The sequence below is a fragment of the Mytilus trossulus genome, unplaced genomic scaffold, assembly GCF_036588685.1.
Source record: "Mytilus trossulus isolate FHL-02 unplaced genomic scaffold, PNRI_Mtr1.1.1.hap1 h1tg000103l__unscaffolded, whole genome shotgun sequence".
In the NCBI taxonomy this organism is placed as follows: Eukaryota; Metazoa; Mollusca; class Bivalvia; order Mytilida; family Mytilidae; genus Mytilus; species Mytilus trossulus.
In genome coordinates, this window is record NW_026963296.1 from 3,318,408 (window position 1) to 3,462,586 (window position 144,179).

At 33.6% G+C, this 144,179-nt stretch overlaps 4 protein-coding genes and 1 long non-coding RNA gene across 5 annotated transcripts; all 5 read right to left on the bottom strand.

Moving 5' to 3' along the window:
- Positions 1 to 34,507: 34,507 nt before the first annotated feature.
- LOC134699940 (uncharacterized) lies at positions 34,508 to 37,692 on the bottom strand. Its single transcript, XR_010103700.1, has 3 exons — positions 37,181 to 37,692; positions 35,658 to 35,766; positions 34,508 to 35,175 (listed from the first exon to the last, which is right to left on the bottom strand). It is a non-coding gene; the product is annotated as an uncharacterized LOC134699940 (long non-coding RNA).
- A 13,329-nt stretch (positions 37,693 to 51,021) lies between these two features.
- On the bottom strand, positions 51,022 to 51,748 carry LOC134699996 (uncharacterized). The gene is made up of 2 exons (XM_063561397.1): positions 51,424 to 51,748; positions 51,022 to 51,123 (listed from the first exon to the last, which is right to left on the bottom strand). Exons 1-2 carry the CDS (start codon positions 51,710 to 51,712, stop codon positions 51,074 to 51,076), a joined length of 339 nt encoding a protein of 112 aa, XP_063417467.1. The 5' UTR covers positions 51,713 to 51,748; the 3' UTR covers positions 51,022 to 51,073.
- A 1,567-nt stretch (positions 51,749 to 53,315) lies between these two features.
- Positions 53,316 to 82,503, bottom strand: LOC134699921 (uncharacterized). Its single transcript, XM_063561316.1, has 7 exons — positions 82,248 to 82,503; positions 79,187 to 79,627; positions 78,190 to 78,347; positions 74,119 to 75,327; positions 69,561 to 69,632; positions 64,502 to 64,561; positions 53,316 to 53,426 (listed from the first exon to the last, which is right to left on the bottom strand). Exons 1-7 carry the CDS (start codon positions 82,501 to 82,503, stop codon positions 53,316 to 53,318), a joined length of 2,307 nt encoding a protein of 768 aa, XP_063417386.1.
- Positions 82,504 to 82,703: 200 nt separating this feature from the next.
- Positions 82,704 to 101,643, bottom strand: LOC134699922 (ankyrin repeat domain-containing protein 50-like). The gene is made up of 8 exons (XM_063561317.1): positions 101,626 to 101,643; positions 99,300 to 99,383; positions 94,636 to 94,734; positions 94,024 to 94,074; positions 93,317 to 93,415; positions 91,948 to 92,055; positions 84,699 to 84,770; positions 82,704 to 82,727 (listed from the first exon to the last, which is right to left on the bottom strand). The coding sequence occupies exons 1-8, from the start codon at positions 101,641 to 101,643 to the stop codon at positions 82,704 to 82,706; spliced, it is 555 nt and encodes a 184-aa protein (XP_063417387.1).
- A 32,118-nt stretch (positions 101,644 to 133,761) lies between these two features.
- Positions 133,762 to 134,979, bottom strand: LOC134699923 (uncharacterized). The gene has a single exon (XM_063561318.1). The coding sequence runs from the start codon at positions 134,977 to 134,979 to the stop codon at positions 133,762 to 133,764; it is 1,218 nt and encodes a 405-aa protein (XP_063417388.1).
- Positions 134,980 to 144,179: the final 9,200 nt, after the last annotated feature.

Sequence of the window (144,179 nt, forward strand, 5' to 3'; positions counted from 1 at the left end):
GAGACATTCGTGATATAACATGTTGGTATAGAGACATTCGTCATATAACATGTAGGTATAGAGACATTCGTGATATAACATGTTGGTATATAGACATTCGTCATATAACATGTAGGTATATAGACATTCGTCATATAACATGTAGGTATAGAGACGTTCGTGATATAACATGTTGGTATATAGACATTCGTCATATAACATGTTGGTATAGAGACATTCGTGATATAACATGTTGGTATATAGACATTCGTCATATAACATGTAGGCATAGAGACATTCGTCATATAACATGTAGGTATAGAGACATTCGTCATATAACATGTTGGTATAGAGACATTCGTCATATAACATGTTGGTATAGAGACACTCGTGATATAACATGTTGGTATAGAGACATTCGTCATATAACATGTTGGTATATAGACATTCGTCATATAACATGTTGGTATATAGACATTCGTCATATAACATGTAGGTATAGAGACATTCGTCATATAACATGTAGGTATAGAGACATTCGTCATATAACATGTTGGTATAGAGACATTCGTGATATAACATGTTGGTATATAGACATTCGTCATATAACATGTAGGCATAGAGACATTCGTCATATAACATGTAGGTATAGAGACATTCGTCATATAACATGTTGGTATAGAGACATTCGTCATATAACATGTTGGTATAGAGACACTCGTGATATAACATGTTGGTATAGAGACATTCGTCATATAACATGTTGGTATATAGACATTCGTCATATAACATGTTGGTATATAGACATTCGTCATATAACATGTAGGTATAGAGACATTCGTCATATAACATGTAGGTATAGAGACATTCGTCATATAACATGTTGGTATAGAGACATTCGTCATATAACATGTTGGTATAGAGAAATTCGTCATATAATATGTAGGTATAGAGAAATTCGTCATATAACATGTAGGTATAGAGAAATTCGTGATATAACATGTAGGTATAGAGAAATTCGTCATATAACATGTAGGTATAGAGACATTCGTCATATAACATGTTGGTATAGAGACATTCGTCATATAACATGTTGGTATAGAGACATTCGTCATATAACATGTTGGTATAGAGACATTCGTCATATAACATGTAGGTATATAGACATTCGTGATATAACATGTTGGTATAGAGACATTCGTGATATAACATGTAGGTATAGAGAAATTCGTGATATAACATGTAGGCATAGAGATATTCGTGATATAACATGTAGGTATATAGACATTCGTGATATAACATGTTGGTATAGAGACGTTCGTGATATAACATGTTGGTATAGAGACGTTCGTGATATAACATGTAGGTATATAGACATTCGTGATATAACATGTAGGTATAGAGACGTTCGTGATATAACATGTAGGTATAGAGACGTTCGTGATATAACATGTAGGTATAGAGAAATTCGTCATATAACATGTAGGTATAGAGAAATTCGTCATATAACATGTAGGTATAGAGAAATTCGTCATATAACATGTAGGTATAGAGAAATTCGTCATATAACATGTTGGTATAGAGACATTCGTGATATAACATGTTGGTATAGAGACATTCGTCATATAACATGTAGGCATAGAGAAATTCGTCATATAACATGTAGGTATATAGACATTCGTGATATAACATGTTGGTATATAGACATTCGTGATATAACATGTAGGTATAGAGACATTCGTCATATAACATGTAGGTATAGAGAAATTCGTCATATAACATGTTGGTATAGAGACATTCGTGATATAACATGTTGGTATAGAGACATTCGTCATATAACATGTTGGTATATAGACATTCGTCATATAACATGTAGGTATATAGACATTCGTCATATAACATGTAGGTATATAGACATTCGTGATATAACATGTAGGTATAGAGACGTTCGTGATATAACATGTAGGTATAGAGACGTTCGTGATATAACATGTAGGTATATAGACATTCGTGATATAACATGTAGGTATAGAGACATTCGTCATATAACATGTAGGTATAGAGACATTCGTCATATAACATGTTGGTATAGAGACATTCGTCATATAACATGTTGGTATAGAGAAATACGTCATATAACATGTAGGTATAGAGAAATTCGTCATATAATATGTAGGTATAGAGAAATTCGTCATATAACATGTAGGTATAGAGAAATTCGTCATATAACATGTTGGTATAGAGAAATTCGTCATATAACATGTAGGTATAGAGAAATTCGTCATATAACATGTTGGTATAGAGAAATTCGTCATATAACATGTAGGTATAGAGAAATTCGTGATATAACATGTAGGTATAGAGACATTCGTGATATAACATGTTGGTATAGAGACATTCGTGATATAACATGTAGGTATAGAGACATTCGTGATATAACATGTAGGCATAGAGATATTCGTGATATAACATGAAGGTATAGAGAAATTCGTCATATAACATGAAGGTATAGAGAATATCGTCATATAACATGTAGGTATATAGACATTCGTGATATAACATGTTGGTATATAGACATTCGTGATATAACATGTAGGTATAGAGACATTCGTCATATAACATGTAGGTATAGAGACATTCGTGGTATAACATGTAGGTATATAGACATTCGTGATATAACATGTAGGTATAGAGACATTCGTGATATAACATGTAGGTATAGAGAAATTCGTGATATAACATGTAGGTATAGAGACATTCGTGATATAACATGTAGGTATAGAGACATTCGTGATATAACATGTAGGTATAGAGACATTCGTGAAATAACATGTAGGTATATAGACATTCGTGATTTAACACGTAGGTATAGAGACATTCGTGAAATAACATGAAGGTATATAGACATTCGTGATTTAACACGTAGGTATAGAGACATTCGTGATATAACACGTAGGTATAGAGACATTCGTGATATAACATGTTGGTATAGAGACATTCGTGATATAACATGTAGGTATAGAGACATTCGTGATATAACATGTAGGTATAGAGACATTCGTGATATAACATGTAGGTATAGAGACGTTCGTGATATAACATGTAGGTATAGAGACATTCGTGATATAACATGTTGGTATAGAGACATTCGTGATATAACATGTTGGTATAGAGACATTCGTCATATAACATGTAGGTATAGAGACATTCGTGATATAACATGTAGGTATAGAGACATTCGTGAAATAACACGTAGGTATAGAGACATTCGTGATATAACATGTTGGTATAGAGACATTCGTGATATAACATGTAGGTATATAGACATTCGTGATATAACACGTAGGTATAGAGACATTCGTGATATAACACGTAGGTATAGAGACATTCGTGATATAACACGTAGGTATAGAGACACTCGTGATATAACATGTTGGTATAGAGACATTCGTGATATAACATGTAGGTATATAGACATTCGTGATATAACATGTTGGTATAGAGACATTCGTGATATAACATGTTGGTATAGAGACATTCGTCATATAACATGTAGGTATAGAGACATTCGTGATATAACATGTAGGTATAGAGACGTTCGTGATATAACATGTTGGTATAGAGACATTCGTGATATAACATGTTGGTATAGAGACATTCGTCATATAACATGTTGGTATATAGACATTCGTCATATAACATGTAGGTATAGAGACGTTCGTGATATAACATGTTGGTATATAGACATTCGTGATATAACACGTAGGTATAGAGACGTTCGTGATATAACATGTTGGTATAGAGACATTCGTCATATAACATGTAGGTATAGAGACATTCGTGATATAACATGTAGGTATATAGACATTCGTGATATAACATGTAGGTATAGAGAAATTCGTGATATAACATGTAGGCATAGAGATATTCGTGATATAACATGTAGGTATAAAGACATTCGTGATATAACATGTTGGTATAGAGACATTCGTCATATAACATGTAGGTATAGAGACATTCGTGATATAACATGTTGGTATAGAGACATTCGTGATATAACATGTAGGTATATAGACATTCGTGATATAACATGTAGGTATAGAGACGTTCGTGATATAACATGTAGGTATAGAGACATTCGTGATATAACATGTAGGTATATAGACATTCGTGATATAACATGTAGGTATATAGACATTCGTCATATAACATGTTGGTATAGAGAAATTCGTCATATAACATGTAGGTATAGAGAAATTCGTCATATAATATGTAGGTATAGAGAAATTCGTCATATAACATGTAGGTATAGAGAAATTCGTGATATAACATGTAGGTATAGAGAAATACGTCATATAACATGTTGGTATAGAGACATTCGTGATATAACATGTAGGTATATAGACATTCGTGATATAACATGTAGGTATAGAGACATTCGTCATATAACATGTAAGTATAGAGACATTCGTGATATAACATGTTGGTATAGAGACATTCGTGATATAACATGTAGGTATAGAGAAATACGTCATATAACATGTAGGTATAGAGAAATACGTCATATAACATGTAGGCATAGAGATATTCGTGATATAACACGTAGGTATAGAGACGTTCGTGATATAAAATGTAGGTATAGAGACATTCGTGATATAACATGTAGGTATAGAGACATTCGTGAAATAACATGTAGGTATAGAGACATTCGTGATATAACATGTTGGTATAGAGACATTCGTGATATAACATGTAGGTATAGAGAAATTCGTGATATAACATGTAGGCATAGAGATATTCGTGATATAACATGTAGGTATATAGACATTCGTGATATAACATGTTGGTATAGAGACATTCGTGATATAACATGTTGGTATAGAGACATTCGTGATATAACATGTAGGTAGAGAGACATTCGTCATATAACATGTAGGTATAGAGACATTCGTGATATAACATGTAGGTATAGAGACATTCGTGATATAACAAGTAGGTATATAGACATTCGTGATATAACATGTAGGTATAGAGACATTCGCGATATAACATGTAGGTATAGAGACGTTCGTGATATAACATGTAGGTATAGAGACGTTCGTGATATAACATGTAGGTATAGAGACGTTCGTGATATAACATGTTGGTATAGAGACATTCGTGATATAACATGTAGGTATAGAGACATTCGTGGTATAACATGTAGGTATAGAGACGTTCGTGATATAACATGTAGGTATAGAGACGTTCGTGATATAACATGTAGGTATAGAGACGTTCGTGATATAAAATGTAGGTATAGAGACGTTCGTGATATAACATGTAGGTATAGAGACGTTCGTGATATAACATGTAGGTATAGAGACGTTTGTGATATAACATGTAGGTATAGAGACGTTCGTGATATAACATGTAGGTATAGAGACGTTCGTGATATAACATGTAGGTATAGAGACATTCGTGATATAACATATAGGTATAGAGACATTCGTGATATAACATGTAGGTACATAGACATTCGTGATATAACATGTAGGTATATAGAAATTCGGCAAACAGTATCATACAGAACTTGTAGGATTCAAGCATTCGGATATTTTGAGATGTCTTCACTCCTACAGTTTGGGATGCCAGCATCCAGCTTTTTCGGGATGCCAGCATTCAGCAAATTCGGGATTTCAGCAGCCAGCTTTTTCGGGATACCAGCATCCAGCTTATTCGGGATGTCAGCATCCAGCTTATTAGGGATGTCAGCATCCAGCTTATTAGGGATGCCAGCAGCCGGAATATTCGGGATGCCATAAAGGTTTTTTGGCATCCCAGCATATTGCTTTATTTAGATGTCATAACGCTATGTATTTGAAAAATCGGCATCCGGGACAAATTTTAGTTCTAAACACAGAAACTAAATTGGAAACAGCATTAATGCCGTAAAGCATTTTACACATTAAATTGCTATTTTTATGTTATTTCATACAATTCATTAAAATAATCGTTCGTGAGAATTTAGATATTATTTGAGAACCCATTAGAATTAACAAATATCAATGATTATCGTATTTGGTGATGTGTAGGATTAGAAAATTAACAAGTATCAATGGTTTTTGTATTTGGTGATGTCTTAGGATCAGAAAATTAACAAGAATCAATGGTTTTTGTATTTGGTGATGTCTTAGGATCAGAAAATTAACAAGTATCAATGGTTTTCGTATTTGGTGATGTCTTAGGATCAGAAAATTAACAAGTATCAATGGTTTTTGTATTTGGTGATGTCTTAGGAGAAAATTAACAAGTATCAATGGTTTTTGTATTTGGTGATGTCTTAGGATCAGAAAATTAACAAGTATCAATGGTTTTTGTATTTGGTGATGTCTTAGGATCAGAAAATTAACAAGTATCAATGGTTTTTGTATTTGGTGATGTCATAGGATCAGAAAATTAACAAGTATCAATGGTTTTTGTATTTGGTGATGTCTTAGGATCAGAAAATTAACAAGTATCAATGGTTTTTGTATTTGGTGATGTCTTAGGATCAGAAAATTAACAAGTATCAATGGTTTTTGTATTTGGTGATGTCTTAGGAGAAAATTAACAAGTATCAATGGTTTTTGTATTTGGTGATGTCTTAGGATCAGAAAATTAACAAGTATCAATGGATTTCGTATTTGGTGATGTTTTATGGTTAGAGAATTAACGTGTCAGTGGTTATCGTATTTGGGGATAACTTAGGGTTAGAGAATTAACGTGTCAGTGGTTATCGTATCTGGGGATAACTTAGGGTTAGAGAATTAACGTGTCAGTGGTTATCGTATCTGGGGATAACTTAGGGTTAGAGAATTAACGTGTCAGTGGTTATCGTATTTGGGGATAACTTAGGGTTAGAGAATTAACAAGTATCAATGGATTTCGTACTTGGTGACGTCTTAAAGTTAGAGAAATTAACATATACCAATGGTTTGTGTATTTGTTGACGTCTTAGGGTTAGACAATGCACATTTAAATTCTTTACTATATATAGGATGCCTCATCAATTGACAAGAAGGGCACAACGGGTGTCATTTGTGGAGCTGGAACAGCTTGCCCTGCCGGAGCACCTACATTCACCCCTAGCTTAGTTTGGTTCGTGTTACTTTTAGTGTAGTTTTATTTTGTGTTGTATTTTATGCTAATTTATTTTTCAATTTCTATTTTGCCTATCTGTAAAAGTTTCGTGTATCATTCGATTTCAAAAACTTTGTTTTTATTTCAAATTTTCACATGCGTTCAAGTCTTTGGGTTGGAAAATTAACATTTACCAAAGCTTTTGCATTTGTTGGCGTCTAAAGGTTAGACAAATTAAGAGACATTATCAAATCACTTTTGTAGTTGCCTAATTAATTATGACTCATCAATGTATTTTAAGAGTAACACGACGGGAGTCACATGTGGAGCAGAAACAGCTGTTCCTTCCGGAGCACCCGAGTCACATGTGGAGCAGAAACAGCTGTTCCTTCCGAAGCACCCGAGTTCACACCTGATGTGTTCAATGCTTCGGCCTTGGTGGCCGAGTGGTCTAAGTAGTCCAACTGATGTTCTGAATTCAAACACTGCATATGACGAGTGCATTCGACTCCGATCTGAATTTACTAGGATTGTCAGTTTTCCTTAAAATAATGAAAGCTTCCTCCACCAATAAAAACTGACCGCCGCAAAATAACCAATAGTGCTAAAAGTGGCGTTAAAAAATTGATCAATTTAATGGGCCAATGCTCAAAATTCTGGGAAAATTTTGTTCTTTACTGAAGCACTTTTTGTATGAGGGAGCGCAGCCGCTTCATACATTCATACTAAAATTGTGTACAGAGCAACACTTTTACAACCCTATAAAATTTAAAAAAGGAAGCATTCGTTTCTTATAATAACATAAATTTGCTACAACTAAATAATTACGAGTTATATCAAGCTTTAAGTTTGTTTTTACCTGTACATTGTTGTGACGTTGTCATGGAAATCACGCCGATGCAGTCTTGAATGCTAAATTTTATTGAGAAAATAAACAATTTGATATTTGAATGCCAACAAGCATTAGCCTTTCAAAAAGTGCTAGTCGACTCTTAGCTGATCAAAATGGAAAGTGCTCTCGCTTTGTAGGTTAATTCATTTACTAGAAAAACCACGTGCATCAATCAACAAATTTTACCACACACGTGAGGTCACACGTTATGAAGTAGTATTTATCGTTTAACGTTTAACGTTGTTGTCTACGAAACTCCAGAAGATTCGACTACTTATAGAGAAAAGTTACCTGTGTACCAATATCATGAATATGCATGATTAATTACCAGGCAAAATCTAATGCTAAAATAGAGAGGACACTGAAATCCGATACTCTACGGGATTGAAGGACATTTACTAGGTTTGGATTGTCCTAACCAATCAATAAACTTTGATTATTCACGTCTCGTAATATCTTCCAATCAGGTAGCAAGAAAAAGTTCAATTCTTAATATCGACTCCTAGAAATCGACTCATAGGAGTCGATAATTAAAGATACTGTATGTTGGCCTCTTTATTCAGACGATTAAGAGCTTGATATTTTGTATAGACGCTTGTTTTTTGTTTAAGACTGTATGTTGACATTTTTATTCAGACTCGGAACGATTTAGAGCTAGCTTGACATTTTGTATAGACGCTTGTCTATTGTTCAATATACAAAAATGTGGTATGATTGCCAAAGAGGCAACTCTTCACAAGAAACCAAATGACACAGAAATTAACAACTACAGGTCACCGTACGGCCTTCAACAATGAGCAAAGCCCATAACGCATAGTCAGCTATAAAAGGCCCCGAAATGACAAATGTAAAACAATTCAAACGAGAAAACTAATGGCTTAATTTATGTACAAAACAATGAAGGAAAGCAAATATGTAACACATCAACAAACGACAACCACTGAATTACAGCTGGCTCCTGACATTTGCCCAATAAAGAATTTGTCCACCAAAGACATGTCTACCAAAAATATGTCCAACAAAGAAATCTTTCCAACAAAGACATCTGTCCAACACACATATCTAATCTGACCAACAAATATATCTGTTCAATAGGGTTTGTCCAACAAAGACGAAATCTGTTTAACAATATTCTTTTTCCAACAACGACATCTGTCTTACACCAAAATCTAGTCTGTCCAACGCTGTGGGACAGACCTTCAGGATTATTGATAAGATAGTTATTTTTTTATATATATTAGTTTCATATTGATCTTACAAGTAATTATTCTTAAGACAATTTTTCAAAGTTTTCATGGCTATTTACACAAGAAAATTTAAATGTTTTTAAAAATGTCTGGGAAAGTATTTATCTAAAAATCTAGAGATAAGGAGAAATTCAATGCAGATTAGCCACAAATATACATATTTTGAGTGGTATATGATTTTCAATGGTATATTTTAAAGATATTAATTGTATTAAATCTGGTTCTGTCCTGGCCTTTTATAGCATTTTTAATAGTGTTAAACGGTGTTGTTTTCTTATATGTCTCTAATTTTATGTCCAATCTTATGTATTTGTATGTAATGTGATGAAAGCTCTTTATATGGGGTGTTGCTAAACGGCAGAAACGGAAAACGGAACGGAAACTGAAAGAAACTTTTATATTTTTAGACGGAGTTTAATCGGGGAAATTCAGAACTATGAAAATCAATAGATCTTGTCTTGCTGGTAATTTTTGCTATTAAAAGTTTTATCTATTTACCATATATTTCAATATAACAGGCGACTGACATGCAAGTGAGAAAATTCGTCATATAAGGTCGATAACTCCTGTAAGAAGTCATTGACTGTTTTTACGTGAATAGACATTAGGTTGAACATTCTGATAAAATTTAGAATGAAAACGGGGAGTATGTCACAGAGGCAACAACCCGACCAAAGGGCAGTCAACATCCGATGGCCACCAATGGGTCTTCCCGGAGGTGGTATCAGCTGGCCCCTAAATAAAATTGTGTACTAGTTCAGTGAAAATGGGCGTCACACTAAACTCTTAAAAACATATAAATGAGATTAGATTAAAAAAAATATACAATACTAACAAAGGTTCCTGACTTGGGACAGGCGCAAAATGCGGCGGGGTTAAACATGTTTTGTGAGATTCCAACTCTCCCCCTACACCTCTAGCCTATGTAGAATAAAGAAACACATATAAAGCATACACACTGTAAAACTCATTTAAAAAAAGTCCCGAGTCCGATGTCAAATTATACATGTTTTTCACATCAGGTTTTCGTTATTCATAGCGTTTTTTAATAAGCAGCACTTGCATTTTATTCCTATGTTTTAATTTAAGCCATGTCGGCTAACTTGGCTGACAGGCAGGGTTATCCAACACAGTTTTTGAATTAGATACACCAATGGTAATCGTTGCAAAAATTAACGAAAACTATCAGGCGACTCCCTAAAAGACATATGTTCAATAAAATTTGGCCCAGTAGTTTTAGAGACTGAGAAATTTTGTAAAAGTTAGCAAACACGAAATTGGACGACGAACGCCAAGTGACGAGAAAATCTCACTTAGCAGGGCTAGGTCAGATAAAAAAAGAACTCTTGCAAAGTATACCACTAAAGACTCAAGCAGGTCTTAGTACCAGCAGAAAACGACCATGACAGAGCAAAAACATTGAATGAACATTTCACTATAATTATATCAACTAAGAAGACATCAACTAAATGTGTACCACTAAATAAACAGCTGAAATAAAACGTTACATACAAAATGATAGACATAATCACTTAAGTATATATGTGCTAGAACAAAATAAGAATATGGATTCAATACATAAAAAGTATGAGGGCCAGAAGAAATAGGCCATAGAATGTAAAAACATAAAAAATATAAAATGAATTAGCAGCTATCATTTTATTATTCACCATTTTTTCAATAATCATCAATACCAGCTTGATACCTGATGAATGGATAACAGGATACATTTGTGCATTTCCGCAAATTAAGTATCTCAAACATGCATTCTCTGCTAGATGCTGCAGCAGATAGTATAGTCCAACATAATGTGTTACCGTCTAGCTTATTATAATATCATCAATGCTTTACGTCTTTGATGCATGATTCTTTTATTAGTGGTTAATGGCTTTGAAATAGCTGTCGGTTAACTGCGCGGAGTACTCTCAGATCTGTACCTAGTGTCTTTTTGTTATTGGGATGTACAAGTACCCGACCACGTCCACTTGTATTTGTGTCCATCTGAGGAGTTACGCCTTTTCAAAGGATGTTTATAGTAAGTTCGTTCTCATGTTGTAATGTTATACCACTGTCCCAGGTTAGGCGGGGGGGGGGGGGGGGGGGTTCTTGTTAACATGTTTAGCCCCGACACATTCTGTATGTATGTGCCTGTCCCAAGTCAGGAGCCAGTAATTCAGTGGTTGTTTTTTGTTTATGTGTTACATATTTTTTTTTCGTTTATTTTTTGTACATAAATAAGGCCGTTAGTTTTCTCGTTTGAATTGTTTTGCATTGTCATTTCAGGGCCTTTCATCGCTGACTATGCTTAATTAAGAGGAATTGAATTTTTAGAGAAGAATTACTTACTTACTTACTTATTTTGTATTTGAAGCAGCGTAGACAAATTGATTTTGAAAACCTTAGGGCATGACTACGACTAACTTGGTGAGGGCACTGTTCATATATATATATATCCATGTAGGCTACTAATTGTTCGCCACTTTTTGCACATCAATTCGTATTTATTGATTTAAATTCTAGGAGATATAATGCTTTTCCTATGTAAATACCAAAAACAGCATACTTCAGCATTGCAAGGTTTTACTATACAAATCCTTGAGTATTGTTAAAGGGCGAGACAGGCTTTGTATAGTGAGAGATTTTGTCAATGTTTTTCATAAAAAATAAAGTATATAAAAGTTTCTATTCTAGTAACCTGGTTTCAATATCGGATTTTGTTAATATACACCATTGTCCTATTATGTTTCTTTTACGTTTTCTTTCTCAATACACTTACTATGAAAGTACTTTTATTCGTGGGGTACCAATTTTCGTGGTTTTCGTGGATGACTTTATCCACGAATTTAAGTGTCCAACGAAATAAAACAAGCATTGTCCAAATCAAGACATGGAAAGATCCCCATTGGTAGGTTAGACTACTGATATGATCTAGAGAATATATATTGAATAACGCCAAATCTGAGAACACTTTAATAGCAGTCACAGAACTACAACAGCATGCAGTTCTATGACTGCTATTAAAGTGTTCTCAGATTTGGCGTTATTCAATATATATTCTCTAGATCATATCAGTAGTCTAACCTACCAATGGGGATCTTTCCATGTACAAGAAAAGATACAACGAAAATCACCAATGCAGAACAACGCAGCAAGATACACCACAACACTTATCTTGATTCAAGGCAATTAAAAAAGAAAAAAAAATGGTGCAAAGGATTTCCACAAAAGTTTCTTACTTCACATCCTATTTATGGAATCGAGGCCGATGTGAATCTTTTTTAGGCCTATAGAGATTTGTTTTCTGTTGTTTGGTTGCAATCTTATTGACATTGATCCAAAATAGAAAAGTCGAACAGACTATCCTGAATCGCACGAACGACGTACACATGTCTTTATCAAATATTTCAAAAACATAGTCTCATCATCTACGTTATTTCAATACTTTATGCTTTAAAATCTTTTATTTTATAAATAAATTCATTCATCTGGTGTTTTTTTTCGTGTGAACATATGTAATACTATATAAAACATGCTATGAAGATAAAATAACCAAAAAGAAAAGATGTTGATTCTTTCTGTTTCCGTTTTCGGTTTCCGCTCCGTATTCCGTTCCGTTTTCCGTTTCCGCCGTTTAGCAACACCTCTTTATATGGCCCTTTAATTGGAAATACCATATTCTTATTCTTATTCTCATTCTTATTCTAGTGTAATACACAAAACAGTTGAAACAAAGATCAATGCAGCCTATACATTTTGTAGAACATGAATTATATTGAATATTTAAATAAAAAAAATCAGCTCCAAAAATTATTAATATGAAATCTGTATCATGTACCCAAGCGTTTTTTGTGGAGATGTGTATTCCAAATGTAAATATTGATGGGTGCTTTCGTCGAGGTCCCGTTAGCTTCCGTCTTTCTTTAAAAAAGAAGAAATGCAATCGTGAACCTTCATGCCTGTTTGGTATGTAATAATTGTTATATAAAGATGCATGATTTTACCTTATTTTTGTTCGTATAAGATGTATAAGAACTGACGGATTCTTAATGAAACTGCTGTTCATTGTTTGGCACAATTTCTTGTTAAAGAAATCATTTCTCTCTCTCCCAACCCTCTCGCTTACGATAGATAATATTACTACATGTACATGCTATATAGGAATCAACTACGTACTGTATGTTCCATTCTGAGGTGGTGTTTTGGAAATAAGTGGTAGCTTCCTGGCTAAGGTCGAAATGTAAATGTGAAAACAGTCTTTGTTTTGAAGAAGATAAATGCAATGAACCATGATTGTTTATTTTCGTAGCCGGTCTTAAAATAGTTCAAAACCCTAAGCTTTATTCTTATTTGTTTATCTTGAACTAAAACCGTTTTGGAAAACCAATTACACTGCATTACATGGTTTTGGTCATTGACTATCATATATAAGATATGCTTGATCTCAAGTTATGTATACCCAAGACAACGAACTCCAATCAAGGTTTAAGAGTGTAAACAGTTTGAAAAATCTACTTAATACTTAAATCAATTCGTTTAAAGAAATCTCATGCTTTCATTCCATAACTTATCCTTTTGTTAATTAGCCAAAATATAATGAAGTTGTTGATTTGTTGTTTTATACCATTGTGTGACTGACAGAGGGAAGCAGGAATAACGGTGACAATTCAGTATATTTCATGTCCTGTTTTTGCAATTGCATGATTGTCCGTTGAATACGGACATTGATTTTAAGACAAATAATTTGATACTAAGTTGTGCTATTTTTTCTATGAATACAAACATTTTTGTATCGCCTAATTTGTAAAGATATCGTCCTATTCGGTCACCAAAAACGCTCTTGGCCTCTGTCATCGGGCGCATTGCATTTGCACCATTTTTTGAAAAGTGCAGTATTACATTTGCACAACAGGGTTGTATTTTATTTGCGCCAATGTATACAGGGAAAATATAACGGAAAAGTTTTGATATAAGTTGTATCCTAAATACGAGGCTCGTATCAGAAATGTTGTAGAGTATTCCCCAATTGGATAAGTAAGTGAAATCATAATCATTTCTCATACATAACTGAATGTCAATTGAAGGTATAAAATTGTATAGTATTCACATGTTTGATGTGACAAATTGGGACATAATTCATTTGGAGACAAAAAGGAGGTAATACGTCTATAATTTTATAAGACCTTACATTTAAGATAAGAAATGTATTGAACAATGGAGAAAAATAATATAGATGCATCCAAAAATGTTGCAAAGCCAGAATGACAACCGATGTGGTGGACAGTAAAATCATTATTAAACATTGAATGATACAGTCAACCACGGTTAAGACCAGCAAAAAGTATAATCCCACCATTAAACATTGAATGATACAGTCAACCACGGTTAAGACCAGCAAAAAGTATAATCCCACCATTAAACATTGAATGATACAGTCAACCACGGTTAAGACCAGCAAAAAGTATAATCCCACCATTAAACATTGAATGATACAGTCAACCACGGTTAAGACCAGCAAAAAGTATAATCCCATCATTAAACATTGAATGATACAGTCAACCACGGTTAAGACCAGCAAAAAGTATAATCCCAGCATTAAACATTGAATGATACAGTCAACCACGGTTAAGACCAGCAAAAAGTATAATCCCATCATTAAACATTGAATGATACAGTCAACCACGGTTAAGACCAGCAAAAAGTATAATCCCACCATTAAACATTGAATGATACAGTCAACCACGGTTAAGACCAGCAAAAAGTATAATCCCAGCATTAAACATTGAATGATACAGTCAACCACGGTTAAGACCAGCAAAAAGTATAATCCCAGCATTAAACATTGAATGATACAGTCAACCACGGTTAAGACCAGCAAAAAGTATAATCCCAGCATTAAACATTGAATGATACAGTCAACCACGGTTAAGACCAGCAAAAAGTATAATCCCAGCATTAAACATTGAATGATACAGTCAACCACGGTTAAGACCAGCAAAAAGTATAATCCCAGCATTAAACATTGAATGATACAGTCAACCACGGTTAAGACCAGCAAAAAGTATAATCCCAGCATTAAACATTGAATGATACAGTCAAGAACGGTTAAGACCAGTAAAAAGTATAATCCCAGCATTAAACATTGAATGATACAGTCAACCACGGTTAAGACCAGCAAAAAGTATAATCCCAGCATTAAACATTGAATGATACAGTCAACCACGGTTAAGACCAGCAAAAAGTATAATCCCAGCATTAAACATTGAATGATACAGTCAACCACGGTTAAGACCAACAAAAAGTATAATCCCAGCATTAAACATTGAATGATTCAGTCAACCACGGTTAAGACCAGCAAAAAGTATACTCCCAGCATTAAACATTGAATGATACAGTCAACCACGGTTAAGACCAGCAAAAAGTATACTCCCAGCATTAAACATTGAATGATACAGTCAACCACGGTTAAGACCAGCAAAAAGTATAATCCCAGCATTAAACATTGAATGATACAGTCAACCACGGTTAAGACCAGCAAAAAGTATAATCCCAGCATTAAACATTGAATGATACAGTCAACCACGGTTAAGACCAGCAAAAAGTATAATCCCAGCATTAAACATTGAATGATACAGTCAACCACGGTTAAGACCAGCAAAAAGTATAATCCCAGCATTAAACATTGAATGATACAGTCAACCACGGTTAAGACCAGCAAAAAGTATAATCCCAGCATTAAACATTGAATGATACAGTCAAGAACGGTTAAGACCAGTAAAAAGTATAATCCCAGCATTAAACATTGAATGATACAGTCAACCACGGTTAAGACCAGCAAAAAGTATAATCCCAGCATTAAACATTGAATGATACAGTCAACCACGGTTAAGACCAGCAAAAAGTATAATCCCAGCATTAAACATTGAATGATACAGTCAACCACGGTTAAGACCAACAAAAAGTATAATCCCAGCATTAAACATTGAATGATTCAGTCAACCACGGTTAAGACCAGCAAAAAGTATACTCCCAGCATTAAACATTGAATGATTCAGTCAACCACGGTTAAGACCAGCAAAAAGTATACTCCCAGCATTAAACATTGAATGATACAGTCAACCACGGTTAAGACCAGCAAAAAGTATAATCCCAGCATTAAACATTGAATGATACAGTCAACCACGGTTAAGACCAGCAAAAAGTATAATCCCACCATTAAACATTGAATGATACAGTCAACCACGGTTAAGACCAGCAAAAAGTATAATCCCAGCATTAAACATTGAATGATACTGTCAACCACGGTTAAGACCAGCAAAAAGTATAATCCCACCATTTAAAAAAAAACCCAATCAGTGTTTAATGTTGTTATTTTTTATCGATGAATGTGATATAAGATAAATATATATAAAATATATGGAGATCTGGTTTGATTGTCAATGAGACAACTATCTACCAAAGTTCAAATGAAGTGGATGTAAGCAATTAAAGGCACATGTACAGCCTTCAACAATGACGGAAACGCATACCGCATAGTCGGCTATAAAAAGCCATGACGTTAAAAATAATCATATTCAGTAAAGTGGAGTGTGTTCTCAGACCTGGTCGTGTTTTTATTCAGTAATATTGAGTGTGTTATCAGACCTGGTCGTGTTTTCATTCAGTAATGTGGAGCGTGTTCTCAGACCTGGTCGTGTTTTCATTCAGTAATGTTGAGTGTGTTCTCAGACCTGGTCGTGTTTTCATTCAGTAATGTGGAGCGTGTTCTCAGACCTGGTCGTGTTTTCATTCAGTAATCGGATTGTGTTCTCAAACCTGGTCGTGTTTTCATTTAACTAAGATAAATGTCAAATTTGGAAAATGTATCTCATTTTTAGCAAGTTGAATCGATACTCAAGCGCTTCCTGTCTTATTTCTATGGTTGATGATCACCAGGACAAGGTTTTCAAATGGAAGATTTGATATGAGTCCTTAGAAAGGTTTACAGACAACACCATGATATGGTTAACCGGTATAAAACAAAATGACCATTGAAATAGTTTCTTATCAATGGCCCCCCTTTTTCCGTGATTGTGACAAACGTCCTAGGTGATCTCGTGGTAGATGTTCACCTGGAGTGCGAGAGATTGTAGATTTGATCTCCAGTAGCAGTGCGCGAACGTCATAGGTGATCTCGTGGTAGATGTTCACCTTGAGTGCGACAGATTGTAGATTTGATCTCCAGTAGCAGTGCACGAACGTCCTAGGTGATCTCGTGGTAGATGTTCACCTTGAGTGCGACAGATTGTAGATTTGATCTCTAGTAGCAGTGCGCGAACGTCCTAGGTGATCTCGTGGTAGATGTTCACCTTGAGTGCGACAGATTGTAGATTTGATCTCCAGTAGCAGTGCACGAACGTCCTAGGTGATCTCGTGGTAGATGTTCACCTTGAGGGCGACATATTGTAGATTTGATCTCCAGTAGCAGTGCGCGAACGTCCTAGGTGATCTCGTGGTAGATGTTCACCTTGAGGGCGACATATTGTAGATTTGATCTCCAGTAGCAGTGCGCGAACGTCCTAGGGGATCTCGTGGTAGATGTTCACCTTGAGTGCGACAGATTGTAGATTTGATCTCCAGTAGCAGTGCGCGAACGTCCTAGGTGATCTCGTGGTAGATGTTCACCTTGAGTGCGACATATTGTAGGTTGATCTCCAGTAGGAGTGCACGAACGTCCTAGGTGATCTCGTGGTAGATGTTCATCTTGAGTGCGACAGATTGTAGATTTGATCTCCAGTAGCAGTGCACGAACGTCCTAGGTGATCTCGTGGTAGATGTTCACCTTGAGTGCGACAGATTGTAGATTTGATCTCTAGTAGCAGTGCGCGAACGTCCTAGGTGATCTCGTGGTAGATGTTCACCTGGAGTGCGACAGATTGTAGATTTGATCTCCAGTAGCAGTGCTCGAACGTCCTAGGTGATCTCGTGGTAGATGTTCACCTTGAGGGCGACAGATTGTAGATTTGATCTCCAGTAGCAGTGCACGAACGTCCTAGGTGATCTCGTGGTAGATGTTCACCTTGAGTGCGAGAGATTGTAGATTTGATCTCCAGTAGCAGTGCACGAACGTCCTAGGTGATCTCGTGGTAGATGTTCACCTTGACAGCGAGAGATTGTAGATTTGATCTCCAGTAGTAGTGCACGAACGTCCTAGGTGATCTCGTGGTAGATGTTCACCTTGACAGCGAGAGATTGTAGATTTGATCTCCAGTAGCAGTGCGCGAACGTCCTAGGTGATCTCGTGGTAGATGTTCACCTTGAGAGCGACAGATTGTAGATTTGATCTCCAGTAGCAGTGCGCGAACGTCCTAGGTGATCTCGTGGTAGATGTTCACCTGGAGTGCGACAGATTGTAGATTTGATCTCCAGTAGGATTAAACCAGATCTGAAAATAAGTAATTGTTAATTCTGTGCATAGCACACGGTACTTAGGAGTAAAACAAAATACTGGTCGACTTAGAATCAAAATAATGTGTTCAGGTAGGGTGGTATGTCTTCCTGAGGGTTTAACCTTTTCAAATAGCACATTGAAATTAAGCATGTTGGTTAAATTAAGGCAACAGTAGTATACCGCTGTTCAAAACTCATAAATCCATGGACAAAAAACTAAATCGGGGTAACAAACCAAATCCGAGCGAAACGCATTAAATATAAGAGGAGAACAACGACACAACACCAAAACGCAACACACACAGAAACAGACCAATCATCAGACAAAACACCACGAGAATAACAAATGTAACATGAAAACCAAATACATGAATTTGTGATAGACAAATACCGTGCCACGTCTTATCTCAATATCTCAAAAATAAGAGAAAACACAAACGACTCAACGTTAAAATGCAACACAAAGAGAAACGAACAATATTATAACAATGAACATCTTCCTGACTTGGTACAGGACACTTTTAAAGGGGAATAAAAGTGGTGGGTTGAACCTGGTTTTAAGGCATGCCAAACCTCGCACTTTAATGGCAAAGTTAAATATAACATTTAAATGACAACATAATATTACAGGACTACATAATATTAAGCATGTTCATATCACACTTGCGTGTCACACTTTCAATGACACCTTCGTCTGCATAGGCAACACATCGTGTTACTGCATGGTTAATATGTTTCATAAATCTATTACAGCTCCAACCTCAGTACGAACAAAATGGATCTGTCAAGGATGAGACAAATAACCAATGCAATAACACGATGTGTTAAGCAGATGCCGGTATCAAGGACAAAATGGAGTGCAGTTGTAAGCTTCTTCTCATGCAGTAACGTTAAAGCTCCATCTGCATGAAGACCACACTGTGTTACTAAACGGGCTGTTAGTCTCATCTATGACAGCTCCAACTGCATTATGACTTCGCCGTGTTACTGCATGGGCTGTTAGTCTCATCTATGACAGCTCCATCTGCATTAGGACCACACCGTGTCACTGCACGGGCTGTTAGTCTCATCTATGACAGCTCCATCTACATTAGGACCACACCGTGTCACTGACGGGCTGTTAGTCTCATCTATGACAGCTCTTTCTACATTAGGACTACACCGTGTTACTGCACGGGCTGTTAGTCTCATCTATGACAGCTCCATCTACATTAGGACCAAACCGTGTTACTGCACGGGCTGTTAGTCTCATCTATGACAGCTCCATCTGCATTAGAACCACACCGTGTCACTGCACGGGCTGTTAGTCTCATCTATGACAGCTCCATCTACATTAGGACTACACCGTGTTACTGCACGGGCTGTTAGTCTCATCTATGACAGCTCCATCTACATTAGGACCAAACCGTGTTACTGCACGGGCTGTTAGTCTCATCTATGACAGCTCCATCTGCATTAGAACCACACCGTGTCACTGCACGGGCTGTTAGTCTCATCTATGACAGCTCCATCTACATTAGGACTACACCGTGTTACTGCACGGGCTGTTAGTCTCATCTATGACAGCTTCATCTACATTAGGACCACACCGTGTCACTGCACGGGCTGTTAGTCTCATCTATGACAGCTCCAACTGCATTAGGACTTCGCCGTGTTCCTGCATGGGCTGTTAGTCTCATCTATGACAGCTCCATCTACATTAGGACCACACCGTGTTACTGCACGGGCTGTTAGTCTCATCTATGACAGCTCCATCTACATTAGGACCACATCGTGTTACTGCACGGGCTGTTAGTCTCATCTATGACAGCTCCATCTACATTAGGACTACACCGTGTTACTGCATGGGCTGTTAGTCTCATCTATGACAGCTCCATCTGCACTTTTAGGACCACACCGTGTTACTGCACGGGCTGTTAGTCTAATATATGACAGCTCCATCTGCACTTTTAGGACCACACCGTGTTACTGCATGGGCTGTTAGTCTAATCTATGACAGCTCCATCTACATTAGGACCACACCGTGTTACTGCACGGGCTGTTAGTCTCATCTATGACAGCTCCATCTACATTAGAAACACACCGTGTTACTGCACGGGCTGTATGTCTCATCTATGACAGCTCCATCTACAGTAGGACTACACCGTGTTACTGCACGGGCTGTTAGTCTCATCTATGACAGCTTCATCTACATTAGGACCACACCGTGTTACTGCATGGGCTGTTAGTCTCATCTATGACAGCTCCATCTACATTAGGACCACACCGTGTCACTGCATGGGCTGTTAGTCTCATCTTTGACAGCTCCATCTGCATTAGGACCACACCGTGATACTGTACGGGATGTTAGTCTAATCTATGACAGCTCCATCTGCACTTTTAGGACCACACCGTGTTACTGCACGGGCTGTTAGTCTCATCTATGACAGCTCCATCTGCATTAACACCACACCGTGTTACTGCACGGGCTGTTAGTCTCATCTTTGACAGCTCCATCTGCATTAGGACCACACCGTGTTACTGCACGGGATGTAAGTCTAATTTATGACAGCTCCATCTGCACTTTTAGGACCACACCGTGTTACTGCATGGGCTGTTAGTCTCATCTATGACAGCTCCATCTGCATTAGGACCACACCGTGTTACTGCATGGGCTGTTAGTCTCATCTATGACAGCTCCATCTGCATTAGGACCACACCGTGTTACTGCACGGGCTGTTAGTCTCATCTTTGACAGCTCCATCTGCATTAGAACCACACCGTGTCACTGCACGGGCTGTTAGTCTCATCTATGACAGCTCCATCTACATTAGGAATTACACCGTGTTACTGCACGGGCTGTTAGTCTCATCTATGACAGCTCCATCTACATTAGGACCAAACCGTGTTACTGCACGGGCTGTTAGTCTCATCTATGACAGCTCCATCTGCATTAGAACCACACCGTGTCACTGCACGGGCTGTTAGTCTCATCTATGACAGCTCCATCTACATTAGGACTACACCGTGTTACTGCACGGGCTGTTAGTCTCATCTATGACAGCTTCATCTACATTAGGACCACACCGTGTCACTGCACGGGCTGTTAGTCTCATCTATGACAGCTCCAACTGCATTATGACTTCGCCGTGTTCCTGCATGGGCTGTTAGTCTCATCTATGACAGCTCCATCTACATTAGGACCACACCGTGTTACTGCACGGGCTGTTAGTCTCATCTATGACAGCTCCATCTACATTAGGACCACATCGTGTTACTGCACGGGCTGTTAGTCTCATCTATGACAGCTCCATCTACATTAGGACTACACCGTGTTACTGCATGGGCTGTTAGTCTCGTCTATGACAGCTCCATCTGCACTTTTAGGACCACACCGTGTTACTGCACGGGCTGTTAGTCTAATATATGACAGCTCCATCTGCACTTTTAGGACCACACCGTGTTACTGCATGGGCTGTTAGTCTAATCTATGACAGCTCCATCTACATTAGGACCACACCGTGTTACTGCACGGGCTGTTAGTCTCATCTATGACAGCTCCATCTACATTAGAACCACACCGTGTTACTGCACGGGCTGTATGTCTCATCTATGACAGCTCCATCTACAGTAGGACTACACCGTGTTACTGCACGGGCTGTTAGTCTCATCTATGACAGCTTCATCTACATTAGGACCACACCGTGTTACTGCATGGGCTGTTAGTCTCATCTATGACAGCTCCATCTACATTAGGACCACACCGTGTCACTGCATGGGCTGTTAGTCTCATCTTTGACAGCTCCATCTGCATTAGGACCACACCGTGATACTGTACGGGATGTTAGTCTAATCTATGACAGCTCCATCTACATTAGGACCACACCGTGTTACTGCACGGGCTGTTAGTCTCATCTATGACAGCTCCATCTGCATTAGGACCACACCGTGTTACTGCATGGGCTGTTAGTCTCATCTTTGACAGCTCCATCTGCATTAGGACCACACCGTGATACTGTACGGGATGTTAGTCTAATCTATGACAGCTCCATCTGCACTTTTAGGACCACACCGTGATACTGTACGGGCTGTTAGTCTCATCTATGACAGCTCCATCTACATTAGAACCACACCGTGTTACTGCACGGGCTGTATGTCTCATCTATGACAGCTCCATCTACAGTAGGACTACACCGTGTTACTGCACGGGCTGTTAGTCTCATCTATGACAGCTCCATCTACATTAGGACCAAACCGTGTCACTGCATGGGCTGTTAGTCTCATCTTTGACAGCTCCATCTGCATTAGGACCACACCGTGATACTGCATGGGCTGTTAGTCTCATCTATGACAGCTCCATCTGCATTAAAACCACACCGTGTTACTGCACGGGCTGTTAGTCTCATCTTTGACAGCTCCATCTGCATTAGGACCACACCGTGTTACTGCACGGGATGTAAGTCTAATTTATGACAGCTCCATCTGCACTTTTAGGACCACACCGTGTTACTGCATGGGCTGTTAGTCTCATCTATGACAGCTCCATCTGCATTAGGACCACACCGTGTTACTGCATGGGCTGTTAGTCTCATCTATGACAGCTCCATCTGCATTAGGACCACACCGTGTTACTGCACGGGCTGTTAGTCTCATCTTTGACAGCTCCATCTGCATTAGGACCACACCGTGTTACTGCACGGGATGTAAGTCTAATTTATGACAGCTCCATCTGCACTTTTAAGACCACACCGTGTTACTGCACGGGCTGTTAGTCTCATCTATGACAGCTCCATCTGCATTAGGACCACACCGTGTTACTGCATGGGCTGTTAGTCTCATCTTTGTCAGCTCCATCTGCATTAGGACCACACCGTGATACTGTACGGGATGTTAGTCTAATCTATGACAGCTCCATCTGCACTTTTAGGACCACACCGTGTTACTGTACGGGCTGTTAGTCTCATCTATGACAGATCCATCTGCATTAAAACCACACCGTGTTACTGCACGGGCTGTTAGTCTCATCTTTGACAGCTCCATCTGCATTAGGACCACACCGTGTTACTGCACGTAATGTTAGTCTAATCTATGACAGCTCCATCTGCACTTTTAGGACCACACCGTGTTACTGCACGGGCTGTTAGTCTCACCTATGACAGCTCCATCTGCATTAGGACCACACCGTGTTACTGCACGGGCTGTTAGTCTCATCTATGACAGCTCCATCTGCATAAGGACCATATCGTGTTACTGCACGGGCTGTTAGTCTCATCTATGACAGCTCCATCTGCATTATCCTGAACTGTATCGGTTGTCTGTTTACTGTGTTCCTAATGCAGAGTGATCAGTCATGGATGAGACAAACATGCCATGCCATAACACGATGAGTTCTTAATGCAGATGGAACTATCAGGGTTTCGTGTCACAAAAAATCGATAAAGTTTAATCTGAAAAAATGTCAAGTTGGAAGCAAGAAATTTCAAAATGGAAACGAAAAATAATAAAACAAAATCAGTGCCCCTACAAATATTTTGTATTAAAATAAAACAAAAATAATCGTGTGGAAACATATACTTCAAATCCAGAGAGAACATTTTAGCATATTACCCTTTTAACAACTGTCAATAACTGATTGAAATTTAAACTCACAAAATGTTAGAATCAAGAATTTGAGAACTAAAATGTGATGTTTACCGTTACATATTATATATGCAAGTAAATGTTAGGTGACAGTGTATGAGACAGCAATCAAACGACCAAACTCAGACATCTAAAGGTCAACGTATACGCTCTTCATCACTGCTCCAGAGACTAGCGAACCAAAGACATCTAGAGGTCAACGTCCGTTCTTCATCACTGCTCCTGAGACTAACGCACCAAAGACATCTAGAGGTCAACGTCCGTTCTTCATCAATGTTCCTGTGACTAACGAACCAAAGACATCTAGAGGTCAACGTCCGTTCTTCATCACTGCTCCTGAGACTTACGAACCAAAGACATCTAGAGGTCAACGTCCGTTCTTCATCACTGCTCCTGAGACTTACGAACCAAAGACATCTAGAGGTCAACGTCCGTTCTTCATCAATGTTCCTGTGACTAACGAACCAAAATAATCAAAAGGACAACGCCCGTTCTTCTTCACTGCTTCTGAGACTAAGAAACCAAAGACATCTAGAGGCCAACGTCCGTTCTTCATCACTGCTCCTGAAACTAACGAACCAAAGAAATCTAGAGGTCAACGTCCGTTCTTCATCACAGCTCCTGAGACTAACGAACCAAAGACATCTAGAGGTTTACGTACGTTCTTAATCACTGCTCCTGATACTAACGAACCAAATACATCTAGATGTCAACGTCCGTTCTTCATCACTGCTCCTGAGACTAATGAACCAAAGACATCTGAAGGTCAACGTCCGTTTTTCATCACTGCTCCTGAGACTAACGAACCAAAGACATCTAAAGGTCAACGTCCGTTCTTCATCACTGCTTCTGAGACTAATGAACTTAAGACATCTAGAGGTCAACGTCCGGTATTCATCACTACTCCTGAATCTAACGAACCAAAGACATCTAGCGGTCAACGTCCGTTCTTCATCAATGTTCCTGAAACTAACGAACTAAAGATCTGTCGAATATCAAATATCAGTAATTTTAATATCTCAGACTGGCTCGTAGTACAAAATTTTTGACTGCCAGTATGTCTTATTTTTGTTCTAAATATTGACTCGTGACAAAAATAATCAGTAGTTTGGATAACTTAGACTGGCTCGTATAACAAAAATATGTGACCGTATTAACCAAAACTGACAATATTTGCACTTTATTACGAACATTTATATAGGTCAACGTCAGTTCTTCATCACTGCTCCTGAGACTAACGAACCAAAGAAATTTAGAGGTCAACGTCCGTTCTTCATCATTGTTCCTGTGACTAACGAACCTAAGAAATCAAAAGGTCAACGTCCGTTCTTCATCAATGTTCCTGAGACTAACGAACCAAAGACATCTAAAGGTCAACATCCGTTCTTCATCACTTCTCCTGAGACTGACGAATCAACACATCTAGAGGTCAACGTCCGTTCTGCATCAATGTTCCTGAGACTAACGAACCAGAGACATCTAAAGGTCAACGTCCGTTCTTCATCACTGCTCCTGATACTAACGAACCAAAGACATCTAGAGGCCAACGTCCGTTCTTCATCACTGCTCCTGAGACTAACGAACCAAAGACATCTAGAGGTCAACGTCCGTTCTTCATCAATGTTCCTGAGACTAACGAATCAAAGACATCTATAGGTCAACATCCGTTCTTCGTCACTTCTCCTGAGACTGACGAGTCAAAACATCTAAAGGTCAACTTCCTTTCTGCATCAATGTTCCTGAGACTAACGAACCAAAGAAATCTAGAGGTCAACGTCCGTTCTTCATCATTGCTTTTGAAACTAACGAACTAAAGATCTGTCGAATATCAAATATCAGTAATTTTAATATCTCTGACTGGCTCGTAGTACAAAATTTTTGACTGCCAGTATGTCTTATTTTTAATCTAAATATTGACTCGTCACAAAAATAATCAGTAGTTTGGATAACTCAGACTGGCTCGTATAACAAAAATATGTGACCGTATTAACCAAAACTGACAATATTTGCACTTTATTACGAACATTTATATAGGTCAACGTCAGTTCTTCATCACTGCTTCTGAGACTAACGAACAAAAGACATCTAAAGGTCAACGTCCGTTCTTCATCACTGCTCCTGATACTAACGAACCTAAGACATCTAGAGGCCAATGTCCGTTCTTCATAACTGCTCCTGAGACTAACGAACCAAATACATCTAGAGGTCAACGTCCGTTCTTCATCAATGTTCCTGAGACTAACGAACCAAAGAAATCTAGAGGTCAACGTCCGTTCTTCATCATTGCTTTTGAAACTAACGAACTTAAGATCTGTCGAATATCAAATATCAATAATTCTAATATCTCAGACTGGCTCGTAGTACAAAATTTTTGACTGCCAGTATGTCTTATGTTTATTCTAAATATTGACTCGTCACAAAAATAATCAGTAGTTTGGATAACTCAGACTGGCTCGTATAACAAAAATACGTGACCGTATTTACCAAAACTGACAATATTTGCACTTTATTACGAACATTTATATAGCGCAAAATAAATCAGTTATTTGTTTAACTTAGGATGGATTGTATACATTTAATACAAATGACAGCAAACTTGGAACACAATGACTACAAAATTTTAGTCACAAGTGTTCCTGATGACAGAAAAATATTTTGACTAAAGTGTTCCTTATGGACGATTAACCTTTAGTCACAAGTATTCCTTATAAAATTTAAACATTTAGTCTCAAGTGTGCCTTATGAATGTAAAACATTTTGTCCAACGTGTTCCTGATGAAGGTAAAACGTTAGTCACAAGTGTTCCTGATGAAAGTAAAACGTTAGTCACAAGTGTTCCTGATGAAAGTAAAACGTTAGTCACAAGTGTTCCTGATGAAAGTAAAACGTTAGTCACAAGTGTTCCTGATGAAGGTAAAACGTAAGTCACAACTGTTCCTGAAAAAGCTACATATTTTGAATAAGGTGTTCCTGAAGAAGGGACATCTATTTATCTAAATGTTACTGCTGAACGTAAACATTGTTGAACATGTATAAAGTGTTCCTGATGAAGGTAAAACATTTTGTCTAAAATGTTTCTGATAGAGGTTGAACTAAATTAAATATTTTAGTCACAAGTGTTCCTGATGAAGGTAACTCTTGTCTAATGTGTTCCTGGTTGAGGTTTTTGTCAGGTCACTAATGTTCCTGATGAATGAACAAGTTTTTTAGTGAACTGTTCCTAGTGGAGATAAAACATAAGATCACAAATGCTCTGTAAATATTTGTCTAAAGTGTTCCTCATAAAGGTTAAATGTTTAGATATATAAGTTCCTGAGGACGGCAAAACCTTTTGTCTAAAGTGTTTCTAATGGAAGTTTAACTTTTGGTCATAAGTGTTCCTGATGAAAGTAAACTGTTTGTCTTAAGGGTTCCCAATGGAAGTAAAACGTTAAGTCATAAGTGTACCTGATGACGTGAACATTTTGTTGTCTATTCTGTCCCGGATACAGGTTGAATGTTTTTATAGTGAAAGTAAAATTTTAGTCAAAAGTGTTCCTGATGAAGGTTAAACTTTTTGTCTAAAGTATTTGTAATGGAGGTTAAAGATTTTGTCTAAAGTGTTTCTAATGGAGGTTAAACTTTTTGTCTAAAGTGTTCCTGATTGAGGTTAAACTTTTTGTCTAAAGTGTTCCTGATTGAGGTTAAACGTTTTGTCTAAAGTGTTCCTGATGAAGGTTAAACTTTTTGTCTAAAGTGTTCCTGTTTGAGGTTAAACTTTTTGTCTAAAGTGTTCCTGATGGAGATTAAACTTTTTGTCTAAAGTGTTCCTGATTGAGGTAAAACTATTTATCACAAGTGCTCCTAAAGAAGGTAGAATGTTAGTCACAAGTGTTCCTGATGACAGAAAAACATTTTGACTAAAGTGTTCCTGATGGACGATTAACCTTTAGTCACAAGTATTCATGATGAAGGTACATATTTTGACTAATGTGTTCCTGAAGAAGGTACATCTTTTTATTACGAGTGTTCCGGATGAACGTAAACATTTTTGTATAAAGTGTTCCCGATGAAGGTAAAACATTTTGTCTAAAATGTTACTGATGGAGGTTGAACTAAATTAAATCCTTTAGTCAAAAGTGTTCTTGATGAAAGTAAAACGTTAGTCACAAGTGTTCCTGATGAAGGAAACTCTTGTCTAAAGTGTTCCTGATTGATGTTAATTGTTTGGTCACTTGTGTTTCTGATGAATGAACAAGTTTTTGTGTAAAGTGTTCCTTGTGTAGATAGATAATAAGGTCACAAGTGTTTCTGTTTATTTAAAACATTTGTCTTAAGTGTTCCTCATGAAGGATAAACGTTTAGATATAAAAGTTCCTGAGGACGGCAATACCTTTTGTCTAAAGTGTTCCTGGTGGAAGTTTAACTTTTGGTCATAAGTGTTCCTGATGAAAGTGAACTGTTTGTCTAAGTGTTCCTGATTGAAGTAAAACGTTTAGTCATAAGTGTTCCTGATGACGGCAACATATTTTGTCTATAGTGTTCTAGATACAGGTTAAATGTTTTTCTGGTTTGTCTAAAGTGTTTCTAATGAAGGTTAAACTTTTTTGTCTAGGTGTTCCTGATTGGGGTTTAACTGATTGTTTTAAACACCAGAAGAAGAATGAAAGATACAAGAAGCCCAAGACCAGTGCTTGTACGACACCCCTTGTTACTAATAAGTTGGAATGTACTGCGAGTCAGGCTTTTAAGTCCAGCTTTTGTGATTACATGGAGGATTATAAACCCTTTATGTCTAATGGGTTTGTTTCTATTGTTGATAACTATACTCCTCAGCCTATTAAGATTTAAAGGGACACTGGAGCTTCTCAGACTTTATTGTAAGAAGTTGTGTTGCCTTTGTCCGAGGAGATTTCACCGAGCTGCATGTCAATCAGTAGATGCCAATTTGATACTTGGAGCAGGATCTGTTAACCAGTCCGGAGCACCCCTTTTAATGAGAAGCCTATGATGGAGACATCTAAAATTACACAGAGCTGTCAGTCAGTAGATGCCAGTTTGATACTTGGAGCAGGATCTGTTAACCAGTCCGGAGCACCCCTTTTAATGAGAAGCTTATGATGGAGACATCTAAAATTACACAGAGCTGTCAATCAATAGATGCCAATTTGATACTTGGAGCAGGATCTGTTAACCAGTCCGGAGCACCCCTTTTAATGAGAAGCCTATGATGGAGACATCTAAAATTACACAGAGCTGTCAATCAATAGATGCCAATTTGATACTTGGAGCAGGATCTGCTAACCAGTCCAGAGCACCCCTTTCAATAAGAAGCCTATGATGGAGACATCTAAAATTACACAGAGCTGTCAATCAATAGATGCCAATTTGATACTTGGAGCAGGATCTGTTAACCAGTCCGGATAACCCCTTTTAATGAGAAGCCTATGATTGAGACATCTAAAATTACACAGAGCTGTCAATCAATAGATGCCAATTTGATACTTGGAGCAGGATCTGTTAACCAGTCCGAGCACCCCTTTTAATGAGAAGCCTATGATTGAGACATCTAAAATTACACAGAGCTGTCAGTCAGTAGATGCTAATTTGATATTTAGAGCAGGATCTGTTAACCAGTTCGGAACACCCCTTTCAATAAGAAGCATATGATTGAGACATCTAAAATTACACAGAACTGTCAATCAATAGATACCAATTTGATATTTGGAGCAGGATCTGCTTACCTTTCCGGAGCTCCCCTTTCAATAGGAAGCCTATGATTGAGACATCTAAAATTACACAGAACTGTCAATCAGTAGATACCAATTTGATACTTGGAGCAGGATCTGCTTACCTTTCCGGAGCTCCCCTTTCAATAGGAAGCCTATGATTGAGACATCTAAAATTACACAGAACTGTCAATCAGTAGATACCAATTTGATACTTGGAGCAGGATCTGCTTACCCTTCCGGAGCACCCCTTTCAATAAGAAGCCACTGAAATATCATCACCACCTACATAGATAATACATTATGTAAAAAGATGTTTAAAATATTTTTGTATACATGTCAAATTCAAATTTGTTTTTCGTTGACTATTGTTTGTATTTTCTTCATTTGTCGGTTTGTCCATGTTTTTATCTAACTTCGTCTAGCGGTTATTGAGTGGCTCCTTTATATCTTCTCCCTCTTCTAGAGAATTTTCTTTTTTTCATTTTTGTCCTTGTACTGAATATGCATTACATATTTGCCACTGGATTGATTGTCGTTTAACGCCACTTTCAGCACTATTGTCTCTTTGTCTATTTTGTGGCGTTGGATTTTTTTCTTGGTTTTTTTTTGTTTGTTTTTTTTGGGGGGGGGGGGGGGTCTCACGTATCAGCCACTAGTGGGGTTTGAACTCACAACCTCAGTATTGGCAGGCTAGTGATACAGTAGTTGGACTGATTAGATTACACCAATCGGCATACGAGGCCCCTCTGTTTGATACTAGACGTTAAGTAAACAACAACTTATCAATCAATAAAGAGATATGGACAATTTCTTCTACATCTATTCTACACCTTAATAACCATCAATACAGAGATATGGACACTTTCTCCTTCACCTATTCTACATCCTAACCATCAATAAAGAGATATGGACACTTTCTCCTATATCTATTCTACACCTTAACCATCAATAAAGAGATATGGACACTTTCTCCTATATCTATTCTACACCTTAACCATCAATAAAGAGATATGGACACTTTCTCTTACATCTATTCTACACCTTAACCATCAATAAAGAGATATGGACTCTTTCTCCTACATCTATTCTACACCTTAACCATCAATAAAGAGATATGGACACTTTCTGCTACATCTATTCTACACCTTAACCATCAATAAAGAGATATGGACACTTTCTCCTTCACCTATTCTACATCCTAACCATCAATAAAGAGATATGGACACTTTCTCCTATATCTATTCTACACCTTAACCATCAATAAAGAGATATGGACACTTTCTCCTTCACCTATTCTACATCCTAACCATCAATAAAGAGATATGGACACTTTCTCCTACATCTATTCTACACCTTAACCATCAATAAAGAGATATGGACACTTTCTGCTACATCTATTCTACACCTTAACCATCAATAAAGAGATATGGACACTTTCTCCTACATCTCTTAACTAAAGTCAACAGCATTACAGCTTCATGTGTGCAACTTGCTAATAAGCTTGATTCTATTCGATGCGTGTTTCAAAAAATGCTTAAAAAATCAAAAATGATTATGCCTAAAGAGACCTAGAAGCTGATACTGTTTAAGAGGCAATGCCAGAGAAAACCAGGCAGGACTGTTCAACTAAAAAAAATTAATTTGGTCAAACTTATATTTTTCCCTTTCAGTATAACATACTGACTGGGAATATATAATTTTTTTTCAATTTTTTGTGAATTTGACATTTTTTTTAATGAAATTCAATATAAGGGCTCAAACCGCTATTTTCCATTGAAATGTATGGGGAAAAGGCCAGTTTCTTACTGTTTTCAATTATCCGTCATCAGAGAAAAACAATACTTATGACAAAACTACCTATATGGAAGTCTAGTACTAAGTTGGTGTAAAAAATAATGAAAATAAAATTTTTGGTATCTTTTTGATTTTTTTCAAAAAATAAGGTAAAAAAATGCTAAAATAAGGAAAATTGAAAAAATTGAGAAATGCCAGTTTCTAACCGTTTTCAATGAACCATCATTGGAGAAAAACAGCCCTTATGACTAAACTACCTATATGGAAGTTTAGAACTATGTTGGTGTAAAAAATAATGGAAATAAAATTTTTGGTATCTTTTTGATTTTTTTCAAAAAATAAGGTAAAAAAATGCTAAAATAAGGAAAATTGAGAAATGCCAGTTTCTAACCGTTTTCAATGAACCATCATTGGAGAAAAACAGCCCTTATGACTAAACTACCTATATGGAAGTTTAGAACTATGTTGGTGTAAAAAATAATAAGAATAAAATTTTTGGTATCTTTTTGATTTTTTCAAGAAATAAGGTAAAAAAATGCTAAAATAGGGAAAATTTGAGAAAAGCCGTTTTTTGACCGTTTTCATTTATCCATCACCAGAGGAAAACAACACTAATGAATAAACTACCTATATGCAAGTCTAGTACTATTTTGGTGTGAAAAATGATGAAAATGAAATTTTTGGTATCTTTTTGATTTAAAAAAAAAAATAAGGTAAAAAAATGCTAAAATAAGAAAAATTGAGAAAATTTAAGAAAAGCCAGTTTCTAACCGTTTTCAATTATCCATCACCAGAGGAAAACAACATTTATGACTTACTACTGATATGGAAGTCTAGTACTATGTTGGTTTAAAACAAGAATGTGTCCACAATACACGGATGCCCCACTCGCACTATCATTTTCTATGTTTAGTGGACCGTGAAATTGGAATAAATTCTCTAATTCGGCATTCAAATTATAATGATGTTATCAAAGGGAACATGTACACTAAGTTTCAAGTTGATTAAATTTCTACTTTATCAATAACTACCTTGACCAAAAACTTTAACCTGAAATTTGCACTATCATTTTCTATGTTCAGTGAACCGTAAAATTGGGGTCAAAACTCTAATTTGGCATTTAAATTAGAAAAAACATATCATAGGGCACATGTTACTAAGTTTCAAGTTGATTGGACTTCATCCTCATCAAAAACTACCTTGACCAAAAACTTTAACCTGAAGCAGGACAGACGGACGGACAGACAGACGAATGGAGGCACTATCGTAGGTGGGGCATAAAAATAATGAAAGTACAATTTTTGGTATCTTTTTTACTCTTTTTAAAACAATTCAGTAAAAAAATGCAAAAAATAAGGAAAATTGTAATATTGAGAAAATTATGCTTTGGCAAACCAAAATGGTATTACATGGATTAAGTGGCAAAATAACATACACTTTTGCATCTTTATTGTATTTATCATGTTTTAGTGAGTTTTTGATGAAAAAAAATAAAGAAAAAAGTTGTAGTCTTGTCGCCACTTTGTTCCTTTGGTTACCATAGCAAGCATAAAATGTACACTATTCATTTCCTGTAGGCCTTTTTTGTACAAATTTTCACCATGAAAGTACTTAGTTGGAATATGCAAGAAAATTCTCACTGAATTGGCATCTAGATCATAAGTCAATGCCACAGATACCTATAATACAATTTTTTGCTGTACTTTGACCTCAAAGTTAAAAGATGACTTTTGTTTACAATTTTGTGTCGGGAGCATTATCTGTTTGCCCTTTGACAAAATCTTTCGATATTTGGCACATGTGTGCAGCACCTCAAGACAATCTGTTGTGTTCCAAGGACCATCATCCCCAAATTTATCCAAACCTTCCTTTAAGGGAATTGAACCTTATAACAAAATTTCATAGATATCCATTAATTTAAACTGAAGGTATTGTCCGGAAACCAATGTGACTTCAGACAACAACAATGACGACATCATACCATTATACATTCCCAAAAATTGTTTGCGGTCGAATAATAAATGATTAGATCCTCATTTCTCAACCTTATATATTCTGAACTCCCAACTGGCATGACCATCATGACCATGGATCTTTTCCATTTATAATTATTGTTTTTTGGGGGGGGGGGGGATTTCAAATCAAGGACGAAACCACATGAATACATGAGTACATGCACGTATATAATTGATAGTGACAAAATCTATAAATAAGCATGCTATTTGTTTTGTGCAAAATCAAATATGATTATGCAGAGTGGTTTAATTCTTTATTGAAGGCTGTACCTATTACTATAAACTTTTACATTGTATGGTCTCTTAATGGAGAGTTGTCTGATTACAATTATGCAGAGGCGGATTTAGGGGGGCAGGGGGGGTCATATAGGGAATCACTGAAGCGTGACTGGAGGGGGCCCCCTTAGGTCAGTCAGTGGGCCCCCCTTATGAAAATTTCTGGACCCGCCACTGTTATACTACATCTTCTGATTTTTATTGTGTTCCATAGCAGTTTCTTCAAAACCTTTGGAAATAGAAGCACCCTTTATCTTCATCACTTGGTTTGTATAAAAGTCAGAATATGACAACAGAGAATTATTTCCATACATCACAATGATTATGGCCTAAAGAGAACTGTGATAGGTTCATGTAGCCTTGAAATTGGCAATCATATCAAACCTCCTTTGTTAATAAGACGGATAACTTGGCCTGATTAAATGTGACATATACTTAGCAACAGTGTTAACATAACAATTAGTTTATTTTGTTTAGTAATTCAATCCATAAATTTTGATCAAGATTCAAATGCATGTACTGCACAAAACAAAAAATAACAAGGGCATACTACATTGATACTTATAAGTTTGTTCTTTTTTGTGTACATATTTCTAAATAGCACAACAATGTTAACACAATTATTTTAAAAAATACAATTTTTGACTTTTCATTCCCTTATAACAGATTTGTTTTAATATAAATTGATCCCATTTTCTGTTACTCTGTAATAATTTGGAACTTATTTTATCAACACATATATATACATCTTTTTAGAAATTCATATAAACCCTTGCATAACATAAATGGCATGTATAAATATTTGCCTATATAAACACATGAAACATGATAAATATCTAAATAGTTTTAGAAAATTTTGAAATATTCTTTCAGATACCAAGTAATATTTTAAAAGATAAAGATTCATAAACAACTAAGTTGATATTCTTAAAATTGTCCTCTATCAAAATTGTCATTTTCAACATTGAGGTCTCTCAATTACTAAAGTAACTTCCAAAATATTACCAAAAGTCAAACATATACATAAAAAACTTAATAGGTATTGAAATGTTCTGTTGTATGAGTCTCCCAAACTGGTTACAGTTTCATGTGTGATTTTCTTTAAGCTCAGTCACCTGAAAACAAATGAAGGAATAGTCAAGCTATACATTTATACATCAGTTTTTTGCTTGAAAATGTTTTAAATTAATTATATTAAATAAGATGAATTTTAATATTATATACATATATTCAAGTACACATATTTGAAGTTTAGTATAATTTTTTAGAAGATTTCACATTCAGGAATTCAAATATATTTGTAGTGAGAGATTAAAACCCTTCTTGCATATCTGGAAAATACACACTTGGTCTCATTAATTTTTATGTGTGTGTCATCTGTGTTTTTATTTGTTCTTAAATTAAGCTGACACTGGTCATATTAAAATGTTTAACAATTCATTTGTTATGCATTCTTATTCTGATTTACATTATGTACTGATGTAATGTCTAGTTTATTTACAGGATTTAAGATTTCACATTCTTTATCTCATATGGTACTTTATCAAAATATAGATAAACACGTAAAAAATGTACTGCAAGAGATACTGGTACTCACTTATGAATTTTCATATTAATGCAGTAGGTTAACTTCAAAATCAAGTTGATCTATTTCTCTAATTATAGGCTCCTCTATATGTAAGTCTGTCATCTGATGTATCTTTTATCTGTTTAAAGAAATAACAGATTATAAGGTGATCAATTATTCTTTGAATTGAATTTGGAAAATTGTATTTAAAATCAAATTAGTTATTTTCTTATCTTAAGAACCAGTGGAAAATATATAATGAGCTGTTAGCATCTTACTACATTAAAACATTCAAAGTTACAAGACTTTTTTGTATGATTAATTCTATTTTTAAATGGACAGGTTAATGAATAAAATGATCTAAATGAACACTTTAAAGCAGAAAGGTAAATTGTGATTTACTTATTACTAAACAACTTTACTTGATATATTTGAGTCAAATTAACCTTATATATGTTATGCGTTTCAGGATCACACATGTACATGTACAAATGTATCTAAATTCTAATGACAAGATCTCAAAATGTGCTAATTTTTTTCAGTTTTGAACTAAATGTTAAAAGTTTGAAATCCTTGCAATTGTATCATGTATATATCACATGTCTAATTTAGTTTCTAAGGACACGAAGGACAATAAACAACAATTTTATGATACAAAGGTATTGCTGTCCCAAAAGTTCCCATCTAAATAGTGGATTAAGAATCTAATTATCTTAAGATTTGATATACAAGTTTTATTTTTATAAATAAATATATATGTAATCATCATAACCACTTTTCAATATACATGATATATGTGTGTCTTTCATATGTCATAAAATATAGGTACACTGTATATGTAGCAATCAAAATTACAGAAAATTTTAATTTGACGTTCCTGATTTTTAACAAATTAAGCTTACTGTTTACATGTATATCTGACATAAACATACATACATGTATGACTATCCTGATAACTGTAGGATTGTCTTTACTTTTATAAATTGTGACTTGGATGGAGAGTTGTATCATGATCTATCATTGACACTCATGCCACATCTGTTTATACATTTATCTATTCTACATGTACATGTACATGCAAATGTATTCAGTTGTACATGTAGTCGCATTTTGCCTACATGTACAATGTACATTCATTTTGGCACATGAACATACCTTACTGACATGTACATATTAATGATAAGCATAATAAATAAGGTGACAGACATGTATGGTCTGTTTTGTATATGGAGGATAGTTGTACATGTGATTTTCTCGTTGGCAATCATCATGATCATAACCAAATCTTCTTTTTTTATGTAACGTTTGAGTCTTATACATGTATTTTTTTTTGTTTTTTTTTTATTTTAAATTATTATCCTATTCAAATAATGTTTAAACATGATGAATAAAATTGTATAAAATTGCTTTCAGCACAGATCATACATTTGCAGAGAATAATTTCACATTGTAACTAAAAATAAAAGGGAAAGGGGGGATGTTTTAAAATTATTGAACGGGCCATATGATTTATCCGAGAAGTAATCCAAAACTTTCATAATTTAAACTATTACCTGTTCCAACTGGTATAACTGTCGCAAAGAATTCTTTTAAACACTATCACTATCATCTGCTTCAAAGTGATCCGCCTTTCCAGTTTTCAAGATGCACAAAATTATGGCATTTAGATCTTTATAGTTTGCTTTTGGTGTCCATGATATACCATGTACTGAGTCTGTTTTAAGGTCGGAGAAAACTGTATAATTTCCAGCATTTGTCCAGCTGAATCATCAAAAACTACTCACGAATGGCTTTAAATTCCTCATATTCCACATTTCAAGCAAATAATACAATAATTTCAGTCTTATAAATAATCTTCATTCCCGTACAGATATAATTTGTAACTACCTCTGTCTGGAAGTGATCACCCGTACATGTATGCAACAATCTCCTGGTGAGGGAAATAAGTTTCCCAACACCACAAACTTATGTACTTTTCTTAAATCTTATCAAAATGTTCAATTATGTATACAAATATACAACAGAAGTTCATTTTTCTGTCAAAACATTACCAGCTGGTCACTACCTTTATCTGTATCTTCAATATATATTCTGCCAATGTAGGCACACCTCTTCCGAGTATTGGTTTTTCACATCATGAATAAAAATATCTTCCACCAATATCACTATACACTATTTACATTGTTCATCATATTCTTGACGATAAAATTGGACTTAATGTCAATATCATCAAATCATTAAATATTTTAAAATCTAAAAATATTTATCTAAAGATATCACTGTTTAAGAGTAGACAACCAATTGACACTTAGGATTCATAAAATGTTACTTTCTTTTCTTTTTCTTTATATCATCTAATTGCAACAGTCTATATCTTTCACAATGGAGATTGTAACATAATCGCCTACATTTTGGATCTATAATGTTCTGTATCACTTTAAAAACTTTTTCATTTCTTAACATTGTCATGTAATTAAAGGGATCTATGATCAGTTGTAAAATGTCAAAATGTTCACCTTTCATATTAAAAGCAGCTAGTTCTTCACTACAAGAATTAATTAAATCTTCCAAAATTGGTTTTCTGATATCTTCTAAACTTTTACACGTTAATAAGAAATGTGGTAAAGTTTCTTCTGTTTCATTACACAGTTTGCATATAGACAGTTCTGTATTACTTTTAAACTTGGCTCTAACTGTTTGCAGAATGTAACTCCCAGTAGCTATTTTCAATTTTGTAGGAATTCTAATAATTTCCCTTGAATTCATAGTATTTGTATTTGCAATAGGATGACATTGTCCTGGTTTATATATCAACGATAAGTATCTTAAACTGGTATAAAGTTTTGCTTGATTCAGTATCTTCTCAATCCAGAATTTTTGAACTTTGGAAGTTATTTCCCTTTTCCATTGGTATTTACTAATTGGATTAACTAAGTATTGTGCAGGATCATTAAGTTCATATTTCAAAAATATTTTCCTCAGTAAACTAAACCAACTATTACTATTAATAGATTTAACATTTAATTGCCTTTCCGCTAGTTGCCATTCAATAGAATTTTTTCCTTGTCTAGTAATATTTCCATAAAAAGTTAAAATTTTTACATCTATTTGAGCTTCTACAGGTAACATCCCAGAAATCATATATATAGCAGGATCTGCTACTGTTTTTGGTAAAGATAACAATTGTTTCAAGAACTTCTTAAATTGGATATTTAAAGTTTCTAAACATCTTCCTCTAGGGATTACTATTTCCAATCCATAAAACATTATCGGTATAATATAAGTATTCATTATTGACATTGAAGTTTGTGGATCTAGTCCATTTTCGCCATAAAGTCCAACCCCCATTAAACTATATAGTGTCCTTCTTGCTTTCTTTAAATTCTCATCTATTGTTGCTTTACATGAATCATCGTCTGTACGACATATTCCTATATGTGTTGCTTTATTAGAAGTTGGAAGAACAGAATTGCCTAAATTCCAAAAATTTTCATTTACTTTCTCATGGTGACGTGATTTAGACTGTATAACACAACTTTTTGCTGGTTGTAGTAAGTATGCCTCATGTTTACTAAAATCAAAGGCCATATCAATTAAAATTTGCGTTTCATACGGACAGTTACTAAGAATGGCTAAATCATCTGCGCAAGTAGGAGCACAACAAGAAATAGATCCAATTTTGCCTCCATATCCTGAATCAGCTAAAATGTCTAAAAGTGTATTTATATAGATTTTGTACAAGTCTGCACTAAGAGTCCCTCCTTGTCTTACGCCTTGTTCTATTCTAAAAGTGTCCGATATTTGATTATTCCATTTAACACAAGAAACAGCATTTTTATATAGATTATCAATAATTAAAATTGATTGTTCCGGAATTTTCATTTGATATAATCTTCTGATAAGCCCAGCATGTTTAACAGCATCGAATGCAGATTTTGCATCAAGCATAGTTATTATTATTTGATCATTTAACTCGATACATTCCTTGTGATATTCTTCTATAATAAAAGAGCAGTTTAATGGTGCTGTTCTTTTAGTAAAGCCACGTTGTAATGGATTTTGATATTTTATAATGTCAGGATTAATTCTGATCTTTAAAACAGCCTCAATGAGTTTGGATAATGTTGGAGTAATTGTTATTCCACGATAATTTTTACTGTCTTTACAACTTCCTTTATTCTTAAAGAGCGGAATTACTATCCCTAATTTCTGTTCGTCTGGTATATAACAAAGTCTAAAAGTACTATCCAGGAGTTCTTTAAGGTGATAAATAAGAGATTGTCCTCCATATAATAAGTTTTCAGTTGAAACTCCAAATATATCTGGTGATTTATTTAAATTTAATAACTTCAAAGCTTCTACTATTTCATTTTCAGTAATACTTTGGTGCTGAAACATAGCTCTACAAATGTCAATTATATCAATATATTCTTGTTCGATCTTTTGTTGATATTTGTTATCAAAATGTTCATGAATAGAATTTTTTGTTAAATTTTCAAAATGATGTTTCCATCCACTTAAAATGTTGTTTTCTGTACTATACACTGTGTCTCCTACAGATAGTTCATCTATATGATTACTTAATCTTCCCCTCTGTTTTTTAATAAGTCTATAAAATGAATTTTTGTTTTTGATATTTGCTTCCATTATTTTTTCTCTTTCATCGATTCTATTCATCGCAACTGCCTTGCGACAGTGTTTACGTAAATTATAAGTTGTCTCTTTTTTCTGAATATAAAGTTCATTCCTTGGATCTTCCGACCGCCCATTAATCTTCCATTGATAAAAAGCCTTTTTTTTCATTGCAATTGCGCCAGAAATATCTTCATTCATTACTTTTAATTTTGGTTTTCTATATCTTTTTCGAGGAGTTGGACAACAACTTTTTGCTGAATTGAAGAGTAAACTGTTCATATTTTGAAAAGCAATATCCACTTCATATTTATTTTCTAAAGATGATGAAAAATTATCTAATCCATTTTCAACTAAAGTTTTATATGCGTCTTTATCTATTTTTTTCCATGGAGTTTTTCCAGAGGGTAGAATATTTGAATTTGAACATTTCAGTTTTTCTTTAGCATTGATGATATATTTCAATTTTGCTTTAACAGGAAAATGATCAGACACGTTAGTAGCTACATTATCCATTGTTTCCATACTGATCACATTCTCTTTAAAATCTTGTTTAAAAAGTAAAAAGTCAATAGTTGAAGTTCCTTTACCACTACAATTTACAAAAGTAATACCATTTTCTTCAGTATATAAACTATTTTCATTCAAAAAGTCTACTAAATATTTGTTTCTTCTCGTATCTATTTTACTTAAAATATTTTCGTTAAAATCGCCACCAATTATAATAGAGTGAGAGTCGCTATAACTTTGAACGATTTCATGTAGTTGGTCTATACAGTTATAAAATTCTAATGAGTCAGATGATGTTCCTTTACATGGTAAATAAACAGATACTAGGAGTAGCTTCGAAGATCCTAAAAGTTCAACACAGCAAATTCTATCGTTTCCAATATCTAACGGATTAATAAAATTGTCAAGGTCTTTTCTCCATAAAATTCCTGTTCCCCCATAACCACGAGGTAAATTGGTTGGATTTATTGGATCTTTATCATCGACCGCTTTTCCAATTCCACAAATATTTTGATGAAGTTCATTAAGTAAATTCAGTTGAAAATTAAACAGCCAATGTTCTTGAATTAAAAATATATCTGTTGATTTAAAAAGTTCATCAAAAAACATACCGCATGTTTGTATATTTTTACAATTAAAAGTTAAAATATTAAGTTCTTTCTTTTTATCATCCTCTCTACTTTCATGATTTAATTGTTCCATTATGTCGGTTGGACACTGAGGCTTGTTTTCCATAAAAAATTATTTCCATGTAAAGTTTTGGCAATGTTATTACTTTGGAAATATAAATTTTGTCCCAAATAGTCCCTAGGTTGATTACTTTGTGAATCACAATTTGTCCTTACTTGGTTGTCTGACGCTAATACATCAATAAGATTCGAATGAGTAACAGTTTGAGTATTGTCCGGAGACGTATCTTGAAACCATTGATTTTCATAATCACATCTACTTTCTGAATCACTATGACTCTCATTTACAGTTCCATAATTATTTATATAATATGAGTTGTGATGATCATAATAATATGGATATTGATGATAATAATTTTGGTAATCCCAATTATGTTGAGAATATTGATTTTCTGAGTTATCTTTCACATTTTGTTGATAAACATGATTTTGTGTATCCTTTAATTTATCATTGCTTTCAGTAATATTGTCAGATAATTTATCCAATTCATTTTCAATCTTGTCCACAATAAATTTTGTGACTTTATTCCTTACTTGTACCAGTAAATCTTCACTATTATCCCTATGACTATTTAAATTTCCAGATTCTGATTTTTCATTACGCAGGGAAGAGTTATTTTGATTTTCTTCCAATATAATAATTTTCCTATTCATTGTTTTTATGGTTTGTTCTAACTCTAAATTTCGGGCTTCAATTTGGTGAAGATAATCAAGAAGCTTGGTTTTCTCTTTAAGTTTTTCATTCACTGACAACTCTTTTAATTTCAGACTTTCTTCTTTTTTCTTTAATTTTAGTTCTAATTGACGCAATTCTTTCTGTTTCAACACACTATTTTCATTATCCTTATCTTGATTTTCTTTAGATTTATCAGTAATGTTTTTGTCTACACAGACTAAAGTTGGACGAGGTGAATTAACCTTCTTTACTGAAGTTTCAATATTCAAATGCAAATTTTCAGAATTTTGACTATGTGTTGCTTCACATCCTAGACATATTTTATTTTCTTTTCCCATACATTTTATGTGATAAGATTGATCACAGAATTCACAAATTTGTTCATCAGTATTTAACAACTCTAAACATAAGGCACAAGACCTTGGAAATTCCTCCAATAAAAGAGATTGAGCAAAAGTTACTTTGGGTATTACTTGATCTTTATCTATATGTTTTACTGAAGTATCGGATTCTATTCCATTTCCTTCTAAAAAAGATTCTTCATTAATCATGTTGACCAAAGGTAAGTTGATACTATCACATACTTGAGTATGAGTGGGAGAATTCACAGATAATACTTGCTTATCATCTATGGAGTCTATATCACAAATTGAACATATATAATGGTTTGTATCAGAATTATTCTCTAAAATGTTAATCATTTCACTTTTTAGTTTTTCGCAATTATAGTGTATCCAATGTTCACCCCTATTACACCAGACACTTCTAGATAAGCAATTTCTAGTACATTTAGGGCATACTTTAGGGTCCTTAATGTCATTACTACCAGCGGCAGCATTTGTAACAGCTTTAGATTGACTAATCTTTGTATTATCCACTACAACTGACGGATTATGACCGTTATTAATTGATGATAATAAAAAATCACATTGCTCTTTAATTTTGGTGTTGAGATGTTTATAGTCTACATCATTACTCATATGCGATGCAATTTTAGAAAATTCATCTATGAATGACATAAATTGTTTCCCATTCACTTCAATACGACATGTTGTATTAAAAATGTTCACCCTATATAATTGCTTTGACGGATTACTAACGTCAGCAAATGAAATTGACCTCTCAGATAATTTCTTTGATAAATCGAACCTTTCATGTACTGTTAGTTTTAAACTTTGGTTTGAGCTAAAATACTGGTCGAAGCATGTATTGAATTGCAAAAATGCAGCCGATGAAAACTGTATGATTAAATTCCCCCTTTTCAAAGTTGCTTGAATATCAATGTCTCTATTTGCAGCTTCCTTAATTTTATTCAAAGTTCTTTTCTCATTTAATACATAATTCTTAGTAGTTTGAATACTCTTGCTGGGTGTATATATTTTAGTTGGAACTAATTCTCTACTTGACCTTCTCGACATTTTGAATTTACTGTTGGTTGTATCTACTCAAAAACAGTGATTTGGAAAAAATGTTTAAATAAAACAATTGTCTTTCTTAAAACTGTTCACTATATATTAAAAGTGTTCTATGTTTAAAAGGTAAAAGGACTGTTAATTAAAAACTTCTTTAAAATTTCTTCATAAAACCAAGATGGCGACTATGAATCGGCTATTTCTTTGTCTCGTGTATCTCATTTTCTTTCGAGAAATGGCAGTAAATGTATTTTCACTTTGCTAAAACATCATTCAGGGTTCTCATTGGCAATACAGGAAATAAAAGTTCACATTAAAACACTATCAAGTCTGTAAAAATCTGTAAAATCTGTAAAACTGGCTCTCAATAAATTACACAACCACCACCTTCAACCACCACACAACGTCGGTTTTTAAATTGAAGAGCATCACTTTTGGTATGTCTAAACACCAAAAAGACGAAAATAAACTGCTGTTTCCTGACAGTTTACTGCATTAGAACATTTACATATCAACAGATACCAAAGATGTTATTATCATTTCCTGTTGTATTCATGGTCATCTTTTAGAATATATATCAATTGTTATATTGTAGGCTGTTTTTGTTGAGAAATTAATACCCCTATTTCCCTATATAAGCAGTCAAATTTACTGAAAAATCAAATTCATTTTTTTATACATAATAACCCAATATGACTTTTTAAAATGTCATTTCCCAACAAAACAAGGTGGATACATTACAAAAACACATTTATCTCAAAAAGGCTGTTGAACAAAATTTCCAAGTTCTGCCTGGTTTTCTCTGGCATTGCCTCTTAATTGATTTGCAGACCTATTTGATTTTTTTTTTGGAAAATCATTTGAAAGGCATTTTAAATAAAAACCAGAATGTATAAGAGATTAACTTATTCAATGATTTTAAAATCTAAGTCACATGTTAATTGATTTTCTTTAACGATGAGTTCCGATGTAAAATTTTAAAATTTCGTATTGTGTATTTAAAAACAGTCGTCGATAACAATGTTACACACTGACAAACAGCCCAATGATATATTTATATACGTACAATTATAGAAGTATGATAATTGAAAAAAAAACCCATTTCGATATAGTATTTAGAATCATTTAGATTCTAATTGTAGTTAAGGAATCCGAGGTATAAATGTTTGATCACGATTTTCTGATTAACACGGTGTAGAATGGTAGCGGACTCATCAGGTTTTTGACGGAGTTTCCGCACTAATCGGGTTCGGCAACGGACTTATCGCGTTTTGTTTTCAGACAGTGTGACACAAAATGAGCCAAATAGACGAAAAGAAGTCGTTAGTGTTTATGTTTATACGCACGCGCGGAAGGCACCGATGATCTAACTTTGAAAAAAAAATCATTTTGCTTCGGTACCACTCTGGACTTTTTCAAAAAGCTCCACACTAAACAGGACAACATCTACTAATGGTGTGTTTACCGTTCAAATACACAATATATTATAATTTGGACTTTTTGTGTTCCTTTATTTCATACAAAATACATATTAGAACCACTTGTGTGCATTCAAAAACTTAAAATATCGTATATTAAAGCTTTATCAAAATTGGTTGGCAGCGGACTAATCAGGTTTCCCTAAAATGGCGTGTTTTTTTGGCACCGAACTGTTGAGGTTTATTCAGCACAGGACTTATTGTGTTTTTATTGTTTTACCAGGTTAAAAAAAATTATGTTTTCGTAAATTTTGTTTGTTTGGGAAATGAAAAATAAAAGATTTTAATAACCCTATATATTTGACATCGTGAGCTAGAATATAAAAGTCTGGAACTTCTCACGAACAAGTATTTTTCCGCAATCTTGATTTTTTTTTCTTTGAGTAAAAGTACATCGGTATGGGGCAATATCACATGCAATGCCAAACAAAACACAAATGGTCTATTTCTGTTCTATCCCAGATTAACATGTGAAGGTCTTTTGACGGATGTTTCGAAAAGACACGTTCATTCCGGCGTAATAGAAATATTCATAATGATGCATGTATGAGTGAAGCTTTATGTGTCAGTCCTGAAAAACGATTGTTGATGGAGCCGGTGAATAACTATGACAACTTAAATTATGAATCCATTTAGTGCATGTTAGATGCATGATTTTTGTAATAGTTGTTAGTGACTTTAAACGAGTTGTCAATTAACTGCAAGTACTCGCAGGTCAGTTCCTTGTGTCTTTTTTTGTTTTTGGGATGTACAAGTACCCAGCCACGTCCACTTGTATTTTTTTCCATCTGATGAGTTAAGCCTTTTTCAACTGAATTTTATAGTTCGTTCTTATGGTGTACTATTATACCACTGTCCCAACTAACATGTTTAACCCCGCCACATTATGTATGCATGTATGTGCCTGTCCCAAGTCAGGAGCCTGTGATTCAGTTGTTGTCGTTTGTTTATGTGTCACATTTGTTTTTCGTTCATTATTTTTTTATATTAATAAGGCCGTTTGTTTTCTGGTTTGAATTGTTTTACATTGTCATTTCGGGGCCTTTTATAGCTGAATATGCGGTATGGACCTTGCTCATTGTTGAAGGCCGTACGGTGACATATAATTGGTAATTACTGTGTCATTTTGGTCTCTTGTGGAGAGTTATCTGATTGGCAATCATACCACATCTTCTTTTTTTATACCTACTAGTTCAAATAACTTTCACGTCTTGAAAGGCATTCTTTGACGCCTTACATCGTCGCAAAAGGGCGTCAAAGAAAGCATTTATACTAGCCTTCCCAGACGTCATAATTATTTGTACTAGAACCCTCCCTGCTATGAGGCAGAGCTACTGATAGAATCCCACACATTTGCTTGTGGATGAATAAAGTATATCATTGCGTAATGTGTGATTAATGTATAAAGTAAGAAGTGTTGAACAACCATGCAGGCGGAGTAAAAACATAGACTGACTGAGAAGATGTGAGTTTCCAAATTCATTTGCGCACGAAAAGTCCGGTGCCAAAAACACAAAAAGTCCGGTGCCACAAATTTTCCACATTAACTATCATTTAAGACCTAATAGTGCATGACACAGTTCCGAAATGGAAAATGTCTAAATTTAATGAATACTGAATAACCAAATATTTACTTGGAGAAGAAAACAACAAGCTTAAAACACGCTTCAATTGGACATCTTTCCATGAAAAATGTTTGTTTTCAAGTTGGGGTACAACATTGGTGGAAACAATTTAGAATAAATCGTAGCTTCCCATGAAAATATGACTAGATATCCAGCAAAATAAATAATTTCCCCATTCCGTGACATCAAGCTTATTTGGAAATATCAATTCTGCTTTAATACAAATTGAAAAATAACCACTTACGCCAAATGTTGTCACCTGAAAACACGATAAGTCCGTTGCTAAACCCGATTAGTGCGGAAACGCCGAAAAAAACCCGATAAGTCCGTTACCATTCTACACCGTGATTAAGTGTTACCGAATAAAGCGTGTCTGCAGTTGTACAAGATCTATCAAATATCCAATACAACCGGTTTCAAATGAAAAATACTCTAAAGAAACTGTGTTGATGGCCTTGATCTATGTACATTTTAAATGACGGTCACTTTCTCACATTCTAGACTAAGATATAATTCATAACTATGGGTTATATAAACATATGGGTTTTTTTCCGGACAAACTTTTTTTTTCGCCTTTCCTCAGGGTAAAAAACAGATGATTTTTTTCTCCAAAAACTGGAAACAAACTTTTTTTCCCCAAAAAAACCCATAGCCCCCCCCGGTATCAGGTTCGTTCGCGCCCAATACACTTTCGCACCCTACACGTTCGCACCAAAGGTCCGTTCGCGCCCAATAATTGGAAAATCATAATTAGTGTTAAAAATTGCTTTGGTGTAAGTAAAACATTCAAGATTTTAAACGAAAAACAAAGAAGATAATTATTTTTAAAAGCTTGGTCCCTTTGATCTGAAACAATAAAATATAGCAATACACTATTATAACCAAAACATGATAAAATTTATACAACACACAAAAAAAAACGTAGTCAAAATCTCACTTTATTTTGAAACAAGTCAATGAGACAAAGTTGTAGCAATACACTAACCAAAACATGATTTAGAGTTATTCATCACAGAATAAAACGTTGACAGAATCCCACTTTATTTAGATAGGATTTTTTTTCTTCAACAATACACTATCCAAAACATGATAAAGATTTATTCAAAACACAAAGAAAATGCTGTCTCACTTTATTTTGAGACAATGACAATAAATATAAAAATACACTTGCCTAAACATGATTAAAAAGCTATAGTTATTAAACAGAAAACCAATTAAAATTGGGCGCGAACATGTAGGGTGCGAAAGTGAAAGGGGGCGAATATGAGTGGGTGCGAACATGATTGGGCGCGAACGGACCCGGATTCGCCCCCCCCCCCCCGAAAATCAAATGGTTGCTGCCTGAGGAGTCAACTAACATTTTTGCTATGCTGACTTGTTTGTTGATCATCATTTTATTAATAGACGATCGAGTAGGACGGACGATGGACGGCAATGGATGAGAATGAATAGCTCACTTGGCCCTGAATCGGAAATTTATGATATTCATTTTTTTGTTGTTGTAAAGCAAAATACTGTTCTTGGGTCATGATTCTTGCCTTTAAAAGTTGTTTCTGTATAGTAATCAAGATAATGAGCAAAAATGAAGAAAACATGGAAACATGATTTTTTAAAAGTTATTATTGGCTTTGAACAAGCTGTCAGTAACACTGCCAGTACTCTCAGATCTTTAATTAGCGTCTTTTTTGTTTTGGAATGTATAGATAATCTGCCACGTATGGTCTGTGTTTTCGTTAGATGTTTTCTGCCTTGTATCGAATTGATGGTGCACCTGTCCTAAGTCAGGAATCTGATGTACAGTAGTTGTCGTTTGTTTATGTAGTTCATATGTGTATCTAGTTTCTCGTTTTTATATAGATTAGACTGTTGGTTTTCCCGTTTGGATGGTTATACATTACTAATTTTTGGGGCCTTTTATAGCTTGCTGTTCGGTGTGAGCCAAGGCTCCGTGTTCAAGGCCGTACCTTGACCTATAATGGTTTACTTTTATAAATTGTTATTTGGATAGAGAGTTGTCTCATTGGCACTCATACCACATCTTCCTATATCTGTTAACCCGACAGATCGATGCAAAACTTTTCAACTAATTTTTATAGTTTGTTCTTACGTTGTGCTGTTATACCATTGTTCCAGGTTAGGGTAGGGTTTGGTGCCAGCAAATTAGTTTAGTCCTGCCACATTCTGTATGTGCTTGTCCCCAATCAGGAGCCTATAGTTCAGTAGTTGTTGTTGGTTCTTGTCTGTCATATCTGTTTTTCGCAAATTGTTTTGTTATATATGAGCCGTTAGTTTTCTCAATTGAAGTGTTTCATATTTTTCATGTCAGGGCTTTTTATAGCCGAATTCACGATATGGTTTTTCTTCTTGTTGAAGGCCGTACAATTGACTATGATTGCTAAAATCTACTACATTTGAATTTTGCATAGTTGTCTCATTAGCAATCATACCACATCTCCTTAGTTTTATAAAGAAAACTCAAGACTCAGAAAACCCAACTTTACCAAAAACAGGTGCAGATCTCAGGTGCTTGGAATCCTGCTGCACATGTGATACCCTTGTGTGGCTTATGAACGTACAAATTCAAAGTGCAAGGGTTCTTAAACGTGCAGAGACTGTGGTAGTCTAACATTACGAGGATACGGGTTTAATGTCCCCATTCTGACTGCGTATTTATACATCCCACACCGCCAAATGACCCAACATGGAATGGGTTTAATTGCTTGTCAGAAAAGAATATATTTGAATACCCCATTTACTCTTGAGATAGACAAATGTCTAGCAATTATACCAAACATTGTGTATAAACAAGCTGGAAATATATCTAATGATGACTAACCAAGTAATATACAAAATCTGCAAATATATTAAATGATGACTAATGTGGTCAACTATCTCCATAAATTTATTCGGGCCACGTATACAAAATCTGTATATATACCTAGTAATGACTAACCAAGTATACAAAAGCTAAATATATCTAATGATGACTAACCAAGTATACAAAAGCTGTAGATATACCTAGTAAGGACTAACTAAGTATACAAAAGATGTAAATATATCTAATGATGACTAACCAAGTATACAAAAGCTGTAGATATACCTAGTAATGACTAATCAAGTATACAAAAGATGTAAATATATCTAATGATGACTAACCAAGTATACAAAAGCTGTAGATATACCTAGTAATGACTAACCAAGTATACAAAAGATGTATATATACCTAGTAATGACTAACCAAGTATACAAAAGATGTATATATACCTAGTAATGACTAACCAAGTATACAAAAGATGTATATATACCTAGTAATGACTAACCAAGTATACAAAAGCTGTAGATATACCTAGTAAGGACTAACTAAGTATACAAAAGATGTAAATATATCTAATGATGACTAACCAAGTATACAAAAGCTGTAGATATACCTAGTAATGACTAACCAAGTATACAAAAGATGTATATATACCTAGTAATGACTAACCAAGTATACAAAAGATGTATATATACCTAGTAAGGACTAACTAAGTATACAAAAGCTGTAAATATATCTAATGACAACTAACCAAGTATACGATAGGTGTAAATGTATTTAATGATGACTAACCAAGTATGCACAAGCTATAAATATATTTAATGAAGACTAACCATGTATACAAAAGTTATAAATATATCTAATGATGACTAATGAGGTCAACTATCTACATACATGTATTCGTGCCAAGGATTACAAAAGCTGTAAATATATTAAATATGACTTATAAGGTCGACTATCTACATTAAATTCTGAAAAAAAACAAAAACATTAAAATAATTTATATATAATTCCGATAAATATAAACAGGATGTTTTTTTTTAATGTGTTCTTGTTTTGTCTCTGTACTATACACATTTCCTATGACTGAACATTTCATTTCATTAATATATAACACACAAAACATATTTATAAACAAATATTAATTGTTATGTACATAATGATTTAAGTATTGGTAATTGTATAATATTCACATACCATGTTTGCTGCATGTAATTAAATTATTATAATACTAAAACAGTACAATATCGGTTCCCTTTTAAAATTTAGTCCACAATTTCGAATATGGTCCGGTCCACTTTCTCATCTAGACCATTACTTTCTATAATTCTACGAATATTAAGATTGGTCCACTATTTTATCTCAGCCATTACTTTCTTCAACGCTATGAATAGACAGTTAGGTTCACTATGTCATCTTGGAAATTTCTTTCTATCAATAAAATTTATGAACTAACTATAATTGGCCGCATTACTTCTATACTCCAGAGACGGCATTCTAGTCATAAATGATTGGTGATCTACAGTCAATATGTTGGTATGCTAATTTCTAATAAAGTGCCAAAAATAACTGTTTGCAATAAAAATCGTGAGGAGGAGATAATTCTTTATTAAGGTTGAACTTTCATCGGGTTCACTATTTCAACTGTAATATCCATTCCTGAAATAAAAATAAAATAAATCAAGACTGCACAGATAAAATAAGTTACAGTTGAAATTCTACTTCAAAATTACAAGTTTTGCAGATAAAGCCAGTTTGTTTGGACCAGTAGTAAAAGAAGCTGTAATAATTATCAGCTAATTAAACACGTTTCTGGAAACAAACTGTCTGCTTAATACTTAAGGTTATATACATACACTTATACGGGGCAAAGAAATATGAATAAAACCATAACGAACTTTGAGCACACATTTTGGTTTTAAAGAAGATACGAATTCCAATTGTTCAAATCATATTTACCTAATATTTCATTTTCAATTGATTGAACTTCCTGAGCAGACATAGTTTTAGCCATAATTTCATTAAGTTGATCTGTATAAAGTCTTGCTGGTTTGTTAAGTAGATCAAACCGTTTTAAAAGATCAGTTAATATGTTACACAACTCAACAAAACGTGTATCTCCAAGTTCAAATTCTTTTGAGTGTTGTAGTTCATTCCTTGTCAGTCTTATGCGCTCAATATCATCTCCAACAGCTATGCCTGTAACCTGATCAACTTGCCTCATCCCTCCCCATCCATTAGTTGGCATATGTTTTTTTAGTTTAAAGTGCTCCTGGTACAAGTATGTTATATCACAATCGCTTCTCGGACGTAGATTTGGTTTATCTGGTTTTAGTAGGTCATATGAAGCATCAGCAAGAATATTAAGCACAATTATTCCCATCTTTGTAAAATTAATCTGCTCTTTGGTGAACTGAAAAAAAATATAGAATTGTTACGTAAAGTATGTAAAAGGCCAACATAATCGTGAATAAGGCTACTCTCAGATCTGTTATTAGTGTCTTTTTGTTTTGGGGACCTGTAAGTACCCTGCCACGTCCACTCTGTGTTTTTGTAAGTTGTATTTCTGCTTTGAATCCATCTGATGAGTTAAGCCCTTTGCAAAATATTTTTTATAGTTTGTTATGTTAAAATGTTACACCACTGTCCCATGGTAGGGGGGGGGGGGGGGGAGGGTCGCCACATTCTGGTTGTGCCTGTCTCAAGCCAGTCCTGGAAGGAAGCAATTAAAATAAAGTAAACTTCTTCTAACTATAAATAAATTAAAGAATTTTCTTCAGAAAAAAGTATATGTACATAAGTTTTATAATGAAAACTATCCATTGAGTTATAAAAAACATATGTATTATTTTTTTTTGATTTGAGGTTTCTTATGACTTTAAGTACTAAAATTTGTAAGGGTTCCGCGGAACCCAGTGTCTCGCCTACTTTTGCTGTTAGTCGCAGGCTGAACAAAAATGGGGAACAAATTATTAAAAATTTTCCTCTAGATATTATCTTTTGATTGTAAGAAGCTTATGTCCAAGTTTGGTAAAAATCCAGGATGGTTTATGAATCTAATAAATATTATAAAAACTTGACTGTATGTAATTTTAACTGGAAGAAAAACTAAGTCTTTTTATAAGTAATATACGGAAAAACAGAAAATACATTTTTACAAAATTTCCTTCTAGATACTAGCTGTTGATCATAAACAAGCTTCTGTCCAAGTAAAAATCCAGGATCATAGTTTAAGAAAGTTATTAAAATTTAAAAAAAAATTAACCACAGGGTGAATGTAATGTTAACTGGCAGAAAAAAACTAAGTCCATGTATAAGTAAAATACGGATAAAAAGGATTTTTTTTTTACAAAATTTTTTTTACAAAATTTACTTCTGGATACTATCTTATGATCATAAACAAGCTTATGTCCAAGGTTGGTAGAAATCCAGGATAGTTAATTTTAAAAACTTTAACCACAGAGTGAATATTTGTAGACGCCACCGACGACAACGTCGGAATGTAGGATCGCTATGTCTCGCTTTTGCGACAAAAGTCACAGGCTCGACAAATAAGAAATAATAGGTGAAAAAAGAATTTTGAAAATGATTGATTGATTGATGTTGGTTGCTAACGTCCAGTGGCAAATATTTTATGCATGTTCTGGACGAGAACAAATTCACAGTAACTGCAATTGATGGTTCCTATAATAGAGGCCTTCCGAGATGAAGATTGTGGCAATTTGGACTGCCAATGGAAAATGAGAGTATATTAGATTGGGACAAAAATTTTGCCTTACAACATGCCACCTAATGATTCCTCAGAGTCGAAACAAAGGTTTTTAACGTGCAGAAAGCGTGGCAACCTCTTTTCATGAGGCATCGAATTTAATGTCCCCATTCTGACCGGAATTGGCTGAGTAATTGTACATTCCACATATTGGTATAATGAATATTCTATCAGCAAAAACAAAAACCTCCCACTGAAAATGAAATGGTCCACTAACATGACTAAGGTTATTAAATTTAGTTATGTTTTAACTGAGCAATTTTCGAGTTTTGAAGATTTGTGTAGATGTTTTATCAGATTACTTTTGCTGTTGATAGTTTTTGATCTTTCTAACTTTCTTATTGATAGAATTAGCCAAAAAAAACCACTGATTTTGTGAAAAATCGTCATTTATTGGCAATAACTCCTTCAGTAGACATCCTATGGTTTCAGACATAATATACTTTCGGAACATCTTGTATTGATGATTATTTTGGTCTAATTTTCTTTGTAGTTTTCAAAAAAACAAGAAACAAAACATGACAATTACTCAAAAATAGTCATTTATAGGGTCATTCAATTGACTTGGGTTATAATTGTCATTTGTGAAATTTTGTAGGCTGACCATTGTTGTTGTTTTCATAATCTGGTTATTTGAAATAATTTTGCATAATCTGCATCATGACAGAATATGTGGACCAATATATGATCAAATATTCATCTCATCTGCATAAAAAGTAAAATAACAACAAATGAATACTGAACTCTAAGAAAATTTCAAAACGGAAAGTCCCTTATCAAATAGCAAAATTAAAAGCTCAAACACATCAAACCGTTGAATATGATACAAAATACTCCTCTTATATGATAAATATAGAATAATAGGTAGTTTCGTTTTTGATACTTACTATATCATGTGGAATATCTAGACGAACCCGTTAGGGCGAGTTAAGATATTCCACATGATATAGTCAGTATAAAAAACGGAACTACTTATTATTCTGTTTATCGGTAATTATGACGTCACACAATGTATTGCCTAATATTTTCAGTGATACAGCCAGTACGTTGATACTCCAAAATATTAGGCAGTAAGATCAAAGGGAAAATATACGAATTACCGATAAACACATCAAACAGTTGAATAGGATACAAAATACTCCTCTTAGATGATAACATATCAAAACGTTGAATAGGATACAAAATACTCCTCTTAGATGATAAACACATCAAACCGTTGAATAGGATACAAAATACTCCTCCTAGATGATAAACACATCAAACCGTTGAATAGGATACAAAATACTCCTCTTAGATGATAAACACACCAAACCGTTGAATAGGATACAAAATACTCATCTTAGATGATAAACACATCAAACCGTTGAATAGGATACAAAATACTCCTCTTAGATGATAAAACATCAAACAGTTGAATAGGATACAAAATACTCCTCTTAGATGATAAACACATCAAACCGTTGAATAGGATACAAAATACTCCTCTTAGATGATAAACACATCAAACCGTTGAATAGGATACAAAATACTCCTCTTAGATGATAAACACATCAAACCGTTGAATAGGATACAAAATACTCCTCTTTGATGATAAACACATCAAAGAGTTGAATAGGATACAAAATACTCCTCTTAGATGATAAAACATCAAACAGTTGAATAGGATACACAATACCTCTCTTAGATGATAAACACATCAAACAGATGAATACGATACAAAATACTCCTCTTAGATGATAAACACATCAAACCGTTGAATAGGATACAAAATATTCATCTTAGATGATAAACACATCAAACAGTTGAATTGGATACAAAATACTCCTCTTAGATGACAAACACATCAAACCGTTGAATAGGATACAAAATACTCATCTTAGATGATAAACACATCAAACAGTTGAATAGGATACAAAATACTCATCTTAGATGATAAATACATCAAACAGTTGAATAAACATTGCATCACCCTTTTGGTCATTTATACTTCTTCCCTTAAATTTTGAATAAAAAATGGAACTTTAATACTAATATAATTCTTAGATGATTTGCATATTAGGGAATACATGTATATGAATGGTTGAGAGGGCTTCCGGTAGAGGCTCTTGACGTTATTTATTTTTCGATAGCCGACGTTGACCGAACTACTTTTTGTAACCAATGTATCAAGATGGCGTTGACGTAAAAATATTTATTTTCACTTTGTGTTCATCCTTGAATTAAAAAACAAACACAAAAACATTCATTAGCGTTTTTACAAATATAAAATTCATCTTTTACAATTATATCGAAATAATAAAACAATTCTTCAATAGTATTGTTAAATGACAGTATATATACAAAGAAATGCTACTGCATATTTGTTCATATACAATTTTTGATATTTCCCTATTTTAATTGTTTTTTGGTCACTGATTCTGTAGCAATTTTGGATCCTCTAAATTTAGATTGAATTATAATAAGATATTTTTGCAGTTTACTTTCCATCAGATAGCTAATTTTATTGAGTACTTTTTATTTGGCGTTAACCAAAAAATATATTTATGCGCCAGGCCAATTCAATGACACAAATATACAATTTACGTGTGATAGAGGTTAAGAGTGTGGAAATTAAATTCCTCATCTCAAATTTTAAAGAACTATAAGGATTAAACACATTTTTATAGGAATTTATTGGTGTATAAACTGGACCAAGTCACTCACAAACGTATCATAAAAGACTTTCGGGGGTGAAGAAAATAATGTATACACTGTTGGGGCCTTTTATAGCTGACTATATGTTATGGATTTTTCTCATTGCTGAAGGCCGTATGGTTGCCTATAATAATTGGGTACACCCACTTCATTTCAGGTAGCTAGGCTGTCAAAATGTTCGACAATAGATTTTTCCATAAATTCTATAAAAGTGTCATTTCAAATTTCAAGTAGTTTCAGGAGAAGATTTTATAAAAAGTTATAGACACAAAAAAAAATGTAAAAAAATGTGTTTCAAGGGTAATGACTCCTTAAGGGGTCAATTGACAATTTGATCATGCAGACTTCTTTGTAGATCTTACTAAGCTGAATATTTTTCTTATTTACACTTTCTTTCTATCTACTATAATTTTAAAGATAAAAACCAATAAACTGCTTCCCCAAGCGCAGCCGGATATGACCACAGAGGTCCAACCCTGAACAGTTGGGGCAAAAATGGACACAATATTCAAGCTTGATACAGGTCTGAATTTGGATTGTAATTAAATAGTATACACATTATAGGTTTCTGACACAGAATAAATGTTGTCAAAGAACTTGAAATTGGTTGTATGATTTGAATTTATATTCAATTGAAGATTTCTTGCTGTTGCACAATACACTGTGCTGTTGCACAATACTTAGTAAATCTGTTTTCAGACTATATATAAAGGATTAGCAAAATAAGTTACCTCCATTTTTTTCTTTGGAAATTGACAATTTTTTAAATCTTGAGGAAAAAAAGATTGACCCCTTCAAAATTTGTTTGCCCCTCCTCTTCCCAAAAAAATTAATTTGAAGAAATTTTCTATTTGTAAAATGTGGTAAAATTAAGAGACATCCATACACTTAAACACAAGTTATTGTCTGAAAACTAGAAAAATGCTGTTTTAGACCCTTTTTTGCCCCTAACGCCTAAACGGTTTGGGCAATTACTCCCAAAATGAATCCCAACCTTCTACTTGCGGTATTGCACCTTGTGGTACAATTTCAGAGCAATCAAAATACTTATGCACAATTTATTGTCCTGAAACTAGAAAAATGCTTGTTTTGGCCCCTTTTTGCTAAACCGTTGGGACCATCACCCCCAAAAACAGTTCCAACCTTCCTTTTGTGGTATTGAACCTTTTGGTTAAATTTCATAGAGATCCATACATTTAAAACTAAAATTCTTGTCCGGACACCAAATGTCTTTGGACGCAGACGACGTGATACCAATATACGACTGCAATTTTTTTTGTGGTCGTAAACAAAACTGTACAATTTCCAAAAAATAAATTACTTCTGACAGTAACCCAATAATTGGTTCTCCAATTGGCCTGAAAATTTCATAGTAGATAGAATTTTACCTATTTATCCCTTTAACTACCTTTCAAGTTTGCTCCAACTTCTTTTAGTTTTTGAGATATAAGTCAAAAACTGCATTTGACCCCCATGTTCTAATTTTAGCAAAAGCGGCCATGTTTGTTGATAGATTAAAACTTGAGACACAATTTATAAACTGAAATACCCTAAGGAACATTCAGTTAAAGTTTGAAGGTATTTTGCCCAGCAGTTTCAGGGAATAAGATTCTTGAAATAGTTTACGACGATGACGGACGCCAAGTGATGGCATAACTCGTATGGCACTACACTAGGTAAACTCGTATAGCATTACATTATGAACAGTCTCTATGCATTACACTAGGTACATTCTAATAAAATTACACTAGGTACATTTTTTTTAGAATCATACTGGATGGATACATTCTCATAACATCGCCCTTGGTACATTCTTATAGCATTTCATCAGCACATTTATAGTATATTACACTAGTACATTTATAGCATATCACTATACACAAAGCTTTAGCATTACCCTATACACAATGCTATACCATTACACTATACACAATGCTATATCACTACACTATACACAATGCTATAGCATTACACTATACACATTGCTATAGCATTACACTATACACAATGCTATAGCATTACACTATACACATTGCTATAGCATTACACTATACACAATGCTATAGCATTACACTATACACAATGCTATAGCATTAACACTATACACATTGCTATAGCATTACACTATACACAATGCTATAGCATTACACTATACACAATGCTAAGGCATGACACTGGGAATGATCTGTGCTACGGGAAGTTAAATAAAAACTCCGATCTGTCTTATTTTGTTGAAATTCACATGCGGGTTCTTCATTTGATCTGATACCAGCCATAAAAATTCTCAAGATAATATGCAGATCACAGTTTTTTTTTTGGGGGGAGCCGTGTATGTGGATATTTAACAAATAATGGTACAAGAAACTAGATACCATTGAGATGGAAGCCATCTCTGTGGGGCCCGCTGTGAATAATGTGTGTTAAAAAAATTGTATCTTTACCAAACATGGGGTCGTCAACTGAAACCAAAGTTTTTGACCTTGACCTTTGACCTAGGAAGTTGTACATAAATTATGACACACCCTCTGGTGTTGGTTTATATACATGTCGGGTATAAACTTTGAATTCATAATGGTTCTCAAGATATAGAGCTGACAAGATCTTTACCATATGACATGGTGTTGTCAACTGAAACCAAAGTTTTTGACCTTGACTTTTGACCTAGAAAGTTGACATACATTTTGACACACCCTCTGGTGTTGGTTAATATACATGTCAAGTATAAACTTTGAAATCATAACAGTTCTCAAGATATAGAGTGGACACGATCTTTACAATAGGACATGGGGTTCTCAACTGAAACCAAAATTTTTTACCTTTGACCTAGGAATTTGTACAAACATTATGACACACCCTCTGGTGTTGGTTAATATACATGTCAAGTATAAACTTTGAAATCATAATGGTTCTCTAGATATAAAGTGGACACAATTTGTTACGGATGGACGGACGGACGGACAGACTGATCACTATAGGGCGTCTGCCATTCGGCAGAGCCCTTACTATTTCCCTTATTACTGAAACTCCAGCAAACATTATATCATGCTTTGTCGTGTATTAAAAGAAACGGGAAAGCGATCGAGACAGGAAATTTTTTAAATAAAATTGCAAAATTGTGTCACGTGCACGTGTCTGATCCTCACAAATACAATGGGTTTGTGTGCAATACCTCAAATATATAGCACCCGAAATAGTTAGGATGAAAATATGCAGAAAATTATATTTCCTTTTTTAAATACAAACATGCAGCAAAAATATTCATGAAAAGTAGTCAGTTTATTTCCTTATCAATTGATTATGCTTGAGCATTTGCAATAATCAGGAAAATTGGTTATAAACACTCACCATTTTGTTACGACACTGTACGGTATAATAGCATTAAATAGAGTAAGTTGTGGTGACTTTACAGTAGACCTGTCCCAAATCAGGAGCCTCTGGTCTTTGTTTAAGTCTTGTATGTTCTTTTAATGTTATAGATATAAGAAGATGTGGTATGAGTGCCAATGAGACAACTATTCATTCAAGTCACAATTTGTAAAAGTAAACCATTATAGGTCAAAGTACAGCCCTCAACACGGAGCCTTGGCTCACACCGAACAGCAAGCAAATTTATTTGTTTTGGAGTTAAGTATGACGTCCATTTTCACTGAACTAGTACTAATTTTAATTTAGGGCCAGCTGAAGCCAACCTCCGGGTGCGGGATTTTTTCGCTGTGTTACAGACCCATTGGTGGCCTTCGGCTTTGACATATTCCCCATTTCCATTCTCAATTTTATGAATAACGCCGCCAAATATTTTTTTATTTTTTTCCGCTAAAAATCAAACTTCCACAGAATATAGCTTGAAACTAGCACGGTTGTTAAGGACTTGCTTTGCACCAATGGATTTGTCGTTCATTTTTTTTTTAATCGTATATCGATTTTAAACAAAATCTGTGGAATAACGAATTAGAAAATCTTAATAAAGTAAAACTATCTGCCAATTTTTATGATTTTCCCTTTATATCCTTCATATTTTTGGCGTATCATACTGTTAATGATAACAGCTTGTATCTGAAAAACGAAAACGGTTTCCAATTTTTTTATTTTATTTTCTGATGTATTTTTACAAGCAGAATCCATATGTAAAATTAAAAAAAAATCTGTGGAGTAGTTAATTATGTACACTTCGTCTTAAGGGCAATACCTCCTATAAAAAGTCATCTTAAGACAGTTTTTCATATATGAACAATTGGTAGAGCTTAACATTTCGAACATTTTTGCACTAGTCAGATTTTCTCTATTTATAAAATTTCACTATCAAATTTCACATTTCAAATCAATAGGCTCTCAAGGGCCTGAATCGCTCACCTGTAATTTTTGGCTTAAACCTTTCATCAATGATTCCTTTTGCTTTTCAATATATATTGAGTGGCTTGAAAATGCCATTTAAATGTTCTTTTTATCTGTCATATTTTCTTCAAAAGCAAACAAAAGCATTTTACCCCTATGTTTAGCCATAGTGGCTATGTTTCTTGACGTTCAAGGAAATAAAATACAAAATTTATACTAGATACTCTGACACTCATTCAGCCCCAGTTTGGCTGAAATTGATTCAGCAGTTTCAAAGGAGAAGTTTTTTTAAAATAAGCAAACTAGATGAACAAATTGTGAAAAATTTTCTTTAAAGGGCAATAACTCCTTAAGGGATCAATTGACAGTTTTGGTCACATTAAACTTATTTGTAGATCTTATTTTGCTGAACATTGTTGCTGTTTACAGTTTATCTATCTATAATAATTTTCAAGACAATAACCAAAAACTGCAAAATTTCCTAAAATTACCAACTTAGTGGCAGCAACCCAACAATGGGTTATTAGATTCATCTGAAATTTTCAGGACTGATAGAACTTCACCTAATGAACACTTTTACCCCATTTCAGAGTTGCTTTAAATGCTTTAGTTTTTGAGATATAAGCCAAAAACTGCATCTTACCCCTATGTTCTATTTTAAGCCATGGCGGCCATGTTTTCTGAGGGAAAAAAAAACCACAAACTTTATTCTAGATAACCTAAGATTCATTCAGCTTAAGTTTGGTTTCATTTTGTTCAGCAGTTTCATAGGAGAAGATTTTTTAAAGTTATAAAACATGATAAACAAATTGTGTAAAATTGTCCTTAAAGGGAAATTACTCCTTATGGAGTCAATTAAAAATTGTGGTCATCTAATCTTATTTGTAGATCTTTCTTTGCTGAACATTTTTGCTGTTTACAGTTTATCTTTATCTATAATAATATTCAAGATAATAACCAAATACTGCAAAATTTCCTTAAAATTACCAATTTAGTGGCAGCAGCCAAACATGGGCTGTTTAACTTGTTAGATACATCTGAAAAATTGTAGCCATGGCGGCCATGTTTTTGACGAAACAGAAAATAAAACACAAACTTTATTCTAGATACCCTAAGGATCATTCAGCTTAAGTTTGGTTGGAATTGGTTCAGCAGTTTCAGAGGAGAAGAGGTTTGAAATAGTTTACAACGGACGGACGACGACAACGGACATCGATGGTCGCCAAGCGATGGCAATTCCTTGGAAAGGTGAGCTAAAAATAGACAAAACTTACATTTTCCTCCAATGTTCAATTTTAAGCCATTTCGGCCATCTTGGTTGGCAGGCCAGGTCATCGGACACGTTTTTTAAAACTAGATTATCCCAATGATGATTGTGGCCAAGTTTGGTTATATTTCACCCAGTAGTTTCAGAGGAGAAGATTTTTTTAAGAGTCCACGACAACAGACAATGTACAATGGATACCAAGTGATGAGGAAAGCTCACTTGGCCCTATGGGCCAGGTAAGCTAAAAATTCGTAAGGGTTTTGGGAACCCAGTGTCAGACACATCAAAAATGAGGAAAAACATCAATAACAATTCCCTCTCGATACTGTCTTTTGATTGAAAGAAGCTTCCAAGTTTGTAAAAATCCAAGTCCATTTATAAGTAGAATACGGAAAAAGTGGATTTTGTTTTTAACAAAATTTACTTCTGAATAATATCTTATGATCAGAAACAAGCTTTTGTCCAGGTTTGGTAGAAATCCAGGATCATAGTTTAAGAACATTATAAAAAAGTTAAAAACGTAATTAAACCACAGAGTGAATGTTTCGTTTCTGGCAAAAAACTAAGTCCATTTATAAGTAAAATATGGAAAAGTGGAAATTTATTTTTACAAAATTTTCTTCTTGATACTATCTTATGATCATAAACAAGCTTCTGTCCAAGTTTGGTACAAATCAAGGATAGTTTATGAAAGTTATTAAAATTTTAAAAACTTTAACCACAGAGTGAATGTAATGTTTCCTCGCAGAAAAACTAAGACCATTTTATAAGTAAAATACGGAAAAAATGGAATTTTATTTTTATAACATTTACTTCTGGATACTTTCTTATGATCATAAACAAGCTTCTGTCCAAGTTTGGTAGAAATCTCAAAAACTTTAACCACAGAGTGAATATTTGTTGACGCTGCTACCGCCGATGGAATGTACATACCTGTCAACTTACCCGGAACCTGCGGGTGTGACCCGAGATTTTCACAATTCTTAGAGGTCACCCAGGACACCCGCAGTATGACCAAATAACCCGGGAATTCGAAAGATAATCCGTTTTCACCCGGATTTCTAAGCTTTCAGACTGATTTCGTAAGTGATTTTCTTTTGAAATAACCGGTAAATTCGTTATTCTTCCTGGACAAGAAGTTCAACTACCTGTGTAAACTCAAATCAAGTGACCAATTTCAGTGCATGGCTTCACTTTGGTGTCAAACACACTGTTAAGTAACACCAATTACCTTAGACTTAGGTCGTAAATAATTTGTGTATTTCAAAGTTGTTTTTAAAACAACTTGAGTTACTTCCTTTTTTTGTCATCTCACAATATTCTCCTTAAACTTATGTTTTTTTTGTAAACAGATTTAATCTGAAATGAATTGAATGCAAAAACATATCAGAATAATACTTTTACTTATTTTTCTGCCTTAGAACAATTAAAAATTTTGAAAATTACTTTTTTCATCTATACCTCTTTTAATTGTTTAACTTTATCTTTTTATTTTCGAATATCAACATCTGATATGTTCACATGATAAATCCTGCAGAAATGTAGCAATGGACATGAATCATAAGTTAGAAATATAAAAAAAAAAAATTATGCCAACATAAATTTGATCTATCAATGGCCTTCAAGTGCAATGAAATAACATTTCAAATTTCTTAACCCTGTGGATATGTTTTGGAAACTTTGATGTAAATTATAAGAAAAATGTTCCCTAAACACTGAAATTCAGCTCGAAAAGTTTGTACGCAGTATGACCTGAGATTTTATTCTTCTATGCAGGTCATCACCTGCATTTTCATTGTCATAGGTTGACAGGTATGAATGCAGGATCGCTATGTCTTTTGCGACAAAAGTCTCAAGCTCGACAAAAATGAGATGCTGAGTTAATATAATGGAAACCGACACACATAGCGTCACAATCATAAAATGTGAAGTGTGCAGTATGTTCAACATTGGTCTAGCATCCACATCTAAAACCAACACCTAAGGATCAACAGACAGAGACCTATGAAGTCGTCCACTGATGAGATACTCAAATTCATAAATGACACGGTTGAGTTTTTTTTCTAAATATCTCATTTTGATTTTATCTGTAATTGAAATTTAGCACAGAATAATTGTATACATGTAGCTAATCAGTATTTTTATTTTGTTGTCAACATTGATGCATATAGCTTTTGTTCTATATATAAAGTTTATTATTACAGAAGGAAAAAACCTGGATAGTTCTTCCCTGTATACAGATGCATCATGTTCTGAAGTTTCCATCTGACATATGTCCATTGCTTTTCCTCATTTTTGTCGAGCCTTCGACTTTAGTCGAAAAAGCTAGACTAAGTGATCCTACATTCCGTCGTCGTCAAGTTTTTGAAATTTTAATAACTTTCTTAAACTATACTGGATTTCTACCAAACTTTGACAGAAGCTTGTTTATGATCATAAGATAGTATCCAGAAGTAAATAATGTAATAAGAAAATCCTTTTTATCCATATTTTACTTATAAATGGACTTAGTTTTTCTGCCAGTTAACATTACATTCACCTTGTGGTTAAAGTTTAAAAACATAACTTTCTTAAACTATCCTGGATTTGTACCAAACTTGGACAGAAACTTGTGTATGATCAAATGCTTTCATCTAGAAGGAAATTTTATAAAAAAATATTTCCTGTTTTTCCGTATATTACTTATAAATGGACTTAGTTTTTCTTCCAGTTAACATTACATACAGTCTGCAGTTAAAAGTTTTTAAAACATTTATTAGATTCATAAACCGTCCTCGATTTTTACCAAACTTGGACAGAAGCTTCTTACAATCAAACGATAGTATTTAGAGGAAAATTTTTAATATTTTTTCCCCCATTTATGTTGAACCTGCAACTTGTTTTACAAGCATAACTTTTTTCAAACATTTCAAACGTTTAATTTCATTAACTGTAAATCTATTATATGCAAAAAGCATTATAGTGATATTATATACCTCTCTCAAACTGCATCCACTTGATTGCTCTCTCTTACCAGCTTGGACACGGACACGCACCTGTAATCAACAAATCCTGTTTAGTTATAAAAACAACATAAAATTGGTAACCCTTATGAAATTATTTAATTTTGACAGAAAACTAAGTAATGTGGATGATACTTATTATTTCTATTCATCCTGTTTTTCATGGACAGAGGAGTAAAAATTCATTTACAGGGTTCAACATATTGATAAAGCATGCAACACATAATTTTATCAGCGGTTTGATAAAACAAATAAGTTCGGAAACTCATAGTTACCTTGAGAAAAGTCAGAATGTATATGGTGGCAATAAACAAATGAAGATGATATGAGCTAACTAAATATAAATTCAAGAGATATGGTATGATATCCTATGTAACTATCCACAAGAAACCACATGACTTATATAATACCAATTAAATGTCGCCTTACAACTTTCAATAATGAGCGAAACCAAAACTGCATAGCAAGCTAAAATGTCCTCAACATAACAAGATGCCAAACAATTGAAATGAGAAAACCTGACTGGCCAGATTTAGGTTTGACATGAAAAGCATTTGTATAATGTCACATTATAAGTACCAAAGACAAGAATGACGTTTCAATTTAGGATTTATCTATAACGAAATAATGACTTAATTTGAAGGGGTTCGTGCTCTTGCATTATATCTGTTTTGTATTTTATGTTTTGCCCGAGTAAAACTTGTTCATATGAATAAGACAAAACTTCAGTAACAATACATGTATCTCCAAATTTTTAATCATGATGATAGTTGATATAATAATTTTTGACTAATGCCCAGTGGGAAATATTTCATAGATATTCAGGATAATAACTTCTTAACAAAAACTCTAAAAAAGCGGATCTAGGACTAAAGACGGGGAAATTTATGTCACTAGAAAATGAGAATTTCAATTTGTTAGAAAGGCCGATCAATTAAGCATTGACTTCTTTAACTTTATGGTAACAGACATGATAATGAAACTATCATGAAAATTAACAAATATCATTTATGCTTACAAGTAACATTAATAATACGAGGGATTATACACGGTAAGCCTATATGTTGATTCCTTCATTTTCAGACCGTATCATAACATGAATAGTTAACACTGCAGCTTTGAGAGTTTTTTTTAGATATGAACCTTTGTTCAAATGTACTTAATAAAAAAGAACACTTTCCATTTATAGGACATATTTTTCTTTATGCTTAATTACAGATTTTTTCTAGTTCATTAATTTATCATGATAAATTTTATCACAGCTTTGAATAGATTTTCAAAATTTGGCACAAAGGGTTTTATTATGTGTTGCTTCTATTTTGTTTACCCTTGTGTTTCATTTATCAAGACGTGTAAACTACAGCCAACAATGTGGTGGTGGTGTGTCATTAATACTACACGGATGTTCTAAGAATGACATTTTAAATTCTTCTGCATTCTAACCTGTGCACTCCACAGAGAGTCATATAGTATACAAACATATCATAACCAAATCACAGCTAAGGCCTCTTCTGAACAGTTGAACATGTTGAAGGTCCCTACTATGTATTGGTTACCTAAACTACACATAAAACCAGTAAAATATCATTTCATCTCGCCCTCTAGTAAGTGTTCTACAACTAATCCTAACAGGGAGCTCATGTCAATAGATATAAACAATTCACCACAATTTCTTGCAAGTTATTGAAAGCATTCTTGAGTTATTGTCCGAAAACTGGAAACTCTCCCTTTTTAAATGAATAAAACCCCATAACTCGAAAATGTAAAATCTAAAATTTATAAAAAAACGAAAGGGAGCTCACATCAATAGATATAAACAATTCACCTAAGTTTTAGGCAAATCGGTTAAAGGTTTTTTGACTTAATGTCCGACATGTTGACGACGGACGGACAGACGGACAACGGTATACCATAATACGTCCCGTAAACGGGCGTATAAAAAGTGGAATTAACTATTTTTGGAGTGTAAATAATTCTTTGGATGTTTTAGATAAATTACGTGCTTTTGATTGTCCTTTTGTTCTGTTGACAGTTTTAACTTTTCAACTCTTTACACTACACTTCCACACAATCTTATCAAACAAAAGTTTTCCTATTTTGTTAAATGGTCGTTTAGTAAATCTGAATGCAAATATATTTGCTGCAACTCATTTAAGGCCTTCTTCTCTAATAGGAAAGGTACATATGCTAGATATATTTAATGTTTTATGTGGGGTTCGTGACCTTAGTCTTTAGTTTTTTATGTTGTGTTTTGTGTACTATTGTTTCTCTGTTGGTCTTTTTCTTTTTAAGCAATGGCGTTGTCAGTTTATTTTCGACTTGAGTTTGAATGTCCCTCTGGTATCTTTCGCCTCTCTTTTACTGGAGTTGTGATGACAAGATTAAAGCTGTTAAGTTTCTCCTTGATAATATTTATGTACGTTTTGGCAATAAAGTTTATCGACAGGTTTTAGGTATTCCCATGGGCACCAATTGCACCCCTTTAATAGCAGTCTTGTTCTGGTACTGTTATGAATCAGTAAAGACCCACTTAAATTGCATTTACTTGATAAATTCAACAAAATTTACCGTTATATTGATGATATTTTATTGTTAAATAATCAAGAATTTTCTAAATATACTGCAGAAATTTACCCAAAGGAACTGACTGTAAATATATCAACTACAAACAGTAATAACTGTCCTTTCCTAGATTTAGATATTCCAGTTTTACACAGTGAACTCTACAATAAAATTTAAGACAAAAAGGGACGATTTTCTGTTCCCTATTGTTTAATGTCCTTTTTTGGAAGGTGATGTTCCTTTGTCATCATCTGACGGTGTTTATATATCACAAGTCGTTCGCTATGTCCGTGTTCGTTGTAGCATTTTGGATTTCAATGAATTTAATCTATGTATAATACTGGTAAATTATTAAGTCAGGGATTTCGTTACTGCAAATTACTTAAAACCTTTACTTCATTCTTCTATATATATAAAGATTTGGTTTTGAAGTTTGGTTGTACCTGTAGAAAACTTATTTCAAATGGGATAGTACATCCTCATTTCTAGAGAGATGTTGTTTACCGAGCCCTGACGTTTGAAACGATCCGGGTAAACTTATCGATCCTTTAAATAAAAAAATTTGCTAAAAGGTTACCAATTCAACACTGTAATTAGATCTTTGAATATCCATTTCATCGGTATTAATATTGATTTTGTTTGTGTGTTTTTTTGCTGTGCATGTTCTGATTTTGTGTCATGGAGGGATACGCCATATCTTTTGTTTTTCTATTACATCATTTGGTTATATTTAATATTAGTTATACAAAATTACAAAAATGTCCATGATACTAGCTTATTTTTTAATTTTTTTTTAATTTGTTTTTCAGTAGTCAGGCTTTTACAATCCCTTTACATCATCACCTGACTATGGTATTAAGGGGTTTGATATATATCTATACAACAAAAAATTGACTATATTTTTTTTCTTCTACTGTGAATATATATTATTTAAATATCAACATTATAATAAAAAGTGGAAAGAAACAATCACACACACATACACACACTCTCGCACTTGCATTAACATAACATATATCAACTTGTGTATTGTAAAGAAAAATGTTATCTCTGTAAAGATCTGCTCTTTATGAACTGTAAGTTTCATTTTTTATTTTATATGATTTGAATAAAAAATAATGGTGACTAATCAGTAAAAAATGTAATCTACTGGGGCCCAGAATTTTTGAAAATAAGGTGTGGTACCATTTTTCTTTGCTAGATAATGTTCATTTTCCTGATATTTTCTTATTTTTGCTAATAGCCCTATAATACTTGGTTTCATATTATTTACATTTGTATATATAGTTTTTTGCAATAATAATGATCAAATTCAACAGTAAACTCTCATTTTGAAAACCAAGAAAAATGTGCTTCTTAAATAATGTAAATAAACTCATCATAGATACCAGGACTAAATTTTGTATATACGCCAGACGTGCGTTTCGTCTACAAAAGACTCATCAATGACGCTCGAATCCAAAAAAGTTAAAAAAGCCAAAGTTCACAAAATATCTTTTCAATTTTTGTGAAAAAAGATTTCCATATAAAATTTGTTATTGGACATTCATAGAATAAATGCTTCATGGTTTCATCAGAAACCTTACAAAAAGTACAGAGCTTTGAATCTTTAAGTTTTACTTTAAACAAGAAAGTATTAGTTGCAATTATTCTGTGTAAAAATTTGTATTGAAAAGTTCTTAAATAAGTGTCTTTCAATGTCTTTACATGATTTTCTTAAAATAATATAATAGTCTGACCAATCTGCAATTTCAATACCTAGTAATTCCTCCCATTGTAAGAACTTTTCTGTTGGCAGTTGCACATTTCTGTCAACAAGATCTTTGTATACAAACTTTGCCTTTTTGTTACACAATAATCTTTCCAAAAAATTATCAATACAGTTAAAAGTTACAAAATTTACATGAGCAATGTTTTCTTTAATATGTTCTCTCATATACTTTGGAATGTTAGCAATGAGACCATAATACTTTAAAAAATTGTTTGTTTGAAGTCTTGGTCCTATCTGATCAAAATTACAAAAATCCTTAGTCTCTAAGTTAATAAGGTCAAACAAAGACTGCACTCCCCTTCTCTGCCACTGAATAAAGTACGGAAAATCTACTAGAGGTGCGAAATTTAAAATATCTAATGACAAAATATCTTGAACAGAAATATTGGTAGCAGGCCTTGCTCCAATTGAAAGCTAAAAAATACATCCTTCCAAAAAGGATTGCTAAGATTATCAGAGATTTCTCTGATTTTTTTTTTGGAAAATGCAATACTCTTTCTCCACCATACTGTTCCAGGCTTTTCAATAACAATGATTGCCAACTACCATATAAATTGGATGAAAACTTCTTTATCCAGCCAATCTTGAGGTATATATTAAAATAATGTATATTAATCATATTTAAACCTGCTAGCTTATACATTGTGTACATGTTGTGTGTTTCTAACAGTAGATTGTTACCTATGTGGATGTACTTACGATTTGACTGCTGTTATCTATGCTAGGATTCGATACTGGAACATGTTGGGCCTTTTCAGACATCTGAGACCGCTAAAGAAATTTACAAAATAGTTAGCCCTATTTATTGCCCATCACTCTACTAAAACTTTTAGATCTTTATTGAAATATATAACAATATATACAATGTCATGTAATCTTGTTCATTGTGCAAACTTTGACATCTCATATGAGGAGTTTGATTCAAATGTTTAATGGCTTGATGTGAACCAAAACATATGAATATAAAAAGGTGTGATTTTTATGACTTGAGTTTTTAATATCTGCTTGGTATCTTCCGCCGCTTTTCCTTTTAGCTAAAATATTGACATTCTTTTAAATACATTTGTTTTATTCTAACTAGTATTTAACTGATTTATATTCTATCTTGGTGTTATGTGGTAAATATGTTATGACTTTCATTGAATATTTCAAGATAATAGGCAAACAAAAAATTTCTTGTGAGCACTGTAGAATGAAGATTGCCAAATGTTTTTAGTGTAAACTTAAAATCAACCATTGACTTGTATTTATCAATTGATAACATTTCTCGCATGTCTAAAGGCAATATTTAGAATTTGAGCTATCTTCCTTTGTTTATAATTCTACATTTGTACTTTAGATACATACTCCATGCACTGCTAACATGGCTAATGTCATGCTTATGTATATATACTACTAAAATAACGAGGTCCAATTTGTTAGCCGACATGACGTAAAAACAATGAAACAAAGAATTCAACTTTATATATAACTAATATAGGACAATGGTGTTGATTAAAAATTTCACCATTCCAGGCCCTTTTGTTTTCCATATAATTAATATTACCAATAATTAACATGTTTCGGATCGAATTTGATACAGATACATTGTTGTATAAGGGATTGATACTACTTAATTCAATCATTGACTAAAAAATATTTCTACAAGGATATTCAGGTTGTAGTAAGAAAATCAGGATGGATTCAAACAGAAACATATTATAATCAGCATAGCTTTATCAAATTACAATTGGAATATTAAAAATCCAGGCTGAAAATAAGGCTTTGGTACTTTAATTCTGTCACGGACCCGCGATGTCGCAGGAGTGTTCTAGTTTTGTTTAATAAAAGTTGTATGTATGGTTATACACATACACATCATTTTGTAAATATTATTTGACAATTCAGAGGTCATATAAAACTGAGATTTTGATTGACGATTTTTTTTAAAAGTATACAACAGTCAGGGGCGTTACTTAAACAAGTTATTTTTTTAAGTTACTTATATAAGTAACTTTTGTTTGTAAAAATCATAAAATTACTTAATAGAGTTATTTTAAATTTCAGTAGAAGCATAGACTAAATGTAGTTTCCAGTAATTTTTACACCATCTTATATCATAAAATAAAGAATTTATTAGATTTGAGAGCAGTATAAAGATATATGGTCACTTTAAAAATAATGACAAAAATATTACTTGAATAAGTTTATATATAATATAATGTTATACATTTTTGAAAAAAATAGTAATATCACTTATTTAAAGAACATGTAATTTCCTTCAGTTACAAACTATAAATAACTTCCAAGTCTTAATTAATTCACTAGTCTCTATCTATTTATTTCAGTCTTCCATCAAGATTTTGAAGGAAAATGATAATTTAATAGTCCCAAGACAATTAGTGGTTCAGAAGGATTAGATTTTATATTTATTGAGAAAAATAACCATATGACTGTGATTGTGAAAATTTGTTAAAGCTAGTAAAATCTGTATTATTGGACGCCTATAAAAATAGTATTCAGAAAAGTTACTTATATAAGTAATATTTAGAATATCCTCGTTTTCAACATTACTTGTATAGGTTATTTTAATTGTTACTTGTTTAAGTAATGCCCCTGACTGTACAAGGGACGCGAAAAATATACAAATATTGTCGTATATTGGTATAACTCCTTATTGTTTCGGTTGTATGACATTTTTGTAGATTATTCTATTTGATTTTTTTTTGCTGTTTGCAGTGTCCATCTATTTATCATATCTTTTCAGATAAAAAGCAAAAACACTAAATATGAGTTTAAAATTGTCAAGTAAGGGCACCCAATAACTTCTCAAGGAGTCATCCAATTGATTCGGTCATATTAGCATTTTTGTAGAACTTGTATTACTTTTTAGCCTTAAACAGTGTCTAATAAATAGGGGGAGGGTTGGGATCCCGCTAACATGTTTAACCCCGCCACATTATTTATGTATGTGCCTGTCCCAAGTCAGGAGCCTGTAATTCAGTGGTTGTCGTTTGTTTATGTGTTACATATTTGTTTTTCGTTCATTTTTTTACATAAATAAGGCCGTTAGTTTTCTCGTTTGAATTGTTTTACATTGTCTTAGCGGGGCCTTTTATAGCTACTATGCGGTATGGGCTTTGCTCATTGTTGAAGACCGTACGGTGACCTATAGTTGTTAATGTTTGTGTCATTTTGGTCTTTTGTGGATAGCTGTCTCATTGGCAATCATACCACATCTTCTTTTTTCATACTACCTATCTAAAATGGATTAAGTTAATATATATCTAGGCCAAATAACATGAAAATTAGCAAACAAGAGTGCACACGCTGAAATGTCTCGCCTTCTTTACTAACCATTCATATTATGTTGATAGTCCTAAATATAAAGCTTTACTACAACTATCACATACGATTTCACATATATTTGAAAATTTTACATGATCCAAGAAAATAAACCAAACGAGAAATACATGAACACCTTTTCTAGTTTTTAAGAAACAGACTTAACCAAGAAAACTAAAGATTGACCAATGAACCATGAAATGAGGTCAAGGTAATATGAACCAAGCAAGGCAGTCACATACAGCTTACAATCCTTCCATACAACAAATATAGTTGACCTATTGCATATAGTTTAAGAATAAATAGTTTAGTATAATGTGGTACAAATTGAGAGACAAGTTACTGTGTGAAAACTAGAAAAATGCTTGTTTTAGACCCTTTTTGGCCCCTAATTCCTGAACAGTTTGGGCAATTACCCCGAAAATGAATCCCAACTTTCTACTTGTGGTATTGAACCTTGTGGTACAATTCAGAGCAATCAAAATACTTATACACAAGTTATTGTCCTGAAACTAGAAAAATGCTTGTTTTGGCCCCTAATTCCTAAACGGTTGGGACCATCACCCCCAAAAACAATTCCAACCTTCCTTTTGTGGTATTGAACCTTTTGTTTAAATTTCATAGAGATCCATACACTTAAACTAAAGTTATTGTCCGGAAACCAAATGTGTCTTCTGACGACGCTGACGACGTGATACCAATATACGAAAAACAGACCAAAACACAAAAACTTAACAATGAGGAATGAACCGTGAAAATGAGGTCAAGGTCAAATAAAACCTGCGAGACTGACATGTACATCAAAAAAAATTTCCATACACCAAATACAGTTGACCTATTGCATATAGTATTAGAAAAAAGACCAAAACTCAAAAACTTAACTTTGACCACTGAACAATGAAAATGACACCTGCTAAGTTGGACATGTTAACCTTACAATCCTTCCATACATCAACTATACTTGACCTATTGCTTAATAGTATCTGAGATATGGACTTGACCACCAAAACTTAACCTTGTTTACTGATCATTGAAATGGGGTCGAGGTCAATTAAAAACTGTCGTATGGGCATGAGGACCTTGCAAGGTACACACATATCAAATATAGTTATCCTATTACTCATAATAAGAGAGAAATTAACAGTACAAAAAATCTTAACTTTTTTCAAGTAGTAACAGACCCATGAAAATGAGGTCAAGGACAATGGACATGTGCAGTGATATTGTTGGGTTATTAAAAACTACCTCTACCCTTTTTTATTGGGAAAATATGTGTAATTTTCACCAAATTGGGAAATTTAGAATAAACCATGAATTTGACTGTAACTTCAATTTATAGACCCAATTTCAAGAGTCAAACCCTGCTTTAAAATAAGACCCTTTTTTGTCAGTGATGATATATAAATAGACCCTCAAATCTGCACATATACATGTAGTAACTTTAGGCATGAAAAATATATTTAAATTAGTGTTTTTCAGTTTACATTCATGCACAATTACTACTGAGACTGCACAGTTTGGGGAAAAAAGTTGTCTTGAGAATAATTAAAGCCATTTTTTTTCAAATTGGGATTTGTCTCCAGGGGAAAAGCCTTTATTCTCCATTAATTTAAGGCAAACAATATCACTAATGTGACAGACGGAAACTTCGTAACATATGGCATATATATACAAAGTATGAAGCATCCAGGTCTTCCAACTTCTAAAATATAAAGCTTTAAGAAGTGAACTAACGCCGCCGCCGCCGGATCACTATCCCTATGTCGAGTTTTCTGCGACAGAAGTCGAAGGCTGGACATAAATAATCCTTTAAGGGCAATAACTCCTTGAGGAGTCATTCGATAATTTTGGAACAAACAGGAAGTATGTGGAACTTGACATATTGACCACCACCCCTTTATGTGTCTATGAAGTATTTATGTATTACACTTACCCATGGTGCTTTATTTTGTTGATCTGACCATTCATCTATGAACATGTGTTTAATTTGACATGTGTCACATTGATATGTAGGCTCTTCCATGAATATGTTTGATCCTGTCACACACTTTGGCTCAGTAAGGCCACATTCCCACTTTTTCTCAAATTTTACATTTGACATCTTGAATCGTGTATGCATGATTGTGTTTAATTCCTCTGTCACAAAGTCGGCAATGTATTTGTACAAACCGCTTTTAATGTCTTCCCCAAATTCCCAAACCTGAATCTGAATAACATTTGGACATGTCATTACAAGTAATTTTCTTAATTTCGTTGTTTCATGTTGTAACTCAAAGACAGCAGTGCCTTTAAAAAGAGCAATTTGTCTTTTTTTCTTCTTACTGTCAATCACTTCTGCAACTGTATACTTCCTGCTCAGTGAAGCTATCAAATGATTCATTAAATGTGGTGGTAGAAACCGAAATCTGAAACACAACCACGTGGATCTTTTACATATATCTTTTGGCACATTAAACATTTCATAAATGTCACGCTCAGGTTCTGCTTTAACCATACAAGGTACATAAAAGTAAGGATTTTCATCAGCACCTGATTTGTTTGGACGTATAATGATATCAAATTTCTCCATTACATTCAGGATATAGTCTTTATGTTCATACAACATGTGTGTCTCTTTTTTAAATATATCTTCTAAAACGTCATAATTTAATTTGCCTGTATGATAAAATTCATTCCACCTTATTTGATTTTTAGTACTAGCTTGAAATTTCCTTGCTGTTACTATACATTTAAAAGCATCAGACAACCATTGTGTATCTAAAATAATATTCTCTGGGAGATCTTTGAAATAAACTAAAGATCGGAGTTCATGGTGAAATTCTAGAAATAATATCAGTTCTTTCTCAGTTAAAGGCTTTGGTGTAACAGAAGAAATGTTCTTCATTTCCTGATAGGTGATAATCGGTAACTCTTTCTTCTTTTCTTGAAGTCGTTGCTCCAGTTGTATAAATTTTAACGGATAATCTTTGTTCCATGCCCTCATTTCTCTGGCTAAGTTTATAATGTTTCGTCTTATTTGCTGGAATACACTGTGATCATCTTCTTTATTAGAAATAAAGTATTCACTCCTTACATGTCCACGTTCATCATCTGCCAGATTCTCGGTGTACACCAACAAACTTTCTCTGCATGCCTCCTCAACCTACAAAACATAATATTTAGGTTCTTGGTATTTTGTGTGGTTTTCTATTGCTTTAACAGTTTAAGTTTTTAAAGAAGAATATTAGAAACAAGAATGTGTCCAAAGTACACGGATGCCCCACTCGCACTATCATTTTGCATGTTCAATGGACTGTTAAATTTGGTAAAAAATCTAATTTGGCATTAAAATTAAACAGATCATACCATAGGGGACATGTGTACTAAGTTTCAAGTTGATTAGACTTCAACTTCATCAAAAACTACCTTGACCAAAAACTTTATGTTCAGTGGACCGTAAAGTTGGGGTCATAAGTCTAATTTGGCTTTAAAATTAGAAAGATCATATCATAAGCTACAAGTGTACTTAGTTTCAAATTGATTGGACTCCAGCTTCATCAAAAACTACCTTGACCAAAAACCTTAACCTGAAGCGGGACGAACGAACAGACCCACAGACCAGAAAACATAATGCCCTCTTCTATCGTAGGTGGGGGCATAAAAACTGTTATTGCAGATTAATATTATGAAAATAATACAATAATACATACTGTTATATTATATCTTGTTGAAATACTACAATTTATGTACCCTGTGTGTAATTAAGGTGAAATACTATGATTGATGTACACTGTGTGTAATTAAGGTGAAATACTATAATTTATGTACTTTGTGTGTAATTAAGGTGAAATACTATAATGAATGTACACTGTGTGTAATTAAGGTGAAATACTATAATGTATGTACACTGTGTGTAATTAAGGTGAAATACTATAATGTATGTACCCTGTGTGTAATTAAGGTGAAATACTATAATTTATGTACACTGTGTGTAAAAAAAAGGTAATTTACGTACACTATGTGTAAGGATTTAATTTCCATGAAGGTATATTTAACAAGAGTGCTCTAGCTGTGATATCTTACCAACTTTACGGATCATGATTGAATTTTTATGTTAAAAGTCTTTAAGTTTAAGGTTAAATTATAGGGATACATATTGTCTTTTATTGAATAAACTTAACACTATCGCAAGGTCCATGAAAAGGGGTGTCCAAGGAAATATGAACCTTGCCAGAGGGACATGTACATCTTATAATAATACTATCCACATATGACATCTTTCCTGTCAGTATCTGAGAAATAGGCGAAACAACAATCACTTAATATTGATCAATGAAAAATATAAATGGTGGCAAGGTCGGATGAACCCTTCTAGACAGATAAGTATCCCTAGCAATCATTATTATGGAAATCCAGGTCCAGGATTATTGCTTCTGCACTTCATACAAAAATTTTTTTTATACCCTTAAAAAAGCACAAAAAGAATTCCTAAATAATATTGGTATGATTCCACTTCAAAAACAAAATAATATAATCCTTTAATAAAATGCTTCGCTGAGCGCAGCCTGATACGACCGTAGAGGTCAAACCCTGAACAGTTGGGTCAAGTTTGGACACAATATTCAAGCTTGATACTGTCTGAATTTGGATTGTAATCAAATTTTTGACATAATATAGGTTTCTGACACAAAATAAATGTGGTCAAAGATCTGAAAAATTTGAAATGGGACATTTAATTTTTAGAATGGTCTGATATCCAAAATCTAACAATATGGTTAGATTCAGCATATAAAAAAACACCCAAAAATTAATTTTAGGTGAAATCAAACAAAGTTTAATTTTGGACCCTATAAACCTTAATATAAACTAATTTGAAAACAGGGTCCAAAATAAAAAATCTAAATGCACAACAAGATTCAGCATATCATACATCCGCAATAATTCAGTTTTTGATGAAATCAAACAAAGTTTAATTTTGGACCCTATAAACCTTAATATAAACTAATTTGAAAACAGGGTCTAAAATAAAAAATCTAAATGCACAATAAGATTCAGCATATCATACATCCGCAATAATTCAGTTTTTGATGAAATCAAACAAAGTTTAAGTTTGGACCCTTTTGACCTCAATGTAGACCAATTTAAAAATGGGGCCCAATATCCAAATAGTAAGTTAGAACCCCCAAAAATTAAAGACTTTAAATTAATCCCATTGAAATTGGTTAAAAAAATTGTATTTATTTTCAATTAAAGATTTCTTGCTATTGCGCAATACATTGCTGTTGTGCAATACTGTTCAATTTATAGCTTGCTGTTCAGTGTGAGCAAAGGCTCCGTGTTGAAGACCGTACTAAAAATGGTTTACTTTTATAAATTTTGACTTGGATGAAGAGTTGTCTCATTGGTACTCATACCACATCTTCTTATATCTACCAATTGAAGATTTCTTGCTATTGCACAATACTGTGCAATTGAAGATTTCTTGCCATTGTGCAATACTGTGCTATTGAAGATTTCATGCTATTGCCCAATACTGTGCAATTGAAGATTTCTGCTTGAAGCTTTTTAAAAATTTGGAAGAAAAAAAAATAATTATCCCCAAAAAAATGGAAAAAAAAATCCCCCCCCCCCCTTGGAGTAATTACCCCAATCCAAGTCTTCCCTTTGTGGTATGGAACCTTGTAGTACAATTTTAGAGAGATCCATAAACTTACACACAAGTTATTGTCCGGAAACTACAAAAATGCTTGTTTTTGGCCCCTAATTCCTAAACTGTTTGTACCATAACCCCCAAAAGCAATCCCAAACTTCCTGTTGTTAAACCTTCTGGTAAAATTTCATAGAGATCCATTCACTTAAAACTAAAGTTATTGTCCAGAAACCAAATGTGTCTTCGGACGACGACCACAACATGATAGCATTATACGAACGCAAAAAAAAAATTGCGGTCATATAAAGAGCAGATCAAACAAATGAAACAATAGCAATGTGTCTAAATTTATACGAATGTGTAAACATCATATACCGTGTCTGCTTCTGAGGTCACACCATCTTTCCATGTGCCAACAATAACTATTGGTGGATCAAGATCACCTGACATAGTCGTCTTGTCATCAGATATAATATTTTTCTCTTCCAGTCTACTGTAGCAATGTATTGAGTCAATCCAAAGTCGGAATAAAGCTATAAAGTCAAAGTACAACGATCTTATATCAGCATTTATTCAAGTGTGATGAAGATTGCCAGTATTTATTATTTCAAATTAAGGCGACAATAGTTTACTGATAAACAAATACTGTAAACTGATTTGGAAGAGACAAATCAAAGTAACAAACAGTAACTGAAGGAATTACATGATACATGTACTACAGATTTCTAAGTTACGAAAAATTCATCAACTAGTTACGTAATTAATTTGAACCTGAACCACACATGTGACATCATGTCCATTTTAAATAAAATAAAATCATCAAATGAATGATAAATACACATTTTACTCCTTCAAATATACATATTACAATCCACCACTTTGACACTTAAGTAAGGCTTTACATATCAGCCCATAATGCAGAAGCTAGATTACATTTAACAAAATTTATAATTACAAATGAAATAATTTATTAATAGATATAGGAAGATGTGGTGTGAGTGCCAATGAGACAACTCTCCATCCAAATAACAATTTATAAAAGTACACCATTATAGGTCACATACGGCCTTTAACACGGAGCCTTGGCTCACACCGAACAAAAAGCTATAAAGGGCCCCAAATTTACTAGTGTAAAACCATTCAAACGGGAAAACCAACGGTTTAATCTATATAACAAACAAGAAACGAGAAACACGTATAACTTACATAAACAAACAACAACTACTGTACATCAGATTCCTGACTTAGGACTGGGGGACAAACTTTTGCAGTCTGTTTGAGGACAGGAATTTTGGTAAATATATCTTTAAAACTTAGACAAAAAATGAACTATCATTTTATAACTTAATGATTGATCAATATGATATATTACCTTGTGCATTAGGGTCATCAGCCTCATTGAGTTTTGTAACAACAAGATACATTGCATATTGGGACAGAAAGGTTTGATGAGTGTGGTAAAATTCTTCATCTCCCGCAAAATCCCATAGCAAAAATGTAGCATACTCCTCTTTGTCATGTACATCAACCTTAGACTTAGCGGTTAGCATAGTTTCGAAATCCCTTGCTGCTTGTTCAGATGGCTGCTGGGGAGTTACATGAGGTTCTGATTGAGGTTCAGCTACTTCTGGAGGTTTTATTATTTTAGGTTGCTTGGATGCTGTCTCTGATTTCTTTGATTCATCAACAGATGTTACTGGTGTGTTGTCCTTAATGGCTATGTGGGATTCTACTTGTTCTTGAATTGTTCTTTTGTCCTGAAGTTTTCCCATATATTCTTTAAAAAGTCTTGCTTGAGTTTCTTCATAGTTTTCTATGATTAGAATATAACAATATTAGTTTTTGTCTAATATACTGTGTAAAAAGAAATGAGAATAAACAGCTGCGCCATGAGCGCATGATACGCCCGACGTCTTGTGTGGAAGTTTTATGCAATAATCATAAATAGTTTCTGAGAAAGTTTTAAGCAATAACCATATATTGTTTTTGAGACACGGCGGGACATGTAAAACCCCCAACCCTGTTTTTTTTTACAAAAAACTAAATATCACTAAAATAAAATTTTGAATCAAAACCAAAAAGTATACAGATCTTTAGATTAATATAACAAAGAAGTGTGTAAAGTTTTAAGCAATAATCATAAATTATTTTTGAGATAAGGCGCGACATGTAAAAAAAACCTCCCCTGTTTAACAAAATACTCAATAACTCCAAAATAAAGTTTTAAATCATCACCAAAAAGTATACAGATCTTTAGATTAATATAACAAAGAAGTGTAAAGTTTTAAGACATAATCATAAATTGTTTTTGAGATACGGCACAACATGTAAAAAAAAACTCCCCCTTTTTTACAAAATACTCAATAACTCAAAAATGAAATTTTGAATCATCACCAAAAAGTATATAGATCTTTAGATTAATATAACAAAGACATGTGTAAAGTTTTAAGCAATAATCATAAATCGTTTTTGAGATACAGTGCGACATGTGAAAAAAACACACCCCTGTTTTAGTTACAAAGTGCCGTAACTCAAAAAGTTTAAATCTTATTTTCACCAAAAAATATACAGATCATTTGACCATCATAAGAAACAACTATATTAAGTTTCATGAAATTTGGATAAGTCGTTCTCAAGTTACGGTGCGACATGTTAACGCCGGACAGACGGACAGACGGACGGACACCGGACATTTGTATACCATAATACGTCCCGTAAAAATGTTGACGGGCGTATAAAAAAGCTTAAGATAAAGGTATAAAATAAGCGTTATACACGGCGAAAGATACCAAAGATATATGCAATTTCTAAATTAAAAAACAAAATGACAATGTGCAAAAATCAAATAAAAAACAACAGAAGGCTAACAACAAGAAAGAAAACACAACATAGAAAACTAAATGGTTTAAGAGAAAATAAAAAATGCATTAAACTTGGCACCTTTTAAATTTTCGTTGAAAAATATTATATATTTACTATCAGTATTAAAAATTTAGCAGTTTCACAAATTTTCCCATTTTGCAACGTTTTGATCTTTCTTGGATTATCTATTTAAGCGTTTATCATCAGCTTTCAGTCATCAATTGATTTTTTTTTATGTATATCAATGCATGTTACAACATGCCTTGAGCATTTTCTCTCTATAACTATCACATTTTCTGGAAAATACTAAAACAAAAGGTAAACATTGTCTTTCCAGGCCAATAACTCCTATATCAATGATGAATAATTTGTAGAAATTATTTCTGTTAAAAGTATCTGTCTATCTATCGTTGCTTCGGTAAATAACTAAACTAAACTGTTGACAGAGAGATATGTCTCGCCTAGAAAAAGACACCTGCACTTTAGCAACATTAATTCAAAGTTACTGGACCATAAGGTAAAGGATAGTGCATCAACATGATCTTCAAACTGTGATGTACTGATATAGTAATGCAACTTTATAGAAAATATCATTGTCTTACATTACAAGTTCATATCAAACATTTATTCCAAACTAACTTAACATTGAGAACTGCTAATTTATTCAAAGTGACTGGACGACAGAGCTTCAAAAAAGTCTTCAAACTGATATGTACTGATAGTAATACGACTTCATACAAACTAACATTGATCAATCACAAGTAGATACTATCAAACTTACTTAGCAGAAAACGTTGTCACTTATGATAGTTGTCAAACTGATATATACTGATAATAATGCAACTTAATATTAAATATCAACGATCTTTCTTAATTAGTAGTTGCAATCAAACTAACTTAAGCAGAAATTTTAATAATTGTTGATGCCTCCACCCCAGCCATCACCAAGAAAGCAACCTATAAGTTGCAGGCGAGACAAAAATTGTTGATGTAAAGTTTGATTCAGATTGACCTAGTAGTTTCAGTGAAGAAGATTCTTGTAAACGATATATGCACATGGTTCTATGGGTCAGGTGAGTTGAAAATAAATAGGTGGTCTAGGTAAAAACACTAAATTTGCACAAAATGGCCATTTAAGAGAAATCCTTCCTTTATTGGGTCCTTTGATAATGTTGTTAGAAATGAAAAGGGGGTAAATTTTGACATCCAAAGGAATTTGCTAAGGGGTAAAATGAACTTTTAACAATAGTGCAAACACTAAAATGTCTAGTCTGAATAAAATGCAAGAAAAGGCTATCAAATTCCTGAAAGGAATTGCACGTCTTGACCCATCTGAAATAGAGATATTATCAGGAATAATTAAAGTATCACAGTACTTTGGTTTGATGAGGTTTAGGTCACATGAATCGTTGTCTGACTGCCAGGAATGTCTTAAAACAAAACTTTACAGAAATAAAAAAAAAAAAACCAAAAAAACAATAGATATATTCAAGACTATACCATCAGACCATTATGATCAGTATATATACCAGATAAGGACAAACCAATTTTTTTAATTATCAACATCATACCATCTAACTTATTCCACACGCCATCATCAGACATTGCTTTGCATTTAATTTTATGAATTTCTATTCCATTTGTACTGGTTACATCTGTTATGTCTTCACCAAACAATCTTCTAATCAATGACGTCTTTCCTGCACCTTTTTTTCCAACAACTACTAAACGTATGTCTCTCTTTTTCTCAGAGCCTGACTCGAGTAATTTGAGGTACAAATCAATAGATCTTTTGTCAGCCATTACATTTATTTCAGTTGGCACCATATCACCTAAAACGGCATTTTTCATAAATGTTTTTTATTAAAGCTTTACTCATCTATATATATAACAACTATTCTTTTGAGTGCCTGTTTTCATTTTATGTAAGTTTTAGAAGTTTTAATTAACCAAATAACTGTGTTATAACTTGGACCAATTGACTTTAAGAGTATTGCTTATTTTACATGAGATTGTGATAAGTAAAATTAAGAGAAAACAGAGAATTGACCCTGAAAATAGAGACAAAAATCTGACAAAATAACAGAAAACATAGCCTGATCGAGGCCACCAAGGGGTCTTCAACATTGTGAGAAAATCCAAAACCCATAGGCGGCTTCAGCTAAATCTAAAAAGAAATGTTATCTGAAAAGAAATTACAAAGTAATTTTCCATATAATTAAATCAACAAGAATAACTCTTTTAAAGTAGTTAATCAACACTTATTTTCAAATTTGTAAGAAGCACTGCTGATATAAATCTTTGTAATCAGTTCGATAAAGAATTGTACTCATGGAAACTTCGACAATTAATTTTTTCCATACCATTATTATCACTCATTTTCAAATAGTTTTTAGACATTGCAGAAAAACACCTAAGATATAATTTGGATAAAAAAAAATGGCAAGAATTGAACACATGAGAGTGGTTACCATGCATTTTTCTATATAATCATAATGTCCAAGCTTAATTAAGGGGCATATTTTAAAAAAAAAATAGCTTATCGGCCCTGATTTTCAAATTCATGTGAGACATCAATGACATAATTCTTTGTTATAATGTTAATAAAAATCTAGCAAAAATTGTGAAAGCTCTTACAAGACTAGATGGACGTAACATGTGATGGTATTTATGTGTCTCCAGCAGCATGTCACATACAGGATAAAAACTAGCAGGGTATATATTTCCCCAATGAAAACCCTTCGTCAATATTTTACCTATTGATCTTGTATGAACTTTATTTTTGATAGAAAGATGTATTATCTGTGAGAAGAAAAAACTCTAGTAAATCTAGCATTTTCAAAAGGACATTTTTTTCTATAAACACTATAGTGAACCTTTATACATTGGGATGAACGGAAATTTTATGGACAACTTCTCCGAAACAGGCTAATAGGTTTTATATGCGGGAAACACAATCGATCATTTATGGAAAAAACTTGTACAAGCTGCTGTGTTTTTATGCAATTTTTGATAAAGAATCATACAATGGGTTGTCTGATTCATCTGAAAATTAATTTCAGGGCAGATAGATCTTGACCTGATAAACAATTTAACTCCGTCAGATTTGCTCTAAATGCTTTAGTTTTTTTAGTTATAAGCCAAAAACTGCATTTTACCCCTATGTTCTATTTTTAGCCATGGCGGCCATCTTGGTTGGTTGGCCGGGTCAAAAAACACAATTTTTAAACTAGATACCCCAATGATGATTGTGGCCAAGTTTGGTTAAATTTGGCCTAGTAGTTACAGAGGAGAAGATTTTTGTAAAAGTTAACGCAGGACGACGACGACGGACGACGACGACGGACGCCGGACGCCAAGTGATGAGAAAAGCTCACTTGGCCCTTTGGGCCAGGTGAGCTAAAAATGTGTGGAAATCCAATTGCTGGAGTGAATTTAGGTAGTCATGCCACACGAAGAACACAAACTCACAACCTGAATGTTAAAAGCCTAGTGATAACTGAGTAGTCAACTAGGTAAAGGATACTTGCAAAGTTTTACGAAGGCAAAGCCTAAAATACAATACAGTTATCTCCATCTCCATTTTTAAGCATTCTACATAAAATTTAAAAAAAAACACAGTTAATTGTTTACATACTGTCTGTGAAAGAATATCATAAATCGAATTTAAAAAACTTGCTCTCGCCTCGTTCACTCTAGAACATGTAGAATGAAATAGAAGACATCTATAAATTTTTTGATTATTGAAGAAATCACGTAATAATAAATTAGTGAATTGAAAAATGATGGCTTAGCTAGTTAAAGTTCCCAAATATATGATGTTGTCCAATCAAAATTGTGTTAACAAATAATTGCATTACAATTTGATTTTTTTTTTCAAGACTTAATTGGTTAATTGTTTAAAGATTTTTCTCCTGAAGAATCTTGGTTTAGCAGCATTTGTTTTCTTGGTTTTATATTTCTTTTTATTTTGTAACTTATTTTCTACTTGTAGCATTTGTAATTCAACACTATATTTGTACCTGTAAGTATTCCATCACTTCTTTATACTGTCCGTTCATCCCTTTTGCTGCTATGTCGTATGGAGTCTTACCCTGAAATACACGTATCAGATAAATCTTTATATTGCTTTCATCTTTTTTATGACAAAGAGGACTTTTTTACATATCTTACAATTAGTAGCTGGGTGGTGTTTTATTTTATCTTTACATATATGCTAACCATAACATTTTCGTTCATATATCTCTTTAGACAACATTCAGATTATTGTTCACAATTTTCTGAAGACTTCAAATAGGCTTTTAACTCTTTTTTTTAAAGGATATGAATTAATGCTTCATCTGTCCCCATTTGGTCTTGATTTTTGTTGCAGTTTGAAGAATGATAAATGCATCCTTATATCTACACAAAGGGTGTGGGATATGGGGGGATTTCATCCTTAACTATCTTTTTACATTTTTTGGACACATTACAAATGTATCATGATTATTGACAAATCTTTATATTCTTATACTTTTTCTATTCTTTATATTATTGTATCGAATTATTCTCTATTCATTAACTGTTTGCCTATATCTCGATAAACCCTCTACATCCTCCTATATCTGTATAAACCCATTCGCTCCCTTCTGCATTAGTGTACCCATCCACAACCTTCTATATTTGTATACCCAATCCACATCCTCCTATACTTGTATACCCCATCCACATCCTCCTCTACCTGTATTCCCCACCCACACCCTCTAACATCTGAATATCCCACTCACACCCTCCTATATATGTATACCCCCTCCCCACCCTCCTATATCTGTATACCCCTTACCTACCCTCCTATATCTGTATACCCCTTTTCTACCCTCCTATATCTGTAGAACCCCTCAACACCCTCCTATGTCGTTTTACCCTATCCAAAGTCTCCTATATTTGAATAGCCCATCCAATGTTGAGATTGTCGCTGGAACGAAACATCCGTACTTTTGTACTTGTTCATTTTTTGACGTCATATTATCATGTGACAACTCCGTGGGTGGAAATACATTTGTTGTATATGAATATAATGGCTAAACAGTTGTCTTTACATACATTGCCTTGATTATCATCTATATACACACCCTCCTATATCTATATAGCCCATACACACCCTTCTATATCTGTATATCCATCCACACCCTCTTATATCTGTATACCCCAACCTTACCCTCCTATATCTGTAAACCCCTTACACACCATTATATATCTGTATATCCCATTCACACCCTTCTATATCTGTATATCCCATCCACACCCTTCTATATCTGTATATCCCATCCACACCCTCCTATATATGTATATCCTATCCACACCCTTCTATATCTGTATATCCCATCCACACCCTTCTATATCTGTATATCCCATCCATACCCTTCTATATCTGTATACAAGTATCTCATCCACACCCTTCTATATCTGTATATCCCATCCAAACCCTCCTATATATGTATAGTCCATACACACCCTCCTATATCTGTATACCCATACACACCCTCCTATATATGCATACCCCATACGCACCCTCCTATATCTGTATATCCCATCCACACCCTCCTATAAATGTATATCCCATACACACCCTCCTATATCTGTAAACCCCCTCCACTACCTTCTGTATCTGTACACCCCTTCCCTACCCTCCTAAATATGTAAACCCTCTCCACACCCTCCTATATATGTATAACCCTTTCATACCCTCCTATATATGTATACCCCATTCACACCCTCTTATATCTGCATATCCAATCAACACCCTCCTGTATCTGTATACCCCTTCCCTACCCTCCTCTATCTCTATACCCAACACACATCCTCCTATATCTATATACCCCATCAACACCCTTCTATGTCTGTATACCCTATCCTCACCCTTCTATGTCTGTATACCCTATCCTCACCCTCCTATGTCTGTACACCCAATTCACACTCTCCTATGTCTGTATACCTATCCACACCCTCCTATGTCTGTATACCCTATTCACACTCTCCTATGTCTGTATACCCTATCCACACCCCCATATGTCTGTATACCCTATCCACACCCTCCTATGTCTGTATACCCTATCCACACCCTCCTATGTTTGTATACTCTATCCACATCCTCATATATCTGTAAACCCAATTCACATCCTCCTATATCTGTATACCCCATCCTAACCCTCCTATGTCTGTATACCCTATCCACACCTTCTTATATCTGTATACCCCATCCACGCCCTCCTATATTTGTATACCCAATTCACACTCTCCTATGTCTGTATACCCTATCCACACCCTCCTATGTCTGTATACCCTATCCACACTCTCCTATATCTGTTTACCTTATCCACACCCTCCTATGTCTGTATACCCTATCCACACCCTCCTATGTCTGTATACCCTATCCACATCCTCCTATATCCATATACCCAATTCACACCTTCCTATATCTGTATACCACATCCACACCCTCCTATGTCTGTATACCCTATCCACACCCTCCTATGTCTGTATACCCTATCCACACCCTCCTATATCTGTATACACTATTTACACCCTCCTATGTCTGTATACCCTATCCACACCTTCGTATATCTGTATACCCCATCCACGCCCTCCTAAGTATGTATACCCTATCCACACCCTCCTATGTCTGTTTACCCTATCCACACCTTTCTATATCTGTATACCCTATCCACACCCTCCTATGTCTGTATACCCTATCCACACCCTCCTATGTCTTTACCCTATCCACACCCTCCTATATCTGTATACCCAATTCACACCCTCCTATGTATGTATACCCAATTCACACCCTCCTTTATCTGTATACCCTATCCACACTCCTATATCTGTATACCCTATCCACACCCTCCTATATCTGAATATCCTATCCACAACCTCCTATGTCTGTATACACTATCCACCATCTCCTACGTCTGTATACCCTATCCACACCCTCCTATGTCTGTATACCCTATCCACACCTTCGTATATCTGTATACCCCATCCACGCCCTCCTAAGTATGTATACCCTATCCACACCCTCCTATGTCTGTTTACCCTATCCACACCTTTCTATATCTGTATACCCTATCCACACCCTCCTATGTCTGTATACCCTATCCACACCCTCCTATGTCTTTACCCTATCCACACCCTCCTATATCTGTATACCCAATTCACACCCTCCTATCTATGTATACCCCTTCCCCACCTTTCTATATCTGTATACCCCTTCCCTACCCTCCTATATCTGTATACCCTATCCACACCCTCCTATATCTGTATACCCTATCCACACCCTCCTATATCTGTATACCCTATCCACACCCTCCTATGTCTGTATACATTACACTATCCACCATCTCCTATTTATGTATACCCTATCCACACCCTCCTATATCTGTATACCCTATCCACACCCTCCTTTATCTGTATACCCTATCCACACTCCTATATCTGTATACCCTATCCACACCCTCCTATATCTGAATATCCTATCCACAACCTCCTATGTCTGTATACACTATCCACCATCTCCTACGTCTGTATACCCTATCCACACCCTCCTATGTCTGTATACCCTATCCATCATCTTATTTGTCTGTATACCCTATCCACACCCTCCTGTGTCTGTATACCCTATCCATACCCTCCTATATCTGTATACCCTATCCACACCCTCCTATATCTGTATACCCTATCCACACCCTTCTATATCTGTATACCCTATCCACACCCTCCAATGCCTGTATACATTACACTATCCACCATCTCCTATTTATGTATACCCTATCCACACCCTCCTATATCTGTATACCCTATCCACACCCTCCTATATCTGTATACCCTATCCACACCCTCCTATGTCTGTATACTCTATCCACACTTTCCTATATCTGTATACCCCATCCACACCCTCAGGGATCTCCATGGCCTGTTTAACGATGGCGCCCTGCCATCGTTCAAATGTCTTGCGTCATCGTCAAATGACTCGCGCCATCGTTCAATTGTCTTCCGCCATTGTTCAAAACTGTGATCGTGTTTATAGCTTGACGCCATTTTTTTAGCAATTATAATCAAATGTATGTAATTCATAACCCTCAGGCCTTTTTTATAGTATAATCCAATACAGTTCTAACACCTGAGAGATATCCAGATTAAGATCGCTAATCACTTGTACCTGAGCTTGTACAGGTAGATCAACAAACCAGACAGGATTACCTGAAGATAGACGATTCGTTTCAAGAATTATTATAACTAAGTTTCCGAAAATGCTTATGATAATTCAGATTAAATAAATAAATTAATAATCCAGTTACAAAGTTAAACAAGTCGAACACATGCTTTTATTTTGACTCACGCAATCATCATCCCCTTTTTAAGAAGTACACAATAAGACGTAATACAGTAATTATTATTTCATCGCAAATAACTTGAGTACTGCTGTATTGTAACGATAATAAAGAATTACTTTAAAAGTTAAAAAGTTAAAACTTTTAGTATTTACTGTAAAGAAATATTGTATCGTAATTCCGAATTCATTTTGTATTTTACAATTCAGACTCGAAAGATGCATGTTGCATAACATCGATTTGCTAGATAAAGTCATTAAAAACCTTTTCATTTGTCAACGTTTGCTTTACAAATCTTTTTAACCAGTTACATAACCCGTACAACTCGTTTTGTCGTTGCTGCAAACCAGCAATACCGGTAATGGGTTCATGACTTCTGAATTTGACAGTGTCCGTGAAAAATAAGCTCCACCTGATTTTAACCCCCGTAACAATTATCAAAAATAGCAAGAAAACTACATGGGGACCTTCTTGATAGCTATTGGTAATTCTCGACTAAGGGAAAGGTAGGGGATATGAGGGCTTGGCCTTTGAAGGGTTACAAACGGCAACTATTGAATATATATACTTCTATAAAGTATTGATAATGAAAATTCAAATAAATATAATTTAAATAAGCAATGAATAAGCATGTTTACCTATCCTTATGTGGAGGGATAAAATAATTTCGATCGCGCTACACTGAATGGCAAAGATACGGTTTATGATGGTGAAAGTTCCTCCATCGTTCAATTTTCATCCATGGAGATCCCTGACCCTCCTATGTCTGTATACACTATCCACCATCTCCTATATCTGTTTACCCTATCCACACCCTCCTATGTCTGTATACCCTATCCACACCCTCCTATGTCTGTATACCCTATCCTCACCCTCCTATGCCTGTATACCCTATCCACACCCTCCTATGTCTGTATACCCTATCCACACCTTCCTATGTCTGTTTACACTATCCACACTCTCCTATATCTGTATACCCTATCCACACCCTCCTATATCTGTATACCCTATCCACACTCTCCTATGTCGGTATACCATATCCACACCCTCCTTTGTCTGTATACCCAATCCACACCCTCCTATGTCTTTATACCCCATCCACACCCTCCTATATCTGTATACCCTATCCACACCCTCCTATGTCTGTATACCCTATCCGCACCCTCCTATGTCTGTATACCCCATCCACACCCTCCTATGTCTGTATACCCCATCCACACCCTCCTATATCTGTATACACTATCCACACTCTCCTATGTCTGTATACCCTATCCACACCCTCCTATATCTGTATACACTATCCACCATCTCCTATGTCTGTATACCCCATCCACACCCTCCTATATCTGTATACCCTATCCACACCCTCCTATTTATGTATACCCCATCCACTCTCCTATATCTGTATACACTATCCACACTCTCCTATGTCTGTATACCCCATCCACACCCTCCTATGTCTGTATACCCCATCCACACTCTCCTATATATGTATACCCTATCCACACCCTCCTATATCTGTATACCCTATCCACATCCTCCTTTATCTGTATACCCTATCCACACCCTCCTATGTCCGTATACCCTATCCACACCCTCCTATATTTGTATACCCCATCCACACCCTCCTATGTCTATATACCCTATCCACATCCTCCTATATCTGTATACCCTATCCACACCTCCTATATCTGTATACCCTATCCACATCCTCCTATATCTGTATACCCTATCCACACCCTCCTATGTATGTATACCCTATCCACATCCTCCTATATCTGTATACCCTATCCACACCCTCCTATGTCTGTATACCCTATCCACACCCTCCTATGTATGTATACCCTATCCACACTTTCCTATATCTGTATAACCTATCCACACCCTCCTATATCTGTATACACTATCCACGCCCTCCTATATCGGTAAACCCTATCCACACCCTCCTATATCTGTATACCCCATCCACACCTTCCTATGTCTGTATACCCTATCCACACTCTCCTATATCTGTATACCCTATCCACACTCTCCTATATCTGTATACCCTATCCACACCCTCCTATTTTTGTATACTCCATCCACACTCTCCTATATATGTATACCCCATCCACACTGTCCTATATCTGTTCCCAATCCACACCCTCCTTATACATGAATACTGAATCCACACCCTCCTATATCTGTATATTGTTATTTTACAGTATTTCATGGTTTTTAGTGTTTACATTGATATTGTATAAATAAGGAAATTAACAAATATGAAAACAGGAATTTGAAGAAATTTGCAGTTGTCATATGAGTATCTATTTCAAAAAATTGAACTAAATTTTTTGAAACTGCCAATAATATGAAATAAATAGCCAATTGTTATTTCCCCTCTTTTGAATCATATAAATATTGTCTAGTTAATTTCTTGATTCAAAAAATTTTCTGTCGTTTCCCACCTCAAGTCTTTGTTTGCATCTGTTTAAACATTAAAAACACTATGAACGCTTTGCTTAGAATATTTTGATACCAATTAATAATTTTGTTATAATTGTCAAGACAACAGATTGTTGTTTGACAGTTTATTTAAACTGGTTTTAGACCAATCTTATTGTTTATCCATACACATTTTTGAATAATTCTGGTACAACTAATCACCCAAAATGTGCAAGTGGTCTAATTAAAAGCATTAGATGTTGGGAGATTTTGTTAAAAATATTATGTTCATGTGTTTTATAGTAAAATTTAGCCATCCAAGTCTATAAAACATTTTCATATTTTAAGTCCAATTTAAATAATCATATGATTTTCAACTATAGCCTTGAAAAAAATCCATTTGACCAAACATATCTTATACATCTTTTTAGTGATTCATTACTTAATGGTTGAACACTGTTCATATACTATAAAATATTACCTTATGTGTTGTAACCAAGGTACTGGCACCTCCTCGTTTTACTAGACATCTTGTGATCTGTAAATGTCCCTCCCCAGCAGCCCAATGTAAAGCTGTGTATCCATCTCTCTATAATATAACCAAATAACATGTAACTATAATGTACAATACTTTGTTGTCAATATCAATAATATACAACATATCCTACAACTGACATTAAAACTTGTCTGATAAACTGGACAATGTTGTGTAATAAATATAAACAAAGATATATCACATGAATCAGTGGTCAAAACTGAATAAAATGACCAGTCACACTTGTATTTATATTGTATAAAAACAATAAATAAACATGGTCTGTTGGTAAATGTCAAAACTTCCATTAAACCTGATATCTTAAAAAAATATTTTTTTCAAGAAATGTGTGAAATAATTATATCAATGGATTCAGTAGAACAAAACAAGCAAAATGAGAACCCACTTTATATAATTCTTACACATATTTGTTTCGTTAAAACTGTCTGATTAACAACAGGATTTAGTGTAGATTCACCAGCCCAGTAGCCAGTACTTCGGTACTGGCATGAAAATACGGATTTTTTATGTTATTAAAATTTGCTGTTACAAAATATGAGAAATTATTATAAATTAAGGAATGTATCTCCCTCGTGCAAAGCTCTGATTCCTTTCACGAATTTGACTATACTTTTTGGACCTTTGGATTATAGCTCTTCCTCTTTTACATAAGCTTTGGATTTCAAATATTTTGGCCACGAGCATCACTGAAGAGACATATTTTGTCGAAATGCGCATCTGGTGCAACAAAATTGGTACCGTTGATTTTATTCAGTATAATCATTCATTTTAATAAAATAATTTTTTTAAAGAAACATGAAAAGGAGTTATATTTTCTGATTCAGTGGTCAAAACTGAATAAAATTACCAGTCAAACTTGTATTTATATTGTACATAAACACTAAATAAACATGTTTTGTTGTGAAATGTCAAAACTTCCATTAAACCTCAAATCTTAAAAAAAAAAATTTTTTCAAGAAATGTGTAAAATAATTATATCAATGGATTCAGTAGAACAAAACAAACAAAATGAGACCCCACTTTATATGATTATTACACATATTTGTTTCGTTAAAATTGTCCAATTAACAACAGGAATTAGTGTAGATTCAGTATAATCATTCATTTTAATAAAATATTTTTTTAAAGAAACATAAAAAGGAGTAATATTTTCTGATTCAGAACGATAATATGAGTAAAATGAGACCCCACTTTATATAAATATTACAAATATTTGTTCATTAAACCTGTCTAATTAACAACATGATTTAGTGTAGATTAATAGTAATGTGATCAGACTAAGTAGATAACATACATCTGTGATGTCGATCTTACATCCTCTATCAATGAGGAGACGACAGATCTCCAGGTGTCCCCACCTGGCAGCCTCCATTAATGCTGTCTGTCCATTCACCTGGAATAATACAACTGACATCAAAACTTGTCTGATAAAGTGGACAATGTTGTGTAATAAATATAAACAAAATATATATCACATGAATCAGTGGTCAAAACTGAATAAAATGACCAGTCACACTTGTATTTATATTGTACATAAACAATAAATAAACATGTTTTGTTGTGAAATGTCAAAACTTCCATAAAACCTGATATTTAAAAAATTTTTTTTTTTTCAAGAAATGTGTAAAATAATTATATCAATAGATTCAGGAGAACAAAACAAGTAAAAATGAGACCCCACTTTATATGATTCTTACAAATCTTTGTTCATTAAAACTGTCTAATTAACAACAGGAATTAATGTTGATTCAGTATAATTGTTCATTTTAAAAAAATAAATAATTAAGAAACATGAAAAAGAGTAATATTTTCTGATTCAGAACAATAATACGAGTAAAATGAGACCCCACTTGATATAATTATTACAAATATTTGTTCATTAAACCTGTCTAATTAACAACATGATTTAGTGTAGATTAATAGTAATGTGATCAGACTAAGTAGATAACATACATCTGTGATGTCGATCTTACATCCTGTATCAATGAGGAGACTACAGACCTCCAGCTGTCCTTCCTTGGCAGCCAACATTAATGCTGTCATTCCATTCTCCTGGAATAATACAACTGACATCAAAACTTGTCTGATAAACTGAACAATGTTGTGTAATAAATATAAACAAAATATATATTACATGCATCAGTGGTCAAAACTGAATAAAATGACCAGTCACACTTGTATGTATATTGTACATAAACAATAAATAAACATGTTTTGTTGTGAAATGTCAAAACTTCAATAAAACCTGATATCTTAAAAAAAAAATTTTTTTCAAGAAATGTGTAAAATAATTATATCAATAGATTCAGGAGAACAAAACAAGTAAAATGAGACCCCACTTTATATGATTCTTACAAATCTTTGTTCATTAAAACTGTCTAATTAACAACAGGAAGTAATGTTGATTCAGTATAATTGTTCATTTTAATAAAAAAAAAAAATTTAAGAAACATGAAAAAGAGTAATATTTTCTGATTCAGAACAATAATACGAGTAAAATGAGACCCCACTTGATATAATTATTACAAATATTTGTTCATTAAACCTGTCTAATTAACAACATGAGTTAGTGTAGATTAATAGTAATGTGATCAGACTAAGTAGATAACATACATTTGTGATGTCGATCTTACATCCTCTATCATTGGGGAGTTGACAGATCTCCAGGTGTCCATATATGGCAGCAAACATTAATGCTGTCTCTCCATATCTCTGGAATAATACAACTGACATCAAAACTTGTCTGATAAACTGGACAATGTTATGTAATAAATATAAACAAAATATATATCACATGAATCAGTGGTCAAAACTGAATAAAATGACCAGTCACACTTGTATTTATATTGTATATAAACAATAAATAAACATGTTTTGTTGTGACATGTCAAAACTTCCATTCAACCTGATATTTTAAAACAATATTTTTTCAAGAAATGTGTAAAATAATTATATCAATGGATTTAGTAGAACAAAACAAGGAAAATGAGGCCCCACTTTATATGATTCTTACAAATATTTGCTCGTTAAAACTGTCTGATTAACAACAGGAATTAGTGTAGATTCAGTATAATCATTCATTTTAATCAAATAATTTTTTTTAAGAAACATGAAAAGGAGTAATATTTTCTAATTCAGAACAATAATACGAGTAAAATGAGACCCCACTTGATATAATTATTACAAATATTTGTTCATTAAACCTGTCTGATTAACAACATGATTTAGTGTAGATTAATAGTAATGTGATCAGACTAAGTAGATAACATACTGCTGTGATGTCGATCTTACATCCTGTATCAATGAGGAGACTACAGATCTCCAGGTGTCCTCTCATGGCAGCCGACATTAATGCTGTCTGTCCATTCACCTGGAATAATACAACTGACATCTAAACTTGTCTGATAAACTGGACAATGTTGTGTAATAAATATAAACTAAATATTTATCACATGAATCAGTGGTCAAAACTGAATACAATGACCAGTCACACTTGTATTTATATTCTATATAAACACTAAATAAACAACATGGTTTTTTTGTGAGATGTCAAACTTCCATCAAAACTGTCATGTTAATTTTTTTTTGGTTCTTTTTAAGAAATGAATAAAATATTTACATCAATGGATTCATTACAAATCTCTGAGTAAAATGACATCTCACTTTATATAATCCTAACAAGTATTTGTTCATATAATTATTAAATCTGTCAGATTAACATGATTCAGAATAATGATCAATTTTTTAAAAAGTAACTTTTTCAAAGAAATATGAAAAAAAAGTTACATTTCCTGATTTAGCACGAGGAGACGAACAAAATGAGACCCCACTTTATATAATTCTTACAAATATTTGTTGTCCATTAAACCTGTCTAATTAACAACATAATTTTAAATAGATGAAGGAATGTGGTCAAAGTGAAGCAATAACATACATATGTGATATTTGTTTTACATCCACTGTAAAACATTGGTGTAAAAATTGTTTTTGTAAATATTCAAAGTAAGAACTTTATCAACTATAATTCAAAACAAACAAAAACAATTATTAAAAAAAATACCTTTATGCATTTTTCTCTCTCTAACTAAAACTGTTAAATTAAAAACAGATTTTGATTTAATATCAAATTCAGTATATTGATATAAATATCAGTTTCCATACAGATATATTTTTATATTATGTTCTGAAGTAACATGTAGTTATGTGTTTTATACTACACATGTACAATCTGTTATGTTCTGAAATAACTTGTAGTTGTGTGTTTTATACTGCTCATTTACAATCTGTTATGTTCTGGAGTAACTTGAAGCGGTATGTTTATACTGCTTATGTAAAATTTGGTATGTTCTGAAGTAACTTCTTGTGTGTTTTATACTACTTATGTCCAATGTTATGTTCTGAAGAAACTTGTAGTTGTGTGTTTTATACTGCTAGTGTACAATCTGCTATGTTCTGAAGTAACTTGTGGTTGTGTGTTTTATACTGCTGGTGTACAATCTGTTATGTTCTGAAGTAACTTGTAGTTGTGTGTTTTATACTATTTATGTACAATCTGTTCTGTTCTAAAGTAACTTTCAGTTGTGTGTTTTATCCTGCTGGTGTACAATTTGTTATGTTCTGAAGTAACTTGTAGTTGTGTGTTTTATACTATTTCTGTACAATCTGTTCTGTTCTAAAGTAACTTTCAGTTGTGTGTTTTATCCTGCTGGTGTACAATCTGTTATGTTCTAAAGTAACTTTCAGTTGTGAGTTATATACTGCTGGTGTACAATCTCTTATGTTCTGAAGTAATTTGTAGTTGTGTGCTCTATACTGCTGGTGTAAAATCTGTTATGTTCTGAAGTAATTTGTAGTTGTGTGCTCTATACTGCTGGTGTAAAATATGTTATGTTCTGAAGTAACTTGCAGTTGTGTATTTAATACTGCTGGTGTACAATCTATTCTGTTCTAAAGTAACTCGCAGTTGTGTGTTCTATACTGTTGATGTACAATCTGTTATGTTCTGAAGGAACTTGTAGTTGTGAGTTCTATACTGCTGGTGTACAATCTGTTATGTTCTGAAGTAATTTGTAGTTGTGTTTTTATACTGCTGGTGTACAATCTGTTATGTTCTGAAGTAATTTGTAGTTGTGTGTTATATACTGCTGGTGTACAATCTGTTATGTTCTGAAGTAATTTGTAGTTGTGTGTTCTATACTGCTGATGTACAATCTGTTATGTTCTGAAGTAATTTGTAGTTGTGTTCTATACTGCTGATGTACAATCTGTTATGTTCTGAAGTAACTCGCAGTTGTGTGTTCTATACTGCTGGTGTTAAATCTGTTATGTTCTGAAGTAATTTGTAGTTGTGTGTTCTATACTGCTGGTGTACAATCTATTCTGTTCTAAAGTAACTCGCAGTTGTGTGTTCTATACTGTTGGTGTACAATCTGTTATGTTCTGAAGGAACTTGTAGTTGTGAGTTCTATACTGCTGGTGTACAATCTGTTATGTTCTGAAGTAATTTGTAGTTGTGTTTTTATACTGCTGGTGTACAATCTGTTATGTTCTGAAGTAATTTGTAGTTGTGTGTTATATACTGCTGGTGTAAAATCTGTTATGTTCTGAAGTAATTTGTAGTTGTGTGTTCTATACTGCTGGTGTAAAATCTGTTATGTTCTGAAGTAATTTGTAGTTGTGTGTTTTATACTGCTGGTGTAAAATCTGTTAGGTTCTGAAGTATCTTGCAGTTATGTGTTCTATACTGCTAGTGTACAATCTGTTATGTTCTGAAGTAATTTGCAGTTGTGTTTTTATACTGCTGGTGTACAATCTGTTATGTTCTTAAGTAATTTGTAGTTGTATGTAATATACTGCTTATGTACAATCTGTTATGTTCTGAAGGAACTTGCAGTTGTGTGTTTTATACTGCTGGTGTACAATCTGTTATGTTCTGAAGTAATTTGTAGTTGTGTGTTTTATACTGCTGGTGTAAAATCTGTTATGTTCTGAAGTAATTTGTAGTTGTGTGTTCTATACTGCTGGTGTAAAATCTGTTAGGTTCTGAAGTATCTTGTAGTTATGTGTTCTATACTGCTAGTGTACAATCTGTTATGTTCTGAAGTAATTTGTAGTTGTGTTTTTATACTGCTGGTGTACAATCTGTTATGTTCTTAAGTAATTTGTAGTTGTATGTTATATACTGCTTATGTACAATCTGTTATGTTCTGAAGGAACTTGCAGTTGTGTGTTTTATACTGCTGGTGTACAATCTGTTATGTTATGAAATAATTTGTAGTTGTGTGTTTTATACTGCTGGTGTACAATCTGTTATGTTCTGAAGTAACTTGTAGTTGTGTTTTATACTGCTGGTGTACAATCTGTTATGTTCTGAAGGAACTTGCAGTTGTGTGTTTTATACTGCTGGTGTACAATCTGTTATGTTCTGAAGGAACTTGCAGTTGTGTGTTTTAAACTGCTGGTGTACAATCTGTTATGTTATGAAATTATTTGTAGTTGTGTGATTTATACTGCTGGTGTACAATCTGTTATGTTCTGAAGTAACTTGTAGTTGTGTGTTCTATACTACTGGTGTACAATCTGTTCTGTTCTGAAGTAACTGCTTATATGCAACATGTTCTGTTTCAAAAGTACTTGCAGTTGTATGTTTTTAATTAGTTATGTTCAAGCTGTTATGTTCTATGTTATTTTATGGTTATGTTCTAATGTAGTCTATAATGTTCTGAAGTAACTTGTAGTTGTGTGTTTTATACTGCTTATGTACAATCTGTTATGTTATGAAATAATTTGTAGTTGTGTGATTTATACTGCTGGTGTTCAATCTGTTCTGTTCTGAAGTAATTTGTAGTTGTGTGTTTTTAACTACTTATGTACAATCTGTTATTTTCTATGTAATGTTATGGTTATGTTCTAAGGTTAATTGTTGTCGTGTGTTTATGTACAATATCCTGTATTTTGAAGTAACTTCCAGTTGTGTGTTTTATATTATATATGTACAATATTCAATATTTTGAAGTAACTTTTAGTTTTATACTGTTTTACTGTGCTATATTTTGAAGTAACTTTTTGTAATATTTTGTGTGTTTTATATTGAATATGTACAATATCCTGTATGTGAAGTAACTTGTAGTTTTACACTGTTTCACTGTACACTATTTTTAAGTAACTTGTAGTTTTGTATCTTTTATTGTTCATGTACCATAAGACGACATATCTTAAGATGATGTGTCTATGAAGTATTAAATTAAGGTGGTTCTGAATGTGACTATTTTATTTACATCTTGATTATTAATGTCTGCACCATTCTTTAGACATAATTTTAAGGCTTCTATATCTCCAAACCTAGCAGCTGTAGTAAGTTTCTGTAAGTAAAACATATATAGTACATTTAATCTTGATAATCAATGTCTGCATCATTCTGTAGACATAATTTTAAGGCTTCTATATCTCCAAACCTAGCAGCTGTAGTAAGTTTCTGTAAGTAAAACATATATAGTACATTTAATCTTGATAATCAATGTCTGCATCATTCTGTAGACATAATTTTAAGGCTTCTATGTCTCCATCCTGAGCAGCTGTAATAAGTTTCTGTAAGTAAAACATAGAAATAGATTGTAATGAATGTCCTTACTGTTAACTCAGGTAATAATTATGTATTCTTTTGTATAGCAATGACTACATAAATCAGTAGTATCCTTCCTTAATAAAACATTCAGACAGAGAGAAATTCTATAAATAGCATATGAATTACATAATTGACAGTTCAAACAAGGATTCTGAAGGTACTACATAAATAATACACTGTCTACTACTGGAAAGAATTTTACAGAGTATACAATCATACTTAAAAAAATATTCGATAAATTTCTTACTGAAAAAACTTTAAGGTAGATCATAAGTAAATGTATTTTGAGACAGAATTTTCTTATAAATTGCCAAAATGAAGATTTTACTAGGCATTTTTCAAAAATATAATAAAAAGTATGGGTCACAGTGCTATTTTTCAAGCTACGAGTCCTTGAAAATTGCCTAAATTTGGTTAGTTTGTTCATGAAAAAACACATAAGAGTGCGTAAAAAAAAATCTGTGAGATAGAATTTTGAAATAAATTGTGAGGAGATAGGTTGCATAAATATGTTTTAAGAAAATAAAAAGAAAACATAGTGTCACCGAACTTGTTTTCTTGCGACAAATACAAATTAAAATTTCCCTATTTGCCCAGTATAAATTGTGTACTAAGAGTTGTCTCCCCTTAAATGGCTCATTTGAAAAAAAATGATTTTAAAAACCAAAAAGGTTGATATTTGTTTAAATATTTTGAAGTTTTCTTTATATAAATAAACAGTATAACCATTAAATTGCAAATCTGTTTCCAAGTTTGCTGATTTGGACAAATAAGTAAACCGATTGTGTACTGTGATTGTACAATCCAAGATGGCGGTATACCATGAATCTACCTTAAATTGCCTTTGTTTGTCATCAGTTACTCAATACAGATTCAAATGTGTAACTAAACTGCCACTCAGTATTGTATGATAATAAGCAAAGTGTTTTGGATTCGAGCGTCACTGATGAGTCTTTTGTAGACGAAACGCGCGTCTGGCGTATATACTAAATTTAGTCCTGGTATCTATGATGAGTTTATTTATTCACATGTAAGTTATTGACACACTTACCGCAGAATATATATTAAAGTTACTAGGAAATCTGCATGTGTGCAAGTGTCAACTGTGTAAAGTGTAACAGATAAGACAAATAATTTAGTGTCACCCGTCTTATGAGTAAAAGATAGGACAAGTAAGTATCACCTGTGTAAAGAGTAGAAGATAAGACAATTAATTGTCACCCATGTTATGAGTAGAAGATAAGTCAATTAATTAAGTGTCACCTGTGTAATGAGTAGATACTAAGACAATTATTTGTCACCTGTGTAATGAGTAGAAGATAAGACAATTTAGTGTCACCCATGTTACAAATAAATGAGTAGAAGATAAGACGATCAAGTGTCACTCTCATAATGAGTAGAAGATAAGACCATCAAGTGTCACCTGTGTAATGAATAGAAGATAAGTCGATTAAGTGTCACCCTTTTTATGAGTAGAAGATAAGACAAATTAGTGTCACCCTTTTAATGAGTAGAAGATAAGACGATAAAGTGTCACCCATGTAATGAGTAGAAGATAAGACGATCAATTGTTACCCATGTAATGAGTAGAAGATAAAACAAATTAGTGTCACCCTTTTAATGAGTAGAAGATAAGACGATAAAGTGTCACCCATGTAATGAGTAGAAGATAAGACGATCAAGTGTCACCCATGTAATGAGTAGAAGATAAGACAATTAAGTGTGACCCGTGTAATGAGTAGAAGATAAGACAATTAAGACGATATCTGCTATAGTTATTAACAACACCTTAGTTGGTCAAATGTTTTGAGTCACCATGCTTTGTCCCAGTTTTGTTTTTTTTGTTTGATCTGTTTTCTTTGAAAAAGTAGTTTTGTAGTTCGCCTAGAATTCTACTAGTTTTTATCTCAAATTACCACTTACTTGTATCTAATTGTGGGGAACAAAACCACACAAGGAGACTATTAGGTAAATCTTACCTCATTCCAATCCTCCATTATATCCTAAAAATAGAAAAGAAAAATTATATTCGATATATACTGTTGAGTTATTATTGAGGTACATGTATTATAGTTACTGTCAATTAAAAATACATGATCATTATTGGATGTAATAAACTGACCTAATATTTTTAGATACTAATTTTAATTAAATAATAATAGCATTGAAACAGTGATTTATCTCAACTTTTCTGGCAATAAGACTGCACTATTAGAAGTTAATGAACTGAACTAAAAACCTTGAAGATTTGGTAACATACCTAAATGATGTACAAATGTATTCTACAAGCAGGATGTGACTCTTTCCATGGAACACCAGAACATCTATTGCACTTTCCCAGGTCTAAGAATGTCAAAAGTTTTCTTTTACCAGATTTAAGACACACATAAGAAATATCAAGTAATAGTTTCTTAAAACACTATCAATAATCGACTAGAACAGTCAAATTAAATTCAACTGTTTTTTTATTCTGTATGAGCCTGTCCAATAACGTAGTGGATGTAGTTAGAAGTTGTGTACCATCTTTGTTTTTAATTCATTGTTGTTTTCAGCAGAGGATTTTTCTTTTGAAATGTTTCACATTTTATCATACCAAGGCTATTTATAGATGATTATATGGTATGGGTTTTGCTCATTGTTGTAGACTGTTGGACAACCTGTAATTGTTTATAACTGTGTCCTATGGTCTAGGAATAATTATATAATTGTTAATCATTACCACACCTCCTTATTATCATATGGCATGGGTTTTGCTCATTGTTGAAGGCTGTTGGACGACCTGTAATTGTTTATATCTTTGTCCTTTGATCTAAAAATAATTGTATCATTGTTTATCTAACCACACTTCCTTATGATTATATGGTATGGGTTTTGCTCATTGTTGAAGGCTGTTGGACAACCTGTCATTGTTTATATCTTTGTCCTATAGTATGAATAATTGTATCGTTGTTTATCATACTATATTTCCTTATTTTTATATAATAAAATGATCACAGATACCCCCTCACTCTTAACATACTTAATGTATTTACAGGATTGAAGCTATAAGTAAGTTTTACAATTTGCCTAAAAATATGTTAAGTCCTGGACCATTTGAAGTTTCGAGTGAAAGGCCCTCCTCAAGAAATTCAATGGTCCTAAAATAAGTACTAATGTAACGGATTGTAGGCCATGGACCTTTGTTTTCCAAAATTCAAAGGTTCTCTCACAGAAATGAAAGGTTCCTGACCATTGGGCCCACACTAATTTAAAACTATGAAAAGTAAAGTAAGAATAATGTAATGGTGTGTTATATTGGCATATTTTAGGTTGTTGCTTGGTCCTTAACTAAAAGCTCTTTTCAAAAATGGCACTAGCCTATGCTGTGGAACCATAACTTCGAACAAGACAAATAGATCTGTGTCGCTGCATGCAATTGAATGAGGTAACATATTTACTGAAGCATAAATGATCATTCCATAAAATCATAAGAGCCAAGAAACTTACATGAAAATTATCGTTGTACAATGAGTGTTGTTAAATTTCAAACTATTGACAAACAGGGAAAAGCTGCACAGCCGAAACAAAAATTGCTAGCACGCTACAACTCAAATTTGTCAAACTGTTCATCTATTATAAAATCATTCCCTTCTATAGAAGCCAAGAAAAGTTCAAAGAAAGTTTCATTGTACAATGAGTGTTGTATAATTTAAACTATCTGCAAACAGGAAGCAACTGCATGGTAGATTTGAAAACAGGAAGTGGCTGTATGGTAGATGTGAAAACAGGAAGCGACTGTATGGTAGATTTGAAAACAGGAAGTGGCTGTATGACAGATTTGAAAACAGGAAGTGGCTGTATGACAGATGTGAAAACAGGAAGTGGCTGTATGACAGATGTGAAAACAGGAAGTGGCTGTATGGCAGATGTGAAAACTGCTTAGTCTGTATTGATTTACCTCATTTTGGAGAAGTAGCAAATATTAATTTTCAAGTCTTTGTTTGAACTGTCCAGGGTTCAAACTCACCACCTCCCACACTAAAGGTTAACACAATACAACAACACCATGCAGATCTTTGGTTGAACTGTCCAGGGTTCACACCCACCACCTCCCACACTTAAGGTGAACACAAGACCACAACACCATGAAGATTAACGAGGCAGTCTTTATGAAGAAAAGTGTTTGTACAATCTTAAAAAAATACGATACATACTAATTAGATAAATACTGATGAATGTACCTCTCAGGTCAGCCTTATTTATAAGTAAGGTTGTGCCATCATCTAAAGCATCTGTGAAAAATAACTATGAATGATATGTACTTGTTTAAGCCTGAAATATGTAAAATATATTTATCACTTAAACATGTTAAAAATACTTCATTGGTACTTCTATTTATAGTTAACTGTTATGAATGTTTTTTATAAACATATCAATGTTTGTCTATTATCTCCCTTTCTTATAAACATATCAATGCTTGTGTGTTATCTCCCTGTCTCTTATAAACATATCAATGTGTGTGTGTTATACCCCTGTTTTCTTATAAACATATCAATGTGTGTGTGTTATACCCCTGTTTCTTATAAACATATCAATGTGTATGTGTTATCTCCCTGTTTCTTATAAACATATTAATGTTTGTGTGTTATCTCCCTGTTTCTTATAAACATATCAATGTTGGTGTGTTATCTCCCTGTTTCTTATAAACATATCAATGTGTGTGTTTTATCTCCCTGTTTTCTTATAAACATATCAATGTGTGTGAGTTATCTCCCTGTTTCTTATAAACATATCAATGTTTGTGTGTCATCTCCCTCTATAAACATATCGATGTTTGTTGGTTATCTCCCTGTATAAATATATCAATGTGTGTGTGTCATCTCCCTGTATAAACATATCAATGCATATGTGTGTGTGTCATCTGTCTGTATAAAAATGTCAATGTTTGTGGGTTATCTCCCTGTATAGACATATCAATGTTTGTGTGTTATCTCCCTGTTTAAACATATCAATGTGTGTGGGTTATCTCCCTGTATAAACATATCAACGTTTGTGGGTTATCTCCCTATTTCTTATCAACATATCAATGTTTGTGTGTCATCTCCCTCTATAAACATATCAATGTTTGTGTGTTATCTCCCTGTTTAAACATATCAATGTTTGAGGGTTATCTCCCTGTTTCTTATCAACATATCTCCCTGTTTCAATAAAACAAACTTACACAACAGGTGTAATGCAGAATTAATTCTTTAACATGAATAATTCCTTAATTTTATGGCCAGCTTCATGAAAATGTGGAATTTGTCATATGAGGTTAATTTTGATTTGTTGACTTTATATTGACCTGTACACATCTCCTATATGTTGACCTGTACACATCTCCTATATATTGACCAGTAGACATCTCCTATATATTGACCTGTACAAATCTCCTATATATTGACCTGTACACATCTCCTATATATTGACCTGTACACATCTCCTATATATTGACCTTTACACATCTCCTATATATTGACCTGTACACATCTCCTATATATCAACCTGTACACATCTCCTATATATTGACCTTTACGCATCTCCTATATATTGACCTGTACACATCTCCTATATATTGACATGTACACATCTCCTATATCATTGTATATATTGACCTGTACACATCTCCTATATATTGACCTTTACACATCTCCATTCTTGCTTTGTTGGGTTGCTGTCTCATTGACATATGCATTGTAACTCACTTTATTTTTCTTTAGCACAAGTTCAATGCTGAAGTTCAACCAATCTACTTTTGAAAACAAACAGCATTGTAGTGATGTCATCACATTCTTTGTGTCTTGTTTACTATAAAAACATTGGTGTTATGGTATCTTGATTGTAAAAACTAAATGTTGATTATCTCCCCTTATAGAGTTTGAATATTTTACATTGGAAAAAAAATTCAATAGTAATTGATCCTAAATAGTTCACATACAATGTACACTTACCTATAATACTAACTTGACTGGACAAGGATCACATTGACTGGACACAGATCTAATAAATACAAATAATAGATGTTCAAAATAAAAATATGGCTTAAAAAGAAAAAAGACAAACAAAAGTACACAAAACTGCCTAATTAAAAATTAAAGACTGAGCAACAGGAAACCCATCAAAAGTTAGGAGTTTATCTCAGGTGCTCCACATGTGGCACTTGTGTTGCTCAATAATAATTACAAAGTTTTGATTGGTTGAATAACATGTTGACCTCTTTCATTGAATGGTTGCTGTCTCATTGACATTAACATCCAATCTTTCTTTCCTACACTGCAAGTGACTTCTTTAAAACTTACTCTTTAAGCAACTCACATTGTAATGATTACAATGCCTTGACTGAGAGTCTTGTTTAGTTTGGACTCCTAAATGCAATTAATTTTGTAATTATGTCATGTTATTTTTTGTTTCCAATTCATTTAACAAAAGTAGATGAGTGCAAAATGTTAATCCTGTTTAAAAAGAATTAAAAATCAAAGTGATGAAAATCACTCATGGAAAGATTTGAAGAGTAGCTTGAATAATTTCAAATCATATCTACATATGGTGCGGACAAAAAAGAACAGAAATAAGCGCTGGTGTAATGCTCCTTAGAATTCACCAGTTATTTCTTGGTTTATCTCCCCTTTAAGAATGTTTAACATTAGAATTGAAATATATTTCTGAATTTCATTTGATAAAATAAATAACCAAACGTTCCAATACAATATGACTATAATGCTCACTTACCTTTACTAAGCAATATATTCACTGGATTTGAATCAAATAAAAATGGACAGTAGATCTTTAAACTGAAAATATAAAATAGCTTAATTTCAGTTTCAGATAAATATCGGTTGAACCATTTCTGAACATGTATGTTATGATGGTACACTACTAAACCCCTAATGGGAAGGATTGTGCCTGATGTTCACATGATGAAATCATAATCTTTCAGTCAGTTTAATTGAGCTGGAGCTGGCATGTCAGTTAACTGCTAGTAGTCTGTTGTTATTTATGTATTATTGTCTTTTTGTTTATTTTCTTTGGTTACATCTTCTGACATCAGACTCGGACTTCTCTTGAACTGAATTTTAATGTGCGTATTGTTATGCGTTTACTTTTCTACATTGGTTAGAGGTATAGGGGGACGGTTGAGATCTCACCCCGGCCGCATTTTTGCGCCTGTCCCAAGTCAGGAGCCTCTGGCCTTTGTTTAAGTCTTGTATTAACAAATGTATTATTTTAATTTTAGTTTCTTGTGTACAATTTGGAAATTAGTATGGCGTTCTTTATCACTGAACTAGTATTAATTTGTTTAGGGGCCAGCTGAAGGACGCCTCCGGGTGCGGGAATTTCTCGCTGCATTGAAGACCTGTTGGTGACCTTCTGCTGCTGTGTTTTTTTCTATGGTCGGGTAGTTGTCTCTTTGACACATTCCCCATTTCCATTCTCAATTTTATATACTTGTTTAGCTTGTGACAAGTAACTTGTCGTGTAGATTGCGTTGTTAACTTTTGTCCTACTTAAAAAAAAAAAACTTTATACAATAAATAATTGTAATAGGATGCTGCTTCGAAGTCTCTCAAACAAAGCGCTCAAAATTATTCATTCCCACGCCCACGGTCGCCTGACATTGGGCAAAGTCCAATACAAATTTGTCTGGTCTAGTAAAGTGATATGCGCAAGTGACGTCTAGGTATTACACCTGTATGTCATTCAAATCTTCTTGAAATCATGTACAGCAATATTCATGATTCAGGGGTGGGGATCTAGACTGTTTACAATTTCTAAAACAGGCAGAAGATAGGGGTAAGAGTGACCCTAGGGGACTAGCCTTTTATTTTATCTGATTTGTTTTATTATCCAATACAAGACTATATATGGTTAAGGGTAGGGGATCACAACCATATACAAGTTTTCAAAAAGAAGGGGGTGGGGTCACCTCTGTGGACTTCTTCTATATTTCATTTGATTTGTTTTATTGTCCAGTACAACAATATATATATATGGTTAAGAGTAGGGGATCTTCATCATATCCAAGTTCTCAAACAAGAGGGGTGGGGCTGACCCATAGGGACTCCCATTTTATTTCATTTGATTTGTTGCATCATACAAAAATGTATATGGTTTAGGGGTGGGCTTCTCGATTGTTTACAAGTTTTCAAAAAGAAATGGGTTGGGTGACTGACCCCTCTGGAGTTCCTCTATATTTCATTTCATTTATTTTATTGTCCAATTCAGAAATATATATGGTTAATAAATGGGAGGGGATCTCAACTGTTAACAAGTTCTCGAACAACAAGGGGGTAGAAGTGACCCCAGGGGACTCGCCTTTTATTACTTTTGATTTAATTTATTTTACTGAATAAGAATATATGGTTTAGGGGTGGGTATTTTTACTGTTTTTAAGTTATCAAACATAAGGGGTTGGGTGGGGTGACCCCATGGACTCAACCTAAATTTAATTTGATTTGTTTTTATGGTCCTGTGATCATTACTGAAAACCATGTGTGTCTGTCACTTACTGTTTTCAAGTTATAGTCATTTGAAAATTTAAAAAAAAATCCCATAGGGTTCTTTAGTAAATTCATCCCTTCTGTTGGCCCCTCAAAATACACCTAAATAGACCACAAGAAGAAAAATAATGAGAAGTGATCAAAAATTTTGTTTAGGAGTCTAAATAGCAAAAAGTATAATTATGAATTTTGTTATAGTCCGATTTTCTAATGCCGAATATGGAAAAGGCTGATTTTGCTGTGGGCCCAGATGAGATGATTTATCATGATACTTTCGATACTCTTGGGCTTTTACGTATTCATTTGACATTTGTAAAAATCGTAGTCCGCGTCCTAAAATGTTGATTCATGAAATATTTTAAACATTTGAAGATATTAATTTTCTCTTCAACCTGAGAAAGGTAGGAAACCTATGGAACCAGGAATATAGTACATGTACTCCTGTTTGGAGGCACACATAGAACCAGGAATATAATACATGTAATCCCGTTTGGAGGCACACATAGAACCAGGGATATAGTACATGTACTCCCGTTTGGAGGCACACATAGAACCAGGAATATAGTACATGTACTCCCGTTTGGAGCGCACATAGAACCAGAGATATAGTACATGTACTCCCGTTTGGAGGCACACATAGAACCAGGAATATAGTACATGTACTCCCGTTTGGAGGTACACATAGAACCACGAATATAGTACATGTACTCCCGTTTGGAGGCACACATAGAACCAGGGATATAGTACATGTACTCCCGTTTGGAGGCACACATAGAACCAGGAATATAGTTCATGTACTCCCGTTTGGAGGCACACGTAGAACCAGGAATGTAGTTCATGTACTCCCGTTTGGAGGGACACATAGAACCAGGAATATAGTTCATGTGCTCCCGTTTGGAGGCACACATAGAACCAGGAATATAGTACATGTACTCCCGTTTGGAGGCACACATAGAACCAGGAATATAGTACATGTACTCACGTTTGGAGGCACACATAGAACCAGGAATGTAGTTCATGTACTCCCGTTTGGAGGGACACATAGAACCAGGAATATAGTTCATGTGCTCCCATTTGGAGGCACACATAGAACCAGGAATATAGTACATGTACTCCCGTTTGGAGGCACACATAGAACCAGGGATATAGTACATGTACTCCCGTTTGGAGGCACACATAGAACCAGGGATATAGTACATATACTCCCGTTTGGAGGCACACATAGAACCAGGAATATAGTACATGTACTCCCGTTTGGAGGCACACATAGAACCAGGAATATAGTACATGTACTCCCGTATGGAGGCACATATAGAACCAGGGATATAGTACATGTACTCCCGTATTGAGGCACACATAGAACCAGGAATATAGTACATGTACTCCCGTTTGGAGGCACACATCTGGATCTGACGCATGTCTGGAGAATACAGATAAAAGCATAACGTAGAAACTACTGTCTTGTCAACGTGTGTGTATTCATTTTACTTTCCGCATAGCGCAGATCCGCGTAGTAGTATTTGTGATTGCCATTTCCAAAACAAACTTGAATTATTTGATTTATCGATGAAAATTCAGTACATTTTAATTCAAGCTGTATGCTATCAAAATAGAAGAGCTCAAAATTTCAAAACATCTATCTATTGTTAGTTTTCAAACACCAGTACTACATTATCTAGAAGTAGGAAACACTTCCTAAAGTAAGAAAGTCTGTCTCACTTCCTGTTAGAGGCCGATGCCTTAAGAAAGTTTATTGATATAGCAAACTTTCCAAAAATGAAGTAAATGTAAAAAGATATGATGGGAGTTTTATAAATTGAATTTTAAATAAAAAATGGACCTTTCTAAGAATAATGGAGGACCTTTAAGTATCTTTGGTCAAGGGTCCTGGACCTTCCACTGCTTAAAGTTAATTTGAACCGCTGATTAATATACAACTTGAAAGTTTTTATTCATAAACAATTCAATGATACACTATCTCATACATATTATTATTATACAACACACAGGCCTCACTGTTAGCTGAGACTACTATAACACAGAGATCGGTCACTTCCTGTACTTACCAGTCAAAACGTAATTATTTTGTGGTCATCGATAACATGTGAGTCACGTGATCCGAGGTGATTGACAAGGTGAACAAGATCAGCCATCTTTGACTGCTGAAGATAATTATTTAATTAGCAAATGTGGATGTTTAGAGAGGTTTATGTTTCGGTAAGTGTGAATATAAGATTTGTAATAATCATTAATGTTTGTTTATTAACACTTTGAATAAAAAAGTGCAGTTATAGGCTTGAATTTACTGTCTAAACTTGGATATAACCTCGAATTTTACCAGTCCGTAGGACCTGGTCAATGAGCAACTCAGCTAAAACTTTCATTTCAGATGAACAGATGCACAATCGGTTTTCGGACAATTGAAATGCAAGCCTTTGTAATAACAAGAGTGCACACGCTGACATGTCTCGCCTTCTTTACCAATCATTGATATTATGTTGATAGAACTTAATATAAAGCTTTATTACAACTGTCACATAAACTCAACATTAACCAAGAAAACGAAACATTGATCAATAAACCATGAAAATGAGGTCAAGGTCAGATGAACCATGCCAGGCAGACATGTACAGCTAACAATTCTTCAAAACATCAAATATAGTTGACTTATTGCTAATAAATTAGGAAAAACAGACCAAAACACAAACACTTAACACTTAGTAATGGATCGTGAAAATGAGGTCAAGGTCAAATAAAACCTGCATAACAGACATATAGATCATAAAATATTTCCATACACCAAATAGAGTTGACCTAATGCATAAAGTATTAGAAAAATAGACCAAAACTCAAAAACTTAACTTTGACCACTGAACCATGAGAATGAGGTCAAGGTCAGATGACACCTGTCAGCTAGACATGTACACCTTACAATCATTCCATACACCAAATATAGTAGAACTGTTGCATATAGTATAAAAAAAACAGACCAAAACACAAAAACTTAACTATAACCACTGAACCATGAAAATGAGGTCAAGGTCAGGTGACACCTGCCAGTTGGACATGTACACCTTACAGTCCTTCCATACACCGAATATACTAGACCTATTGCTTATAGTATCTGAGATATGGACTTGACCACCAAAACTTAACCTTGTTCACTGATCCATGAAATGAGGTCGAGGTCAAGTGAAAACTGTCTGACGGGCATGAGGACCTTGCAAGGTACGCACATACCAAATATAGTTATCCAATTACTTATAATAGAGAGAATTTAACATTACAAAAAATCTTAACTTTTTTTTCAAGTAGTCACTGAACCATGAAAATGAGGTCAAGGACATAGGACATGTGACTGACGGAAAGTTCGTAACATGAGGCAGCTATCTACAAAGTATGAAGCATCCAGGTCTTCTACCTTCTAAAATATAAAGCTTTTAAGAAGTTAGCTAACGCCGCCGCCGGATCACTATCCCTATGTCGAGCTTTCTGCAACAAAAGTTGCAGGCTCGACAAAACGTTGTAAGTATATGTAAAATTTGTAATTTTACGGAATACCATTTTTTGTGGCAATCATGAATGTCGAATGATGCAGAACTGAGAAATTCTGAATCACACGTGACAAGGTCCATACACAACATGAGTTCTGATAATGAATGACAGGTTCCTTTAAATTCTTAATTTAAGAAATTCAGACATTTATTTCGGCTGATAATATAAAAGCAGTCTTTTCATGTTGGAACAACAATTTTATGCAATGAAAGTGTGAAGCCCTGTCAGACTGTCTGCCTAGAGAGTCTGTATCCTTAACGGGAATAATGCTACAAGCATTATATTATTAGTAGTATATGCACTTGGTCTGCTTTATCAGTATAAATGTTTTGATAAATACTGACATGATTGTTCAATTACTGATGAGCCTTCATCTTAGATAACTGTCTTAGAATATGCTATAAGATAAAGGTTCTTTTTTATTATTCTAATCTGATATACTCTTTACTGTAGGATTAAGAATGCCTCGCAGAAAGAAATCAGCTGGCATTGGAAGAAGGGTGAAGTACAGGTATAGGAAAAGGGAACAGAACCATTTTTCCATCTGTCTACCAGAGAAATTAAAGAAAATAATTATTGTTTTTGAATTTCATTGCCACATTGTCATGCTTGTCTCAGTATATGGAGAATTTAGAAATAAATATTTAAGTATTTTAACATATATTTTTATTATTAAATGCATTTAAACGAAGACAGGATTGCAGAAATTCACAAACATGCTTAGTTTGGATGACACTTCAATGAAAAAACACACAAGTAACATGTGTTATAGTAGTCTCAGCTGTCAGTCAGTGGTACTACTTGAAGAAGTAAATATTTTAATAGCTCCTGCTAATCATCTGGGCCAAATAAAACCAAATTTGGTCTAAAATTCAATGTCTAATAGCCTGTTGATTTATCAATAAAGTTATCATACTTTTGCTAGACTTGAATACTTTTACTTTTATGTTTTTTCTGCAATTTCAGAGTTTAAATAATGGCTTGTATCATACCTCCCTCTGTCAGATAAGATTGTCAACAAAAATACTCAATTGACTTTATTGTAGGGTTGTCATTTCAAATAGAAATTAAAGTGAATATGAAAAGTTTGATCTTTTTGTCTTTTTAAACTTTTGGGATTTAATCTTTACAGAGCCCCATAGGTGCCATGTAAATATAAATATTTTGTTTGCTGTAGATTTAATCAGGTGCGCACAAGTTTGAAAATTCGTGTGCATGACTTTAAAACTGGTGCACACGACTTTTTAAAGCATGTGCATGACTTCGAACGTCATGCGAACAAATTTAAATTATGCGCATAAGTTTCATAAATTTGTGTGCATAATTTCAAAAATATTTCGCACGACTTTCAAACTTGTGCGCTCCTCCTTATTGAATCAGTCAACTTTGTTTGAAAGTCGTGGTCACTAGCTTTTAAAGAACCCCAAACATTTCTTGGCGTCGTATATTGGTATGAATTTGATAGATATAGGAAGATGTGGCGTGAGTGCCAATGAGACAACCCTCCATCCAAATAACAATTTAAAAAAAGAAACCCATTATAGGTCAATTTACGGCCTTCAACACGGAGCCTTGGCTCACACCGAACAACAAGCTATAAAGGGCCCCAAAATTACTAGTGTAAAACCATTCAACCGGGAATTAGTTGGCGTCATCATCGTCAGAAGACCCATTTGCTTTCAGGACAATGACTTTGATTTAAGAGAATGGATCTCTATGAAATTTTCCAGATGGTTCAATATCAAAATAGTTAGCTTGGGATTGATTTTCGGGGTTTTGGTACCATCAGGTAAAGAAGATTGGGACCAAAAAGGGACAATAAGAAGGTTTTTTTGCAGTTTCCTGACAATTACTTTTATCGAAGTGATTGGATATCTCTGTTATTCTAGCATAAGGTATACGTACCATACTATAAATGGAAAGTTTAGGAGTAATAACTCCAAGAAGGGTTCAAAATTATTTTTTTTAAGGGGGGGGGGGGAGGTCATATATTTTTTGTTTTTTCTCATTGATCATTTCTGATTTATAGATATAAAAATATTAAGTTTTGCGTAATTAGTCAGAAATCGTCAATTGCATAGTATTGCGCAATATTGAGAAATAATTCAAATGTACAGTATTGCGCAATATCACAATGTTGCACACTATCAAGAAATCTTCAATTACACAGTAATGCGCAATAGCAAAATATCTTCAATTTTACAGTAGTGCACAATAAACATGCGTCATAGTAAAATTGCCAAATACCCGAAAATCTTCAATTGCACAAGTTGTTGCATAAGCAAGAGTGGTTCAATTCCACAGTATGGCGCAATAAGCAACAAAATATCCGATCGCAAAGTATTTTGCAATAGCAAGAAATCTTTAATTGAAAATTAAACCAAATAGTTGGTATAAAAGTAAATTCAAAAGAGAAAACTAACTTCCTCATTTAAGTATAAAAAAATATGAAATACAAACATGTAACACATGAACAAACGACAACCACTGAATTACAGCCGGCTCCTGACTTGGAACAGGCACATACATACAATGTACATAATGTGGTGGGGTTAATATATATGTAAGCGGAATTTTGCCTATTTCAAAATTTAAGATCTTTCGCCACATTTATTATGTATCAAAAACCTATATTATGTCAAAAACTTGATCAAAATCCATTCAAACTGGATCAAACTTCAATAGCGTGTCCAGAAATGCACCAACTGTTCAGTGTTTTACCTCAGCGATCGTATCAGGCTGCTATCCGCGCAGCATATTTTTTTTTTTAAAGTTGTGCATGAGTATAAATTTGGCACGATTTTTCAAACTGGTCTGCATTACATTAAACCTCTGGCAAAAGAAAATATCTATTTCATTTACATGTACATGGCACTTAAGGGACTCCATAAATGATTGACAATCTCTTCACATTTGTAATTTATTTGGTGATCAATCTCTGCATTACTTTGTCCCGCAAAATTAATCAATGTTCTTTCTAGCTGGCATTGCAATTGATGAAAAGGGATACAACTGCAATGAAAAGTTTGTATTCTTCACAAATATATTTTAATCAGAGTTTTTTAAGACCTAATTCACCAGAAATTAGAGAGACATCACATGAATAGAAAAGACTGTATGATATTGGAATAAATTTGACCTAATTCAAAACCGTCCCTGATTTGTGTGGGGGGGGGGGGGGGGGGGGAACCCGAGCAGATAGGACCTTCAACGGGGCTTTGGGTCTAGTTTAGGTTCAGGTGTGATTAAGCTCGGGATTGCGGGATTTACCCTTTCGGGATAAGGGAATCTTTTTTTCTAATTTCGCGATGTCGGGATTTAAATTAATTTAAAGTTGGGACCTCAGCATTTTGTGTTTTTAAGCCAGGGATTTCGGAATGAGGACCCCTTCTATCCCTCCCTCTTTATACTTATACAATAGATACAACATTAATGCAGTTTAAGTTAAAGTTTTAGGTATATTCCTTCCATGGATATATCATGTATATATTAGTTATAAAATGAGAGAAGTGTCAGTAAAATGACAGATTTTTTATTGTATCAGATGAACTCAAATAAGGAGTTGTGGTATAATTGCCAATAAGACAAATACTCACAAAATACTAAAAACTGACGTGTCTACTTATTGGTCTTCTTACAACCTTCTTCATTAAGAGAACCCCATACTAAGCTATAAACAATGATAAAAACCAGCAGATTGGACAAATATTTTAAGCAAATAAATAAGAAAACCCATGCATGATTTAACTATAAACTAAGAAATAACATTTATGGCAGACTTTGAAAACTGAGTATGAAAATGGGGTATATGTCAAAGAGACATTAACTCAACCGAATGACTACCACTGAATCATATGCTCCTGAATTTGGACAGGCACTTACATGTACCTTATGTGTGAGGTGAGGGGGTAATTTGTTTACAAGCTTTACCCTACTAGTCTTGAACAATAGTGTTAAGATTTCGCACCAAATTGGTTCAGAAACTCCCAGCAAATACCATGTAAATTGACTGATTTTTAAAATCAACAGGTTTTGAATTAAAGATGCTTGACCATACATTGTAGTTGAAATAAAGCAAATAATTAACATTTGGGTTATTTTAATAGGATGTTGTGGGTGCTTTAATTGGAAAAAGAAGTTAGATCAATAGTTATAGTGAATTCTAATCAGACCAACTCTGTAAAGTTATCAACTGTTGAACATATAAAAATATCTCATTCGTGTAATTGAAAAGTTGGAATGAATGAACTTAATATTTAAAAAAATCAAAATCATTTATGAAATTCAGGACTTAGTATCACTTAAGAGGGGCATAACCAGGTTTGCTGAAATAAAACAGGGTTAAAATTGTGAATTTTAAATGCCCATTAATATGGTAAAATTTTTAGACATTTTAAACCAATTTTAAAAAAAAATAGACCCCCTTTTTTTAAACCCTGAATCGTCCTTTATTAGTCCCCAGTACTTGATAATTGGCATATTCCATCTACATGTATAAACAGTTATATCATGAAACAAAACAGTGTAATAATGTTAGTAGATTAGCAGTAGGGTGGCGCCAGGTCATCTCAAGTCTTCACCCCATATCTGGCACACTTCAGAAAACTCAGAAAAAATGGTGGAAAAGGCATTTTTGAAACTGTCAGCAAAAAAAATCTCTTAAGAGTCTACCCAATTTTTTTTTTTATTTTAATAACAGTATAGATATTTAATATTAGGATTACATTGTACATCATATCACTGTTAGTCCAGAATTTTGTATTTATATGATACAAATCAGGTCGTATTCCTTAATATTTCCAATTTAAATTCCTTTGCATTTTCCTGTTGCCATAGCAACGTATTACAAAAACATCATCACTGATAAAAATGTTTTATATGATTTACAGTGGTAACCTTACTTTGTACTTTTAACAACAAACACACTTCTAGTCACACTTTTGCTCTAAGTAGCCTGCAAATGTGTTGATTTTTGTCTAATTTTAGTACGCTTTTTGGACTCGTAACAAAGGAAACATTTTCCTTAGATACGAGACGTAAATGATGTTAAAAAAAAAAAAATTTTTTTCTCTAACATGTTTTTTTATGGTATAACAAATCAATTAAGAGCACTTTAAACAAAATCTAAATTTTTGCACATTCCATGTTTGTTCAGCATGTTCAGTATGAAGCTCTATGCTTATTGGCACGGCCTCTTAATATACTTAACGGTATATAAGTAAATTTGTAAGATACTTATATAAGTGTATTTTATTTACTTGTATATAGGTAAATAATTGTTTGCCTTTGTTATGTCCCTTAGACATGTTATTAAAAAAGTAATCCTATTTACTTTTCCTGAATTCTAAGAACTTCTTTGCTCTAATAGAATTTTTAATTGTCTGCCCTTTGCTCTAATAGAATTTTTAATTGTCTGCCCTTTGCAGATGTCTTTACTAATCATTTAAGTAATTTCATGGACAATGAAAATCTCATTAATTTAATTTGTCTGTTATCTTAAAAACACTGCTCATTTACAAGCCCCCAAGGGGTAATTTTTTAAGGCCTAGCATAAGTACTTAAGATCTTTGTCCAATCAGTTTCTTTGTTGAATTTAATAATGTGATGAAACATTGAACTCGAATAAAAAAATTATGAGATAACCTGGGAAAGGCATGTTTTTACATCTCAAAACTTGAGAATTTTTGTGGTATTATGAAAAAAAATACTTTTACAAGTAAATTTTTGAGAAAATTAAGGGAGATTATTCAAACATTATAATTAACTTATATAAGTATATATATATTATTTACTTCTACTTGTACAAATAGTACCCCTGACTGACTGTGACTTTGAGATATAGAACAACAATAAAAGCACTGTTCCTTTGCTTTTCGTGTGTGATTTTTTGCTATGCATGTACTGATTTTGTGTCACAAATCACATAATACCACATCATTTGTTTTTCTTTTATATTGATTATTGTTGTTCAATGGCAGCTTCAGCACATCCAGTATGTGCTTTTGGTGCATGTTTTACAAATTTTTGGTCAGGTGGAACAATTAAAGACAGCCATAAAAAACGAGTGATGCTGCAATGTGCAGTTAAATTCATAGAAGTGAATACTTTTCTTCTGAACATGGAACCATTGAGCTATATTCTTCACCTTTGGCATTACTAAACTATAGTATTATCTTGAAGAACATATATTAAAACAATAAATACTTTAAAACTATTTGACCAATATTATTTGTTGAATAAAACATGTAAAAATACTAATAGAAACAATTATAATAATATAGGGTTATAATATTGCATGAATATTGGGGAATATTGTCCCGAGTAGAATTTTATATTGCACGAGCATGCGAGTGCCATATATGTTCTACGAGGGACAATACTCACCAATATTCATGCAATAACCCTTTTATTGTATAGCAATATGATATTTGAAGGTAAAAATTGGTTTAAACTAAGATTTTGTCGTTGATGACGTCATGAATTTTGAAGATTTATTGCACTAGAGCAATATTGGAATGTATTATATACTTAGTAGTAAATACAGATAAATTGTATGTGTAATACAATCATTCGCAAGCTTGCTGTATCAGCCACCCGTGATGATATCGATATCAGCACGGTTACAAAAGCTTTATCACATCTTTAATCTGTTTGACGTCACGTCATGGATTGCAGTCACTGTTGCAAAGGTTTTCAAATCCCTAATCTGTATGACCTCATGTCAAACCTACAATGTATAATCTGTATCACGTCATTTCAGACCTCCTTATCTGTACGACGTCATGTCACATAAAAAAACATCTACTTGAGGTATATGTATATAATAAAGTGTATATGATATGGCTTTTTCAATATCACACACCGTATCAACCCTCAACCAATATAATCCCTTCGGTGTCTCGGGTTGATACGGATGCGATATTGAAAAAGTCATATGATATTCTCTATTTATTGCCCGCTAACTTTCGGTTACTTTTTGTGGGAAATATTATATTGCTATGCATAATATCATTTTTATCGAGCATACATGTATATCGGAGAATTCAGCAAAAAAACTAAAACTCAGGATCAAGTGGGTTAAAATTTAAATATATATCTAACATAACAATAACAAAACCGAAACCGAAACACAAATAGTATTGTTACATTTGTAATTAATCTCTTACTAACCCAGCCTAGCATAACGAAAATTAATGTCTAACGTAACAATAGCTATACAGTATTATACAATGTATGTCACTTGGTTTCAAGGTAATTGTATTGCCATTGATACTCTGTGCAATTTGTGAACTGTCTCTGTACAGACGGTATCATGCAAGACCCTATTGTGTAGTCAAACATACCCGTAGCCAGAGGGGGTTCGGACAACCCCCCATAAAAACAAATAGAAGCACTGTTAAACTCAAGGTTCTGTTTGAATTGTGACTGATAAAGTTGAGTTTGCGAGTCCAAGTACCACCCCCCCTTTCCCCCTTGGGAATTCCTGACTACCGGCCTGAGTCAAAGATATACTAGTTAAAACTTAGAGTCGGATTTGGGATGAGGGCATGGGGTCCATCCTCCCCCCTTTTTTGTGGGAAAAACTTGCTTAGTTAGGGAATCACTTGAGCATGACTGGAAGTCGGCCCCCTCTAAGGCAGTCAGTGGATTCGCCACTGCTTGTTAAGTAAAACTATGACTATTTAGTATTACATGTGTATATTTTACTGTTGGTTGGAACAAGGACCACCAGTCACCACTGCTCCAGCTGGGACCAGCATTTCAACTTGCACGTCTTATTCTAACACACTTCTATGAGTATACACAACATATTTGATATAACTTTGAGTATGTTTGACAAAAACTGTCTATTCTTACCATTTCCTTCACAATCGTTTCAGGAAACATGATACTTTGACTGGCGGCGGGAAACCATCTTCTATGCATAATAAACAACTCGTTTCAGGACTTGTTTCCGGGAAATTTTCTGATAGGATTTTTTTTTAAAGTTTTGCTGTCTAGAGATCAACACTACTTCGCAGATTCCTAAATAGCGAAAAGGTCTGTTTCCGCTCGTCGGTAGTAGATAGATTCCGTTTTCTGAAATAAAGCCACCCCCTCGTTTGAAAAATCCTTGACCCGCCATGACTGCTCCATATATATATAGTCTTAAATGCTTAACAAAAATGCTTCATAGAAACAATTTCGCAATGGGACATTCCATTTAATATATGAAAAGCCGGGGGATTGTACCTTGTCAAAGACCCCCTAAGAAAAATTTCAGGCAAATTTCAATCTCTCACGTGCTTTGTTTTAAACCCCTCAGCATTTCCTCAATTTTACATATTAAGAATACAAAAGACCCATCAGAAACAAAAATGGGCACCCTTCAGATATATTGTGAGCCAATCGGGCCTTAAAAAATAGCTTTTGATATCCTAAAAAAAACAAAAACATCCACACTTTTTAAGAAATAAAATGACTCTAAATTGTCCAATGTAATAGAGGGGGGATAGGACCTTTATCGGGACTCCGGGATCGGCTGTTTTTAAGCTCGGGATTTCGGGATTGACCCTTTCGGGATCGGGGAATTCTTGTTTTCGAATTTCGGGACATCGGGATTTACATTATTTAAATTCGGGACCTCGGGATTTCGTGTTTTTAAGCCCGGGATTTCGGGATCAGGACCCCTCCTATCCCCCCTCGTAATAGTACGTACCGTCACTAAATGTGATCATGTGTAAATTTTCTTGAAAGAAAACAAAAAAATTTGCATTCCAAAACATTATTTGTTTTGCAATATGAATAGAAAAAATGAGAAAAAATTGACATTTGGTCGTCAATCGGCAATTAATACTGATACAAATAAATTATTAGTGACCGCTGTCGACAATAAACTAGCAATTGATAGTAATATAAATCGTAAACAATCGTTGTTTGGAGTAAATTTATGGAAGTATAAAACAGAAACACAAAAAAAAAAAATTACAATTAAAAGAAAACAAAGAATTAGGGATTTTAATATAAGGAGGAGGGCAAAAAAATGTCCTGTCTATAAGTTCAATGACACCCCGGAAGGCGCCTGCTACTTCAAATAGTACTCTAGATAGATGCTGATTTTCACCATTTTAAGTCATGTCAATGTTGTTTACTTTTTTAAACGTCACTTTGGAAATATTAGTTAGAAGGCTGATTATTCAAATTCAAGCTCTTATCCTATACAATAAATATCCATGTTATGCATATCATTCGAAAGGAAATAAACCATAGAAATCAATAACATAGATGATTTTGCGCTTTATCTATTTTTTAATTAAAAACTTTGCTCAGTTTGATGAGCCTATAACGTAATTTCAAGGGTGTCCTACTGATACAATTTTAAAATTGTTTTATGTGCGTCTTTGAAATCCCAGTTCGGATTCATTAGAAAGTAGAATGGTTTAAAATAAATTTTGCAAAGTTCTGTATTGTATACATTTAACTTTAATGAAGTAATACACGTTTTTAACTGTAAGAGAAGAATGATCGTCAAAAGAGTTTAAATAAAAAAGATAAAAACAATGTCCCAATTAGCTGCTTAACCCGTAAAAAAAACCATACGGATATAATGGACGAAAATGGATTTTAATAATATCAGAAAAATTAAACATGTCCCGAAAAAGCTATCTGAAGATATTATGTAAAGTTCTGCGGTCTTATTTTAAAAACATATTCATTTTTCCAGTGTCCAATGAAATGTCCCGATCTACAATATAACACAAAGAACAATTCAGAGGCATTTTATTAAACGAAATTCTACTATATCTCGAATTTTTAACACCTGTTAATTGATATGAAGGCAAAATACATTTAATTTCCTTTAAAATGATATGATATGTACATTTGTTTGAGTTGCAGGTAGAAAATCAAAAACGATCTAAGATGTCCAATGACATGCCCCCGTAACCGCAATTTGACGTTGCGAACTATTATAATAACGTTAAACTGTATACGACTTTTCTTGCATATTTGGCATAACATAATTTTATGAAATGGTCTGATCTATATAAAATAAAGTTCCCGTTTAGTATACATTAAAGTAAGGGTTGAGATCTCATAAACATGTTTAACCCCGCCGCAATTTTGCGCCTGTCCCAAGTCAGGAGCCTCTGACCTTTGTTAGTTTTGCATTATTTTTAATTTTATAGTTTCTTGTTTATAATTCGGAGTTTAGTATGACGTCCATTATCACTGTACAAGTATACATATTTTTTAAGGTGCCAGCTGAAGGACGCCTACGGGTGCGGGAGTTTCTCGCTAAATTGAAGACCCATTGGTAGCCTTCGGCTGTTGTCTGCTCTATGGTCGAGTTGTTGTCGCTTTGACACATTCAATATTTTTTTGTCACATCCACTCATTTAACAAAAAGTTTTATCAGAGAAATACTCGTATGTCATAAACATTTCAGTATTTTTGCCATAAAGATTTGACTTTCGTTTTGGTAACTTATCGTATGACATTTCTTTTCGCTTGTAATACATTCATTTCTTCAATGAATACTCATTAGAACAAAAATTAATAATACGAAAATATTTTGTCGTTAGAAATATTTATATGCATTAAAATCTATGCACACGTACAGAAAAATTGTGTAAACGCATTCGGAAGAATATCACAAGAAAGTTTTGTGGGAAAATATGAATGTGTACTCAAATCCAATCTGTTGGAAAAAACGAATTTGTATAGAAGTGTGTCCACCATGCACTTGTACTGCACTTTTATTAGAATCGTAGAATAGAATGATATACAATCGGATACAAATTATACATACATGTAACTCCTATATACAGATAGCAATATATATTAACAACAATCCAGAGTACACTGATTTGTAACACCACAATATAATAGATATTAAAGCAGTGAAGTTGAATTCTCTGTCATTATTGAATCATCCACATACAAATGTGTCTCAGAAAAAAAAGACATCTATTAAAATATTGTTTGTTTGCCCTTTACCGACCGACCCTATAAATTCGTTCCGCCTGATAATCTTTTATTTGTGTTTACCAGCAAGATTTTATTTTATTTGATTTTTTGTTCCTACCAAAAATCTTATATTTGTATTTCCCCGCTGAAAACTTTTTTACCGTAATTCTCGGGTTTTATCTTTCCCGTAGTGTTCATTCATGTCAAACGCTCATGTGATACCAAACGGACTAAAATCAATGTTGAAAGCTTTGAAATCATGATTTAACGAACGTTACTCTGTGTCTTTATACTTGAAGAGCAGGGTTCATTAAAAAAAAGTTCGACCAATACTAAATTATCAACGTGTGTACAAAATATTTTGTAAACAGACTTTGTATCCTATGTAGGGATGGCCTTTGGTGGTCTGTAGATTAGGATGATTATGTTCACGATGCCTTTGACCAGCATTGATATATTCTGATTTATATCTGACATGAACAAGACTTAAGGTCTGTAAAGGGGAGAATATTTGGCAGTAAAATCGCCAAGTTTTCCCATACAGATCATTTACAAATGCGATGTTAAATATATGACAATTGAGTTTCAAGTCTTGTAGCAATTTTATTGGAAACACAGGAACACACGACAATTTAAAGGTACATAGTACAGAATATTAGTGCAAGTTAAAATTCTTAAAAATTCCAGGTATGTAAACGTTTAAAATATGCTGCACAGCCCTATATTTTGATATTTGAAAAAAATTGTAGTGCATATGAATTAACTTTACATTCTACATGATATTTGTTGTTCAAAACTTGGGACTATTATACTTATAGTCCTAGAAACTTATTAGTAAAAGCATACTTAAACAAAAGCAATACAGTCAAAAATTACATCATGCAGATTTTGTATCTATAAAATAAAATATTATACCTACCTGCCTACCCATGACAAAAAATGTACCGAGCTAAGTTATTTTTTGGGAAATAAAAATAAAATATTTAACCTTCCTAATAACCCTGTTTCAAAACATAGGGTCGGAAAAGGACAAACAAACAATATTTTAATTTAGGCCTGTACATAAACCTCACTTTCAGGTATAGAAATGAGATTTTTTTTCTGAGACAAGTGCTTGTGACCTTCCACAAGAACTTGCGGTCATCCGATGTTCAGTACTTCAGTACTTTGATTATACTTGTAAAACAATGTAAAAACTTAAAAATAATCAGTTTGGAAACGGTTTTGAAAAAAATTGTCAAAGAAGATTTTGTGTAAACCAATATTCAGTTATATGTGGAAAATGGAAGGGCTGAACCAAAAATAATGTATAGTATAAAAAGTGCATGAAATGCATTCTTGGTCCATAGTTGTTCGCTTGAGAAAACACTGATCCGTGTGAACATGCATATATAGCAGTTATACTTAGAAATACACATCTAGTAAAATAAAAATAATTGTATTATTCAAAATCGCATTTCGACCTGCTGGAAATCTGTGAGGAAGGTATTGGTCTGTGTAGGAGTTTTCCATACTTTGCCATTATATAATTTCAAACATTATAACATTATAAAACAAGTATTGATCGCCGACCATTTTTTTTAAGCTTGAGTTTGTGAAAAAATTATCAGATGAAAGGATAGCTCATAAAATATGTTTCCGAAAGTAAAAAACAAAACAATACATAATCACCGTTTTCATTTTCATAATAAAGTAGAAGATGCGGCCGTATAAGACCAATTACTAATTTCTATACGCAATCAACAATGAGCAAAACCCTTACCTTATAAATAGTCAGCTATAAAAGACCCCGAAATGACAAATGTTAAACAATTCAACATGAATTTCTAATTTATTTGCCTGGTAAAACAATCCTGATATAAAAATTGTAATCAATGAAAACATTGTCTTTTTAAAAAACTAATTTAGACCCCAACCAACTTTAATCATTGAAAATTGGCAATGACAGCTTAAGATCTACAACACGTAAATTATTTCTTTTTCAAACTCGATGCACATTTTATAGTTTTTTGTTAGAGATTTTTGAAAATATGCTATTTTTAACATTTTCCATAACATCGGAAGTGATGTTAAGATTGTGGACTTACTTATACGTTAAAATAAATAATATGAACTATTAAAGGAATGACTGTTATATTTTTTCTGTCTATGAAGAAATAACATAACAAATTTGGTGCACACTGAATAACGCGCGTAGCGGGTTATATATCAGTGTGCACCACATTTTTTTTATGTTATTTCGAATCTAACAAGGAGGTAACATCTAAAATTCCTATTTATTTTCAAAATCAGTCTGTTCCTATTGTATCCTACAGTTACACCAAAACCATTGCACCCAAAATATTTAACTATAAACAAGCATTACATGACCTTGATTTAGAACAATACCTAAAAAAACCTCTGACATGTGATTGTTCCAACTCGCCTTACAATTACAGCCCCTCTGGCCATGTTATTACTGGGGATCTAAACATAATTCAACATGAAAATCTCCGAAAGGTGATTTCTCGTGGTCCTAAGTTTAGAGAACCCCAACACATCAATTGGAACCATAACTTCAAAATAATTATGGATTCCATTGAGAACTACGCCAGAGCATGGGCTAAGCGAGAAGAAGTTCAACTGGACACTTTGTCAGAATGGGTCAAAACAATCAGGTCTCTGATAAAACGTCGCATTCATAAGTTGAAAAACTGTGTGAATGATCGACCTAAGTCCATTTTCAGTGACAAAGAGGCTGTTAAATGTCTATCATCTCTTCAAGATAAGTATGTTGTTGTTCCTGCGGACAAAGCTTCAAATAATATTGTCTTTGTATGTAAATCATATTACTACGAGTGTCTTATAAAAGAATTAGGAATAAATGAACACTCAGGTAATCCCACATACAAAAACATCTCATTTGACAAGGATGAGATTTTGGCGAATCATAAGTCCTTCATGGCTTCCATGAACATTGCATTGAACGACAAATCGGAGGACTTACCTTGTTTGTATTGGATACCTAAACTTCATAAAATTCCGTACAAACAACGGTACATTGCCGGCTCATCTGCTTGTTCTACTAAAGAATTGTCCATTAGACTGACTAAAATTCTGTCCGCAGTTAAAGAGGGTCTTCAGATATACTGTGAAACTGTTTACTCTCGTAGTGGTATTAACCATATGTGGATTCTGAAAAACTCTAAAGAACTTCTTGATAATTTTAAATCTCGGTCTTTTTCTGAAATTAGTTCTATTAAAACTTTTGATTTTTCAACCTTGTATACAACCATTCCCCATGTGAAATTGAAAAACCGTCTAAAAGAAATAATCCACAATGCTTTTCATCATAAAAATGGTAGCATACGCTATAAATTCATCACTTTGGGATACCATAAGGCATATTTTGTTAATAAGGAACAAAAGGGTAAAACATACTACACAGAGGAACAAGTGATCAGTATGCTGGAGTTTCTTATTGACAACATATTTGTTGAATTTGGAGGTAGACTTTTTCAACAAATTGTCGGCATCCCTATGGGAACGAACTGTGCGCCTCTCCTTGCTGACCTCTTCTTATTTTCATATGAATCGGAGTTCCTTCAGACACTTGTCAAAAACAAGAAGATCAAAGAAGCCAGGTTATTTAATTTCACTTTCAGATATATTGATGATGTTCTTTCCATTAACAATCCGAACTTTTCTGATTGGATTCCATTAATATACCCACCAGAACTAAAAATTAAAGAGACCACAGACACGGCTTCCTCCGCCTCATTTTTAGACTTATACCTCGAATTTGACATACACAGTCATCTCAGTACCAGAATCTATGACAAACGAGACGATTTTAATTTTGAAATTATCAATTTCCCCCACCTTAGTAGTAATATACCAACTTCACCTGCATATGGAATATACATTTCCCAACTTATTAGGTATTCAAGAGCTTGCAGCTCCTATTCAGACTTTGTAAAACGTCACCAGTGTCTGAGCAGAAAGTTGATGAACCAGGGGTATGTCAAAGAACGTCTCGTCCTTTTTCTAAAAAAGTTCATCGGAAGATACCAAGAACTTGTTGATAAATATTCCGTATCAACTTCACAAATAATACAAGATGGTCTTGAAGGATAGATTTTGCGTACTGACGTTTGTTATCATCTTAATTACGTATTATAGAATTCTTTTATAAGTCTTTTTTAGATAATCATTTGAAGTGACTCAGTGGTTATGTAAAACCACATACTTTGAACGGCAAAATTATTTCATTGATTGATATTACTTTTACTTAAGGATCTTGAATACTATGAATGACAAAACTATTTTATTCAATAACACTACTTTTTCTGTTTAGTCTGTTTTTCATGATATACATTTGACGTGAAACTGTACTTATGTATCCCGTCATACTTTGAACCACACCATTATTTTATTTATTATTATTACTTTTACTGTTAAGTCTGGTTTTTGGTATATCTACTTTACGTGAGTCTGTATTTATGTATGCCGACATACGACAAAGTTATTTTTATGTCTACCTGTGCGAATTTCAAACGCGCTATTTTACACCAGTAATGAAAACCTTCTATCATTTATGGGTAGACTTTACATAGATAAATTCAGCCGTATTTGACGTGAAACTGTTCTTATGTATCCCGTCATACTTTGAACCACACCATTATTTTATTTATTATTATTACTTTTACTGTTAAGTCTGTTTTTGTTATATCAACTTTACGTAAGTCTTCATTTATGTATGCCGTCATACGACAAAATTATTTTTATGTCTACCTGTGCGAATTTCAAACGCGCATTTTTAAACCAGTAATGAAACCTTCTATCATTATGGGTAGACTTTACATAGATAAATTCAGCCGTATAAGAAAAGCAAAATGAGAATGTTAAATTAATGTATGCCTTTTTGTGCTTCTTTGTTACATTTGTTGTTTATGTAGAGATATTAAGATGATAACACAATATTGACTGTTGTACCCCTATTTTTGACATTTTTACTCTTTGAGTATGTTTGTTTTGTTCATGCATCGTTGACAATTTAATGGAATATGATGCGACTGTCATATAAGCGAGAGGTTTAGCTAGCTATAAAACCAGGTTCAATCCACCATTTTCTACATTAGAAAATGCCTGTACCAAGTCAGGAATATGACAGTTGTTACCCATTCGTTTGATGTGTTTGGACTTTTGATTTTGCCTTTTGATTTTTGATTTTCCTTTTTGAATTTTCCTCGGAGTTCGGTATTTTTGTGTTTTTACTTTTTTCTTATAATTCAATTCTAAATTCCATTTTAAACCGTAGAAAACCATGAAAAAACGTTGATGACGTCACGGTCACATGACTAAATTATGTCTATGGGCTCATAACAAAATAACGTCAGCCAATCAGAAGAGGCGTTACATCAAAAATTAAATCATAATCGAATGCAATTATTTTGTATCGATGGTTCTGATTGGATTACAGTTAGCGTAAAATTCTTTATCTCCTTGTCTGTAACTAAGGAAGCTGACATTTTGAATTGCTGAATGTATTGACATGTAATTTCTACAATACTAGGCCAAAAAAACTCACATTTTGCACCTACAAATCTTCTTTTTATTAAATTTTATTACATTCTGAAGCGGCACAGAAGCCAGAAAACGTACGGTGTTTATGGAAATTGACACCGGAAGCATACCTATGACGTCACCTAGTGTAGGGACCAAAGAACATCCCTTACCGAAAAAATCAGCCTCCTGCACATAGTTGCTGCAGGTCTGCTGCGAACTTGCTGCAGACTTGCAGCGAACACAGAGTCTGTGTTTGCAGCATGTTTGCCGCAAATACGCTGCAGGTCTGCTGCAAACAATTTACCATGCAAATGAGTGTTTGCTGCAGACCTGCTGCAAACATTTATATGCAAATGAGTGTTTGCGGCAGACCTGCTGCAAACATTTTTATGCAAATTAATCTTTCTCCTGCGTGTTTGCAGCAGACCTGCTGCGTGTTTGCTGCAGACCTGCTGCAAACATTTTTATGCAAATTAATCTTTCTCCTGCGTGTTTGCAGAAGACCTGCTGCGTGTTTGCTGCAGACCTGCTGCAAACATTTATATTCAAATTAATTTTTCTCCTGCGTGCTTGCTACAAACTTGCAGGAACTACATAAATGATTATACAATAATAACCAATTAAGTCATATTGTGTATACATGGTATACACATCACATTATCTTTATTACACAGTAAATTCTGAAAGTTTGGTTACATACATATACATACAATATTTCGAATAATTAATCATTTGCATAATTATCATAGTAAAGGTTTATCCCTTTAAAAAATAATTTTAAGATTTCTTGTTGTTGAAGTACGTGCTAAATTGAGTTGAATGCATATCTAAAATACGAAAAACGGTTTATTTGAAATTTATTTGGTGCATAAATACTGCTTTTTAATTAACATTTTAACATAATTCAACTTGAATTATAACAACACAATATTTTGAAATAAGTTAGAATCTCCAAACATTCTTGACTCATGTACTGTATAGTTGATACGTGTTTGAAAATGTTTTTCAAAACCTCATGCAGGTATGAGGGGACGAATTTGATATATTTACACGTCTATGAAGAATCAATACTTACAACAAATGTCTTTGACAAATTTTCTTTTAATTTCCAATCTTAAATACACCCTGAATACTAATCCATTGTATGAAAACATGACTCAAACACCTTCAACATTTTCAAATTTCAAATCTGTATCTTCCAGGAAGTTACCAATGGGCATGCTCATTCGTTTTATGTAATTCTTGCAATGTTCTTGCAAACACATAGAATTATCAAAGATTCCTGCAATCTAGCTGCGAACATCCCTTAAATTCTAGAGTTTCCTGCAATCTTACTGCAAACAAAAGTGTTTCTGCAAACTTGCCGCAAGCTCGCAGCAAATAGCTGCAATGTTTGCAGGAGGTTCGCAGCTAGCTGCAAACTTCTGCAATCATTATTCAAAGGGTTTCTGCAAGCTTTTTGTTTGCAGCAGACCTGCATCAAGTATGCTGCAGACCTGCTGCAAACTTTTCAGTTCTGTAAGGGATAACATCTTTTCGCGGAATTTTCTTTAAGGAAGATTTTACACTGAAATAATGATTGAAATTTAATTATGAACTTGTTTTGCATCAGAATAGAGATGACTGTATTGTATTTGAAGCTTTGCTGACGTCCATTGATAGTTTCAATGTCGCAAATACCCGTTTATCTGTCTCCTCTACGCGTCGCCAGGTAAACTAAATTTGTTAAAATATCCATATTTACGGTTATGGACGTAGATAACGAATTTATCCCCGATCTTAGCCCGAATCAGGCGAGTTTTATGGAAATTCGGGTACAAAGTGTAACGTGAAAACAACTTTTTTTTTTTTCATTATCTAAAAAAGTTTATTGAAATTTGGAAATTTTACATATTTTTTACGGGTAGAACCCTACAGGTAGTCAAATATAAGATGTTTTTAATACAGAGACAGAAAAACTGGATAGAGTCAAATTTGGCGCTCAATGTTGTGAGAGTAACGTCATAGATGGTGTGACGTCAACGTGGGTCATTTGCATACATGTAGCTAGGTCAGTAGTCCCATTCCTTAAAATTGTGGCAGTGAAGTGATGCATTTAATGAAATGAGTGTAAATGATCAGCATAATAGGACAACACCGTTAATGAATTAAATACATGTATTTAATTACAATTATTATGGATAATCTTCAGAATTCAATATTTTACAAGGAGCAATCACGGAACTAAGGAAAACTTCCGTGAAGTTCCCCGGCCGGGATAATGGTTAGCAACGTCCGGGGATATGGGTTATCAACATCCAGGGGATACAGGTTTAGTAACGACGTGCGTTAACCAATCAAAATCCTAGATATATACTAAGCAGGGGATAATATATTATATTAATTAGTGCTGATAAATTAAGATAATGAAAAGAAAAATAGCTAGCGATATACTACTTACAGCTTTCACATAATCAAAGACAAAATTAAGAAGCATTTGAACATTAACGTACATTGATGGAGCAAAATTACCAAATTACAGCAAACATAATATAAACGTGTAATCGGGGAAAGGGACAGAAACAAGAAACGAAATATTTACAATTATACTAGCATAACTTACAGAACGTCACAGCTTAATCCCAAACAACGGAACCAAAATCGGAAACGTTACGGTATTTCCGTTTCTTTTATCAATATGTTTGAATTAAAAATAAAATAATGCATACAGTCTTCGTCCCAATTCACAGGTTATGCATGTCTCATATTATGAGGCAGTCATTACCTGAAAATGGGGACGAAGTCATACCACATCTCCTTATTTTAATTTCGGCCAATATTTGTCTCATTGGCAATCATACCGAATCTTCTTATTTTAACTTTGGTGGATAGTTGTCTCATTTGCAATCATACTACATCTCCTTATTTTTACTTGGCGGATAGTTGTCTCACTTGCAATCATACTACATCTCCTTATTTTAACTTTACTGGATAGTTGTCTCATTTGCAATCATACTACATCGCTGTATTTTTACTTTGGTGGATAGTTCTCATTGGCAATCATACTACATCTCCTTATTTTAACTTTGGTGGATAGTTTTCTCATTAGCAATCATACCACATTTCCTTATTTTAACTTTGGTGGATAGTTGTCTCATTAGCAATCATACTACATCTCTTTATTTTAACTTTGGTGGATAGTTGTCTCATTTGCAATCGTACTACATCTCCTTATTTTAACTTTGGTGGATAGTTCTCATTGACAATCATACTACATCTCCTTATTCTAACTTTGGTGGATATTTGTCTCATTGGCAATCATACTGAATCTCCTTATTTTAACTTTTGCGGATAGTTGTCTCATTTGCAATCATACTACATCTCCTTATTTTAACTTTGGTGGATAGTTGTCTCATTTGCAATCATACCAAATCTTCTTATTTTAATTTTGATGGATAGTTCTCGTTTGCAATCACACTACATCTCCTTATTTTAACTTTGGTGGATAGTTGTCTCATTTGCAATCATACTTTATCTCCTTATTTTTACTTGGCGGATAGTTGCCTCATTTGCAATCATACTACATCTCCTTATTTTAACTTTGGTGGATAGTTGTCTCATTAGCAATCATACTACATCTCCTTATTTTAACTTTGGTGGATAATTGTCTCATTTGCAATTATACTACATCTCCTTATTTTAAATTTGGCGGATAGTTGTCTCATTTGCAATTATACTACATCTCCTTATTTTAACTTTGGCGGATAGTTGTCTCATTTGCAATTATACTACATCTCCTTATTTTAACTTTGGTGGATAGTTGTCTCATTTGCAATCATACTACATCGCTGTATTTTTACTTTGGTGGATAGTACTCATGACAATCATACTACATCTCCTTATTCTAACTTTGGTGGATAGTTGTCTCATTAGCAATCATACTACATCTCCTTATTCTAACTTTGGTGGATAGTTGTCTCATTTGCAATTATACTACATCTCCTTATTTTAACTTTGGCGGATAGTTGTCTCATTTGCAATTATACTACATCTCCTTATTTTAACTTTGGTGGATAGTTGTCTCATTGGCAATCATACCAAATCTTCTTATTTTAACTTTGATGGATAGTTCTCATTTGTAATCATACCAAATCTTCTTATTTAACTTTGGTGGATAGTTGTCTCATTGGCAATCATACCAAATCTTCTTATTTTAACTTTGGTGGATAGTTCTCATTTGCAATCATACTACATCTCCTTATTTTTATGTCAATGATTATACCACCTATATATAACACATACTAAAAACTTTGCATTGCTATATTTTTCACAGATTTGTAAAATATGTAAAATCATACCACATCTCCTTATTTTTATATAACCATGCAATATTAGCATTGACGAATGAACCATGAAAATACGGTAAAGGTCATATAAACCATGCGGATAGACAGATATGTTTACTTTATAAGCATACCATAAACCAAAATACAGCTGATCTATTGCTTATAGTATTTGAGAACCTGACCAAACCACAAAAACTGAACACTGACCAATAAACCATGAAAATAAGATCTGAAAATCCTGCCACACAAACATGTTCACCAATGCATTTCATACACCAAATAAAGTTGACCTATTGCTTATGGTAGCTGAGATATGGACTTCATCATGAAATTTTAACCTTGATCACTGATCCATGAAATTAGTGTGACAGACAGGTAGACCTTGCAAGAAAAAATGGTACAATTGATCAATCAAGGGAAATAACTCCTATAAGAAGTTGCATGCCAGTTTTGATCGATTCAAGTGGGCAGTAGGTGGATGTAAACATTATGAACATTTCTGCCTGTCAGAATTTCTCAACCTATAGGTTTTTTCAAGATAATAGACAAAAGTTGCATTCTACCCATAAATTCCATTTTGAGCCATGTCGGCCATGTTGGTTAGCAGGCGGAAAGGGGGGAGGTCATAGGAATGCATTTTCTAATTAACACCGCCATGCATAAAATTTTAATTGATTACTTGATAAAATTGTTAAGGCTTTGTCTAAAATAACCACCACGAATCATTTGAATAAAAGTCCCCACCCTCCCACCCCTGCCACTCCTATTCAAATAATTTTATAAAAGCCTTAAGCAGTTTCATTGGATGCCGATTTTAAATCAAGTATAAACCTTTTTTTTTAAATCTGATAATAAAGGAATTTTCCATTATAAGTGTTTTATCAGAGGGATATATACAGTTAACAAATAATGTACACTTTTAAGGCCGTTGGTTTTCTCGTTTGAATTGTTTTACATTGTCTTATCGGGACCTATTATAGCTGACTATGCGGTATGGGCTTTGCTCATTGTTGAAGGCCGTACGGTGACCTATAGTTGTTAATGTTTGTGTCATTTTGGTCTTTTGCGGATAGTGGGTTCATTGGCAACCATACCAGATCTTCTTTTTTTATATTACCTTTATTAACAACTTGAATGGACAAGGATCACATTGACTGGACGAGAGTTACATTGCCTGGAAAAGGGTCTATAAATAAGTATCAACAAAAGACAAAATGACAGATGTTCAATCTGGAAATATAAATGTTTTTATTGTACAAAAAATAACATGTAATAAAGACTCATTTTGACCTCTCTCATTGATTGGTTGCTGTCTGATTGACATATACCTTCTAGGATTCTGACTAAGGACTTTTGTAGGCAAGTCCAGGGAATTGTCATTGATTGGTTTCTGTCTGATTGACATAGACCTCCAAGGATTCTGACTAAGGACATTAGTAGGAAAGTCCATGGAATTGTCATTGATTGGTTGCTGTCTGATTGACATAGACCTCCAAGGATTCTGACTAAGGACATTAGTAGGCAAGTCCAGGGAATTGTCATTGATTGGTTGCTGTCTGATTGACATAGACCTCCAAGGATTCTGACTAAGGACATTAGTAGGCAAGTCCAGGGAATTGTCATTGATTGGTTGCTGTCTGATTGACATAGACCTCCAAGGATTCTGACTAAGGACATTAGTAGGCAAGTCCAGGGAATTGTCATTGATTGGTTGCTGTCTGATTGACATAGACCTCCAAGGATTCTGACTAAGGACATTAGTAGGCAAGTCCAGGGAATTGTCATTGATTGGTTGCTGTCTGATTGACATAGACCTCCTAGGATTCTGACTAAGGATTTTAGTAGGCAAGTCCAGGGAATTGTCATTGATTGGTTTCTGTCTGATTGACATAGACCTCCTAGGATTCTGACTAAGGACATTAGTAGGCAAGTCCAGGGAATTGTCATTGATTGGTTTCTGTCTGATTGACATAGACCTCCTAGGATTCTGACTAAGGACATTAGTAGGCAAGTCCAGGGACTTGTCATTGATTGGTTGCTGTCTGATTGACATAGACCTCCAAGGATTCTGACTAAGGACATTAGTAGGCAAGTCCAGGGAATTGTCATTGATTGGTTGCTGTCTGATTGACATAGACCTCCAAGGATTCTGACTAAGGATTTTAGTAGGCAAGTCCAGGGAATTGTCATTGATTGGTTGCTGTCTGATTGACATAGACCTCCTAGGATTCTGACTAAGGATTTTAGTAGGCAAGTCCAGGGAATTGTCATTGATTGGTTGCTGTCTGATTGACATAGACCTCCAAGGATTCTGACTAAGGATTTTAGTAGGCAAGTCCAGGGAATTGTCATTGATTGGTTGCTGTCTGATTGACATAGATCTTCTAGGATTCTGACTAAGGACTTTAGTAGGCAAGTCCAAGGAATCCTCATTTATGACCATGGCGATTTCAAGAGTGAAAAGAAATTTCTTTGCGACATAATTATTGCTTTAGTCTTGATGATAAAATAGAGAAAGGAAATAACATCAAATTTTGATTACTTTTAAACATTTGCTATAAAATAATTTGATGATATTCGTTACAATATTTTATGATCCTTATGCATCTTTAGATTCATCTGTTTTGAAAATAACGAGTCTGGACAGATTTTTATGAGTTCATGACTAATTGACTGCCTTATTGAGAACCATGTCTCCCATGATCTACATTCATACAGCTGATTTCTTTGTTAACCACTCTATTTTTATATACAATTCCTATTTTAATGATTGCTATGTTTTATCAGATTTTTACTCTTAAACGCAACTAAATATGTAATTACTTCATGTTATTTTTGTATACCAGTTGCAGAGTGAAAAATGTTAATCCTGTTAAAAAAAATTAAACTTACTAGAATGAACCATGCAGCTATAGTTCTTGATTTTCTCCCCTTTTATAATTTTAATATTCACATGAACATTGTAGTTTATTTGATAAACCGAATTATGAAACATTACAATGAGTATTGTCAAATCGTACACTTTTGCGTAACCGGTTACTCGGATAATCGTTCGACCGATTAACCGGTTAACCGGTAGTTTAAGTTGTCGTTTGAAAGCCTTGTCAATAGTACCCTACATGTACAAATGGTTATAAGATGTGGTATGAGTGTCAATTTGACAACCTTTTCATCCAAGTCATAATATTACGATTAAAGAATTGAAGTTTGTCCTTTGGCGTAATAAGGCTTCTCTGTGAGGATTCCTGGAGAAATTTGACTTTTAATAAACAAATACACCGTATCAACTATAGCATTTGTACCAACTTCAGATATAAAAAAAACCCATCTTGATCTCGTACAATTGAATTTGTCTGAAACCGATCATTGTTTAATTTTCTGTTTATTTACTATGTTTGCTTGTTTCTTTAAGCATGTTACTGTTACTATCACGTATACATTGAGAACATTCACATTGGTTTGCATTTCACAACTTTTGAGTTAGCATTTCGTTTAAAGAAAGACTAAACCTTGCACTCCGGAAGTTACACATTTAGATGTTATTTTACACAATATAAGATCAAAAACCAAATAATGAGTATTATTGAACTAATTGGTAAAATTTAATCGCATCTCTGATTTAAAGTTATTGTTAAACAAACATGCTTACCAATCATGTTTTTTAAGGTCCTACCCCGAGCTCTAATTAATTTTATGTATTTAGGATCAACAATAGCAATCAATATACTGGACAATTGATCTGTCAAATTAAAAACCAACACGAAAATTTTAAATAAAACATAACTTTTTAATGATTTCCAGGCAAAGTTATATGAAAACTATCAAATTGAAAAAAGTCCGGTTAACCGGTTAGCGTTTTTGGTATTCGGTATTCGGTCGTTCGACCGGTTAACCGGTTAACCGTTGACAACACTAATTACAATACAATTTGGCTATTATGTTCACTTACCTATAGTAATAAATTGACTTGACCTTGAATAGATAAATACAAATAGATCTTCAAACTGAAAGTATAAAATAGATCAATTTCAGTTTACATCACATTTATTTAAATATTGGTTAAACTTTCTCGAAATTTTTATATAATTGTTATAAATGAAAAAAAAAGAAATCTAAACCTTCCATAGTTCCATCCAAAGCTCAGTGTAAGAGTTTTTAGAATTAGTTCATATAAATAGTTTGAAATAAATGGGGAATGTGTCCATGGGACACATATGATGCCCCCGCTTGCATATAATGTTATGAAGGGACACACGTCCAGAACTGTAAAAGTGACGTTTCCCAAATTTGTGCTTGATTAGAATTTTGTGGGAATAAGCATTGTGCATAAGTTTCATAACATTTGGTTGAGGCAAACTAAAGTTAGAGAACGGAAACGATTCAGCAATTTTTCCATTTGTAAAGGGGCATAACTCTAGATCGGTAAAAGTGACGCCATCAACTTGATCTGTGTTTTGTGGTAAACGAATGGAAAATAACTGTCATATTCCTGACTTGGTACATGAAGCCTGTTATTAGCCAGACTATTCTCTAATGGGAGTCATTTTGGTCATGCCGCTCAAACTTTAGTCAATAGTCAAACTTTTAAATCCTGAATGTCCACTTTATAAGGGGTTATATTTTTATTTTTTTCACAAAGGGTGAACTTTGTCTGCATCTTACTTCCTGGCTACAAATATGGTATATAATATATATGTTTACCTGAAAGATGATACACACATCACTGTTTCATGTTTATATTATTTTCTGTCCAGTCTAAACTCCTCAGATTAATCTCAAGAATGACATAGTTACGTTACAGTTTTTTTTTATTTACAATCTCCTAAGGCTGCACTATTCAAACAAGCATTTTTCTTTTCTTTTTTTTGTAGGAGGATGGGGGGGGGGGGGGGGGGCAAAGAATAAGCAGAGGGAATTTTCAAAATGAAGATCCTGGCCTATAAGAGCTGATCATGAGAATAAATAGTTTTTGCAAGACTGGATGAATAAATACATGAACATTATTTAACACAAAATGAAAGGAGTCATTATTTACCAAAGTACATTTCAGGGGCAATAACCCTGATAACTTCAAACAAGGATGTACGATTTTTCTAAAAATTTCACAGAAGATAAACTTTTTTTAGATTTTCTACTAAATGCTTTAGCTGCTTTAGTTTTTATGAGATATAATACAAAAAACTTTCAAAATTTACTAAAAATTGTTATTTCAGAGGCAATAACTCCAAATGTGTTGTCCAATTTTTTTTAAATTTTTAAAAGAGCTAGTATGATTTGCTCTATCTGCTTTAGTTTTTTGAAATATAAGCCCAAAACTGCATATTACCCATATATTCTATGTTTAGCAACGTCAGCCGTGTTTGGGTAATTGATCAAATCAACAGATACAATTTTCAAACTAGATACCCTTAGGAACATTTTGGTAAATGTTGATAACATTTGACCCAGTAGTTTTAGTGTAGAAAATTTTTTGAAAGTTATTGACGACGAATAGAGAGAAAACTGATGATGGCGGAGAAGGACGCCAAGTGATGGCTTAATTATTGGTGCAGTACCTTTACCGAAAATCTTCAACACACTTATGTTTGAAATATTCAAAAATTTTCCCTTTTCAACAAAAAAAATATTACATAAAGGCAGATTCAGTGACAATTGATTCATAACTATTATAAATACCAATGGAACATCAAACGAAATTAAAAAAATGTTTTCGTGTGGCAAGCAATTGTAACCTCTTATTGAATTTCTTTGAAAATGCCTGTACCAGGTCAGGAATATGACAGTTTTTGATGCATTTTGTTATTTGATTTTGCCATGTGATTATGGACTTTCCGTATTGATTTTCCTCTAAGTTCAGTATTTTTGTGATTTTACTTTTCACCTATGAAATCTCAAATAATAAAACATTTAAAATGTACATTGATATACAACTTGAAACTTTGATTGGTGAAATATTCAATTATACAATATTGCATACATATATCATACAACATTCCGTGTTTAATGCCTCACTGTGACTTTGAGATGAAGAACAACAATAAAAGCACTGTTCCTTTGCTTTAGGCACTTCCTATGTAATGAGTGGTAGGGATGAGCCGCTGACTCCATGATATATAAAAAGGGTGAGAAATTCAGATTAAATATATCATTTGGTTGACATTATCACTAGCTTCATTATATCATAAGTATCTAAAAATAATCAAAAATTTATTTTTGAATTGGTTAAATCACAATTGTAAATGCACCAGCTAGTTGTCAAACCATGTAATCTCCATTTATCTTCCAATGTGTGAACTATTACCATTGATGCTAGCTATAGATGCTATACATCATTTGCACATGTTGAAACATGAATACAATTGTTAAAAGAAATTCCATAGTGACCTCACCCTTTGAGAGGGAACAGCAATGTTACTTTTTATCAGTTTTTAAATTATATAAAACTGAAAATGTTACTCTCTCGGGTGTAACAATCTGACCAAACATATTTTATACAAGTATTGCCTATTTTACAACGAATGCTTATCAGGTTTCATAAGTATTCTAAAATAGGGAAATGTATCTATAAGTCAGTCTTTTGTTAATTGATATATGTCAAGGTATATATTTTTGTAAACAAAATACCTGAAAAAGGTGGGGTACTCGATGTCTCAGCTACTCACCCCTACCAAAGAAATTTCGTTTTAAACAGAATCATATGATTACTGAGACTTGAATTGGGTATATTAGGATACGGGAAAGTTGCAATTTTAAGTATAGGGTTAGGGGATATTTGTCCTAAAAATAAATGGGATAGAGGATATTGATGCATTTTTAGGGATATTAAATTTTGAACATGAAAAACCAAATGTGAAATTTGAAAATTAAGTATAGAAAGATTTACATCTCACTTGATAAAATATCCAAAAATAATTTACTAGAAAAGGACATTCAACAGTTTTTTTTTCTAAATTGATACTTGTTTATTCCAAATATTTCCTGTTTACAATTTCCTCAGAGGCACAGGATGCAAACTGTGGATTCCTGTTTACATTTAAACTAACTGTCCGAGAATCAGGAGGCTGAATAACTAATACTAGTGATAAATAATATAACATTATAAACATATAAACGAGTGCACCTATAAACCAGATTCACATAACATTATTACCGTAATCAATATAAATTAAAGAGATATAAAAAAAAAAGACAACGTGACTGTTATCTCCTGCTAGGTATGTACTTATAGTATAACATTAATGAATGTGTTTATTTTCTCCTTGTCTAATGTATTATTCGATACGTAACAGGGTACAGATTTCAGATGAGTTATCATGTATGATTTCCAATGATTTGAAATATATGTAGATGACATTTTTATCCAATCGTATTTGATTTTGTTTCTTATTTTCCATAAGGACCGTTGTGTCAAAATAAAAAAAGAGATTTACAAGTAAATTTTGGTTCGAGTGACCACAGCTATCTGCAAAAAGCATAAACTGTTTTAAATTTCCATCATCTTATTGAATGTTCCATAAAGTAAAAATATCTTTGATTTTACTAATGATTATTTTTGTTGTATTGCAATCGAAAAATAAATGTTGCAGATTTTCAGTAGTATTAGCAGATTGGCAATTGCATTTGTAAGTCTATTTTCCGTATATATGATATTGTGAATGCGTTTCCATTGAAATTCTTTCATTTTATTGGTGATATTAACTTTTTTTTTAAATTGCTCCATATAATTTTTTCAATTAAATTCGTGGCCATAAAATTCTTGCCATTTAAGTTGACATTTTGGATATATATTCTTAATAATCATGTCTCGAATATGTTATAGTTGATTCTTTTGGTTTGATTGTGTTCCCGTTTCTGTCTAATATAACCATTTCATTAGAAAATTTCAAACATATATTTGCTTCTTTTTTTTTTTATTAATGCCATTATCAATTACTAAAAGTCTATTGGTATTGAAATTTTAACTCTAAAAAATTCCGATATGCAGTTTCTTTTATCTACAAGTTTCCACAGTTAATTATCACTGCTTTAAAAGTCTTAGGAATGTTGTGAATGAAACAGAACCTTTATTCAAGGCAAAATTCTCGCTAAGAAATTACATTCACAACCATTGTTGAAATTTTTTCTCTGAGATGAGAGCAATCGACGACATACCACTAATGCTACAATTCGCTCGCAGATTTCCAAATTGTGTACGAGAACTATTTAAAAGAATCAAATAGATTTGTTTCTTGTATTATACTAGTGAGTATTCCCATTATGAAATGTTTTCAAGTTATTGCTTAAATTATCATTCTCTGGAGAAAATGTTTCAGAACAAAGAAGTAAAACTCTCAGACACAAAAATAAATGCAATGAGAGAATGAAAAGTAGAACATGGACAGTGTGTTCGCTAGTTAACGGTAAGAAACATGAGCACCAAAAATCATGCAGGAACTCTTCCTTTAAATTGTTATTTAAGAAAACCTCCAGATTTTCACGAGTCAGATTTTTCAAATTAAAAGTGGATGTACAAGAAAGTGCTATCGAAATTTTACTATTAGATGACTTTCAAGCTGAAGATGGTGTGATAGCAATTACTGACAATTCCCATTCTCTTATCCAGCGTGACGTTGTAGCTCCTTAGATGCAGCATATGGTTATCCGGATATAGCATGAATATATTGAGAAACTGTGATGATGTTGATAAAATCAAAATTGCATTAAAACGTTAACATTTAAAAAATATCTCTTTTATTTATAGATTATTATATGTCAGTTAAAAACATTTTCAAAATTTGGTAATGTCTTTCAAAGTTTTGATAAAAGAATAACTTAAAAGTATAATGTACATCAAGATTGAACCTTTAAAAATATATACAAGTAAGAAATTTGAAATTTTCAATATGTTTAGATATCGTATGTTGACCGATAGATAGATTTAACACAGAAATTATTGAAAACCCGGGAAAAAAGAATTCCCACGTACCTGCACACACTGACTGAAATATAACTCCCTGAATGTTTACACGTGTACGCTTAAAGGACGTTACTCGTTTTACAAGATGTATCTAGTCAGTTATGCATGGCCTTGAAATCACATATGTAAAACAATCCAATGAGAAAACCAGCGGCCTAACTAATGTACCAAAACAAAAACGAAAACATTATATATCACACAGCAATAAACGACAATCAATGTAATGGTTGTCAAGACAGTTTCGTTGTATTTCAAATAATTTAACATAAACCAACAATTTAACAGTCCTTATTATTAAATGAATGGCTGCAATAAACAGCGAGGAGTTAATGTGCAGCTCTTGCTTTTTTAACCCCAAGCCCCTACCAGGTCCCTTTCCTGTGTCCTCCTTTGAAAACTTAAATCTAGACTTAGGACAGGCCCGTGTAATATGCGGCGGAGTGAAATTAGTTTTGCCATGCACAAACACTCTCCAATCTATATTTGTGATTCATAATGTAAATATTAAATACAGCCTAGGCACATTGTCAAATTAATACCAGAAAGCTCCAAATATATTCAGAAATTATGATATTTGTCCGTTTTTTGTTCGCAATTCGAGACCAGATGTTTTGTAAGGATAAGTGTCGTTGGATTTAAATCCTACACTCTCAGTACACCAAACGCTAGCTTACTACACATCTAATAAATGGGTATTATATTTGCTTAAGAAAGATGGGGTGACTGTAATATGACCTGTATAATACAATTGTGTTGCAAGCATGTATGTCATGTAATAACCGTAGATAGTCTATATCACTGATCTCCTTATATTTGACACATAATTTTGGCTTGTTAAATAAACTCATCAAATATACAAGGATTAAATTCTGTATTTACGCCAGACGCGCGTTCCGTCTAAAAAAATACTCATCAGTGACGCTTGAATTCATAAAAAAAGTTAAAAAGGCCACAAGTAAAGTGTATCTGCAAATCATAAAAAATAATGCATTTATCTTTATTTACATTATATTATTTTTCTTTGAAATGTTGTTGATTTAATTCTTTCGAAATAGGTAGACAGTTGTATAAAAAGCACAAAAAATCCACAAACAAGTTCGTAAATTTTACTTTAAATCTTCTTATTTTCAATAATGAATCCATAGAATTTTCTTTAAAAAATATATGTCGACACATTGTGGATTACTAGTAGGCCCGATAAGCATACCAAGTGCAACAATCTTGTTAGCTGATGAAACAACTTTATCAAGCGCAACTGTAAATGGTGCTCAGACATTATTAAACGTTGTTAACAGCTATGCGCTCAAATGGCGGTTAAAATATAATGCATCGAAAAGTAGTGTTTTGAATTTTACACCACCAAAAAAGACTCGCAACAATAAAGACTCTGCAGCATGTCTTAATAGTAATCAAAGGTACCAGGATTATAACCTAGGTAATATTGTACTCGGAAAAAAATCGTACATGTTCTTACGCTTGAACACTTTTTAGCTCAGATGGAAAAACTTTCGATAGATCAGATAAATCCAGTAAAAAGTTAAAACAGAAACTTCACTCACTATATACTGTTGGTGTTAATCCACAGGGGATCAGTGCCTTAACTAATAACTTGACATGGAAAACAGTTATTCTTACAACTGCACTTTATGGATGTGAAACCTGGGGGCAGCTACCCTACCGTGAAACTGAAATGTTGGAAATAACTCAAAGATATATCGTCAGATTTATACTATTGATGGATAAACGTAGTTCGACTGACTCTTGTATTAGTAATGTTGGTTTGTGGTCTGTCGAAGGATATACTGATGAAATGAAACTTTTTTTAGTGGGAGACTGTGTCGTGCAAAATCTACAACAATACATAAACGGATGTTTAATTTTTTTATGGGACAAAAAATAACCGGTGAGGCCAGTCAAATATCATTGACTTACGATTATATCAAAATTTTGATGAAAATTGAATTTGATGTTTTTGTTGAAAACTTTGTGGCTGATTTTTTTTCCAAACAAGCTACTGTGGAGCAAAATTGTAAAACAGACTTTAGACACATACGAAGAAAACAAATGGAAACACTCAGTTGACTGGCGATCAGAACTTAAGCGGTACCATAAAATACATACATGTTTGACGAAGCATCGTTTGTTACGACTAGGGGTAACTTATCCTTCTCTAAATTCAAAATTTATGACGCTTGTGAAATTAGGACCCATAGCTATACAAACAGGCAAATGCTCCTTGTGTAACTTATATAATATGGATATACTTATGCATTATACACTTTGCTGTACATCTCTTTTACAAATTCGGACAGAAATGTTTTACAAAATTATTAATATTCTTGACGTAGAATATTCCGTTCGTTTCTTTAATCAAGATGATGACGAAATTGTTGAGTCGTTACTTGGAAGTATGAATCATACCATGCAGACTATAAATGCTGATGTATGGAGCCTCTTGATGTGCCACATAGCAGATTATATGTATAAACTTTATCAGGTCTTTAATATGATCTTTATTGTCACATATTAGATCTTAACTAATGTTGTTCTTGTTTGAAATTGGTGAATTATAGACGTTTTGTTTTCGACTCTATTTCATATGTAATTCTGTAACTTACTATAGAAGTTTTTTTATTGCTGTTTATATACATTAATATTGTTTAGAATATGTAAATATGTTAGTTTGA

Bases quoted from the DNA above. Each gene is read 5' to 3' on its own strand.
- LOC134699996 (XM_063561397.1), bottom strand. From the start codon at position 51,712: ATGCCAACTAATGGATGGGGAGGGATGAGGCAAGTTGATCAGGTTACA. The intron at 51,124-51,423 runs GTAAATATGATT...TTTTTATTTCAG, and splicing joins AATTGAAAATGAAATATTAG to GAATGGATATTACAGTTGAA.
- LOC134699921 (XM_063561316.1), bottom strand. From the start codon at position 82,503: ATGGTGCCAACTGAAATAAATGTAATGGCTGACAAAAGATCTATTGAT. The intron at 78,348-79,186 runs GTAATATATCAT...TTGACTTTATAG, and splicing joins TGATGACCCTAATGCACAAG to CTTTATTCCGACTTTGGATT. The intron at 64,562-69,560 runs GTAAGTACATCC...TGTTGATTACAG, and splicing joins TAGATAACAGCAGTCAAATC to GTGCGTGTCCGTGTCCAAGC.
- LOC134699922 (XM_063561317.1), bottom strand. The intron at 94,735-99,299 runs GTAAATAAAATA...GTATTATTCCAG, and splicing joins CAGACATTAATAATCAAGAT to AGATATGGAGAGACAGCATT. The intron at 93,416-94,023 runs GTCTGTAGTCTC...GTATTATTCCAG, and splicing joins CCAAGGAAGGACAGCTGGAG to GTGAATGGACAGACAGCATT.
- LOC134699923 (XM_063561318.1), bottom strand. From the start codon at position 134,979: ATGGTCATAAATGAGGATTCCTTGGACTTGCCTACTAAAGTCCTTAGT.